The following is a 144,179-nucleotide window of genomic DNA, read 5'->3' as shown; positions in this document are numbered from 1 at the left end:
CACCCCCACAACCATCCACACCCACACCCCACGCCATGTCCACCACCAAGAATCCAAAGTTCACAAAGGAGGAGCTGGAGATCCTTGTCGACGAAATCCTCAGAGTCGAGCCACAGCTCTTTGGGACATTGGTCAGACAGACCAGCATATCCGAAAAAACGGCCATGTGGCAGAGGATCGTCGATTCTGTGAATGCTGTTGGGACCACCAGAAGGACCAGGCACGAGTGCCAATCCAGGTGGTACGATCTGCGGAGGACGGTCAAGAGGAAGATGACTGACAATCACAACCAGGGGAACATCACTGGAGGAGGGCCGCCCCCCAGACCGGTACAATACCATCCCTGGGAGGAGAAGGTGATGTCCACGCTGGCGGTGGAGGGACTACACGGACTGCCAGGACTCCCAGACCCTGGTGAGTACACAAACAACTCACCGCACATGGGGGGGATGCCATACACAATCAATCATGCATGCCACCCCCCCCAAGCCACCACCGGACACAACAACACTCCACAAACACACACATGCCACAAGCGCCTCCATGCCCCATGCATCAATCAGGGCCATGCCAAGTCACAGGCCACACAAAACACCAACACAACACAGGATGTGGTCGATGCTGGGAGTGGGGGCATCAAAACTAACATTGAGCAACTCACAAGCACACAACAATGCCCTCAGCCCATATGGCCCAGGGCACAGCCATACAAACTGTGTGTACCCACACAGTACTGTCTTGCCTGCAAATGGTGGCTGCCATGCAGGATGACATGGGTCTGAAGGCACAATTTGCACATAACAGCAGACAATGAAGATGCATCGCTCTGATAGAGTCTCAGCACACACCGCCACAGCAGCAGCCTACACTCAGACACACTGCCCAATGGGTGCCCGGAGAACAGGGACTAACTCACATGAACAAGCCAATGGCCATTCAAAGACCGGCTAACTGTGTGTGCCCAGGAAGCTGGCCTGAGGTGACAGAGAGTGACAAAGAGAGGGAGGGAGAGGGGGAATGAGAGGGAAGGAGACAGAGGGGGAGACAGGGAGACAGACAGAGGGAGGGAGTAGGGTGACAGAGGGAGACCGACAGAGGGAGGGAGGAGGGTGACAGAGGGAGGGAGGAAGGGAGACACAGGGAGACTAAATCACCCTTGGGTGGTGTGGCCATGTCCACTCGTCAGCCGGTGGACTGTGTGCATGCAGACCAGGTCTGGCAGTGCCTCAACCCCCCCTTCCGTAGATGAAGACCGGTCCATGTGTCAATCTGTGCACGAGTCCATCCGTGCTTCAGGCACAGACCTAACCACACACCCAGTATACCCACCCACTGTGTCGGTAAGAACCCTGTCACAAATGCTTCAGTCCCCTACCTGCAACATCAAATTGCCTTGGCAAAACACCATTTGGCCACGTACAGTGCAACACGTAAGGCACCTCTGCATGGCTCGCTACGCCCGCACACCACACTGCTGACTGTGTACCCAAATAGATGCATCAACTAAGATTGTGTCTCACACATGCGTAAAGCCCTGACAGCTGTGGCCAAGGGACATAGCCATGCACAAGTGCACTGTGAGAGGAATGCAGGACAGATCCAACTACCCAGAGGAAGAGTGCCAAATCAGAAATGCATGCAACATGGATGCCACATCTGACACTGTTAACATTGTCTCTCTCACACACAGGTCAACGTCGACGAACACCCCCCAACACTGGGGGGGAAGTCTCACAGGACCAGGCTCCGCGGGATGAGGACCCCACCGCCAGTGATGACTCTCACCACTCCGTGGATGACCCAGACCAACCTGGCCCCTCTGGTGTCCAACCACCTGCAGCACCTGCGTCAGGTACAACTGTGCCAACCACCACCCCCATTCCTGCCACATCCCAGGAGACGTCCAGGAGCCCTGGCCGCACACGACCACCCAGCCAGTCTGCCCAGGAGGGACACGGTCCTCCGGGCACCCAGGAGGAGGCAGGCGGCAACGCAGATGCCATCCCTCAGGGGTCCCGGAGACCCGATGCACCCACAACGGCAGGCCAGGTGCACGTGGGCAGGGGTGGCGGGAGTGGAGGACGGCGGAGGCGCGAACCTGACCAGGCAGCTCAGGACCCGGTAGTGTCCCAGGTCAGCAACATCCTGGATACATACCGGCGTGACACCAGGGGCATGGACCAGATTGCGTCCACCCTCAATGACATCAAGGGGACCCTCCAGGAGATGAAGACCCTGCAGTCCCAGCAACATGCCTGTCAACTGCAACACCAAGGAAGGATGGAGGATAGACAGGCTGAGCTCGTGGCGGTGCAAACCCAAATGACCGGTGTACTCCGTCGGATTGCCGACAACATGGCCAACCCTCCCTGTGGCACCAGGCGAAGGCCATTACCAGACACAGGGAGGGATCAGGAGGAGGAGGATTCATCCGACGGAGCGTCACAGACATCGTCACGGACTGCTTCCGAGGGTCCCCGCAGGAAGGTGGGTCGTCCACGAAAAAGACTGTGAGAGTCAGCAGAACATCACCATCTCCCAGGTCACCTGGCCTGGCACCTGGCCCTCTGGCCCAATAGCAGCACATGACATTCTCTGCCACATGGACTTGCTGGTCACTGTCTGACCTATGTTGACGAAGACTGTGGCATGGACTCTGACATTTTGCTACGGCAAGGATACCAACTCCCCCAGTGAACTTTGGATTCTACACTCCCGCTGTGCACCTCTTGTCATCCCCACAAACCCGTACCCCACCACAAATAAATTAATCACACTTACAAGATGATGCCGTGATTCTGCATTATTACAATACATGTGTGTGTCGTGAAGTCAAAGCATGCCTGATCTCAGAATTAACTCCAACCATCCAAACCGTGGGGTCGCAGTCTTGCCCAGGACACACATGGGTCCCAATGTATCATCTGATACAGACATGGAGTACCATACTCACCTGTGCTGGGCCCAACCAGCTGAGTGGTTCCCGCACAACTGTGGCTACAGACACATTCAGGGGAGCAACAGTCATGCGCAGAGGTCAGGGATCATGTGGAGTGACCTGGCTTGCCGCTCCCAGGTATGTCTAGACATGTGTCCCTACAATGTGCAGCATGCTTGCGTCAGGCGGATGTTGAGAATGGTGGCTAGGCCAAGGTTGGATGCATGGAGATGCCAGAATGCAGTTTAGGATCACAGTGCCACATGGTTGTGTTGGGGTTGTGGGCTGCATCATGAGTGTGGGCGTGGATCGAGAAGGTCATCCTGCAGCTGGCTGTGAAACATTCCCCCCATCCCGTTTGGACGTTGATGTGGCCTGGTTGCCCGACGCAGTAGCAGAGCTGTGCAGATGCACTCCGGATATGGACAAGTACCATGGGAGTCGTAAGGCACATGTCCGTAGACTGCAGGGTAGGATTCGACACGGATGTTGTAGTTGCCCTGGGGGATGGTCTCTCTTGCCTTGAGGTGGATGGAACTGTGCATCTTGTGCATAATACAGTTCCCACTCCCTGACAAACCCCTAGCATCTTGTCACTCTACACATAGACACATATGCACCACCTATGAAAACTATGCCAGACATGCCGCACGCACAGTGGCAACAGGCCACCATTGACAGGGAAGAGGCACCTTGGAGACAGAGGGACACATTTATTAGTCATGTGTGTTGGAATGACAATGATACTCTGTCAACACATACACAGGTCATGTGGATGAACATGTGGGAGCAACACTGGCACCCCCCATTGCAACACAGATGCTGGTATCCCATTGACCTGGCACACAAGTGACGGATAACAGCTAAACACCCCCTGCTGCCACGGAGAGGCCGCTATACACCATTGAGGCCCTGATGGGGCAATCACACACCATGTCAACCCGGTGCAACCTGTATGTTTCCGAGGCCAGTGTTACACACAATGATGGCCTCATCACAATCCCCAATCCCCTGCCACATGACAGTCACCAAGTCTGACCATGGCTCCAGGTGAAGCCTGCCCCATGTCATGTTCCCCATGTAGGATCACCATGTATGCAAATGGAACACACATGAACCGGAGAAGTGCACACAGACTACAAACAATTCACACACCAAAAACGACGTGAGGCATCCCTTGCCCTAAGGAGATTTCAACACTTGCCCGTGCATGTGACGCTGAATCAGCACATGTTGCTGTGTTCATGAGGAGTAGCAGGAGCACAACAATGCCACCAGCAGACAGCATGCACATGGACCTGTGGAAGAGAGACACACAAGGAGTCAGCACAAAGGAGCACATCCGCAAGCATGTACTCAACACGTATCATGTTGTCAACATGACAGGTGACAATGATGACCCTCAGACAACATCCTTCCATTGCGCCATCACTTGAGTGACACTTCAATACACACCACTGACTCACTTGGCAGACATGCAGATGGACACACACATTGCAACACATGCCACACACGGCCCAATGCGTGCACACTCAGACACTGGAACTCACCACTAAGCAAAGAAGTTGCGTATGAGCCGACTCCGCATGTCCTCCACAGCCTCCTCCTCCTCCACATCACTTGCCCCGTCACCAAGGCCTTCATCCTCCACGGGTGGATGGTCCTGGTCATCTTGATCCAGTATGAGTGGAACAGCTTCCTCCACTGCCATGTTGTGCAGCATGCAGCAGACGATGATGATCTTGCACACCTTCACCGGGGCATATGGGAGTGCTCCGCCGGTCTTGTGGAGGCACCGGAATCGGCTCTTCAGAAGGCCAAACGTCCTCTCAATGACTCTCCTGGTCCGCCCATGTGCGTTGTTGTAGCGGTGCTCGGCAGCCGTGCTGGGGTTGCGGACAGGCGTCATCAGCCATGGCATGTTGGGATAGCCAGCGTCCCCTACAAGGAAACATCATGGACAGAAGTGTGTCAGCACAGGCAGTGAGATTGGAAGATGACGCCAAACACTGAACTGCCAGAGTCTACCCACCAACAATACATGCTCGCTCGTTCCGCAGCTGCAGCATCATTTCAGGCAGCCTGCTACGCCTCATGATGAAGGCATCGTGTGCTGATCCTGGAAAGCGAACACAGACATGTGAAATCACCATGTTGGACAGACACACCACAAGGGCATTAATGGAGTGATAATGTTTGCGATTCCTATACACCACCTCCTGTGCCTGTGGTGGTACCAACGCAACATGTGTCCCATCTATGGACCCAATGACATGGGGCATCCCTCCCAGGGCATAGAACTCACGCTTGACATCTGTCAACTGCTCACGAATTGGGAATTTTATGTACTCATCCAGGTGAACCAACATGGCCTCTAAGAAATCATGCAGAACACGGCTGAACATCGTCTGGGACATGCCCCCGACATCAGCAATGGTATGTTGGAACGTACCCGTGGCAAGGAAATGTAGGGCTGCCATCACCTTCAACTTGGGTGTCAGTGCACTGGGATACCTGTGGCGCGGGAGGAGTTGTGCTTCCAGCCGGCCAGTCAACTCATCAATCAACCGTTGGCTGAATCTGTAGCGGCGTATACAGTCCCGTTCATGCAGGGCAGCCATGTCTGGCATACGTCGAGGGAGAGGCGGAGCCCTGCAGTGAAATGGAAGGAACACCGAAGAGTGAGCACTGTACAACGACATCGTCAATGCACTGAGCACATGTTACACAGCCAATACACATATGCCACGTTGTGAGTCAGGTCTGTGCCACATTTCCTGGACACGTACGCCAGTCAGGTGACACTCCTACCAAGGGACAGCCACTAACGGAGGGGGGCAAGATCACGATGACATGGCATGAGACTAGCTGTGGGCCAGTGTGAGTGAACATGCACACGCATCACAGGATTCACAGACATCCACACATGTGCAGAAGTAGTATGCGTATGGTACAGACAGGTAGTTGGATGCGATATGCACTGGTCACATGTCATAGGAATAGGACAGGCCACACACATTGCCTTTGAGGAGTACATGTCGAGACAGAACATACATAGGGAGCATGTGGATATGTACTTGTGTTGATACTCCGTGTAGTTGCATACATACACACCTCATGGCAAATCACATATGTGGGCTGGTGTGCGGAACAGTGTGCCATGCCCATCGACACACAGACACATGTTGGCAGCAGCAACTGCTGATGCATTGAACCACACACCTACAGCAAAATCATGGAAAGACATGCCACACACATGACATGGTTGCAGCGTGCAACGCAGCCATACACATGTCATGTGTAATATTCCGTGTACCTGGCATCAGGGGACAGGTGCGGGTGTCCGTGACTGGGACATGCAAGTGACTCATGGCTCCACTAGTGTGTACGACATGCACACATGTCAAAGGAGTGCAGGGGATGTGTTGTACAATGCGCACCATCACACCCGACATGTGTACACAGCTCATCGTACATGTGCTTTGCCCACACCTCAGGGGTAAAGTGCCACATCACATCCTGACACACCTGTGTCACACACATGTGGTATTGCACAGACAATGCATTGGTGTCCACCCTTGGCAATACCTGTCCGCTCCATTCCTGTCTGTGTGCCGCCTGTCACCACTGACAGTTGTGAAACGCACCGTACATACGCTCGGAGTGCGTGTATAGGGTCCCTGGGCCAATATTGCCGCTGGCGTATGCGTACGCCACAGTAGTACGGCCCGTACAAGCGCTTGTGCGGTCCGGATCACAATATGGGCGCTGGCGTATGCGTACGCCACAGTAGTACGGACTGTACAAGCGCTTGTACGGTCCGGATCACAATATGGGCGCTGGCGTATGCGTACGCCACAGTAGTACGGACCGTACAAGCGCTTGTACGGTCCGGATCACAATATGGGCGCTGGCGTATGCGTACGCCACAGTAGTACGGACTGTACACGCGCTTGTATGGTCCGTACTACTGTGGCGTACGCATACGCCAGCGCCCATATTGTGATCCGGACCGTACAAGCGCTTGTACAGTCCGTACTACTGTGGCGTACGCATACGCCAGCGCCCATATTGTGATCCGGACCGTACAAGCGCTTGTACAGTCCGTACTACTGTGGCGTACGCATACGCCAGCGCCCATATTGTGATCCGGACCGTACAAGCGCTTGTACAGTCCGTACTACTGTGGCGTACGCATACGCCAGCGCCCATATTGTGATCCGGACCGTACAAGCGCTTGTACAGTCCGTACTACTGTGGCGTACGCATACGCCAGCGCCCATATTGTGATCCGGACCGTACAAGCGCTTGTACAGTCCGTACTACTGTGGCGTACGCATACGCCAGCGCCCATTTTGTGATCCGGACCGTACAAGCGCTTGTACAGTCCGTACTACTGTGGCGTACGCATACGCCAGCGCCCATTTTGTGATCCGGACCGTACAAGCGCTTGTACGGTCGGTATCACTGCTTGTGGGGTGCCCTAGGGCGTGGAACGCACCGTACCTGTGTGTAAATGTATGAAAACACATAGGGGACACATGAGGGACAAGTATAAGGGCCTAAATGCATGATGGTTGCCATGGAGTTAAATTTTTGAATTTGAGCACCAGGTGCACAGCAGAAGTCAGTTTGAAAGAATCTACATTGTTGCAATGTGGATGTTGACTTGACATCATTATCAAAACTGAAACCATGCAAAGCCACACACTGGGGTAGGTTTGAAGGGATTGGATGAAACGTAGGATGCTAATGTGACTGACCAATCAATCTGTACTCCTATACATGAACAGGCCAGCCAGTCATATATAAGGCAGCCAGGTCCCATGAGAGAGCACTTGCCTGCACATCCATTCATCCATGACCACTGCTGCTGATAGTGATTCCTCTGGCACCATGTCCAGGACTGTGGAGAGGTCACAGCCATTCACCCAGGAGGAGAACCTTGCCCTGATAGATGTGATCCTCCCACAGTTCCAGAGCCTGTATGGTCGACCAGGGGTTCAGGTGAGTGCAGACTCCACTAGCTTAGACTGTGCCCCTTTTGTGTGACAGTGACTTCTGGCATTGTGTCCATGTGTGACAGACATGCACTGTTGTTTGGAGTGGGTCCCAGGGTGTGGAAGGCCTCATGTCACCCATGCAGAGCATGCTGTGTTTCCTGTGTGCACTCCTCACTTGCATAGTGCCTACTGTGACAATGAATGCAAGGTGCATGCCACATTCTGCCTGCATACTCCTCCTGGGGATGTTGTTTCCACAGTCCTGATGTGATCCTGTGTTCCCCCCAGTGTGACAGGTGTCAGTACCCATGGATGTGTGTTTGTTCAGTGTACCTGTGCTGTGAGTGTCCAAAGGCCGTGTTCGTCCCCTGCACATTGGTGTGTGTTAGTCCCCTGTCATGTGGGTGAGTGCATATGGGGAGTGTTGCACACAAGCAGCATGAGGGATGGATATGGCCTGGCCATCCGATGTGAGCAGGGAGCAGTGCTGTGTGCATGCCGTGCTGAGCCAGCCCCACACCTGTGACACCCCCGTCTACTGGCACATGGGCAGAGTGAGGTGTGTACCCGCAGTTGGCAATGCCATGTGATTGTCCTGTACCTGTGTGTGTCTGTGTACTCTGCTGAGGTAGCATCAGTGTGCTGGGGCAGGTGACTGCTGTGAGGTGCTGTACATAATCCTGGTGTAGCCTGTGAGGCACAGTGTGATCCCTGGTCATTGAGTGTGTGGTACCCCTCATGCCACCCGTGTGCTTTCACTGGCACGTAGTGCATTTGGCCTTCCACAGTGGATAATGTCCCTATGACAAAGGTGCAATTAGTTGCATGCATACCATGGCCTGTTCATAATGAGGATTGTTCTATATGTGTGTCTCTGTGTCTTTGCTCATGTGGATTAATGTATTCTCTCTTTTGCATCCTCACAGGTAGGCGCCATTGCCAAGGGGGAGATCTGGAGGGAAGCCGTCAGTGCCGTGAGGGGTACAGAGGGTCGGAGGCGGAGCCTGTCTCAGGTGAGGAAACGCTGGCAGGACATCCGGTGCTGGACGAGGAGGATTGCACGGCTCCTGCTGGGGGACTCACCTGTGAGCCGTAAGAACCGTGGGCGCCGTCGTCTGACCCACATCCAGAAGCGTGTGCTGGCGGTGGTCTTCCCCGATATGGACAGGCGCCTACAGGAGAGGCAGCAGCAGGAAGGGGGTAGGTACATGTGTGTCAGTTGTGTGTCCCCAGCCAATGTAAGTGTGCAGTTGCATGGATACACTGCCAGGGTTTGATTGTGCAGTGCGTCAACTTCTCCACAAAGTAGCACAGTGCTGTTCTCACTCCCTCCCTTCCCCTCCTTGCAATGTGTTCCCTGGTCTGTCTGTAGCCACTCTTGCACAAGGTTATTTAGGCAGGCAGGTCATGCAGGTGCCCTATGCTATCAGCATCATATGTGGGGGTGATGTGCCACAGGTATGGGGACCTTGCGTGTGCCATGGCCAATTTCAGTCATTGTGGTGTCCATGTCACTTGGCACTGATTGTGAATCACGACATAGGGGTGTGTCTCCAAAATGTACAGCCTTCCAGCATGCATGTCCAATTGTGTGCCCTCTGACATGATGTGCCTGAGTGGGAGGCCTGCTAAGTGCAGGGACGGTTGCTTAATTTGCAGTCATGTCCATCCTGGACCATGGAGGAGTGTGGGCACTACTGTGCCCTGGGGCACCTCTTCCTAGGTATCATGTGCGTCATCCAACAATATGGCCATTCACTGTGTCTTCACCATGGGTTGGGTAGGGTGGCATTGTACCCTGGGCTCAACTGTTAGGACCTACAGGTTGCTACATGTGTCCACTGTACAGGGGGACCCATTTTGCTTGTGCATACTCACAGTGGGCATTACCTGTGTGTGTTGTTGAGACAATCTGATGATGTTTGCCTGTCAATGATGTGTGGACATGGCCACCAGGGGCTGTGTGTGTACAGTCATGAATTAGTGGAGGCCATGTGTTTCCATCCCAGAGTAAGAGGTGTACATACTTTCTCCGTCTCAATGAGATTGTCTCAGGTGTGGGTTGTTTGTGCGTACAAGGCCTACATGTCAGAAGCTTCATCCTCCTTGCTGGGTTTAGCCTGTGTGTGATGTTTGACTGGACATACGCTCAAGGTGCAGTGACCCTGTCATGTGTGGCCTGGTTTCATGTATTGCCTTTGCAGCATGCGGCAAGAGTAAATGGATATGATTCATGCTCATCCCTTTTTGACGACGCAGTGTGGTGCAGGTGCTGTGCACATTTGTCCCCAGAGGCTGGCTCCTCTCTAAAATTTCAGGTGCAGTGATTTGCTGTTGTGTCATGATCTTCATTGTGTCTCAGTGGCATGGTGGGTCGAAAAACTGTGTGTTCCATGGCCTACATGTGTACATTGTTTTGTAGGTGTTACTCCTGTTGCTTTTCAGGCTATGCAATGTGACCTATGTATATTTGACTCATGTGACATATGTGTACAGGTGTCTGATTTTCTCCTGTCTCTTCACCTTGCCCACAGCATCGCCGGGGGACACGGAAGGAGACACTAGCACGGACCGGGAGGAGGGATTGAGCACCAGTGCCAGCAGTGCTGTCCTGTCTGGCACATGGAGTGGCACGGAGGCCGAAGGGAGTGAGGCAGAGGACCTGTTGACTGCCAACACAGACTATGACGCAGACGGGTCCGAGGCTGAGCTCCCAGAGGTGGCGGAGTCTGCCCCCCCAGCTGATGGCAGCCCTCCACATCCCCCCGCCACCTCAGTTTCCATCACCGGCCTCCCACATGCTCGTGGCCCTTCCCTCCGTGCTCGGTCCCCACATGTCTCCTTCCTGCCAGGCACCGCACCCCCTGCCCCTGTCACCACTGCTGCGGTGAGTGCGGAGTCTGTGGACATCCTGAGGCAGTTGCAGGTTGGTTAGACTGCGATGCTAAATGTCCTCCATGCCCACACCCAGGTGCTGACCCAGATGGAGGCATACATGGAGGGCATGTCGGCTGCGCAGTCTGACCAACGGCAGTTGCTGAGGTCCATAGACTCCACACTGACTGCAGCACTGGATCTCCTGCAGCGCTGCGTAACACCCCCTACCCCTGCCCCATCCACAATTCCCACTCCCGTGCCTGTCCCACGCACATCCAGACGTCAGCGTGCACGCACCCCAACAGACACAGGCACCACACCACCAGGGAAGTCGAAGCGCACACCTCCTGTCACGCACACACAGGGTGAGGAAGGCACACCCACTGGGTCGGGGGGGAAACGTAGAACACGCAGCCACAGTGGGAGTCCGCATTCCACACAACCCACTCCCTCCAAATCCACTCCCCTTAGCTCTCCTGGCCAACAGTCAGTGACAGCATCATCCACTGCGAGTGTGCCCCCCAGCCCCAGGATGACACCACCCCGCAAGCGGTGGAGGCGGGACCCGGCCAGGGGAGTTGAGTCCCCCACCCTGTCCACACCCTCCCCCAGTGGCGCTGCGACCCATCCCTTTGCCCCCCCCCCCTCCTTGGGGCCTGTGGTTGGATTGGGTGCGGGGGAGTCGCTGGGGGAACTTGCCGACGTGTGCAGCGCCATTCTGTCCTCCACCTTTGGCGCTGGCACCCCCCCTGTGGCAGAATCATCCCTCCCTGCACCCACAACACCTACCCTTTCCCCTCCTGTCCCTGCGGTGCCTGTTTCCACCCTCCCCCCTGATGCCCCCTCTTCTGTGGATGAAATGGACTTGTGAACTGTGCAGGCAAGCTAGGGGACACACGTCCCGATGTGTACCCCCCCCCCGGACTTTGCTGCTGGGCTGGACCATGGCCCTTGTACATAGTGGACATTTTCTCAGATATATTTTCCTGCTGAATAAAGCCTTTTATTTTGGTTTTGCACACTGATGCTTTCCTGGACTTGCTGTTGGTGCTGGTGCTCCCTGCGTTGGGGTGGTGATAATGTGTTAGGGGTCTGTGAAATGTTGGAGTGTGCTGCTCATGGGGTGTACCCTGCCATCTGCGTGCCATCACGAAGGTCTCTGCCAATGGTATTTGGTCATGTTTGCTCTCACTGTATGGTGACATTGTCCCAAGGTGTGTTCCATCCTCTGTGGAGCAGGCCATTTTCCCTGCAGGGTGTCTCCCAAATGCTGTGCTGTGCTGTGTCTACATTTCCTGGATGTGTGAGGGTTGCCGTTCAATATAGCCATGCTGGCTCAGCGATGGCTCCGCCTGCATCTGGGGTATCACCCTTGTAGGTCACTGAACTTGTTGATGGGGTATATTGTCCTATGTCTGGGCACTGCTGGGAGGACTCTGCACACACCCCTCCTGTGTCTGGGCACTGCTGGGAGGACCCTGCACCCACCCCTCCTGTGTCTGGGCACTGCTGGGGGACTCTGCACCCACCCCTCCTGTGTCTGGGCACTGCTGGGAGAACTCTGCACCCACCCCTCCTGTGTCTGGGCACTGCTGGGAGGACCCTGCACCCACCCCTCCTGTGTCTGGGCACTGCTGGGGGTGTTTGGCACACCCCATTCTTATTGCAGGTTCGGTGCGTACATACACGGGTGGGGGTTTGGTGCGTACATACACGGGTGGGGGTTCGGTGCGTACATACACGGGTGAGGTTTCGTTGCGTACATACACGGGTGGCCGGGTGGCGCTTGGGTGCGTACATACACGGGTGAAGTTTCGGTGCGTACATACACGGGTGGCGCTTGGGTGCGTACATACACGGGTGGGGGTTCGGTGCGTACATACACGGGTGAGGTTTCGGTGCGTACATACACGGGTGGGGGTTCGGGGCGTACATACACGGGTGAGGTTTCGGTGCGTACATACACGGGTGGGGGTTCGGGGCGTACATACACGGGTGAGGTTTCGGTGCGTACATACACGGGTGGCGCTTGGGTGCGTACATACACGGGTGGGGGTTCGGGGCGTACATACACGGGTGAGGTTTCGGTGCGTACATACACGGGTGGGGGTTCGGGGCGTACATACACGGGTGAGGTTTCGGTGCGTACATACACGGGTGGGGGTTCGGGGCGTACATACACGGGTGAGGTTTCGGTGCGTACATACACGGGTGGCGCTTGGGTGCGTACATACACGGGTGGGGGTTCGGTGCGTACATACACGGGTGAGGTTTCGGTGCGTACATACACGGGTGGGGGTTCGGTGCGTACATACACGGGTGGGGGTTCGGGGCGTACATACACGGGTGGGGGTTCGGTGCGTACATACACGGGTGAGGTTTTGGTGCGTACATACACGGGTGGGGGTTCGGGGCGTACATACACGGCTGGGGGTTCGGTGCGTACATACACGGGTGAGGTTTTGGTGCGTACATACACGGGTGGGGGTTCGGGGCGTACATACACGGCTGGGGGTTCGGTGCGTACATACACGGGTGGGGGTTCGGTGCGTACATACACGGGTGGGGGTTCGGGGCGTACATACACGGGTGGGGGTTCGGTGCGTACATACACGGGTGAGGTTTTGGTGCGTACATACACGGGTGGGGGTTCGGGGCGTACATACACGGGTGGGGGTTCGGGGCGTATATACACGGGTGGTGCTTGGGTGCGTACATACACGGGTGGGGGTTCGGGGCGTACATGCATGGGTGGGGGTACGGGCCGTACTTCTACGGGTGGGGGTACGGTCCGTACATACCCCTGCCCACGCTCTGCGTGCCTGGGTACGGGCCGTACCCATGCCTTTGGTGGGTGGGTACGGTGCGTCCCCCCATTGTTGCGGTGCCGTGGGGTCCGCACCGTACACAGGCCTTGGGGGCGTGGCTACGGGTCATACCACGCGTACCCCTACATGACCCCAGCAATGCTGGTACGAGCTGTACCAAGGCCTTTCTGACGTGGGTACGGGCCGTACCGCCATTGTTGGAGTGACGTAGGGGGACGCGTGGTACGTTCCATACCCACGCTCTTGCGGCCTGGGTAGGGTACGTACCGGTTCACGTGACCATCCACTTCCGTTGTGGCGGACGCTTGCGTTGCTGGCCTCGCCCCCACACCCTGGCAGTGTCCAGGCCCTGATGGTCAGGTATGTCCAGGCCATGTGTGATTTGGTACCATGTGTTGGTGTTGTGTGTCCTGCCCCTGCCCCCCCCTTTGCCCCTGGTTGTTGTGCTGACCTTCTGCGGCGTCTGCGTCGGTTCCTGTACGCCAGGTGGACTGCTAGGAGGGCAGGGATGGCACGTAGGTTCGGGTCCATGTCTGTTCGTCGCGTCCAGCTGCTCCTTGCGTGTCTCGTCCTGATTTCCCGGCAGTTTTTGGCAGCCGGTAAATATTTACCGTGCGGGATGACGTCGGTTCGATTCGTACTTCCTGGTTCGTGAAACGTAGGCTGGATGCGTACCGACGTCACGTCGGCGCCTTTCAGGATCGGAATTGTGTTTAGTTTCTGTTCGGTCGGTGTTTTGTTCGATTCGTACGGAAATGGTGTTTCCGTATGAATCGTACTTGCATTTTCGGATGGATTTCGCACCGGGTACGAGTCGGACGGAGAAAAGGCTCCATCCGACGGTTCGTACCCGGTTTTTACCGGATCGGAATTGGCACCTAAATGTGCTTTTATTTTGTCCATTCAGCACTACTGAAAAAGATGGGCAGGAAAGCCAGGGTTGCAGGCCCTAGGGATTCGAGAGACATTCCTTCTGGTACTGGTGCCAATGATTCCCTCTGGTGGATGCAAACATTATTCTCACCCAAGTTAACATGCATCATTGCCTTTTGTATTGGCTTTTGTATTTCCTTTTTTAGGTCTTGCCTACACAGCGCGCATGTGCTGCATAAGGAAGAGACCTCTCGAAATCGGTTCGGTTTTTCGCTTAAAAACGTGCACGCGTTGCATTGCCTTCAATGGCAACGTGTGCACGTTTGGCAATTTCCTTGCGGAAGCGAACGGCGCCATGTGTTACCAATTAGTGCGCTCACTCTCGCAAGGCAAACGCTACTGCTCTCGGCTGCACTACCCCCACCCCTCCCACTTGTTTACCCAGCGTCAGCGGGCTACGCCTAGAGTGAGACGCATTTTTTTTTTTATCTTTCTTATGCCTATTTTTTAAGGCAGTGCTGTGTCCCGTCGCCACGTGATAAATGTCTGAACCTGTCATTATTGAACAGTGTCCCCTCGGTATTGCCGTGAAGCAACCTCAGGCATGCTTCCGCCTTGGTGGGCCTTGTCAGTGAAGCGCATCTTGAGACAAATGAGAGTAACTTCTGTTTCTGTCAGAACTACGAGAAAGAGGGTCAGCCTGGGTTTGTAGAAAGATGGGATCACAGCAAGTCATATTGCTGGATAAACATCATTTCAGAGTCTCTGTGAACCTGACACCCAGCATAAACGTTGCAGATGCACTGTATAAAGGCATTCTTACTCATTGTCTTTAAAAGCCTAGTACTATTTTGTGAATCCTTCAGATCTGCTATGTAGTTTATGTTTTTCATTTCATAGAAAAAACTTGGTTGAAAACTGCACTATTTCATTTAGATATATACATAATTCCGGTGACGTAATTTTCCTTAGTTTGTGTGCCAGACACCGTATCCTTCATATGGTTTTTAGACTCTAATCCGTTTTTCTATGGCTTAGAATTGAAAAATCCAAGACACAGATCTCACTCGGTACTGACATAAAGTGTAATCATTGACTCTAGGGTTGTAAAACAATAGTAGATTGTTTCTCTTGACCTGTCTCAAGGGCCTTGGCTGCATGTTAAGCAATGTTATTAGCTTATTAGTGACCCAGCGTTCACCTTCCTATACCACCCTTCCTTGCTGCTTGAATCTCTCTTCAATTACTGATGTACTTATTGCCAGTGCTTTTAATGGACTTTCTGTTCTCAACATGTTTTGAGAGCATTTTTATATGAGTACTTTCCGACTGCTTTCTGGGGAATTTCATTTGACTGTTCTGCTTCCAGTATTGTCTTAGTGTGACCACCATTGACAATATTGTGTGCTCTTTAGCTGCCTGTATAGCTTGACTTGGGTTAAGCATGGCTGTAAATTGCTTTCCTAAGTTTAAAACCAGTGGTTTGACTTACCTTTTGTTGTTTTTGGGTACTAGACTAGTTGAGATCACTAAACTCTGCATGGCAAGGCTTAGATAATATAATACTCACACCAAATATAGGGTAGCGCTATTAAAACTTGTGAATAGTAATACACAAATTAGGGCCGGGCATAACAGATGTTATGGACGAAAACCCTCACTCACCCGAGGGTGACATGCTTCATCATTGGGTTCCTCCAACGCACGGGGACTGCAAGGTACCCCGTGCGGGCTACGACTTTACCCAGAGGGGGAAGGAGCAGGAGTGCAAAGCACGTGTTGGTTCTACCAACTCAGTATGGTAAGGAGGGGCAGAGTGCAAGAAAAGAAGAAAATAAATAGTGTGACTAAAAAACTATCTACCTAGGGGCAACACTTTTATTCTTCCTGCCTAAGTAGTAGTATATTAAAATGCAAGTGAATGTAGGGTTGAGAAAAAATACCCTAATTAGTGATCAACATGTTTCTGCCCAGGTGATGAAAATTCTTCAAGGCATTCATCAGGATCATGGAAAAGTCACTCTGCTAATAAAGTGCATAAATCATAATATAATAATTAGGCCTTAATCTCTTGACCACCAATCGCAGTGTCAATATAAGCAACGGATCAGAAGGCTCTGTGAAATCAATAAAACCATGTCTTAGAAGGATTAGCCATACACCCATGTGCACCAAAACCCGAATACAGTGACACAAGTAAAAATTCTTACCTATAGCATAAAGTCTATGTGTCTACTCAACCATCTGCCGAGTCTCACACCATGTCAGTTATGCTATTAGGAGATGTAAATAATTGTTAAAATCATAACTCATATGGCAGACACCAAAGCACTTGGTACACAAACAGATCTAGAGTGAATCGTTCTAGCAGATATAGTGACTAATAGTATGTTGTAATGTCACCCAACGGTAGTATCATTCACAATATACCACCTCCGAACATAAGGCTTAGATAATGCCTAGGTCATATACCCTACAAGTGTTGATTGCACTTCGCCAAACTGGTGCACCAAAGACACATAATAAGTTTGGCATTGGTGACAGAGGGGTTAGACTTCACTTTCTGCTTGGTTCTAAGAGCCCATCAGTACTGGTCAACCACAGTGTCCAGTACTGGTGAGCCGCCAAGACCAACCAAGCGGCATGGACTATCAATAGAATGCTAATGACTTTACGCCCAGCCGAGCAGTGAGATGTGCTGCGCAGTCTCCGTCTCGCGTGTCTCTCACTGACCCCTGCCCCAAAATGTCTTTTAATTCACCCTTCATTGCCCACCTCTCGTTCCTTCCTAGCCCCACCTCCTGAGTCCTATCTTCCTCAACCCGCCTGTTCCTTCCCCAGCCCCATATAGTTCCTCTCTCTCCCCATGCTCTCCTCATGCTTTATATTAACACCCTTCCAGTGGTGCTCTTCCCCCATACTCCTTTCCTCTCATTCACAGCATCTCTCCCTCTTCAGCCCGCCCTTCTTCCCCTCAGTGGCATCCTGTACCCTCTTTACCACATATCCGTCCCTTCACCTCTCTTTCGCCTTAGCCCGCTCCCTACCCTCAGTAGAATCCTTTCTTCCTCCTCAATGCTTATCTCCGAGGCGATATGAAATCCAGCAATAGCGGCGAAAAGCGCCAATATCGCTTGAAAACCAGAGATAAATTGTGGGAGATAATTAAATCCTTGCTGATACGCCCCTGTGACCTTAACCCTGCAATCCACCTCCCATTATGTAGATGGCTTAGTCAACTTTTAAGCAGGTGTTAAAGTCCTGCAATAAGGGGACTTAGTGCGATTATTCTTGATGCTAAGCGGGTCTGCTGCAGGCTTGTAAATACCGCGAAGCCTTGTTAACGACTATTTCCATGTAGTTTTGCTCTGGAACGCCTACTTTGCATGTCATTAACGATGGCATGCAGGGCGATAACAAACGGGTGCAAACTCACGGAAACTAGCGCTAACAAGGCTTAGCGCGAGCTTGTTAATAGTGCGATGTAAATATCGCCGCTTTTCTGGCTTTTAAAGCCAGAAAAGCGGCGATATGGCCCTTGATAATATGCCCCGTTATGTCTTCCTTCCTGTGTCTAAGTCAAGTCTTCAATTGTCCATCATCCCCTATGTTTCTGTCACTGCCTCTCCGTGATTTAAATTAATGGATGTGAAAAGAGGTGTGCTGTCTAGTTCCCACAGCCCACTTATAGCTACTCCCAACTCCATTGTGTCTCATCCCATTCCTACCCCAGTGTGTGCTTCTCCCACAACCTTTCCCTAAGTTTCTTTTACTCCATCTCCTTTACTGGCCTTTCTTCTACATTCCATTAACCACTTGATGTTTGAGTCATATGACCCTGTCCGTAGCCAAACCTAAACCTGAATCTGGCCCAAGCCTTAACATTTTAGATTTCTCCTAACACTTACTTGCTTTCTAAATCATAAAAAATATATTTGTTGTAATGCAATGGATTGGGGAGGAGGGTGTGGTGTGGGTTGGGAGTGGAAGTGGGACTGGGGGCAAGAGCAGGCCCTTATGTGCCAAATGCCATTAAATGTCCAAAAAATCATGCCGGCCCACCAAGTTAGCTCAGTTAATTGTGCGCTATAGCTGTATATAGTCAAACAAATTGTGCAACAAAAATGTAATTTGCTATTTTTTCCATGGCAATATATCAGTGCATTTTAGTCATTCTATGTAAACACAAGTTAAAGTATCTGTTGAAAGTGTCACTCTGGTAATTAATTTGATTTGAACTTTTTTCCCATTTTAGTGAAAAATCTTTTTTTAATTACGCATGTAGATTAACTAATGCCACATAATGGCTTCCAAATAGTAGCAGTGCAAATTATATGTAAAAAAAACTAAGGGATGTAAATTCACCAAGGTTTCAGTAGCCCTAGAGAACTTGCAAGACCATGTGGCTGTCTGACTAAACACACATTCTTGCGAAGAGTATTACAAATCATGTGCTTTTCTTCTTTCCTGAGACTATTGATCTGTTCCCTATAATAGTTTAGAGAGGGTGTGGGCCTCTCTCTGGCCCTCTTCTCCATAGACCATGTAAGGTAACTGGAATGTTATCTGGCTGAGCATGACCATTAGCAGCACCTGCCACTTTTCTTTAAGTGCTATGCTCTTCACTGTTCCCCAGTCCCAAAAGCCTATCATCCTGTAGTCCTCCTTGACTAGAGAAGTACCTTACAATCATGGAGCAAAGAAGTTAGTGCAATGTGGCCATCATATCCCTGCAGCTTGTTGTCAGACCTTGTTGGACAGGACATCAGGCTGCATGGATTTAACGGGTTGTACTTGCTTCAGGGCAGACGACAACCAGTTGATGTCCACCACACTACTTTCACAGTGCAGTGGACTTCAATAGGTTTTCAACAGTATTGGAAAAGGAAATGTTTCTGGTAAAAGCACCAGGAATGTTATCTTTTGCAAAATCAAAATTGGCTTGTGAGGGAAAGGGTTCCTACGAGTCCCAAGTTTGATCTTTTGTTTTTTGTAATGCACAGCACAATGTGCTCATTGACTTTACACAGCAAAACAAAAGCGGAAGTGGATGGTGCTAATGGAATCGGCGGGGATCCACAAGTGTCCTAACACACTGCCTCCCTACACTTCTCACGATAACAGTAGTATTCCACTTGTCTGACTGAACTATTGCCTACTGTTAGACCTGGCTTCCTTGGCATGGTTTCCTCCTAACAGCTTTGCCTGCAGACCTCCTGTTTTTGCTGACTTCATTTTTGCTGCCATTAGGACTCTGTGCACTTTACCACTGCTAACCAGTGCTAAAGTGCTTGTTTGCTTTCCCTAAAACATGGTAACATTGGCTTCTGCCCAATTGGCATTCCTAATGTACTTTTAAGTCCCCAGTAAAGGGCCACTACATGTGCTCAGGGCCTGTACATTAAATGCTACGAGTGTGCCTGCAGCACTGATTGTGCCACCCACTTAAGTAGCCCTTCAAACATGTCTCAGGCCTGCCATTGTAGAGTTTATGGGCCAGATGTATGACTGTTTTTGCCGGTCGCAAATGGGAAATCAGCCTGTTTGCGACAGCAAATAGGTCTGCCATATTTACAAACCATATTTTGCGAGTCGGAAACCTATTACCAACTCGTAAAATAGGGTTTTGCGATTCGCTATTAGGAAGGGACGTGCTGGAGGCATTCCTTCCGAATTGTAACTCACAGTTCAATGTAAGATTGTCTCGCGGCCACAATTGCGGCTGCAAAGAACTCACAATTTACCACCCATTTCAAATGGGAGGTAAGCCATTCGCAAACGGGAAGGGGTCCCAATGTGACCCCTTCCCCTTTGTGACTGGCAGTGAAAATATTTTTTAGGAGGAGGTAGTGGTCCCACGGACCACCGCCTCCTCTTAAAAAACAAGCATTTGCAATTCAATCGGTCTGAACTTTTTGGACCTTATATGTATTTAGCTGAGCAGCACATTAGCCTGGGTGCTGAAACATCTACTGTTCTTTAACATGGAGGGAAAGTAAGCACCAAACTGCCTGACACGCCAAGTGTGCGAACACATGGAGAAAAATATTGCCTTTCAGCAGGAAATGGTATAGTCCAAAGCTCTGTTTTAATATAAATCAGGGCCTTTGGTGGTTATATCACTGAAAATACAAGATTTGAAAAGGTTGTTACTTTCTACGGACTGGAATCTGGAGAATGCTAAAGTGATTCTGGTATTTTACTGACCACAGCTGGTCGTTTTCTCTTAACAAAGTTAAATAGAGGCAGTTGCCAGAAAAATAAAGAAGATCTCCAGAGCCCACAAAGTACATACACATATAAGTATATACTAAAGTATATGCAAGAGGTCTCGAATGCTCGACCTAATGAAACAGTAATGTTTGATGTTTCTTTTTTAAATGCATCTCGTTTTCCTTTAAGGAAAACAGGCTGCATTCAAAAAAAGAAAACTGCTTTATCTAAAAAGCAGTCACAGACATGGTAGGCCGCTGACCCCAGCAGGCCACCATCCCTGGGAGTGCTAGCCATTCCCAATGGGGTAGCAAATTGCACCTGCCTCATGAATATTATTGAGGCTGGCAATGTGCAACCCCATTAGGAATCGCAAACAGTGTCGGAGACACTGTTGTAAATTCCAATTTGCGAGTTGTAAAACGACACAATTTGAAACTCGCAAATTGGAAGCGTTGTATATCTGGCCCTAAGTGTCCAGTTTAAACTGCCATTTCATACATACATATATGTCACACCTAGGGTAGGCACTGGACAGCCTAGTGGGGCAGGTACAATGTATTTAAAAAGTGGGACATATACTTTTAGGTTTTCATGTTATGGTAGTGAGAAGCTCCTAAATTAGTTTTTAACCACTGCAAGGCCTATCTCTCCTTTATTGGATAACATTGGAATTGCCTTATTACATTTTATAAGTGTAACATTTAAATGGGAAGGGATGACCAGTTCATGTTTGGTGTCTCTGGAATCCTAATTTAAAATCCCAATTTATAGTGAGCATTGGATTTCAAATTATAATTCTGAAAAAGCTACTTTTAGAAAGTTGGCATTTTCTTGCCTTTGCCATTTGGTGTCTGCAGCCTGTCCCTGAGTCACATGACTGAGTGTGGACAACAGTTGAGCTTTGTGTATTCCTTATAGGAAAGCCACACACAATGAGAACCTAGAAAGGACTGGATGGGCCATCGCTGGCAGGATGGGAGGGAGGAGCTGGGCACAGACCCACTTACACTTGCCTCCACACAAAGGGCTGCATACCCCTGTAGTTAGTCTGGAGCCAGGACAGGGAAGATAGGACATCTGTGCACTTCAAAGACATGCCTCTAGAAGCTTCTCCCCACTTCAGAGGCTTAACTGTGTATAAAAGAAGGACCTCAGACACCGATTCTTCAGTGCACTTCTGGACCTGTCGATACTCTGCTAGGAAGAAGGAATGTTGTGCTGCTACAAAAACCTGCGAAAACGCCAGAACAGAGAACGACATTTGTGTCCAAATTTTCCACACAAAGTTTCCACATTAAGAAAACCATTCTAAGATACTGGCCGATGCTCAGTACCGAAGCAGATTTTAAAAACATCTTTGACATACCCCCAAGATTCGCGTATCAGAGGTCGCACAACTTCAAACAAATTTTATCCAAAAGCAAGACACCAATCACAAGCATTTTTAAAGGTACTACTCCATGTTTAAATTGTGGAAGTTGTAATTCCATCATTAAGGGTACTACAATTCAACACCCATTACATGGTTACCCGATTAAACTCACGGTGACAGCGACATGCAACAGCCAAAATGTAATTTACATGTTGAAATGCCCATGTGGCCTTGTCTATGTGGGAAAAACAGAAAGAAAAATTCGTATAAGACTTAACGAACATAAAAGCAATATACGAACCAGACAGACGAAATCGTCAATTGCAAACCATTTTCATGAGTTTCAACATAACATTCGCCAATTGCGTTTTCTAGTTCTTGAACAAATACCCATTATGAAGGGACGAGACAACAATACATACTTGTTGCAACGAGAGATTTTTTGGATAAACAAACTAAATTCCACACAGCCTAAAGGTCTCAATGAACGTTACGACCTTGGCTGCTTTTTGTAACGAGTCTCCCATTAATCATTTTATCAGACTTTGACAAATTTTTCCTTCTTGGTACCTGCTTACTTTCACATACCGGTCTTTAAATGTTTAATGCTCTTCTTGTTTGACACACAGCTGCGCTAATTTTTATTCCGTTCCTTTGTACTACAAGTACCTATACTTTTGAGAGTATCTTGAGCCTTTTTTCACCTTCCTTAAATCGCATGATCTATCAATCACGCAGTCTTATATCTTTAGCCTTTTTCACCTTCTTAAAATCGCATGATCTATCGTTCACGCAGTCTTGTACTTTTTGAAAAAACTACGAGTCTTTCTTCGCTGTAGTTTCACTTTTATTTTCAACTTTTTTAACATCCACAACCTCAATGTCACATGACCGCCACTTGTTGGAATCATTCACTTTACTAACGGATTGAAACGTTACACGCCAGCAGAGACGCCCAATATTCGAACGCTTTATCGTAAGTTCACTCCGGTACTGGGAGCACGATTCTATTTGAAACTCTTGCAACTTTGTAACCAATCACTCTTCACTCTCTACTCGAGTTTCAGTTACGGGTGAATAGACACATGTTTCCACTTTACACGCACTTTTTGTAATCTCGCACAAACGTTTTTCTCAACATCGTTTATTTCAGATTCTGTTCGCAGTTTTATGTTCGTATGTTTCTAATGTTATACATTTTGGGATATTTACACCCTTTTTCAGTACCTTTTGGCTAGAGTGTTATTCACGATTACTTCGGGAGAATTTGAAATCTTCTCACTATCTTTTGGTTAGCTGATAATTAACAATCACTTAGGCTTCTAATTTCAATGCAAGAATTTTTTCTTAACCTTTGTATGGCCAAATATTCTTGCATATTATGCTGTTTAGTTCACAGTTTATTCGATTGTTTGAATACCTAGGCTGAGTCCTGGTATTTTCTTTTTATAGTGCTGCCCCTGAGGAAGGGCTTCGACAGCCCGAAATGCATTGGGCATTCGGATAAATGTTACACCTAACCTACAGAATGTATACAACTCTGAACGATTATTTGAAAACGGTCTAATAAACTTAATTGACCATGGATCAACTTTTTGTCTAAATAACTTTATTGAAAACGACGAATTGTTCTCTATTTAGAGTGCAGCACGAGTGACACTATCCTATCTAGGAAACGTGCTTACAAGTTCTGCTACAAGGACTGCCACTCTGCTGGACTGCTACTCTATAGGAACTGCTGCTCTGCTATGCTGACCTGCCCTCTTCTTTCCCGGGGAAGATGATGTGGACCTGCAACTACATCTTGAACCCAAGACCCCAGAGTGACTTAAAAGGCTAGTCTTCTTGCCTCTTGATCTGAGCTTCAGGGAAAAAACAAAAGTTCCCCAACACCTCCCGAACCTGTCTTCAGCGATTTTCTGACCCCAAGTGGTGCCTCTCAGGTCCTGAATCCTAGGTGTGACTCACGAGCCCTAGAAATCAAACCTTTGAGCTCCAAATGAATGCGAACGGCCCGTTGCGTTGACATGAGAACTGTGCCTTTTGCAACCAAAATCAGCTCAAGCCACCGCTAGTCCGTCTCTTCGCACAGCAGCTTTGACAGCCCATGGAAAAACCACTAACACGAAGCTCCAGCCCACCTGTCTGCGATGCCTGGTCTGCTCTTTACACCATTCTGACTTGCTCCTGCAATGGTCTCCTCGCTCCTTGTGACACTCTCTCTCTCAAATGGGACTCTTGGCACATAGTGTAAGAAGGTAAACCTTCAGCAGGAATAATCTGGAACTGTATCCGACCCACTCTCCATCGCGGTCGACTTGAGCTTTTGACTAGCCAGAATGACCAGATAGATTCGGATGATGCTTTATGCTGTTAGGTGCTATATTTCAGTTTATTCTGTAAGAATTCATAACTCCGTTTCTACTGATTGGATTTTTTATGTTTTGGTCCTGTTTTATTTTTTAAATTCAGCACTATTGTTCTAACCTGGTACAGGATCCTTTTTGTGTGGTCTTTTCACTGTTTTACTCTTTTAAGTGTTGCACAAATACTTTGCACATTGTCTCTAAGTTAAGCCTGACTGCTGTGTGCCAGGCTACCAGGGATTTGAACATAGGTTCATTTGTGGTTTGCTGGTGCCTTACCCTAAATAGGATTGTGGTTGCTGCATGCACAGTTCCGCACCCCAATCAACCAGCAACCCAATTTTTAATATTGGTGATCTGCTGTGAGGATTGGACTTGTGTTTGTGCACTGTCATATAGTGATTTGGTGTACACTACCGTCCCATATCAAAGGCCATTTTGAGTTTTAAATTTTCCCTGATTGACGTTTTGATTTAAATTCTTACTCTTCCTGACTGGTTGTGTATGTGACCTCACCTGCAAAGATGGTGTTTGAACTTGCCAACACGGAGATCAACACTGTGACTCAGCTGAAGGAGTTTTACCAGGTGATAGAGGCAGCCAGCTAAATGGAGACCAAGAAGGTAGAGCTCCAAAAGGCCATGATGGCATGGGCAGAGGTTTGCAAATTGCTGGTCACAAAGACTTCCAAGAGGAAGAGAAGGAGAAGGAAGAATCAGAGTGGAACCTACAGGAGGGTGTAGGAATGCAGCTTGTTGAGGAGGAGGGTAACCTACTTCCAGGATTGGAAATCCTCTCTTGTGCAGGGAGCAGTTTATCCTCTCGCAACCTGTCCCCAGAGGAGCTGGTGGAAAGGCTGGCAGATAGGGAGTACAAGCTGGAGATGGCCAAGCTCAAGCTGGAGGAAAAGAGACTGGCCATGGAGGCAAAGAAACTGCCCATGGAGGCAAAAATTACATTGGAGTGTTTGGCTGATGAGAGGAGCCTTAAGAAGTGTACAACAAGGCCAGACAGGCATAGTTCAGTAGTTATGGTAGTAACATTTCTTCAGTGCCCTCTGGAGAGAAGAGCGTCCATATTTCTAAAGATCTTGGGCATGACTTTACTGTGGTAGACGATATTTGTGAGAAGCTTGCCTGGTATATGATGTACACTTATGTAAGTGGACACCTCGCACCAGTCCAGACACCCCTTCTGGTGATTTAGGAGGTCTTAGACAACCATAGAAAGCTCTCTAAGTTGTAGCTGTGGAGAGCAGCTTTCAGGCTTAGTCCAGAAGGAGTGTAAAGCAGCTTGTTTTACCAGAACACAATATTATATGTATAGATTAGGTGAAAAAGAACCACAGAAGGTATTTATAAAAATATGTATTTATTATATAATACTCTCTAACACGTTTAGATATCTCCTACCCGGAGATGCACAATGCACACAATACTTTGCATAGAAATCACAGTAAATAGTACAAAATACACTGTGGACCCCAGGGGGGACCAAACCATATACTAAGAGAGTGGTATAAGAACCACAACAGGGACAGAAATTGATAGCTTAGTAGGTTTGAGATAGTGCGGGAGAGAATTAAAACTGTCATATCCATGTAGTACATACATATGGATATATATTTTTTCTCCAACAGATATGTTAGGACTGCCTAAGTAGGTGTTCCAGACCTCATGGTCATGGACGTTAGTCAAGAGGACTTGGAGCCTAGAAGACTGGCCCAGGTGCCTGCCAAAAAGAGGAAGGGCAGAGGGCACTGGAAACCCGCTCCTGAAACTACCATGGGTGGGGAGGACCACCTGCCCATCCATTGTCCGGTGTTGTGTGCCACCTCAGAGAAGTGCTTCATGTTCTGCAGAGGGCAGGCCTGACTATCAAGGCCAGTAAGTGCCAGACAGGTAAGGGTTCAGTGGTCAACTTAGGCCACCAAGTGGAAGGAGGCCAAGCACAGCCTCTAAAGCCAAGGTTGAAACCATTCTGGCTCAGGAACCCCCAAGACCCAGGCAGAGGTGAGAGCCTTCTTAGGTCTCACTGGTTACTACAGGAGATGCGTCAAGGGGGATGGCACCATTGCTGCCCCCTTAACAGAGCCGTGAAGTGATCTGAACGGGGGTGTGCCAGAACGTTTTTGACACCCTGATGGATGCCATATGTACAGCACCCATGCTCAAGGATCCTGACTTCTCCAAGGAATTAATTGTCCAGATTGATGCCTCAGAGCATGGCATAGGGGCCCTGCTCTCACAGCTAAATGAAGTAGGCCTAGATTAACCTGTATCCTTCTCAGTAGGAGGTTACTTCCCTGGAACAGAGGTGGCATGCTGTAGAGAGGGAATGCTTTGCAGTGGTCTGGGCACAATAGAAGCTGAGACCATACCTCTTTGGTGCTCACTTCCGGGTTCAGACAGGCTACAGACCCCTCAGATTGTTAATGCAGATAAGGGGTGAGAATCCCAAACTGTTGATGTGGTCCATTTCCTGACAGGGAATGGACTTTTCTGGAATGGACCATGCCAAATGCTGATGGTCTCTCCAGGTACTTTCACCTTAGGGAAGAGAACTCCCAAGGGGTTGGGTAGTTATCCCCACTTTCAGCTGGGAGGGACACATGTTAGACTTGGCATCCTTGGCATGGTTTCCCCGAACCTTTTGCCTTCAGACCTCCTGTTTTTGCTGACTTCATTTTTGCTGGCCTTAGGATTCTGCACATTTTACCACTTCTAACCAGTGCTAAAATGTTAACATTGGCTTGTACCCGCTTAGCCTATTTAATTTACTTATAAGTCCCTAGTAAAGTGGCACTACATGGGCACAGGGCCTGTAAATTAAACGCTACTAGTGTGCCACCATCTTAAGTAGCCCTTTAAAGATGTCTCAGGCCTGCCATTGCAGAGTCTGTGTGTGCAGTTTAAACTGCCATTTTGCCCTTTCAAAATTAAACTTTTGTCAGCCTCAAGCCTTCTTATTTGATACATATAAGTCACCTCTAGGGTAGTCCAGGACTGCCTAGAGGGCAGCGTGAAATGTATTTTAAAAGGTGAACATGTATGTTTATGTTTTACATGTTCTGGTAGTGAAAAACCCCTACATTTGTTATTTATTGCCGCAAGGCCTGTCTCTCCTCCATAGGATAACTTTGGAATTGCTTTATTACATTATATAAGTGTAATTTCCAAATGGGAAAAGATCACCCTTTCATGTTTCAATCAATCAATCAATCAATCAATCAATCAATCAATCAATCAATCAATCACTCAATTAATCAGGGGATTCAAAGCGCGCTACTCACCCGTGAGGGTCTCAAGGTGCTGAGGGGGGGTCCGCGGCTCTGTTTAGCCGAAGAGCCAGGTCTTCAGAGTCTTCCTGAAGGTCTTCAGGGAGGGGGCGCGTCTGATGTCTGCCGGGAGCTCGTTCCAGGTTTTGGCCGCAATGTAAGAGAAGGATCTCCCGCCTGCTCTGGCTCTGTGGATACGTGGGGTTTCGGCCAGTGTGAGGCTGGATGATCGGAGATTTGTTTTGGGTACATGGAAGTTGATACTCTCATTGAGGTATTTGGGTCCGGTGTTGTGTAGGCATTTGTAGGCGTGGGTAAGGATCTTGAAAGTGACTCTTTTCTCCACGGGGAGCCAGTGGAGCCTTCATAGATGTTGGCTGAAATGCTCGTGCCGAGGACGAGTCTGGCGGTGGTGTTCTGTATCATCTGCAGTTCGCGGAGTAGGAACTTGTTTACGCAGGCGTAGAGTGCGTTTCCATAGTCCAGTCTGCTGGTGATGAGTGCGTGGGTGACTGTCTTCCTTGACTCAGGGGAAATGCATTTGAAAGTCTTGCGGAGGATGCGAAGGGTGTTGAAGCAGCTGGAGGTGCCGGTGATGACCTTTCGGTTCATGGTGAGGGAGGAGTCGAGTACGATGCCGGGGTTTCTCGCGTGGTCGGAAGGGGTCGGTGGGCTTCCGGGGGCCGTCGGCCACCAGGTGTTGTTCCATGCTGAAGGGGTGGTTCTGAGGACGAGGACTTCTGTCTTCTCTGCATTGAGCTTTAAGCAGCTGTTGGTCATCCAGACTGCTATGTCCTGCATTCCTTTCTGGAAGTTGAGTCTGGCGATGGTGGGGTCTTTGGTGAGTGAGAGGATGAGCTGGGTGTCGTCAGCGGAGGATACGATGTTGAGGCCGTGCTGTCGGATGATGGCGGCGAGGGGAGCCATGTAGCTGTTGAAGAGGGTCGGGCTTAGAGATGACCCCTGTGTGACTCCGCAGGTGATTTCCATTGGATCGAAGAGGAAGGGTGGTAGTCTGATTTGTTGGCTTCTTCCGGTGAGGAATGATCAGATCCAGTCTAGGGCTGTTCCTTGTATGCCGGCGTCGTGTAGTCTGGTGACGAGTGTGCAGTGGGAGACGGTGTTGAAGACTGCTGATAGGTCGAGTAGGATCAGGGCTGCAGAGTGGTCTTGGTATCGGAGGGTGAGGATGTCGTCTGTGGCGGTGAGTAGGGCGGTCTCGGTGCTATGGTTGCTTCAGAAACCACATTGGGACGGGTTGAGGACGGCTTTGTCTTTGATTAATCTTGTCAGTTCCCTGTTGACTGTTTTTCTGAAACTTTGGCTGCGAAGGGGAGAAGCGAAATGCACCTGTAGTTTTTTAGGTCCATGGGGTCAGCTGAGGGCTTCTTGAGAAGGGGCCTGACCTCTGCGTGTTTCCAGTTGTCTGGGAGGGTGCCTGTTTCGAAGTTGGTGTTGATGATGCATTGTAGTTCAGGTGTGATGGCAGTGGTGGCTCTGTGGTAGATGTGTGGGGGCAAGGGTCAGTGGGGGCCCCTAAGTGGATGCCACTCATGGTTGAGGTGGTGTCTTCGGCCGTGATCTGCATCCAGGTCTAGTTGGTGGGCTGGCTGGTGTGTCTGGGGGGCGGGCCGGCTGTGGCGTCTGGTCAACAAAGTTGTAGTAGAGGTTTTTGATCTTGAGGTGGAAGTAGGTTCCAAGCTTATCACAGAAGTCTTGTGACGGGGTGATGTCTGTGACACTTTGGGAGTTGGTGAATTCCTGGATGACGCTGAAGAGTTCCTTGGAGTTGGAGGAGTTGGCGAGGATTTTGTTGTGGTTGAAAGTCCTTTTGGTGATTATGATTCAGTTGTGGTAGTCTGTCATGGAGTCCTTGGGTGGTGGAGTTGGGGTCGCTGATGTTGTTGAGGTGGAAGTTCAGGTCTCCAATGAATATGTAGTTAATTGAGGCGATGGCGTGGGGGCGATGAGGTTGGTGATAGTGGTGGCGAAAGGGGGCTGGGAGGTCTGTAGACGAGGGGTCCGCGAAATGTGGAGTTGAGGCTGGTCTGGATCGCTAGGATAGCTGGCAATGCAGGGATTTACAAAAAAATACAATACTGGCACAGGTACAATGAGGGCAGTACAGTTATGAGAAAAAGAGAGGCAGCTACGGCGCAGGACACAACAAGGGGCACTGACCGGCAGGAGCGAGCTGGCAGGTCTCAGCAGGAGCGATCTCGAACAAAAGGCAGGAGGAGGCAGTGGTCAGCGGCGATCAAGGCAAGGCACATCGGTATATCTAAAATCCTAATCTAAAATCCAAAGTTATGGTGAAGTCAGAGTTTAAATTAATATTCTGAAAATACAACTTTTAGGAAGTTCCCATTTTCTTGCCGTAGTCATTTGGTGCCTGCTGCCTGTCTCTGGGTCACAAGCATGGGTGTGGGGGACAGTTGGGCTTTGTGTATTCCTTCCAGAAAGTCACCCACAATGGCAGTTTAGGTGTAACTGGATGGGCCATCACTGGCAGGATGGGAGGGAGGAGCTGGGAACAGCTCCACATACACTTACACTGCCTCCAAACAAAGGGCCGCATACCCCCTATAGTTAGTCTGGAGCCTGGGCAGTGACAGCCAAACATCTGTGCCCTTCAAAGGCATGCCTCTAGAAGCTTCTCCCCACTTCAAAGGCAGAACTGTGTATTGAAGAAGGACCTCAGAAACCAGATCTTTAGTACATCTCTGGACCTGCGGATCCTCTACCAGGAGGAGGGACGCTGTGCTGCTACAAGGACTGCCACTCTTCTGGAATGCTGATCTAAAAGAACCGCTGCTCTGCTGAGCTGCCATGTTACGCTCTTGTCTGGGGGAGAACAACTGAACCTGCAGCTCCATCTTGAACCCAAGGCCTCAGAGTGACTCAAAGGGCTTGCCTACTGGCCTCCTAATCTGAGCGTCAGGGATATAAAAGGCTCCCCAACAGCTACTGGACCTGTCTTCAGTGAGTTCCTCATAAGATCTTGAAATCATGCTTTTGAGCTCTTCACAACCGCGAACTGAACTGCGCCGCTTGCACTGAAAAGCAGAACAAGTCGCCACCAGCCAGTCTCTTCACACAGCAGCATCGACGGCCCACGGAGGACCGCCAATGTGAAGCTCTGGCCCGCCCATCCGTGACACTCGGCCTGCTCTTTGGACTAGACTGACTATCGCCTGTGACGCTCTCCTTGCTACTCGTGACCCTCTCCAACACAAACGGAACTCTACGCACAAAACTTGAGAAGGTAACATTTTAGCAGGACTATTCTAGGACTGTATCTATTTCGTGCTCAATTGTGGTCGGCCTGAACCTTTGACTGTGACCCAGTCCAATGCTACCAGGTGGCCGCAGTTGGTGCTTTCTGCTTTTAGGCACATATTGCAGTTTATTGTTTAACAATTCATAACTCTGGTTCTACTGATTGGTTTTTCTCATTTTAGTCTTGTTTTGTTTATTACATTAAGCTCTATATTTCTGACCTCATGTGGGATAATTTTTTTGTATTATACTTTATTTTCATTTTGCATACAAACAGTATTCACAATACTCATTACATTAAGTACAGCAGCAGCAAGGACACAGAACAACCCATCTTGACATTAACAGACTGATTGGTACAGCCATTCTGCTTTGTGAGCTATGGGGGTACAAGCTTTGTACATTGATTCTAATGCATTGCTATTTAACAACCAGGGGTCACAACGTCACTTGTCAGATTCCACTCATCTTGTCCTGATCATAATGTGCGGCTAACTCAGAACATGTTGAGGTTCTGTTATTATTGAATCACCCAATCCCCACCCTATTCTGTTCTTACTCTGATTCAGTTGCTGCAGCCTGTTTCGCCAGATGTGCCTTGTATGGATCCCAGATGTTCTTTGGTTTGCAACGTGCAGGCATGAGAGCATTGACATTTTCAAAGTGTGTACTGCAGTATGTTAAATCTGCACATCATGCCTTTATTGTGTGCATGTGGCCTCTCATCCATTGCGATGCATTCCTGCGTTTAGCTATCAGTATACCCAGAGTATACCCAGAGATAACAGTCTCCTCGTGGCTTTGGGGTACCCATTAGTGTAGCCCAACAAGGCCTCCAAGGGGGTCAAATTCAATCCCACCCCTGCTATGTCTTGTAGGGCAATGTGCACTGCCTCCCAGAACCTATGAATTCCTGGGAAACTCCAGGCGAGATGTGTGAAATTTGCATCTGTTGCCCCACACCTCGCTCATCTATCATCCTCTCTGAGACCACTTACAAGTGTATTAAGCAATGTTTGCCATTTTATGAGACCGATTTCGTACTTGTGCAGCAGTATGTCCAATGATCATCTGTAATATCTATCTGTAATTCTGCACACCACTCTTGTAATGCTTTCATGTTTAAGGGCCCGGTCACAGTGTTGGAGAGAGTGTACAATAGTAATATCATGTGATGTGAGGATTTAGCGTGTAGTAAGTAAGTTAGAGGTGTATATTCCTGTGGTTCCCCCATATCCTTCCCCAGTATTGCACGACGTGCGTGCCTCGTGCAGAAGTAATGATATTTAGCAAGCATGAGGGCATCCAATGAGTCTGACTGTAGCTTATACCACTGCTTGACCACCCCGTCTTGAAAAAAATCACCAGCAGTGCTGATTCCTAGCAAGCACATTGCTGAGAGGAACTCTCTCTCCTTCCCCCTTGGTAACCAGTTGCAAAATGCAAGTGGTAATTTAGGAGAGTAGAGTAGAGTCATACCTTGCTTACCAGCAGCCCGCCATAGCAGGTTCTTAGTACACCCAACTGTGCCAATTACATGGTAACGTCTATGTGGCTCTGTGAACAAAAACTGCGGCAATGACAGGGTTCACAGACTCCCTTTCAATGAACCATTGCGGATTGTCTTGACTCTCATGTAGCCACAGATATGCATGCATCTGTTGTGCGACGCAGTAGTATAATTCGAAATCAGGGGCGTTAAGTCCCCCTGCTGAATATGGCTTGGTTAATATATCCCACTGTACCCGGGGCTGCTTCCCAGCCCATATAAGCCGAATCAGGAGGGATCGCAGCATGCGAAAGAAAGATTTTGGTAATAATATAGGTATATTAACAAATAGGAACAGAAACCGTGGCAATACAATCGTTTTCAAGAGCGATACTCGTCCCAATAGAGACAGAGGTAGTCTGATCCATTTCTAAACAGATTCTGTAAGTTTCTGTATTGCCCGCCCGGTAATTTTTGCGGACAACTATGTCCGGGTCGGTATGTATTTGCACCCCGAGATAGCAAGTCTGTTCCGAAGTCCACTCGTTGGGATAAGCAACCATCACTAGGAGAGTAATGGGGGTCAGTGGAAACACCATGGATTTGCTCCAGTTAATACGTAAGCATGAATGCTGTCCAAAGCACACCACCTCCTGAAGTATTGGCATTAGATTCTTTGCGGGTTCGCTAACGTAAGGGAGCGTATCGTCTGCATAAGCAGTAATTATCAAATTATATTGCGGGAGTCTTATTCCGCGGTGCCCATGGTACTTGTGCAATGCGCACGCCAGTGGCACCACTGTTAATGTGTATAGTAGGGGAGAGAGGGGGCACCCTTGCCATGTGCCCTGTGTAATGTTTATTGGTTCTGAGACAAACCCGTTCACGCATACCCATGCCGTGGGCTGCTCATAAAGAACATCCACTAACTTGATAAATCTCCCCCACCCCCAGTCGTCTCAACACAGCTCCTAGAAATCGTCATTCGAAAACCTCGAAAGCCTTCTCGGCATCAAGAAAAATTGCCGCAGCGCATAGACTCCGGATCCATACCGACTATTGTGCCAAAAAGAGTTTGCAGATTGTTTGTTAGTGACCGAATGGGTACGAAACCACACTGCTCAAGTGCCACCACTATAGGAAGCAACCGGTCGAGCTGATCCGCTAATATTTTGGAAAATATTTTGGTGCCCGCAGTGAGCAGCGAGAGTGGCCGGTACGAAGAGCATTGTTGGGGGGCCTGTCTTTCTTTAACAGAGTAATCAGAGTGGCCTTTCTCATGCTAGGAGGCATTATGCCATCTGTCGCCATTTCCCCGAATACATTTACCAGATGTGGATCCAGCTGATCCTAGTAGGCCTTATAAAACGCTACGGTTAGTCCATCCGACCCCAGGGCTTTGTGATTGGACATTGTGCTCAACGCCGCAGTTATTACAGTGGGGCACAACGGTGCCATCAAGTGTTCCCTGTGTGCATTTAAAAGCCACTTCACAGCTATGTATGATAAATATTATTCATCCGAGTCGAACGTGCACAAGGTGTAGAGTTCTGTATACTAAGAGCGAAATCTGTCCGCTTTCTGTGCAGCTCCGTTTAATATTATACCATTCTCATTGCACAGCTCTAGCACCTCATTTGACCCCCCCCAACTGATCTGGTAAGCGATGCCAATGTCGCGCCTGGTCTCTCCCCTTCCCCATAAACTTTTGCAGTTGCATATTTCCCCAAATATACTACTTCAGTTTGGGCCTCGTCATTATATCCATCTATCTTAGTCTTTATTTGTGCTAGTATGTCAGGGGGGGCTCCATAAGCACTCGTTGCTCCAGATCTGCCAATTCTATCTCTAGCTTCTACATTCTCCCTCTGATGGAGCGCAGCACCCTGGCGTGTTTTGAAATAACCACCCCCCTGTTTTAAACTTTAAAAGTCTCCCATATTGTGGACATTTTTGGGACACTACCAAGGTTAGTGGCAAAGAAGAGATCTATTTCTTATGAGACTTCCACCTTGAATACCTCCTCTAACAAGGAGTACTGTGGAAAGTGCCACATTCGGGTCCTGGGTTGAAGATTGTCTATTTTCAGTTGTAGCTTAACCGGGGAATGGTCAAATATGTGCACAGCAAGTGTTTGCACTTTGTTATGAAAGGTATTAAATCATGAGATGCCAACCAATAGTCTATGCGTGTATGCTGCTGTAGCCTCAGTTGAACCCTGTCCTGTTTGTATCCGCACACCTCACCCGTTCCTCAGGCCAACGGCGTGCGGCTTGTGATACGTAATTGTGTCGTTTGAGTGGCGCCAGTCCTTAGGGTGGATTCCTTCGGCGTCTTTTTCAGTACATTGTGAGTTGTAGCACTGTCGCCTTGGAACGGGGTAGCTTTCATTGTGTATAGTTTGTTTGACGTATCTTGCACATGCGCATTTGCACTACATTCTGCTCACGCAGCGCAACTTAAAACCTGGTTTGCAGCTGGCTGTGGTATGGAGCAAGTGATGTTGGGAGCTCTCGAATCTGCTTGGCTCTTCTGCTGCTTTCATGTTAAGGCTCTCCCATTTTGTTGTTTTTTGGATCGTAGTGACCCGGTGCTGTATAACGGGGCCGACGTACTCTGGGTAAGTGCTATATCTTTGTGGATATATTTCTTTAAAAATTCCTGAAAGGGTTTCAGGCGCCAGTTGCGGCGGTATGTCTTTGTTTGCCTAGCAGCTTTCATTGGTTAATAGTGGTAACATTTTCCTGGCTGGGTGCTACTTGGTCATTGGTTTCCCCCTTATTGAATTTGTGTCCACGACCTGCTTCACGGCGCAGTATGGACAGGGCTAATTACGGACTTGACGGATTTGTGCTTTTTGTAAGTAGGCCCTCTACGTACTATTTTTGTTGATAAAATTCTTGGTTTTATTTCCTGCTGGTCGTTCTTGTCTATTTTTGCAGTGCAGTTTTTTGATTTTTTGAAGCAGCATCAAGGGGCCGTGGGCACTTTGTACCGTGCTCTACTAAACACTGCTTTGGGCCCTTCCAGGTGTTTTCTCAATCTTTCTTTATTCTAAGGTTGCCATGAAGGGTTCCGTATGGCAGTGTTACGCACTTCATAGGGGTGCTATATGTTTTGCCATTCATGTACGTACTGGTGGAAGCACATCCATCAACCATTGGCCCTATGGGTTGTGTGTTCCTATCCTGGTGTTCTACTGGCATTTAGGGGTGTGTTGCGGGGCCATGGCTTCATTTTGTTTCCTGGGTTGTCCCTGACTCCTTCTTCTCTTCCAGGCTTTGGGCCTGCGGTCCATCCATCCTGCTCTCATGTATTGTGCAGGGTCTGGCCTGGTTGGTCTCTGGTTGGGCGTCCACCTAGGGATTTCGGGGGCTGTGGGCTGCTGTGTGTCTGATGGGGGTGGGCTGTTGGCACCTGTCCGGCCTTCTCTGGGCTGCTTCGGTGGTCCCCATGTGGGCTTTTGCTTCTGCTTCTGCTCCTGGAGGTCTTGCCCTTTCTTGTCCTGGGCCACGGTCGTGGCGACCTCTCCTCCTCCTGCTCCCTGGCTCGACAGGCGGCTCTTGCGCCCCCTCCTAGTCGCGCTTCTCCTCGCTTCCTGGGGTTTGGGGGCTCTGTTGGGGGCCTTCTGTTACCTCTCCTCCCATCCTGGGTGGCCTCTGTCTCAGTTCAATGGGTCCTGCCCACTGCTGGGTCGCACCGGTTGTCGCCGGTTGTCGGTTGTTGGGCTCCCCTGCTCGTATCCGAAGTGCTGTGGCTCTTTGGTTGGTCTACTGCCTTTGGGTGGTGGCGGCTTGGTCGGGCCACGGGTTCCGTGCACGCCTCTACTGGGGTGTGCGTTTTGAACTGTTCTTGCGGGGTCGCTTTTTGGCTGTCTCTCTGGTCCTTCTCTGTCGGGTCCTGTTGATCTGGTTCCGGTTTACCGGTGAGATATTGGTGTTTTTCCCATCCTGTTTCTGGTTATTCCAGTCTTTGGTTGCCTTCCTCCTTGTGCCGGTCCCCCTTTGGCTGGTTTCATGTGCCCCTTCCCGGCTGTTCGTGTTGGGGTTGTCTACCTTGGTAGCGGCCTTCCATGGGAAGTGTTTCGGGGGGTTTTGTGCCTTCTTGACTGGCAGTGCATTCCCGGTCTCTCCGTTGGGGGTTCTTCCCATCCAGTTGGTCTCAGTGCCTCTGGGCCCTCCTTGGTTTCGGTTCCTTCTGGGCTTCGCCTGTTCCCGTAGGTGTCCCTTCTCTTGCCCCGGTGCCTCCCTTCCTGCCCTGTCTACGGGTGTGGCCAGTGGTCTTCCTGTTCTGGTATCCCCTTCCCGGGTGGTGGCAGCCTTTGCCATCCTGTGGGGCGTGCTTGTGGGGCGTGCTTGGGTTCCCGGTCTGTCCTGGGTCAGTTGGTTCACCTGATGGCAGGTTTCTCGTCTGGCTTCTGTTGGCTGTTTCCTTGGCTTTTCTGCGGTTTGCCCCTGCCCTGCTGAGGCTTCTTGTTTCTATTCTGGGCGTTTTTTCAGCTGCCTCGTTTTCCGGGGGGTTGCTGGGTTTGCCCCTTTGGCTTTTTGGCACGGTTGTGCCATCCTTGGCTGAGTCACTTTGGTTCCGGTTTCGGTTGGAGTGCCTGGTGGTGGCTCTGTCTACCTTCTCGTCGGGACTCCCGGCTTTGCGCTTTCCTCTGGTCCCTTTGCTTACACGGGTTCTGGGTTTGTTTGGCCTGGACGGGACGTTTGGCCTGTTGGTGGTGCTCGCCTGGGTGCTTCTCCCTTGGTTTCTGCTGCAGTGGGTGTTGGACCAAGGAGCTTTAGCTCCATGGTATGTATTGTGCTTCTTGGGGGCACAGGCTCGCACAAGACAAGTGTTTGAATCCTGCCACTGCTTTCATAATATCCCAAGGTGGTATATGTTCGAACGGTGCTTTTATTTGTCCGGGGGTATTGGGTTTCCCAGTTCTCCTTACCCGTGGTGGGGCCCTGCGCTTCCTGTGCGGATTTTGAATTCTCTTCTAACTTGTCCCTGGTTTTGGGGTGCTGGTGCCTGCTGGCTCGGGTTTTTTCCCTGGCGGCGTTGGCATTGCTCGGGCTCGTTTTGCCCGGCTCTTCTGTCCTTCTCTCCTTTGTTGTGTTTCTGCCTGTGGCCTTCCCTCCCTGTATGCTCCTGTTCCTCATGGCTCTCCGTGGGTCGGGCCTGGTTGGATGGCCACCTGGGTGCTCGCTTCGGCGGCTCGTTTGCTACGTGTGAAACGTGACTGGGCTGTTTGCTAGGCCCCTGCGCGGGACTGTCTCGCTCATTTGTGCTGCGTTCCCCTTACTGCCGGGTTCTATGTACTTTCTTGTGCATGGTGGCCCCTTGTGGGTGTTCGCATTCCTTTCTGGTGGATTGGCCTTGGGCCTGGTCCTGTTCGCTCTTCGGGCTCCATGGACGGCCTTGTGGGCTTTCCGCTTTTTGCTGTTGGCCGGTGGGGTCCCCGTAGGTGGCTGGGTCGCTTCAGTGTTGTTTCCTGCAGCGTCTTGGGGCTGTTTTGCCTTGTGCCTGCCTGGGTTCTCTCATTGGTGTCGCTCTCCCTTCTGGGGGGTCCTTTGTGCGGCTGGGGTCCTTGACTCACCTGTTTCTCTATGTGCTAGTGGGGTTTTGGTGACCTTCATTTTTTGTTGTTCGGTTGGGGTGCTGGGTTCCTTTCTGCACTCTCGATCCGTTCTTTCGGCTCCTGCCTTTCTGTTTTGATTGCGTCTGGTTCCTCTGCTTCAGTCCTCGGTTGCCGCCAGACCTGGTGGGTTTTGTTTCCTTATTTCCCTCTGGTCGTTGGATTTGGGGTGGTTTCGGATCTCTTGCTGTTGGTGGTCTGCTATGCGGTGTTGCTGTGTTTCAGTCGGACTACGTCTCTTCACTGCTGTGGCTTCTTGTTGTGTCACTGTGGTGGGGGTGCCTTCTGTGTCTTTGGTTCCGAAGTCTGGGTTTTTGCTTCCCTCTCGCTTTTGGCTGTCCATTGGGCAGTCTTGGTGTGCTTGGACCGGCTTGCTGCTTTCTGTTCTGTGGCCTCTTTGTTGTTGCTTTTGACTCCCTACGGTCTGGTCCCGTGCCTTCTCTGTCCGCCTTCTATCGTTGGTTCGGGCTTACTTTCTGGCTGTCCTCCGGGTCCCAGAGGTCTGGGTTTTCAGCCCTCCCGGTTCTTGCTGTTCCGGGCTGGTTCTTCCAGTTCGTGGTTGCCTGTCTCTTGGGTGGTTTCTTCCACTCATCTGTGTTTTCCTATTTTTGGGGTTTGCCATGCTTCTTTGGCTTGCCCTTTCTTTTGGTTGGTTTCTTGTGAGTTTACATGAACCCGCTTAGCTTGGGTATGTGCTCACTTCGTTAATCATGTGGCAAGGAAGACTTACGAGGAGGAAATGCCCCGGTTACTTACCGGTAATCTTCATCACTCCGGGTATAGTCTTCCTCGCCACATGCATTCCCATCTCTCCCTTCCTGTGTTTCTATTGGCTTCATGTGTATGCTTGGTAGTTCTCAGGCTGAGGGTTGGGCTGACCCTCCTCTTATAGAAGTCAAGGGTGATATGGGTCGGCCATGTTGGGAAGGGATGGGAGGTATGGGAGACTAACTTTTGCTTTGGAGGGTTCTGGTGTGGCGCTGAAGATCACTTTATTTATTATGTGGCGAGGAAGACTATACTCTGAGTAATGAAGATTACCAGTATGTAACCGGGGCATTAATCCCTTTCACAACTCCTTTGTTCTGTGCTGTCTTAGACGTTTGGCTCTAGGTCTGCACCCCTCCACTGTTGAGGGTCACTGACCATGTCACAATTTTCTGTTCAGCACTACGTATTAATGTTTAATTGTTCTAAAACTGATTGCTAAAGTATGCCTGTCCCCACTGATTCATTTAGATGCATGAGTTATTTTGATTGCAACTGCCGTATTTGTATCTGATTTCTCCTTAGACCTGACTCCAGTGCTTTAAAAGGAAAGAAAAGAGTGCCGGCAAATTGCTTGGGCTGTGTCTTGTGTGTCTGTTAGGGGCATGTCTGGGGGGTGGCAGTGAGGAAAGCATTCAACACTAACAGTATTTTCTTCTTCTATGAAAAGCGCCCTAGAGCACTTGGCCAAGTGTGCAGGGTTTAGTTGGTATGTTTTTTCAGCTTTATATAGCGCTAATTTGGCCCAAGGACATTAAAGCGCTTTACACTAGAAGCAAAGGTTTTACATGAAAGCATACTTTTTGGTTTTTATGGCAAAGGAGGTTATGTGATCTGCCCAGACTCACAGAATGTTGTGCCAACGCTGGGATTAGACATCCCCATGCCATAAAAACAAAAAAGTATCCTTTCATGTAGAACTTGTGTTTCTCATGTAATGCACTTTACTGCCTCGGGTTATGTTCACGCTATAAAACTGCAAAAAAGTACCATTACTCACTCCACATAAGAGTTACACTTGGCAGAAAAGCGTTAGACGCTCCGACAGTCAAGAGTAGTGTATTCCATTGCTGGGTTGCAGCTGCAGCCTTACACAGAACAGTTTCAATGTCAGGAGCTCTCGCCGAATAGTCAAAATGTCACACTTATATTGTGACTTAAATGCAGTGGGAGCAGGCCGTATTCCAACAATTAAGTGCTCTAGAATAATCAAAAGGAGCATATTTACATGGGCTTATCATACCAGGGACTTCACTTTTTGTGATGTTTCTGTGGCAATAATCCCTTCACCTTATTTACATGGTGGCGTTAAGCCACTTAAAGTGGCTTAACGTTGCCTTGTAAATAAGGCCCCCTTTCACTCTACACTTAGTGTGAAAGGGGTGGCAATGGAAGTGTCTGCTTAAGAATTTTGGGGGCCCAAGCAATGCATACTTTAAGAGCCCCTATACGGAACAGGTTTGTATGCTATTACCCATTTTCTGATAACACAAGCCCCATGATGCCAAACAAAATTAAACAATATGTAAAGGCTGAGTTGGATAAACAGACGTGAGACAGAAAGGAATTTCACTTTCCCAGGGGGCCCTTTCCGCAGCAACACCTATTGATTTTGACGATGTCTCCTTTTTACGAAGGTTGCATAAACATGGGGCAGCGCCAAAATGAAGACAAAGGAAAACCTGGTCTTAACCTGGCCAAATGAGGAGAAATGTTTAATTTCCCCTCGATTTTGCTGTTTCTATGTGTGCTGCATTGTGCACCACGCACAGAAATAGCAAATTGCCGTGAATGATTGTTTATGTGCAGGAAGGTGTTCCTTTCTGCACAGAAACAATCATTAAAAAAATGATGATTTGCAACTTCTATTTGTGCTGCATAATGCAGCACACATAGTAGTTGCAAATCGCCATTATTGTTGTTTATGTGCAGTAAGGGACACCTTCCTGCACATAAACAATCATTCCGTCAATGAGGGCACACTTGCACAAGGGTGCCTGTGTTGGCGCTAGACAGCTGAGTTTAGCACCAGCGCTGGGGAAAACACAGGTATATGCTGTATCATTGTTCATCCAGCGTTTTCAGAATGGCAGAGCGTGGCGATAGCAATTTTTGCTTAATGCTACGCTTTGCCATTCACTTGTAATTCTTTGCCAAAATGCCACACTTGTATTGCCCTTACACTACAGGTAGGAAAGAAAAGGCTACAGCATCCAGTGACTTAAAAACAACTTGCATAAGAGAGGTGGCCTGGCTGTGCTGCGCCACGGGGTGCACTGAAGACCTGTACTGAAGATGAGGTGAAGTCCCCGCTGTGCAGACTTGTATTAGTCATAGTGGCAGCGGATTTTCCTTTACTTTCATTAGATGTCTCATTTATGTAGAAAAATTAATATTTCCCATATGTCTCAATCATATCTATAAATTATTGAGTTTGTCACTTCCTCTGCAGTTTCACTTCTCATGTAAGTGTTTGCTTCACAGGACTCGTAGACGTATTTGTAGTATTCTCATGTTATGCTGTAATGTTCCCTTTCACCTTGTCCCTCGCTGGTCAGCCAGTGTGAGTATTCTGTGTAGAATGTTGGTATGATTGACATGAGTGGAATGCTTGGGTATCTGGTGTGAATGTTGTCAGTTGGAAGATGGACTGAGCAGCTAGCAGGCTGCTCCTGGTGGGGCTCTGTATCTACTCTTCTGATGGACTTAATAGACTACCTTAAACTCAGCTCGGCTACGTCCACTTTGTCATCACTACACGTGGGACCAGCCCACTACATTTTGGCGACGAGTGGTCTTACTCAAGTGTCTTTAAAGATGGTACAGATACCAAGTGAAACTAAAAGAGACTACTGGAAATAAGATACTACAAGAAACAAGAGAACCAAGACAAAAGAAATCAAGTGTAACAAAGTTAGGAGCGTCTTATTTGGAGCATCAGGCAAGCCAGACCCACCAGTGTCCTTGAAAACGGACGGCCCCAACCAGCTTTGCCCAGCCTGGACATGCTTCATTCAGCTCACAGAAGAGGTACTTTACATTTGTGTGTCAGTGTTGTTCAACACACAATTGCAACATTCCTGCCACATCGAGTAGCCAGTTTTACAAAGAGTGGATGACTGGAAACCACAGCTCATAGTTCAAAAGGCAGTCTTTATGCTTTTTATCGAGGTGCACATTCAGTGTTTTGGCACGTGCTCTGCATCAAGATGTGAGGAGGAGTGTCTGTTCAGAAGGAAAACAATTATGGACGCTGCGCACGCTGAGTTTAACATGTACATTTGATCTGCAACAAGCCTGTCAACCTCCTGATGTGTGCGCTACTAGGGAGGTTATTTGCATGATCCTGGCAACCTACTCCTGGACAGCAGTGGTGTCTACAACTACAATGTGCAAGGTGTGTTTACTCTAACTGTGGTATTGAGGAATTGGACTCAACGTAAAGATGTGTTTGGTGTTTGGGCAACACACCAGCGGTGCCTTACAAGCGCATGGGAAGCGCATGCACTAGGTAAGAGTCCTAGTGGCAACGTGTTTAATTAGGTCTGTTCTGCCTGCCAACGATACGAAATCTGTGTAGTGAGCTACATTGACGGTGTGACATTTGTCGTCTTTCATTGTTGGTGTCCCTGCCTTGAGCCAACATTGCATCAGTGCCAGTTCAACCGCCACCTGCCGCTTCAAAAAACCGAGGCATGAGTCACATTCGCCACGTGCTCACCTACCGGCGTCATTCTGCCCTGCGATGCCTACCACAGACCCTCAGTGACGTCTCTTCATTCTTTGCGGCACAGTTAGCTGTTGTGCAGCGCTTGGCTGCACACTGTGACAGCAAGCCACCCGGTGCGGCGTCTGTGGAGCCTGCCGCCATTTTGGGATTGGCGTAATCTAGGTTTTTGTTCGCTTTGTCAATCACGTTGCTCATTCGCCATAAAGTTCATCCAAATAGCGGGAACATCACAGTGTGTATATCGGTTCCTCTCCAGCTCTCCTGGTTTGTCTTTTTAGCACAAGACAATGCAGGTACTTTTCGTTTGGGCATTTCTACGTCGGAACGCTTGTGTACTGTCGGGGGTCATCAATAGACTCCTCCTGGTGACACACTGCCCCGGTAACTTGTTTTGCCGTTTTGCCTTTGCTGAAGGAATTGTTTCGGCAGTGACATTCGAACGCACATTTTGGTTTATGCTGTGACACTGCGTCCATATCGTCTCTGAAATCTTAAGACTCCACTTAAGTCAGTTTCACGCTGAGAGTCTTGAAGTTTTTGCAGCTAGTCATTTCACAGTTGTAGTGCTTGTATGGTTTACAACTTGTTGAGAATTCTTCCTGGGTAGGGCCATGAAAATGTTCTTCACCTTCAACCTTTTGAGTTATGCTTTTATGTCTAGCACAACTCGGCATGGTTTTACAGGTTTTACTATCTTCAACAGTGTTCGATTCACATGAATTGCTCAACGACAGAGCCCATTTTGACTTACGGTAATTGCAATGTGGTCTGCATTGTTTAGAGTTTGGATTTTATATTTACAGCACATTTGTGTTGTGATGCCACATTTTACATTGTTAACGCTTACGCCGTTTGGGTTATGGGATGTTTTCCCCATTTGCGTATGTTAGATACGTCTTCACATTTCGGGTGTGTTATGGGTGTTAGTCCCACCTCTTCGTTTTTAGGCATGTTATGTGTAAGTCGCTCAAAGCCTCACCTTGTTGTGTTCAGTGTGTAAGCCGCCCCGTGCCTCACCTTGCATTTTGTGTGTAAGTCGCCCTGCGCCTCACGTTGTCAAGTCGTGTGTAAGTCACCCTGCGCCTCACATTGTCATGTAGTGCGTTAGTCGCTCTGCGCTTCACTTAGTCATGTTGTGTGTAAGTCTCCTTGCGCCTCGCGTTGTCGTGTTGTGTGTAAGCTGCCCTGCACCTCACATTGTCGTGTTGTGTGTAAGTCGCCATGTGCCACATCCTGTTTTTACGTTGTCATGTTGTGCTTCACGGAGACGTATTGTGTGAGTTTGCCACACTGTGCTGCACCTGTGTTGTTTTCTCACGCTGCACTTGTTCTTGGGTGTTAGTTCCATACTACGCTAGTTGTTACACTGCTTTTAGCATGTGTCCCTCACATGAGGGGTGGCAAGTTGGGTCATGGTTTCCTTCCCCACAGTCTCCTTACATGATGAGTACTTCCTTGGGTGTTGTCCAGCCACAGTGTTTTAGTCTTGGGCTACGTTTCCCCTATACATTCTATGTGGTTGTTGCTCACTTGGTATTTGTGAGCTGTTCTTACACTTCTTTCTTTTTCGCTTTTTGTTCTCTATTAAGGAAGGGGGATGGTGTTAGTGTTTTCCTTTCATTCTTCTTTCCTCCTATGTTTGTTAGTTTTCCCTCTTGTGATGTGGTTTTACCATTCATTCCAGGGTTTATGGACTGTTTTCATCATTTGTATATTGCTGTGTATAGTTGTTTTCATTTTAATGTGGTTCCATTGATTTTTCTATATAAAAGGGAGAGGATATGTAGTATTCTCATGTTATGCCGTAATGTTCCCTTTCACCTTGTCCCTAGCTGCTCAGCCAGCGTGAATGTTCTGTGTAGAATATTGGCATGATTGACATGAATGGAATGCTTGGGTGTCTGGTGTGAGTGTTGTCAGTTGGAAGATGGGCTGAGCAGCTAGCAGGCTACTCCTGGTGGGGCTCTGTATCTACTCTTCTTATGGACTTAATAAACTCCCTTAAACTCAGCTCGGCTACGTCCACTTTGTCACCTCTACACGTGGGACCAGCCCAATACACTATTCCATACTTGAAGTAGACCTTTGTTTTTAAAACCAGCATTTATCATCTTGGAATTGCTCAGAATATCGAGTGTTACATTAAAATTCTTACCTGCTGGGACCAGTGCTTTAAAAGGAAAGATAGAAGTGCCGAAACTCACCAAATTGCTTGGGCTGTGTCTTGTATGTCTGATAGGGGTGTTTCTGGGGGTGTGGCAGTGAGGTAGGCATTTAACACTAACAGTATTTTCTTCTTCCATGTAAAGCGCACTAATGCCCTTGGCCAAGTTTAGTTCATAAGTGCAGGGTGTAGTTGGTATGTTTTTTGCAGCTTTATATAGCGCTAACTTGTCCCAAGGACATTAGAGCGCTTTACACGAGAAGCAGAAGTTTTACATGAAAGCATACTTTCTTGTTTTTATGGCACGCGAGATTAAGTGATTGGCCCAGAATCACAGGATGTTGTGTCCACGCTGGGATTAGACCTCCCCATGCCATTAAAACAAAAAAGTATCCTTTCATGTAAAACTTGTGCTTCTCATATAATGCACTTTAATGCCTCGAGTTATGTTCGCACTATATAAAACTGCAACAAAGTGCCCTTTTGCACTGCACATATGAATCAAACAGCTAAAACTTACAGCACCAAAAAAAGTATAATTATTCACATAGATGAAACCTAATGCATTGACCAATGCTTGTTATTGGCATCACCTTCTGAACTCCAGCCCCACTATACTGTTCCAGCTGCCTCGGTCGTTTGTGTGTGTGTTAGGAGGGTTATTATGAACTGGCCTGGCACTCAAATGCTCCCCTCCACCCATCGCCCCCATTCCCCTCCCCTGCTGGTATGTGCAGTGAGAGACACTAGTTTTTTCTTGGGAAGGTAAATGAAAACACGACTTGCCAACACAGCGTACTTCTATTACATTTCCAGAGAACCTAATCTCAGTTCTTTTCATGTAACACTCCATAAATATTTGGTTTCACAACCCCAGTCTACGTCAGTTGATCGTGTCTATGTGTGCAGACCCACAAATCCCATTAGTGCTGACACAGCGCATAGTTTCTACTTTTCCAGCACAAACTCATAAATCTTGTGTTTTATTAGCTACATAACTCAAGGGAATGCTAAAAAACGCAGAGCCTATATAAATTCCCGACCATAAGCAACACAGGAGCTCGTCGGCTAAAACAATTCTAACTCTGGAAGAAACTGTTTGCCTGGATCATGGTGAGTCACATTTAAATCTTTTTTTCTCGGTTTTTTTAATTAAAAAGTAGATCTGTGACCTTAATGAGGTTTCACAAAGGGTGTATTCGTCCCATGGTAAAAATGTTATGTTACTCTATTTTGTTTTTGTGCCCCTAAGTGCGTCAGCAAAAAATCATTTGTTATACTTTGTCTTCAGAGGCAGAATTCAAACATTAACATCAAAGGACTTTCAGTTGCAATTAAGGAGCAAAATAAAGCATCCTTACGTTACGTAATAAGGAGTAAACAGCACAATAGTGTAAATTTGTACCACATCCCCGTTTGCACATTCGGCATTAGTGTTCTGTAATGCACTTTGGTTTCAGTGACTTTTCTCGGGGATGTTTTGTAAATGCAGATATCTGATAGGAAAGACTCTCTACTTAATAAGTTGCGGTAGAATATATTGAATGTCTGAGTATTTTTTTTAAAACGCACTGAGAATCGTCGCTTAAGAAAATTAAGAAAGACAACCAGAATGAGGGGACACAGTCACAAACTCATTAGCCATTTCAGTGATATTTAAAATAGGCAACGAGTAGCTGGAATGAGAAGTGAATCCCTTGTGTAGGTTACAAAACATGTTCTATTCTAGGTCTAGCTAGAAACGGATTTAGCAAACCGGTCTACCGTTTCTTATCGCTAAAGTGAATATGTCGTATTCCTAGTGATGTTACACACAAGCAACGGTGCCTTGGGTTCAGCCTCTTTCACTCATTGCTGTGTTTTTGTATTTCAGCTCACAGCACACAGAGGGGAGGGGACTGGGTCAGCCACCTCCATTATTAACTGTTTTCTTCACAGTCAGTTGCATTTTTTCATTAACTCAGCCATTATTTGTCTAGTTTGTCAGCAAGCGGGAGACGTGGGGTTTTGCATGCTTAGAATCAGCTTTCACACGGAGAAGAGACAGGCACCAAGAGGCAAACTAACCCTCTCGTGTCAGGCTTGTTGCGCACCCAACTCTGGGCCCCACTGCTGAGTGACATGTTTACTGCAGTGACTGGTGCTGTCCCATCCTCACTTGTCCTGTGTCTTTTGTTTGTAATTCAGGCTTCTTCTCTGTCCTCCCTTCCTTGTTAGAATTTCACCTCTTGCTCTCGTCGGTCCAGGAACCAACCATTACCACCACTACTATGACATCATCACGAGTAAACGAGTAACACCTTCACCATCATTATCAGCACCTCCAGTACTACTACCCTTACCACCAAACATCGCTGTTACCATAATTACCCTTACCACCACTACTTCCATTGCACAAACACTGCCACCATTGCCACCACCACTATCAGCACCACCATCACCACCACCATCATCATGACTAACATTATGTGCTACTACTGCTACCACCAACCAGCATTATTACCAACAACACCCCCACCTCTAGTATCACCATCATGGTTACCATCTCCAGCACTATCACCGTCATCACAACTACTACTACCATCAATTACACTCCTAGCACCATCCCCACTACCACCACCATGTTCATTTGAGCTCATGTGTATAAGAACATTGTGGGCCATATTTATCACGTTGCGTGGTGCAAAGGGACACAACCCCTGAGATGTAATGTGTCAAGCCATGCAAGCCCCCATGCCGTGGCCCTTAGTGGCTTGATAAATCCAGAGTGATGCAATGCAGCGCAAATTGCTGTGTTGCGTTACTCTGCCCCAAGCAGGCGTTCCATGAGTGGTGTGCGGGTGTTCCTACGCAACACTAATGGATTTTGATGCATTCCCAGATTTGCCATTACATGTAGATCTGAGAATGCGCCAAAATGCTACGCTTTCCCAGGGGGAGGCATTACCAGGAGAAATGTGTTCATTTATCCTCGTTTTTCCTCTTTCTATGACTGATGCATTTTGAAGCCCACATAGAGGAAATGCCTCAGGGGATTGTTTTTGTACAGAAAAGTGTTCTTTTCTGCATGAAAGCAATCCTGCTTGCAATGCAGGCACTCCTGCCCCATGGTGCATGAGAGAGTGCCTGTGTTGACGCTAGGCAGCACATTGTGCTCCAGTGCTGGGTAAAGGCAGGGATGCACTGTATTGTGAGAAATACGGTGCATTCCTGCCTTTTTCCTGTAATGCAGCACAGCAAGGTGCAGGCGTTACATTTTGATAAATATGGCCTTGTGTGTTTGACATTGCTATGTCATACAAAGTCTGATATGAGTATTTAACCCCTTCGCTGTGGCGCGAATTCCGCCGCAGCGCTGGGGGGGGGGTGAGGGGTGAGCGCACCGCCGCCATGCTCATGACGGAACCACGCCGTCATGAGTCACGGGCGAGCTGTGCTTATGACGGCGTGGTTCCGTCACGACTCCGCCCACTGTCTATTTCGCCCGCACAGGCGGGGAATTAGTGCCGCGTGGGAGGAGCGGCCGCCAACGGCCACAGCATGACGGAACCACGCCGTCATGAGCACACGCCGCCCGTGGCTCATGACGGCGTGGTTCCGTCATGAGCGCACAAGGGGTTAAATGATATATGTAGAAACTCTTCTGCAAAGCTTTCTCTATTCAAAAACCTTTGTTCCGTGAATCTGGCCAGTGGTACAACACCAGAACCCGTTTATAGAGCCACAGAGCATGTGGGGGTTGAGGATTTTTACTCCTGATGTCCCGTTCCCCAACTTACAATGGATCCCGAGCAACTGTGCCAAGTCCCCTTCAGCACTTAAGTAATAGTTATTTATTGTATGGTTAATTATAAACCGTAACAATTGCAGCAAGAACGCAGACAAGTTAAATGCATCCAATCAAATAAATAGCTTGGATGTTTGATGGCATAACTGGACTCTGAGGAATAGCCTAGTCCAAGTTGTTCAATGCTCCCTAGGTGGGGAGATGAAAGGTGGTACATGGACTAACAACTCAACATGTGGGCAGCAGCAACAATAAATTATGATTGTCTGGCCAAATACTTTTGTGATAAAAGAAGTATTTTATATACCGCTAACAACATTCATAAGCAATTACACAGTCCCCTCTGAGGTCGGGGCTTTAGTGTCTCTTTAGGCTGTTCCCTGGGTCCCACTCCCTCACTGCTCCAAGCCATTCTTGCTCTAAAGCCAAGGTTATACCTAATTGACTATAAGCAACATCCAGGGTAAGCCCCACTAGTTGTTTGAGTCTCAAGAAACCACTCTGACTCTATTTTAAAGTAATCAGTGTTCCGGCACTCCAGCAATTACTAGGAAACAAGTTTCCATAGGGCCGACTTGACTGAAATCAGTCTTACCCGCACATATGTGTTCAGAGCATCCAGAGTCCCTGAGCATGCCCCGTCCACAGGCACCCGGTGCATCATCAGATGAATCAGGTGAATTCACTGCAAGGGGCCTAGGCGGGCTGCACTCAGCGGATGCAGAGTTCCTCACACACAGCTGATTGACCAAAGCGATTGGAGGTTTCTTGAGGCTCCTCCTTGCAGGGTAAGTGTCTGGTCTGTCCCACAGTGGGGCCTCACTTCTCTAGCAGGCGGTGTTAATCAGGTTGCGTGTCTTGTTGTGACCTCAGAGTTGATAGCCCACCCTTACAGGCCACAGGAGTGACTACAGTTCACACCTGGATGTCAACCACAGTGATATGTGTATCAAAGGTCATCCCCAATTCCTTTCTGAGATGAGCGCAGGCACCTTCCTTGTGAATTGTCAATGTATCAAAGAGCACCCTTTGAAGTTTACAGGGAAAGTCTGTCTCTTCCCTCTCCAGTGTGTGTGCCACCCAGCTTACAGGAATGCAGCAATACACAAATCTGTCCGGGGATTCCTCTACTTCCTCTCCTCGTGTTTCACCATGCAGGCCTGTGTCTCCAAAAATGGGACGCAGAATCTTCCATGCATTGTACCATTCACAGGCACACATACTCCCAGCGCATGTATATAGCATGCCCACACTGCCCAGCACTGCATCCTTCCTGTACTGTATCACTCATAGGCACACATACACCCGGCACTTACATTTATCATGTGGCACTGCACAGTACTGCATTATCCCTGTATTGTATGCCCCCCAAGATTTAGCAGGTTTGGGTGGCAAATTTTGAGTTCGAAACAAGCTAAATTTGCCATAAAAACCTCAAAATATATAGTGTGTTCACTGTGGCCCAAAAACGTGCCTGCTACAGAAATACTGCAAGGCCTTGCTCTGTCATTGCTGGACAGTGGCAGCAAGAACGCTGGGGTGGGGCCGGCAGGAGTCGGGGGGTGTAAGTGACAAACAACGGAATAGGAATAATAAATAAATAAAACCACTTACCATGCACTTGCAGCCTTGTCAATGATGTGGCAAGCGCAAGGTAAGTGGATTTGTTTATTTATTTTATTTTCCCTATTCTGTTGTTTGTCACGTCAACCCCCCCTACCCCTGCCCTGCCCCATCATGTTTACACGCACGGGCTGCAACTGTTGCTGGAGACTGTGCCGTGTCACAATCTGTAACCTTGCAGAGTCTCCAGCAGCACACCACATTGAATCAGAGGATGTCTGATGCCAAAGAGAGCAGATTACAATATGAACCCTGCTCCTTTTGTCATCAGACAATCTGCATTCCTTGATGTGTGCAAGGCAGCAGGGCTGGGGTGTGAAGGCAGCAGGAGAATATAAAAAAAAAGATAAGACATGTGGAAGATTAGGGGTTAACAGAAGACAGAGGGGGAGAAGGGAGAGGGAGAGGGGTGTTGTGGAGGGTGGGGTCAGAAGAGCTTTTCAACCGCTGCAAGCTAATTGCATGGAGGTGGCTCTGTGCATTTGAAAGGCAGGCAATAGAGGAAGTTAACACCTCTGCTGCCTGTTAGCCTGTTGGTCATCCTACCTTTACTGGCTCGGATGGCAGCACAGAGTATATAAAAAGAGAGGGTGTACCCCCATGCTATTTTATTTTTTTTGTACACAAATTTGCCGGCACTTGCGTCAAAATCGCTGGAGTTTAAAAAAAAGGGCAGATTTTGCAATTTTGTTTGCAAATCACAAATCGCAATATCCTGGGGGGTTCAGATTCTATCCTTACCACGCACGCATACAGCCAAGGCAGGTATACCATTCATGGGTTGAGCAGCACTCCACACCAAAAGCGATGTAGGCCAAGGATGAGTTGAGCGCACAGCAGCTGAATTTTAGAATGAGTGAGCCTGTGGGCATCACATCAGTGACCGATGCTAAAAAAGACCTGCTCACTCCTTCAGATGACTACACACTGTGCTGTCACCACTGCGCTTGTGCTGCTTAACGACTGGTGAAGACAGTGACATTCCACCACTATGAGGGTAGTGCTATGGGTGCCCTCAGGTCCAAATAGACCGCAGTCTGGGAGACAGGCCTATGTCATGGTGCATGTGCATAATCCAGGTTTGCCTATGGCAACAAAAATCAGCATTAGGGATCCAAACATAAGTACAGTTTGGGCACTCAGGAATCGGCGCACGTCCATTATCATGCAAAGGACTTTTTCATCCCAACAAAGTTCTTGTATTATATTTATTGGTTGTGTTTTCACTCGCACAGACTCAGGGCGTTAGTGATCTACACAGTAGGGTGTACCACTCTGCGAGTGTTCATGCAGGAGCTAAAGTGAAAGAGCCACTTATAACAATCATCCCCCCTTCCTAACATTTTTTAATAAATATCTAACTTTTCATTTCAGAAATACCTTTTGGGATTTTCTCTTCTTTTAATTATCTCAGATTTGGGATGTGATGCAGCTTGCTACTTTGAGGGAGTGCAGCCTGGCGTCAAAGGTAGGAATTAAAAACCTTACCTTACTAATTAACAGAGTGTATTTAATAATGAAAGAAGGTATGTCAGGCATTTGCAAATGTTTGGTAACTGAAGTGGAATTTAAAAAACTATCTTTAAGGCTCATAACTTTCAACAATTAAGTTTTTCAGATTCAAGTATTGTTGAGAGTTCAGCTGTTTCCTCCGAGTAATATGGATCCGTAAGCACGCTCCATCTTTTAACATATATTTTTATTTATTTTAAAATGGTGGACATCCAACATGAACGTTATCAAGCGTTGTGGTAAGCTGTCCCTTTAGCACAATCTTGCAACATCCTACCTGGACACCGTTAAGTAGATGCTGCCAGCTTTCAGAACCTCATTTTAACTTTTGCGTGTTCACTTTCTCTGAAATTACATCTTGCAGTTGTAGGATAAAATATTTGCTTGACTGCCAAATGCTGTTGCTGTTTAAGTCTGGCTAGAGACAGCTTAACATAGAGAAGGGTTTGGGTCAGCCCCTTAAGACATCGAAAGTTGGGGATGTCAGTCATGATCAATGGCCTTTTATTGATTCTTCATTTCCAGCAGCACTGATTAACACGCTGCAAATCGCCTCTGATGGATAGCAGTCAGTCTGCTGGTCAGGCGCTGCAGGAAAACGAGCTGTGAACGGCATAGGTGGTCTTAGTTTTCCTATAGGTATCCACATAGTGGTAACACTTACTTAAAGCGTCACAGAAATAATTAACACAGGTGTGCTTTTGGGAAGGTTACCTACTGTCAGCCACATAGCATTGTTGTAATTCTTTTTCATTCATATAACAAGCATTGGCATAGCCAACAGGTCTCGCCTTTGGGGCCCTTTAAGTGTTTAGCCATGCAGCACATCATCAGACTACCCAATGCATCATAAAAACTACAATAATTAAATGAAAACAGTCTGGTAATCATCAACTATCTTCCGGAGAAAGCCTGGAGCACGTAATGAGCTTGTGGCGCCCTCAAAAATAATCATAATTATAGTAATTAATTTAATAAACTGTCCGGAGAGGCCACAAAATATATTTCAAACCCCAAACTTTAGACAAGCACCTAGGTTTTAGTTGCTCTCTGTAGCTGAGTCAAATATCCTGTGACACATGTTTAGGCCAGCACTCCTATGAGAGATTAACAGTAGTTAAGGTAGAACAGGAGGAGTGAAGGGAAAGAAGGAAAGAGAAGAAGGGCAAGAGGGGGTAGCATTTTTTAGGTAATTACAAAGAAGAATAGAGAGAAATACAAAAGGAGAAACGTACTAACCTAAACAAAAATAAAGAGAAACGAGAAGCTGGAGAAAGAGTCTTCGATGTATGAAAGAAAAACAAAGGGGACGTGTTGAACAGGACCACAGAAAGGTTAAGTAGGGAAAAGTAATAGTGGTTTGGAAGAAGGGGAAAGAAAGTGGTAAGAGAGATGAGAGAAAATTAAGAGGTGGAAAAAAAAGAATGGTGAGAAATATCAAAAGGGGTAAAATACCAAAAAAGGGCAAGGAAAATATACCTGGGAGATAAAGGAGAGGCTAAGAGAAAAAGCTTAAGGAGTGTGGGCAGAAATAATGTATCTAATTATAAAATGATTAGAAGAGGAGGATTGAGAGAGAAGTTTCATTGAATGCCTGTCTCCCCACCTCCCCCACTGTCGGCTCCACCCCTAGTCTATAAAACAGAGGAGTAAGTACCTACACTTATTTTTCTCCATTTAAAGCACTGATGATAAGTAACTACGTTGCCGAGACCCTCACAGTGGCTTATTTTTTCCACCTATGGGGCAGCAGAGCAAGCCCGATACTGTTTATTTTGCATGTTTTAAAATTCACCCTATTTCTCCACCTTCTGCTCACAAAAAGTATCTGTTGTATGGCCTGGGAACATTACCAGCTGCGATGAGCAAGCCCTTCACCGTTGTGATAGATTATTAAACCCTGCTAACCATCTATTAGAATCCCAAGGCAAAGATGACGTCTGATATCTCGAGATGAGTAATGACATTTCTAGAACACAGTTTCAAATAATACAGAAACAACGGTAGAATAAAACCCTGCAGAAAACATGTGCAGGCACACCTGGCATCCAGCCAATGGCTGATCAGTGGCCGAAGCGTAACTGAGCTCACAGATTAACACCTTGTTGCCAGCCCAGTCTATGGTCCATAAAATGAGTACTTCTAGGTTGCTTTTTGTGCGTGGGCTTGTGGGTGTGTCTATGTATACATACATATATGCGTATCATTATGTTTGTGTAAAAGGATCATAGAAGATATTATGCCATTTCGGGACCTTTATCTCTCTGTGTAAGACTTCTCTAAAGAAGAGAAATTGAGAGATGAATCTTAGAAGAAAAAACGGACATGAAAGACAGGAAGAAAGAACCGAACCTCAACATTTTCCCACAAACCATGTTGCAAGATAACTGGCAAATCAATATTTATTTAATAAATATTTTTATTACAGCTTTTACTAAAGTAATATAATCGACAACCACAGTAGTACAGAATTTTAATCAGTAACATCAAATTTATCGGGCACCAGAAGTATCCCTCACATCCTGCCCTCCTCCCACTTGTGTACAATTTTCCCCCACTACCATCCAGACTGACAATAACTAGGATTGAGTTTGTCTTCACTGATGAAGGGTGTCAGGGTTTCCTGGCTGCGTATCCGTGTTTCCTATCCAAGACCGCCATGTTACCTCCAACCGCCCCATATTCTATCAAACTTCTTAAGGCAGCCCCTACCGCTGTAAACCGCCCTTTCTGCTTCCATATACAAGCCAATGTCTGGAATCCATTGTTGTTATGTTGGCAACTGTTGCCTGCCCTAATGCATAGCAATGGCCTTCTTTGCCAGCATGAAGCCTAATTTACAGAGCAGCGTTGCGGGAGTCCACATCTAGGATTGTTCCTTGTTCCCTGAAAATGGCGGACCAGTACCCAGCAACCACGAGGCATTCCCAAAGGGTATGTAGAAACGTGCCCTCTCCCACCTCACATCGCAAGCAATATCGCAAGCAATATGCCCATTTCGTATGGATGGCTTCCATTGTAATAGGTCCTTAGTAGGATTTTTAGCTGGAATAGTCTGAGCTTCGACTCAATGGCTACTTCTTGGGCTGCATGAGGGTCACCTCCCACATCTTCCATGGGGCTGAAGTCTCTCTCCTAGGTTGTCCTAAGTTTCACCAGCCTGTCAAGCTTGTTGTTCAATATGGTCGATACATGGGAAATACCACTTTATTAGCAATCTCTTTATTCTCCAGGGGGCTACTCATGGGAATTGAGGCCCAATCTATTTGTTCCACCTGTAGGGCATGTCATAATTGCAAGTAGAAATGGGTGGTGTCTAGTTTGTGTTTGCGCTGCAGTGTTTCGAAAGATTTCAACCCCATGTGTCCAGAGTAATGCCAGTGGAGATGCCTATGAGATCCCATTTAAGGATCCTGAATAACTTCTTAACCTCTGTGCTCTAATGAAGATACTTCCAGGCTCACATATGTTCCGAAATGTTTTAATAGATGATACAGCTCCTCCAGCCAGTGAGTAACTGCCAGTGGACCGAACCCCCATGAACAGTACCATAACAACAGAACAATAACACACTGGACATTCGTATCTTAAAGTTACATTAATCTCCAGCAGTAGATCACAACATGTCACCCTTCTTTATCATAAAAAGCTGCCTGTCAAGCTTGTTGTTCAATATGGTCGATACATGGGAAATACCACTTTATTAGCAATCTCTTTATTCTCCAGGGGGCTACTCATGGGAATTGAGGCCCAATCTATTTGTTCCACCTGTAGGGCATGTCATAATTGCAAGTAGAAATGGGTGGTGTCTAGTTTGTGTTTGCGCTGCAGTGTTTCGAAAGATTTCAACCCCATGTGTCCAGAGTAATGCCAGTGGAGATGCCTATGAGATCCCATTTAAGGATCCTGAATAACTTCTTAACCTCTGTGCTCTAATGAAGATACTTCCAGGCTCACATATGTTCCGAAATGTTTTAATAGATGATACAGCTCCTCCAGCCAGTGAGTAACTGCCAGTGGACCGAACCCCCATGAACAGTACCATAACAACAGAACAATAACACACTGGACATTCGTATCTTAAAGTTACATTAATCTCCAGCAGTAGATCACAACATGTCACCCTTCTTTATCATAAAAAGCTGCCTACAAATGTCAATATCTGAAAAAATAAGTTTCAATTGTAAACAAATAAATAAAACAAAACTCATCTTAAAAATTCTTGCAGATAACCTGGAGGTCTCCGGATTCAGGGTGTTCTTACTAACCAATTGGTATTACCATTATCATTTTAGAGACCATTTACGTCCGCACCGTACCCCAGGCGTACCCCCCACCGCGTATGTCTGCACCGTACCCCAAGCGTACTCCCCCACCCGCATATGTCCGCACCGTACCCCAGGCGTACCCCCCACCCACGTATGTCCGCACCGTACCCCAGGCGTACCCCAATCCTCGCGTATGTCATACGCGAGGATTGGGGTACGCCTGGGGTATGGTGCGGACATACGCATGTGGGGGATATGCCTGGGGTACAGTGGGGGTACGCGGGTGGGGGGGTACGCCTGGGGTACGGTGCAGATGTACGGGGGTGGGGGTATGCCTGGGGTATGGTGCGGATGTACGGGGGTGGGGGGTACGGTCCGTACAAACGGGGGGCGGGGGGTACGGTCCGTACATATGCAATGTTGGGGTATGCACCGTACATGATGACACGTACGATGTGGGTGATGGCGTGTACGTCGCATAGTGGGCCCCCTTTTTGACGTGCATCGCAGCGTACTTAGATTTTTCCGGCACTTTTTGGCTCCCGTAAAAATATAGCCGTGCGGAGTGCTGTAGGTATGAATCGTACTTGCTGGTCCGTAAAACGCTGCCTGACTCCGTGCGGACGTCGCGTACGCGCTGTTCAGGATCAGAATTGTATGTATTTTTTAGCCGTACGGTGTTTTTTACGATTTGTACGGAAATGGTATTTCTGCACGAATTGTACTTGCTGGTTTGTAAGGTGGAATTCCCGGGTACGAGTCGTATGGAGAAAACGCTCCGTACGACCATTCGTACCCGGGTTTTACAGGATCAGAATCGGCACCTTATTGTCACCTATACTTCCTGGGCCAAAGAATACTGCCTTCATCCTTTACCGTCCACACTTCCCCTGAACTCACAGTTCACAAATTGAGGATCTTCATCAAATCTCATTCCCTCGGTCAATTTCTTTATCTGCAACAATTGAGAAGCCACATATATAAATACAACTCAGATCTATCCAGGTGATATTGAATATCTGTTTACCACACACCACACAGTTGCTGGTTCTGAGTAAAAGTTTAAAATGATACTCATGTTATCAACCACTGCAGGTTTACTCACAGACTTCTACAAGAGAACAGTTTGTCAGATCCACAAGGGTTAGGTTATAAGTGACAATTTCAGTGGTAGTAAGTCAAGGATAGTCAGCACACAGTTTCTACTGTGATCTTCACAAATGTCATATATGAAGTTTGTGATGAGCACAATAGGGATATGCATTTATGTACGATTAGGTGTCATGCAAGAGTTCCAAGGCTATGCAAAACTCTGATCAGGTTCTTGTAGTAGTTGTGGGAGGAGCTCATCTCTCAGTCAAATAACTAGTGGTGGGGGTGTAACATAGGTGTCATGGGTTTCTAGTACAAGGAAGAGAAATAAGCCTTCCTGCCCTCCAACTGGATAGTGAAAGACAGACATACTTTAAGTGCAGTTGACCCATCATACACAAGTGCTCAAGTGTGACTGCGCCTGATAGCCCAATGATAGCTGCACTCCTGGTATAAGCTGCTCTTGATCATTGCAGAGGTATACAAGGATCTAAGGCTGTCTTGGGATCTCAGTAGTGGACAGAAATATCAGCAGGCTTTGTTGAATACCTGTGAGTGCTGCTTGGCTCTAGATGCTGCTTTTCTGGAATAGGCATGTGAGACGCATAGGTAAAGCAGGATTTTTGTCTTCTGAGTTGAAACTTAACAAGTTATACTTATTTAGAATGTGGTGCATTTGAAGACCTCAATTCAAGTGTCAGCATTTCATTATTGGAGGACACTGCTAGTCAGGAATGAGATGCAATGGTAGGACCGTACATGTATTTCCCGAGCGACAACACTAAGGGTGCTGTCAGGTAGCCAGAATTGAGGTGCATCACTGGGAATTTACTTGGATTGTAACAAAGGTGAAATAGTAAATGGTTTTTCAGGTCAGGGATGAGGTACTCTGTTAGAGATTTACACAAATTGTAGCAGTTGGATAGCATATGTTGGTGCTGGTTTAGACAGAGGTCCATTGGCAGAGCTCTAGACAGATCGAGTCCTTGAAAAGCAGCAGATGGCAAACTCTCCTGCAGTAAAATAATGAGGTACATTGCAAGGTCTACATGTGGATTTCAGCACTATTATAAAAGGGGAATGATAGAGCTGTGGGACAAACCAGGTTTAAAAATTATCAGACTCTCAACCTAAACATGCTGGTACACTAGTATTATTAAAGTACTTTGTTGCACTCCTCATATCTATAGCATCTTACACTTGTTTTTCTTGGCAGAATCCATTTGCTTTCTCTTTGTATGATGGGGCAATTCAGATGTGCAAAGAGAAGGAGGAGCACAAGACAGAAAAGGATGAGGAAAGGGGGAGGGAGAACATGTTGAAGTATTCCAGTTTTAATGTTGCATGTTGCCTTATAAAAACAGCTACTGGCCGTTTACTCTGTGGGAGCTGTCTCATAGAATATAAGTTAAAGGGCTGGGAGAGTCACCAAGAGGGGCTGACCTCAAGATTTCATTGAAGATCTTTATATTCTTAGAATACCACGAACAATAAAACAAGAATTTGAGCCATGTTTTCAATTAAATTTCCAGTGAGGTAACATTCTGTCTGAAAATCCTGGTTCTATTGGGGCCTTCCGTCGAAGGAATACAGCAGGTTAGAGTTTGCAAAGGTAACAATCCTCCCATCTTCTTTCCCTACCTTGCAGGGTAGAGAGATATGGTTATGGTTGAAGTTACAATGCATAAACCACAATTAAAGGAATATTGTAGACAGCTTCCAAGACCGCACACCATTCTCAGCGATTGAGTGACATACATTTCCCTTTTGGTGATGATTTATGGGCTGCTGGACCTGGAGACCATCTCAACAGGGGAATTTATGGGTTAGTAAATCCAGAATCCTTGCTCAGAGGACATCTACCCTTCGGGACTCGTTTGATAAACTCCTGTCAACATAGATCAGATAGCATGTTTTGCTGCATTTTATCACATATACTATCACTCATTTGTGGTATTAGAGTTCTACTGTTGCATAGGCAAAATCAGCTTGAAGATTTCCTGTTGGTGTTGCCTATGGTAACTGGAGTAAACATTCCACAGTTTTCTTTGAGGGCCTCGGACTCCTTATTTGTTTATATGGGTTACTATATCCCAGCATCATAGTTGGTGATCTAATTCAATGTGCGGTCTGTCTGAGCCAAAGAAGTGGGTAAAAGGTAGGTTTCCCTAGCAAGTGGCTTCCTTAAGGTCCTCCTTGAGAGCCAAATGCACAAAGACTTTTTGTGGTTGCAAAAGCATTTCCAATTGGTTTACTGACCCATTCCAAATCACAAATCTGAAGGGTCATGTAAAGAGTGTACTTTCCTAAATGCGATTCAGAATGGTTTGTGTCAATAGTTTGTGATCACAATGGTGGATCGCAAACCATTACCAATTACTGACTTTTCAATTCATTCTTAAGGGGGAAGCTGTCCCATTGGACAATTTATGTTTTGGGAACTGTGTCTGGGGACCTTAGGATGAGCAGACAGTGGCCCTGGTAAATACCTTGCCCCATGGTCTTGGTATTTACTGTGTGCATTAAATACCACCCCTTATTATGACCACCTTGTAATCATGGTCTAAAATGAACATGGATATTGGATCGTGGTTTAGGATGATTAGCAATTATTTACAAGCCAATAACAGTGTTTAAATCTCACTCTGCATTTCAGGACATTCAGAAACTTTAACAAGATAGTCAGGTTTGATGCATCTCCATTAGAGACCAGAAATCATGATCGCTCAAATCTCTATAAGAGATTTTACCAAAAAAGACAGGGCACTAATTGAGAGCCTATCAAAACAGCTATTACATCTCTTTCCCCCGAGGGTCCAGATAAAGACCCTGATATTGCAGTCACCACTGAGTCACCAATATTGGTAGCTACTTTTTTAAAATACCAGGAGACCGCCTTATAAATTGAATTAGACACTGAAGTGTCCGAAAAATCATAAAGGTTTTAAAAAAACATATATCTAATCTTCTTTTATTTTCTTGCTATTAACATTACATCTTTCTTTATTGTTAGTCCTAAATTCAATATATTATTGAGAGAGAATTTAACCCCCACAGAATCTAAACATGTAACAGTCTTTGTGTTTTTCTAAGCAATATTAAGTTGTGTCTTGAGGTACAAAACCCAAACACTTAAACATTCTTTTGTTGCTATTCCTTTTTTTTGATGGGCAGAACTGTTATACCCAGTGGAGGACTTCCCTGCACAAGCTCATAAAACAATTTTAACAAAACATTGTAATTGACAAGGCTTTAGGACAGAGACATGTGTTGCACTTCTTTTAGGAAAACATTGTATCGTTCAACTGTCCTTGAAAGGCTGCCTGGACCAAACAGAAAACAGAAGTCATGAATAATCAATCGCTGACCGATAACAGCAGGCTCGGTAGGAAACAATGGGCCACACGTACAACATTTTGGAATTGTGATACCCTAATTGCAATTCTTACTGAATAGCAATTAGAAAATTGCAATTCCTAATGTAAGAAAACCTACATATATTAAGTAGCAATTTTCAATGGGTCGCAAATCGACTTAGCTCATGAATATTATTGAGGTAGGTTGCAGTTTGAGACCCATTAGGAATTACAGCCATCAGAGTTGTCTGGTGGGGAAAGGGGATGCGTTAAAAAGAAAAAAATGAAACTTTGAGGTTTCATTTCTTAAGGGACCACTGCCTGCTCTTAAAAAAATTTTCTGGTCAAGTCTCAAGGGGAAGGAGTCTCATTAGCGAATGTGCTACCACCTCCTTCAAGGAGTCCGTAAAGTATTAATGTTTTGCAACCTTAATTGGTCGCAAAACATTCATACATGCCATTCTAATTCGGTATGTGAAGAGGGCGTCCAAAACACGGCGCTTCAAAATACAGAATCATAAACACAAATTGCAATTCGGTAATGTGTTAATGAATTGTAATTGGTGCTTGAGCATTTTTGCAGTCGGTAACTGTCTGATTAGGCCGCTGCCTACCGCAAAATGCTTTGTACATGTGGGCCAATGTCTTCAAATTACAAGCTCTTACAACGCTTATACAAATAAAAGAATGTCACTTTCACAATTCCTTCCAGTGTGGTACCTAGCCAAAAGGCCGTCTGTGGGTATGAGCAAATTTATTATAAAACCCAGTAATGGCTTCCGCACAAACCACAACGCAAGCTAAAATCAATATTCAGACCTTTCAACAATCACAATAAACAGATTGCACAAAATGTGCTACATTTGAGTAGTTCAGTGCACAGCTTGACAAGTACTTAACTTAGCAGCATGAAAAGTGGATCATGTTATGGCCCTATTTATTATGTTGGGTGTATTTCTTCCTTGTTGTTACTTCCTGACCTAGGGAGAAGGATTGTGGGAAATGTAGTATGCTGTAAATGTAATACTTTAAAAAGTTCTGGAAAAAAGACTGCATAATAAAGCCTCCTGTCTCATAATAAAATTGTACAGCACCAGTGCAAATTGATCAATATGCATGTAAAAATTGTTTAGAAGAATTACAATGTATAGAATACAGTACATTAACTCTCTAACAGTTATCCAAACACTGAGCATATTCAACATTTCCAACCTCTCCGCATTCATCAGCACAGCCTGCACTGCTCAAATTTAGAAAAGTGTTGAAGACTCATCTCTTTGACGAACGCTACAATCAGAATGAATTACACATCCACAACTCAGCTTCCTCTTCTATTACACACTGACTTTAAGCTTGCCTTTGACCATATGCAGCACTCTGGTGCCTTTTGGCGATGTTAGCCCTATTAATATATACATACATAAACGGTAAGAGTTATCCAAGGCATATCCAAAAAGATTTGCAGTGAAAATTAGAAGAGCGATCAGATTGCATAAGTGCATGTATGTGTGTCTGTGGAACCATTAGTTAGCACACATATTATTTCTGTAATATAGTAAGCTGCATGGAAAAATATTTTGTCACATCAATCTCCCCAATACATTTGTATGTACTTAATTAGGAGAAGAATGCTAAAAGGTTTGTTGAACTAGCCAGGAAGTGCTGTGAATTTGTAAATCATTCTTCCTGTAAACTGTTTTATTTTATAGTTAATGCTTTCATACAACTTACATAAACTTTTCTGCAAACTTAATTCTTGGCTCATTTTTAAATGACATTATCAAATTTCATTTTGTCCAAACCATTTCAAATATGTACCGCTTTCCAAATATTTAGAGCAAACAACACAAATCTATCACCAAAGTAAAATAATAGCTAGGTAGCATAAACTGAGTTAATCTAGTCATTTTTAATTAGAGACTTGAGAAATGCTAAAATATATCCCTGAAAATCTGCATGGTTTCTATCGAATTTGTTGTGAAAATTTTTAAAATCGTCAGAAACAGTTATGAAATTGAGTACTAATTCTTCTCACTTTAAAGACAGAGGGCCAGATGTACAAAGCTTTTTTGCAGTCGCAAACGGCCCGATTTGAAGAATCAGGCTGTTTGTGACCTCAAAAAAGCTTTTTACAATGTAGGAAAGGCAAATTACGATTCTGTACCCAATCGCAATATTCGTTTGCTACCAAACGCCGATTTGGTATTTGAAAGGGGCATCCCTTCCAAATACTGAATCACAATGGTATGTATTAATCTTTTTAGACCAAATTCCGGTTACAAAACATTAATACTTTACCACTGATTTCAAACTGGTGGTAACCCATTTGCAAAGGGGAAGGGGGACCTCTTCACCTTTGAGAATGTTTAAAAATGAAACTGCAAAGTTTCATTTTATTCTTTTTAAACGCATCCAGTTTTCCTTAAAGGAAAACGGGCTGCACTTAAACAAAAAAAAGATTGCTTTATTAAAAAGCAATAACAGACAAGGCCTGCTGACCTCAGCGGCCACCATCACTGTGAAGGCTGCAATTCGTAATGAGTTGCAAATTGCGACCTACATCTTTAATATGCATGATTTAGGTCTATTTGCAAACCACTGGGAATTGCTAATGAAACTCAAAACAGTTTCATACATTAGGAATATCTATTTCCTAATTGCGATTCGGAGAGAATCGCAATTAGGAAATTGGTATTCCTAATGTTTGTCAGCTTGGCCCAAAAATAGCAAAAGAAGCCTTATCGAAGTGAACTCACTGTAAGCATTTGCTTTCAGGTTTCCAGACTGTTTTGATTTTCAAACAAATTATCATCATTGTCCTCTTCATGGGTGGCTCTCCTTATTCTCCCCAGGTCCTGATGCAGCCTCCTGCCCATCACACACTTCACATTCCAGTGTTTATTACTCATATAGCCCTATTACCAGTTGCCCAGAGAAGTACCCTCAACTGAAGCGTAAAGGCACTTGCAACCCTGCAGTCCCCTGCCCCTTCCTCCTCACAGGCAAATATAGAGCCCCTCCACCATTTACCATTTACTTCAAGTAGTAAATGTCTGTGGATGTGGGGTTATTGTTTCCTTCAAGACAAGTGAAAAACATAAGAATTAGGCCCAGTATACTTGGATTTACATGTTATCTTGGGGCACTCAGTAGTAATTGTGCATTATCCTTTGTAGTACTGTTATGGTCTACTGGTGTACCAGGGTTACAATACTAGTGCTCTCCAAAGTGAGTAGCCATGTTACTCCCCTTAGACACATGACTCTCTTAGGATAATGAGAGAAAGCATTCAATACTTATTCTAGAAGATAGAGAGGGTTAGAAATTTAGAATATCAAAACAGTAAAAAATATTCAACAGCTTTAGTATCCCATCAATGTTTGGTTTTATATGAAGAAAATAACTTTATTAATAGGGAAATAAAACAGAGCTTTTAAAACTAAGCTCTACAAAAAAAATGAGATAGCATTTTATATTTTATGACGCTTGGGTTTGGTGAAACCTGGGATCTCTAGGATCGCTCTGGAGTCTGAATCCGAGCAGAGGCTAAACTCTTGCTCAGGGGTCTAAAGTATGCACAAGGGACACAAATGGTAGAACTCTAGGCCGATTCTGTTATATGGGCACTACTCTGCTACAAAGAAGGGTTGAAATAAGTCTTCAAATGTAAATATAGTCTTTTTGCAGAATGAAAGGTGACACCCAAAAATTCAAGGTCAAACAACTCACCACTCAAACAAATAGGATCCCACTCAACAAAAGGTATTTAGGTGGCCACAGAGCTCCCAGTTGTTGATGTTCTTGTGACCCACTGATCAGTCTATTTCCAGTGAATTAGAGTCCAAGGGCCAGTTTAGTAACAAACTAATTACTATGCTTATTGATGTGGACAGATAACAATAGGGGGCTAGCACCAACTACAGTGTCCCGAGGGTGCTTTAAAATATAGAGGCCTAATTTTTTGGTGTACCAATCATGCTCAAGATTTTCTGGTGGCAGGGGCGTTCACAGAATTGTGAGCACCCCCTGTAATCAGTGGTGACACCTGTACCAACAGGGCTCTTGTCAGTTTAGGGTTAGACTTAACCATAACTCAATCTGGCAATGTCTCAGGAACAGTGATGGCTAGAAAGATGGTTCAGATTGCTTTGGAGTAGAAAACAAAAACACAAGAGTGAACAAGGTTATGGAACGCACATAAAACTAGTGCAGCAGATATCCAAAATAATACAGACTCATTTCAGTTTGTGAATTGAGTGTAGATGAGTGCTAGAATCAAAACAAGCCCTCAAGGGCACACCAGTAGTTCCTGAGTTAGCAACAACTGCAAACACGCTGTAGTAAATTCACCTTTTCTGCATGGTCACCCCACATTTTGTCTCCTTTTTCTGGGCCCTAATTTGTCCTCTGGTAGAATTCTGTTCACTGTGACTCACTGCTTTTCAGTGCCGTGATGAATGTGTTTGGCACAAAAACATTACTAGTAAAACTGTTTTCATCTAATAGGTCTAGTTAAATGTGTTTCAAGACCATTGTAGAAGGCACAAAAAAAGCACCAATAGCATGGGAGTTAAATACCATGTGTGCTTTATATCTACAGCATCCACACAGATGACAAAAAGATATGGGTGCAAGGAACACCACTGTGCTCTTTCTGAGCAGCAGTATAAAGGCCCTGCAACCAGACAGCTAGGAAAAGTGTGTTTGTCAAGCAGTAAAACCTATTTATATCATGTATTCTGGAGGCAAGCCTTTTGAAGTGTAAGTAGGGCAGTGAACAGCTTTGCACCAACCATCCTGGCATGATGGCCCATCCAGTCCACACCTATGCCCCTTTTGTGTCGCTGTCGGACAGCAATACACAAGCCACAACAACAGAGCCATTCACAGTCATGTCACCCAGTACACTGGCAAGGCACAAATTGTTAGAACAAGAAAATGCCAAATTTCTAAATCGTGACTTAAAATCCAACTTTACCATTAAAGAGGATTTAAAATTACACTTCATTTGAGTCTAAACAGCATATCTAAATCTGCTCCCAATGCAAAGTTATCACTTATTGAATGTAATAATGTAACCGAGTGTTAGTCAATAGGAGAGAGATAGGCCTTGCAGCAGTGACAATGGCTTTATGAGTTTTTCACTGCTAGGACATGCAAAACTCAAACACACATGTCCTACATGTTAAATACAACACAACCTGCTTTATGAAACTTTTGCGCCTACCTTAACCTTAGGAGTGACTTAAATGTATTAGATGCCAATAGGTCTGGCTTTAAGGGAATGTTGTACTGTAAGATGAAATGCTACTATCTGCATGGGAATGGCTATGCATTATGTTAAACCAAACAAAAGCAGAATAATATTGGTTTAGGATAAAAGGTCATATGACACTTGCACTGTCGAACCAGACCTAAAAATGTAGATTAATGACTAGCCTTCTTCCATCTGTGCTGCTGCCAGAGAAAAAGACATAAAATGACATGGTAATATCATTACAATCCCAAGTGTCTCTTATAGTTCAAGCTTAGGTAGATGGGAAAATAAACAAAATGATCACAGCTGTGTGGAGGGCAAGCATTTTTTGTGGAAGCACACAACTTCTGCTCAATCAAAGCATGTACTTATGGCTCCTAACATGTGGGCGGAGCCAAAGCCCTTCTCTTGGTGATTTCCACACAGTTGTTTTGCGACAGTGGCGTCAAGCCAGACCATAACAAGCATTGGCATAGCCAATAAGTCTCGCCTTTGGGACCTTATAAGTGTTTAGTTATCCAGCACAATATTCTTGGTGCAACAACATCAAGTGTTGCATGGCTAAACACTTAGAAGGTCCCAAAGGCGAGACCTATTGGCTATGCCAATGCTTGTTGTGTTTGATGTAATGCCTTAAGTGGCCATGGGTACGTATGCCTAGACATGAATATCAACTGGAAAGGCACAAACCAGAAATCTCATTGCTTACAAGTTCGTCCATAGTAGTCCAATTCATCATACACGAATACTACTTCAAGAATGAGTTTTATCCAAGGTGGGCGTGGCTTGCCATTCAACATGGCGGATGCGGGTCCGTGAAGCCTGAGTCGTTAATTCCCCAATCCTGGCAATTTCTCCTGACATTACCAACATTCACGCACCTGCCAGCTGAAAACCGGTGTCGGAAGCTCTCCTGCATCAAATAAGCTGTGCGCTGTGCCTCTTGGACCGCCGGTGCCACAGTGGTGACGGTGGTGCCTGCGCGGCCCTGCCTGTTGACCACTCGCGCGCGGCGTCCCCACATCACAAGATGGACGTCCGCGCTTGAATACAGTAGCTAACGGCAGCGGTGGAATCTGGCCCTGAGAAGCACCAAGCGGGTTGTGTGGCAGAGACATCCCGGTCGGCGGTATACATCGGACCGCGCTGCTCCTCCTTCCTGGGTGGTGTGCGGTCTGTGGCCTAGCCTGATCAGCGGAGTGCTCCCTGTGCTGACGGTGTCACCGGAGGTGAGCGGGACTGACGCTTGCACTGCCCCGGGTGCCCCCGGGTGGTAGTGGCGCCGCGTTCGACGGGGCCCAACCTGCCCGCGGCAGTGGCGGTGGGAATCGTGAGGCCCTGCCTGTTGTCAGCCTGCGCGCAGTGTTCCCAAATCAGAAGATGGCCGCCCACGCTTGAATGCAGCAATTGGAGGCAGCAGAGGAATTCGGCCCTGAGCAGCACTAAGCGGGCTGTGCGGCAGAGTCATCCCGGTCAGCGGTAAACATTGGACCGCGCTGCCCCCCCTTCCCGCAGTCCAGCCGATGGTGGTGCGTGGTCTGTGGCTTCACCTGGTGCGCGGAGTGCTTCCTGTGCTGGCGGCACAATCGGGGGTGAGCGGGACAGACCCTTGCACTGCCCCGGGTGCACCTAGGCGGTGGTGGCGCTGTGCCCAACGGGGCCCCACCTGCCCATGCAGGCCCTAGGGGGTTGATACGGCCTGGAGGCAGGGTCCTGCTGGTGGTGGTGGCTGGCTGGGGCTGTGCCTGCCCGGACCGAAATGTGTGGTGCCGACGAGAGCTGGTGCTGGAGGCCACTGAAACAGCACATGAGTCGCCTCTTGGAGCCTTGACAGTGTCATTCCCGGCGAGTTGCACCTGTGACGAGCGTGTGGCCCTGATGTGGCAGGATTTTGGGGGTTGGGCGTAATCTACAGAACTTCTGGAGAGGCTGAGGAAAAGGAAGGCCACCCCACGCCGGCCTGTGGTGCCGCCAGTAGCGGCCCTTGGTGGGAGCAGTGGTGAGCCGCGCTCACGGAGTATTATCTGGGGGTCCCCGCTGGGACTGCCCTGCTGTGACCCGGCACCTGTCACCCTCAGTGGTCACCCCTGTGTCGTCAGGTGCCTGGACGTGTGGGGTCCCGGAACCGCGCCCGAGAAACGATTGTCAGCGCAGTGGCAGCCCCCGCAGAATACCCTTGGAGTGGACAGTGGTCATTCTAGGTGCACACCAACGTTAGCAAACACCTCGTGGACTGCGCACTTAGGGCCCAGTCACCAGTGAAGCAGCTGTCCGCGCGGGCGGGCGCCCCCGGGGACCTACGCATCACCTGAACTGGCATATAGCTGTGTGGCCTGCCGACCACATACCCCGGCCTAACGACCGATGTGATCAGCTGCCACTTCCTCACCGGACAACTGGAATCGAAGTCGATCCAAGGCCCCCGCGGGTCATCATCTGAGCGCTGGCCGCAACCAACAGGGTGCAGCCGCTACGCTTTGCCTCACCAGACCACACTCACGTGCACCTACCACGGGAGCGGCCTCCCCTGTCAGTAACCTCCTCGCTGTCGTACCGCTTCGGCTGGTGCCCACTTGCGAATCCCCACGGCGCAGCAGCTCGTAATTGGTCGAATGAGAACTAAAATGCAGCAGGGGCTCCTGCGTGGGAATGCTCTGGACCATTTGAATCTGAGTACTAATGGAGCAACGGAACCCACATCCACGGCCCTAGCAGCCAAAATGGACTCTGTCCTTGCAGCAGTGGAAAGGATAGGTGCCGCTCTAGAACACACCAGAACCTCCCTGGAAACCCGGATCGACAAGGTCACCTCGGACTTCACCCTCCTACACGCTGATCATCGTAAGCTGGCTGACAAAGTCACCGTGCAAGGTCAAACATTTAAGGAGCTCCAGCCTATCACGCAAAGTCATGCTGCAGTGCTGCAAGACCTAATGGATCGTGTTCATGAACTGGAAGACAAAGCGGACGATGCGGAGGGTCGCTCCCGCTGCAACAACGTTTGCGTGGTGGGCCTGCCGGAAGGTGAAGAAGGTAGACACCCGGAGCAATTCACGGAACGGTGACTTCGCGATCTTATGCCTCAAGGACTACTGTCACAGCAGTTTGTGGTCGAGAGAGCCCATCGCATCCCGGCACAGAAACCTCAGCCGGGAGCCAGACCACGGCCATTCCTCTTTAAGCTACTCAACTATAGAGACCGTGATATGGTCCTCCGTGAAACACGCAAGATGGACGATCTCAAAGTGGGCGGTAACTCAGTTATGCTCTTCCCTGACTATACAGCCCGAGTGCAAAGACGTAGGAGCAACTACACAGTGGTGAAACTCCGCGCCCTAGAGCTACCATATTCATTGTTGTTTCTAGCCCGCCTGTGTGTTGTAACAAAGGAGAGGACCCACTTCTTTGACTCCCCAGAGGAGGCGTGGGACTGGCTTGAAGAGTCGGGACTGTGGTCGGGTGTGAGGCCTGCAAATTCAGAAAGTTACGCTGCGACAGGTAGAAGAACCCGACGACGTCGTCGACGTGGGACCATGAGGACCACCCAGCCTGGGACCACTGCCCCGAACCCAGAAAACATGCGCAGGGAGAGATTGGAAGCCCTAGAAGCGGTCACCACCCTTGGCTCCCCACACACCCAAAAACGCTTGGACTCCCTCATGCAGACCACCCTGGTACCCAGCGGCTCCTCCTCGCCATCCACAATCGTTTCAGATGATCTTGCACTACCAGTGGTGACTCCACAAACTGCCGATGATATTATCTGAACTAACTTTCTTGTGATGGTCACCATCATGGACAGCTCATGCAAGTAGATCATTGTCTGTTCACTCTGTGTCTTAACTATGGTTGGGTGTAGGGGTGGCCTATTGCACTAGCGACACTGCCTGGCCTTCATGGTGGCGGAGCAGTGGTGACCCGCCTGTCGCCGGTCGGGTCACATACATCATCCCATGGAGATGGGGAGGGGGGGTGAACGTGTGGGGCAGCGCATTTCCCTATCCCACCAGCCCGACTCACAGTCCGTTGGCCCCACATGGCGACACCGGTGCTTACACTGTTGACACACATCATATGCAGGAGCAAGGGGGACGGCTACAGCATGACACCGCTAGCGCGCACACCCTCACAGACACCCCACTGATCTAGTTAACGCCACTTCATAGTTATAGAAGTTTGGACGGACACCACGCAATGTCTGCCCCAGATGTTACACCATTCCTTGTTCATCAGTTGTTTTTTTTGTTGCAGCACACTGACATGACACCGCCTGACCCCATCCCCCACGCCGCCTGGGCCTACCCTGGCCCTGGCGCCTCCATTGCACTGGCTCACCCAAGATGGCGCACTCTGATATAATTACGAACATCCGTGGCATGTACACACCCACGCGTCGCTACTCCATCTTTGCATAACTTCGGAGACACTCCGCTGCCATTGCCCTCCTACAGGAAACACATATGACACAGCCGGAGCTAGACAAGTTACGCAAATACTAGAGAGGCCAATTATATGCCACCACATACTCAGCGCATGCACGGGGCACACTGATCTGGGTGCGGGCGGGTACTCCATTCATCTGTACTGACACAGCGATGGATCCTGCAGGCACGTACACTTTGGCTCGTGGAACACTTAACGGTCAGCAAATACTGTTGGGCTCCATTTACGCTCTGAACACTGACCAACCCTCATTCCTGGTGCAACTGTCCACGTCGTTAGCCCCTTACGCTGGACTCCCCTGGCTGCTGGGCGGGGATTTCAATCCGGTACTGGACATACACCTAGATAGGTCCTTTCCACCCCTCCAAACCACACCGGCTGTTTCGAACACGCAGGCCCTCGCAGAATGGCTTTCGCACTGGGCGTTGCTAGATATGTGGCGTTGCCTACATCCTGATGCCCGTATCTATTCTTACTACTCCGCAGTGCATGACCTTCACATGCGATTGGACAGGGTGGTGGGCTCCCAAACACTGACCCCGCTGATTGAGGATGCTGAGTATTTGGGGCAGACACATTCTGATCACAATCCCCCGAGGCTGCGGCTGAATTGGGACCCCGGTCGCCCCCCTGTCACCACATGGTGTCTCCAACCGGCCGTGCTAGAGCTTCCGGAATTTCATGCATCCCTGAGGATGGCTATCCTGGAGTATTTTGAACTGAATTATGGGACGGCGAGTAGCGCACTGGTGGAGTGGGAAGCCCATAAAACGGCAATCGGGGGCCACTGCCTTGGTGCAACGTGGAACATACATAAACACCTGGCGCTGTCACTCACCCGCCTCGAATTGCAATTACTCAAATATGAACGGGACAGCGAGGGCGGAGGTCGCCATTCCACTCATCTGGCACGCCTTCGGGCGTAGCATGCAGACCTCATTGAATGCCTGCGTTGCCACAATTACACGGCCCACACAGCACGCACTCATGCCAAAGCCGACAGGGCGGGTCACTTGTTGGCTTGGCTGCTCAGGCAGGAAAACACCCACACCCCGATTGGGGCCATACGCACGCCCGAGGGGCCACTGGTATACACGCGTGAGATACACCAGGTGATGTCCGACCATTATGCGCAACTGTACCGCTCCACGGGGCGCTGCTCCGGACCTGAGCTGGACAGGTTCCTGGAAACTGCCCGCCTGCCCACGGTCCCCAAAGAACACCTGGAGTCGCTTGACGGCCCCCTCACCTTGGAGGAGATTGGAGAGGCGATCAGCTCCATGGCCACTGGGAGGGCGCTGAGGCCGGATGGACTCCTTGCTGAATACTATAAAGCCTACTGGGAGTCCTTAGTGTTGAAATTGCACGCCCTTTATTCCACAGCTCTCGAGGAGCGCATCCTGGCCCCTTCAATGCGCGAGGCCTACCTGGTGTCCCTGCTCAAGCCAAACAGGGATCCCGACCTCTGGCTCTGCTTAACGTGGATTATAACATTTTCGCCAAGGTGTTAGCGAAGCGCCTGGCGCCGGTAGTACCTGAGCTGGTGCACAGCGACCAGAACGGCTTTGGACCTAAGCGCAGTACCTCACTGAACTTGCGGCGGTTCTTTAGGGTGGCATCGGATAGTGTACAGAGGTGGCCTAGGGTGGGTTGTCTTGTACTGGACCTTGAAAAAGCCTTTGACTGAGTGGAGTGGGGATATCTCGCAGTGGTACTGTTGCGCTACGAGCTGGGCCTGGGGTTTCTCAAGATGGTTGCACTATTGTACAAGAATCCCACAGTGAGGGTGAAAACTGGGCCCTACATCTCTGCCGCAATACCAATTTGCAGGGGCACCAGGCAGGGGTACCCGCTCTCGCCCCTCCTGTTCGTACTGGCAATTGAGCCCCTAGCTTCGACACTGCGTACGACACTCAGAGACGGCATACCCTTAGGGGACGCGACGCATCAGGTGTCACTGTACGCGGATAACCTCTTGGTGTACGTCAGAGATGTAAGTAACATCCCGGCCAATCTAGAGCGCATATTGCTCGACTTTGCCGCTCTCTCGGGCCTTAGGGTGAACGCCACCAAGTCCTGCCTTTATGCGTTCGGCGGGGATATCCCGGACCCAGGCTATATCCTAGATGGCGTGCGTGTACAGTGGAAAGTGGACACTTTCCGATACTTAGGAGTTTAGATATATCACCAACCGGCGGACCTCATTGAGGGCAATCTGGGGAGGACTGTAACAGCTATCAAGTCCCAAATGCGTTTTTGGAACACGCTTCCACTCACAGTCACGGGCAGGGTAGCCTTATCCAAGATGGTGATACTCCCCCGTCTCCTGTACTACTTTGCCAACCTACCAATATATATCCTGGCGGCCTTCTTCACCACACTCAATCAGTCGCTCCGGGATTTCATTTGGGGTAATGCGCGTCACAGGATGGCTCTGCCCAAACTGTACTTGCCCACCGACCAGGGAGGCCTGGCTGCGCCGTGCTTTGAACATTATTATGTGGCAGTGCAGCTACAATGGATAGTCTGCTGGCTAGCAGACAGCGGCCTCGACGACACTGCAACCAAAGCACCTCCCCTCTCTCTAGCTGACATTACCAAACTCTTTCACCCCGCCACGAAAGCCTCAACGCCGACACCACTCCTCATGGTGGTGGCCTACAAATGCTACCGCCGCAGTCTCTACCTTACTAGAACTCTGGTCCCCTACGCTACGGCCATACCACTGGAGGGCTCCCCCAGCGGGCTGGGGGCGCTCACCGCTTCTGAACTGGTGGAGTGGCACGAAGCGGATATACAGACCCTGGGCGACCTTTATCGGGACGGCACCCTCATGACATATGAATTCCTGGTGGACGAGGCGAGCCTGCCACCTGGGCAATTCCTCAGACACCGTTCCCTGATTGCGACATTGACCGCTAGCTGGGGGGACATGAAGGAGGAACCGAGCCAACACCTCACCATACAGTATCTCCATGTTATGGGGCAGGGCAGGCACTTGATTCGGTGGTTTGTGGCCTTCCTACGCACACACGCAGCAATCAGCCTGGAACCGCTCCGCCGCAAATGGGAAACAGATCTAGCGAGGCCACTAGATGATAAGGAATGGGGCAAGTTGCTACAGAGTCCAACACGTATACCCCGAAACATGCGGTTCCGCCAAATACAGCTGTTTATACTTCACAGGGCATACCTCGCACCCGAAACGATCAAAAGATACTTTCATCGCACAGACACGGTCTGCCCCCGCTGCGCGGAGCTAGGAGCTGGGCTAGTACACATGCTGTGGAGCTGCCACAAGCTACGCCCATACTGGGAGGCAATCCAAGAGGCGCTACATACATGCACAGGCCGAACCATACCATTTGAATGGCCCGTTTACCTACTGCACCTCTTCCGCAAAACGCCATCCACGAAAGTTACCTCCCGCTTCCTCGACTTGGGGCTGGTGGTGGCTAAATGGCTACTCACTAAACGCTGGAAGGTGCCAGACCCGCCGCACACACGGGCGTGGAGGTATTCGCTCCAGCCATGGCCCAAAGCGGAGGGCATAGCCATCTTGAGAGAGGAAACACTGGGACTCCGGAAGACGCCTATTGCGACACAATGGGAAGGTCTCTTACAGGCCTTGACACGAATTGGGGGGGACACTGCGGAGGGACATCCTGTGCATGGGGGAGGTGCTTTCCCGGAGATTGCTGAATACGCTAACGAGGATCATTTGCTCGTCACGTAGATGGCTGTGTACTATCTGATACTCAGAGTGGGAAGTATTGGGTTTCCTGTGTGGTGATGCCCGCCTGGGAGATGTCGGGGGTTGGGGGGCAGAAGCGATGGGGAAACAATGCGGGATGCACGTTTACATGTCGGACTTTGCTGCTGTTCTTGATTATTGGGGGTTCTCGAAGTTATGCCCCCTTTTCATGTTCTCTTGTTACTATCTGTACCTGCATGTATCCTGAATACTCTGCGTAGACTCTGTGCACCATACCACTGGGCCTATATTTCCAAAACATGATGCCTTGTACCGTATCATGGTTCAAATTGCCACCACACCACTGTATGTCGGCAGGGGGGTTCTCCTGTTCCACGGTACTGCTCATCTGTTCTTGCCTAATACTTTGTGGTATGGTCGATGTTAATTGATGACTGATGCCTGTCTGTAAGCTGTAAACTCTGCAAAACAATGAAAACAGATTTATTAAAAAAAGAATGAGTTTTATCCAATTAAGTTTCTTAAATCATTTGCTCAAAGAATTTATGACTAGCTTAACAGACAAATTGTTTCACTCTTAAACAAAGAACTTCACCAAGCCTACAACCAATACCGGTGTATCCTCACTGAAGAGTCCCAAGTAGTAAAGGGATTATATGTCTGCACTGGTTGTTGTATCCAGATGTGTGCTGTGGCCAGACAGAAACCCCAATCAAGGCGAAACTGGCCTTGGATTTTCGCACAAGGAGGACCTGGTATGGCAGCTCAGGCTGGACTGTTCTTACTGAAGTATGTGAAGACTGATTTGCATATGGCTTGGTCCAAACTGCAGTGGCATGGTGAGCAAAATGTGTGTTGAAATGCCACAGGGTGATTGGCATTGTTTACACTTAGTGCAAGCATTCCTCCCATCACATTTTGATCACTGCCACATACTGGCAGTCTTCTACTCACAGTAGTGCACTCAGACATGTTTAGTATGGCCAGTACAGAGAATAGCGACAGATACTGACCAATGACTCTCAAGGCAAAGCAGATGGCCTCACTCTTCACCTGCCAACCACCATCAGAAGTGCCAGCCTCGGTTAGATAATATCACAATTCTGAATCTTGACCAGGACCAGCAGTAACTTTTTTGACACCATCTGGCAAGTAAGATGTGTATGTATGGAGACTCTTCACAAATTGTATTCACTAAGACAATAAACCACCTTCCCATTAGGCATTTAATCAGTTAATTTTATTTGTTTGAAATTGAATGGGAAGTATTGACAAAGTGCACGCAGATAAAACAGAAGAGTTAATTATTAATGGATGGAAAGTGAGACCATTTGCTTGATACACATTGGTCAGTAGAAATTGCCAATCTACCTTGGTGTAAAAATTGATAGTGCTCTATCCATGGCCACTTAGATGTCCTCTCTAGCTTCCTTTGTGGGTTTTTTCCCACTGTAAAATCCTGAGGAAACTGATTCCATTTGTGACAGAGGATGGACAAAGAACAGCTGTCACCACGATAATTGGATCTAGACTGGACCGCACCAACTCGTTACCTTGTCTACAATCCACTCTATTAAAGAAACTTTAAGAGCTTCAAAATTGGGCAGCGTGGGTGATCTTGAACTCCCAGATTCGCACATGCTTGTCTGCTACCGCAAAGCTTCCACTGGCTTCACAGCAACCAGGAGGTTGGGGGAGAGGGGCAGGTTCCAAGTTACACGGAGAGAGAGGGCTAGGAGGAGGGCGTGGAGGGAACCCTGGTGGCAGGTAGTGAGGGGTGTTCTGGTTGCTAGAATGAGGGTGAATAGTAAGGTGAGAGCCAGCAAACCCAGGGGCCTGATGGGTGTTATGAGAAGATGAAGGGGCATGGCGAGAGTGAGGAGGGGTGCCATCTTGTTTATGGGGAGGGGTCATTGATAAAACAAGAGATCGGTGTCCTTAGTGGAGCAGTAGGGGGATCAGTGTGAGGGGGCTCAGTGTGAAGGGGGATCAGTGTAGGTGGATCAGTGTGGGGGGGCTGGGAGGAATGAGAGGGAAGAAGAGAGTGATTAGGGTTGAGTAGCGAAAAGTCAAGAGGAGGAGAGAGGGTTTGGGTGGCAGAGTAGGTTGTAGGATATGGTTTAGTGGTATAAGTCTTGATTTTCTCATCCAAAGAGCAATGTGTATTGCTACCCCTTCTTGATGTATAAAACAGCTGGAGTAGCTCTTAAACCCAGATTATGTTCTTGCTTACTCCTTGACAGCTGGAATCTTGCAGGCTCTTGACTTCAGAGCAAGCTCCATCCATCAAGCTGATATCCTGGGAATCAGTACAGTTCTAGCTATGGCTAAAAAGCCAGGTCTTCAAGGTTTTTCTGAACACAAGTTCTGATTAGATCAGGCTCATATTAGTTGGCAGGGAATTCCACAGCCTGGCCGCCACCACCTGAAGGATCTGCCCCCAATGCGTGATTTAGCATAGTGAGGTTCACAGATTAAGTTCTGAGAGCTCAATGATCGTTTTGCTGGTAGAGGCATAACCGGTATTTAATGTAGCTAGGACATCTGCCATGCAGCGCCCAAAAGTCCATTGTCAAGGCCTTGAACTCGATCCTTTTCGCAACTGGCAGCCAGTACAGCTGTCTTATATGCGGAGAGATGTGGTGCCAATACAGAACTAATTAATCTTGCAGCCACATTTTGTACCATCTGTAATCTTTAAATCAGATAGGCTGGTAATCCCAAATATAGAAAATTTGCATAATCCAGCCGAGATGTCACTGTGGAATGGACAATGACTTTATGACAGTCCTCCGACAGGAGATGTAGAAATTTCCTCAAGCTTCTCAACTTACCGAAGCATGAGGCTGCAACATGCCATACTTGAGTTGCGAATGAAAGATCTGCTTCCCACTTTACGCCCAAGATTTTTGCCGTGATTGATGGTATAGGTGGCAGGCCCATTTCCGCCGGCCACCAAAGTCCGGCTGCCGGATGAGATGCCTTGCCAAAGAACAACACCTCTGTCTTCTCTGCATTAAGCTTACGTTTATTGTTGTTCATCCAGCAGGCGATGTAGTTCAAGCAGCCCTTAAACCTAGTAGAGTCCACAGAATGATCCTTGAAGGAAAACACCAGCTGGGTGCCGTCTGCGAATGATATTGCCTTCACTTCCCAATTTGCTATGAGCGAAAACAGGAAGGCAAGATAGGTATTGAAGAGCAGCAGGCTCAAGGCTGCACCTGCGGTATCCCACACCATAGTGGCTTAGGTTCCGACTGAAATGGTTGGAGAGCGACCCTCTGCGTATGGTCTTTAAGAAAGGACTTAGCCAGGTGAGGACCATTCCTCCCAGAACCATAATTTGAGTCTATCTAACAAGATTTGGTGATCCACGGTGTCGAATGCTGCGGACAGGTCCAAAAGCACCAGCATTGCTGATACTCCTGCGTCCACAGTCATTCTTACTGACTCTGCCACCTCCAACAGCGCAGTCTCACTACTAAAGCGGACCGAAAACCGGACTGCGTGTCATGCAAAATGTCATGCCCTTCAATTAAATTAGCCAGCTGGCACTGTATCATCCTTTCCAACATCTTTGCTGGTACTGGCAGTAGTGAGATCGGGTGATAGTTGTTAAGCTCTCCCGGATCGACATTGGGCTTTTTCATAAGGGGCAATAACAACGCATGTTTCCATACATCAGGGAAAATGCCCATGGATAGTGAGGTGTTCCACATATGATTCAGAGCACCATTCATCGGGTGAGCCAGAGCCCTCCAGAATTTAGGGGGGCACGGATCCTCTAGGGACCCTGACTTACAATTTAGGATCTCTGCCAGGGATTCCTGTTGGGAGATAGGGAGACATTTTTAGAAAGTATTTTCAGTATTTATGATTTCCACTCCTTCTGTTTTAGCTGTCTCCATCACCATTGTAAAGGTGTTATAGACTTTCAGGATTTTACTATAAAAAAAAGTCTGATAGCTTCATACACAATGAGGGGGACGGCTGCATCGTGCTTTCAAGCTCCGCCGGCTTGGTAAAGGAGCTGACTAGCCTAAAGATGTCCTTGCCTCAAGGATCTTGTTCTCTTCTGTCGATCTGTTGCTATGGTGGTGACTCCATTTAAAGTTGTAAAGGTTTGTTAATGTTTTATGCCAAGCAAATCTATGGTTGGGTTAAGCCGACAAATTCTAGAATCCATCCACTCAGAGGATAGCTCATAGTCTGAAGAAAATCACCTATGGTGACAGGTCCGGGACACAATAGATAGATTCCACTGAGCACCCTTGGGAATCTCGCTTGAGATGCCGCCTTCACTTTTTATGAGGCACAGTGCTGTTTTAAAAGGGGGAAGTAATAAGTGACCAAAGTGAGGAAGTATTATGCTTGTAGTCAACTTTATTTTGATATCTCCGTATCCATGTGATGTGGTAGTAAAATTTGCTTCACACTGCAGTCACAACTAGAGGACAATAATGAATGTACTTCTCATTAGTAGTTTTTAGGTCTCGCCTGCTGCTCTGCGAGACTTGCTTCAAAAAGCTGACCACACGCTCGTGCGTGTGTGGCCTATTGCTTGCGGTTACCCGCATGGGCGCCATATGTTTTGAATTATCGTGCCCAGACACAAAACATATGGCCTGGTGCTCACTCTCGCGCGCACGGCCTTGTTATTTCATTTCTTTTTTTAAGTTCAATAACATTTTTATTAGTCAATAAAAAAGAGTAAATCAATACATAACATCAATTAGGAAGGGGAAGGGAGAGGGAAGGTGGGAAAGAAGGGGAAAAGGGGAATAACAAAATGTAGCATGTAAGAGAGAATATACAATAAAACCAATGATCATGGGCATTTGAACATTTGAACATGGGCATTTGAAAAAGAAGAGAAAAAGAGAAAAAACAGTACATTAGAAAATCTTGGATGTGGAAAGGGTATCATGGGGGTTTAGAGACCTCTTGTTGAGCAGGCGTTGGACGAGATGAATGGGCAGCACATTTATCTAAGTACAATGTAATGGGGAGCCATAGGTCTGCTCGTTTAGTTGCTAATTGAACAGGAAAAACAAAAGCATTATCGAGTCTATGATTGTGACAGACATTGTACCACCACTCTTTGAAAGAAATATTAGATGTATTTTTCCAATTAACAGTAATCTGCTGAAAGGCTACAGCTAATAACAAATCTACAATGCGAACACACATATCTACATTATCCCAACCTGGGGATAAACTACCCAAGAAAAGATGGGTGAGAGAAAAAGGAATACAGGCATGAAAAATAACATTGACTTGAGCCCACACCTGTAACCAAAAGTCATGCACATATTTACAGAGAAATATCATATGAAATAAGGTAGCATTGGGGGAGCCACACGACCAGCATGTGTCTGGGGTAATAGGAAAGCGTTTGTGTAGTGTAGAAGGAGTATGAAGTAACCTGTTGTAAATAAAAAATAAGGATTGCGTCAGGGAGGCTGCTCTGGAAGTTTTACGGAGTTTTGCCCATATCTTATCCCAAAGAGATACCGGCCATTCTGTTTCAAAATCAATCTCCCATTGAAGCTCAACCTTGGATTTAGGTCTGAGTGATTGGTGTGAGTGAAGATATTTATAAATAGGGGTTGCTTTGGGAATCGTACGTAGGAGAGAGTGGAGTTGGAAAATGGGGGTTTGTTGAACAGGGGAAGGAGAAGAAGAACCCGAGAGCCTCTCATAAACCTCTAGAACGGTATTTTTAAGTAATAAGTATTTAGGGACAAAGGATAGAGGTAAGCCAAAGGAAGAACTGAGATCAGAAAAAGAGAGAAAGATGGAATCAGAGAAGAGCTGCGAGATCCATATCAAACCTCGGGATCTCCATGATTTCCAGTAGAAGGGTTTATTACCAATTAGAAGATATTTATTATGCCAAATGGTGGAAGAGAGGAAATCAGCAACAGTCGTGGGAGGGCCAGGGGCACCAGATAGCAAGAGCTTAAGGGTATATTTGTGAATAGGAGTAGGAATCAAAGAAGGTTTAGGAGAAAAAGCAAGATACTCTGTAAAAGAAAATGGAGAAAGGAGAGTACGTTCAACCTTAATCCACAAAGGGCAAGGAACAGTAATAGCAGAAAGGCCTTCTGATATGCAGGAAAATCAGGGAAGTTAACACCACCCTCAGAAGCGGGACGAATAAGTCTAGCAAGAGACATTCTGGATTTTTTAGAGCTCCACAAAAATGAAGATAACGTTGAGTTAATCTTTTTAAAGAACTTCATTGGAATAGATACCGGAATATTGGATAGCGTATAAAGAATGATGGGAGAAATCATCATTTTAATAGTATCAAGACGGCCCCACCAGGAGAGGTATAGGGGGTGCCACCTTGCAGTAAGGTCCGTAATTTTTTGTGTGCATTTAGACAAACATAAAGAGACAGTGTCAGGAATAGAGGGGGTGATATATAGCCCCAGATATTTAATGTGGGGGGGGGCACCAAGTAAATTGAGAATCACAAAATTCTTGCTTGAAAGTGAATTTGGTCAGGGGTAGGATCTCGCATTTATCATGGTTAAGTCTATACCCAGAGAGGGAGGAATAATTTCGGACTTCATCCAGAAAAGCAGGGATAGATTCCGTGGGGTTAGAAAGAAAGAGTAAGATATCATCTGCATAAGCAGCAAGTTTAAGATGAAGGTCCGCAACCTGAAAGCCATGGATAGCAGGGTTTTGGCGTATTCTGGATAAAAAGGGTTCTAAAGCAAGATTGAAAAGAAAGGGGGAAAGGGGGCAACCCTGAAAAACGCCTCTACCCAGACTAAAATAAGAAGAAATTTGGCCATTGGCAACTACTGCGGCTCTAGGGTGCGAGTATAGCAGGGAAACTAAAGAAATAAACTTAGGGCCAAAGCCAAACCAAGTAAGGGTGTGAAAAAGATATCGCCACTCAACTCGATCAAACGCCTTTTCGGCGTCAAGGGCAATCGCTGCAAGTGAGTGTTGACAGCGGGAAGACTTTGATAGAATATTAAATAAAAGTCTAGTGTTGTCCGTAATATGTCGGCCCTTAACAAACCCGGATTGCTCTTCACCAACAAGATCAGGAAGTAGATGGTCCAATCGGACCGCCAATACTTTAGCAAAAAGTTTATAGTCAATATTGACTAACGATATGGGCCTATAATTTTTGCAATATTGTACATCTTTCCCAGGTTTAGGTATTAAACAGATATGAGCGTCTGAGAACGTCCCTGAGGAAGCACCTTGAGCAATAAAAGTATGGAGAAGGGAATGCAAGCGTGGGATCAACAACTTAGAAAAATGAAGATAGAATTCAACGGTAAAACCATCAGGGCCAGGAGCCTTATTAAGTTTAAGGTGTTGCAAAGCAGTGAGCAATTCCTTTTGTGTGATGTCAGATTCTAAGGAGGAAAGGTCAAGAGGAAAAGTGGGTGGCGTGTGAATGGTGGAGAAAAAATTAGCAAGGGAGTTGGGAGAGGGTTGAGTTTCAGATGTGTACAATGTTTCATAAAAATGAGAGAACGCAGCAAGAATATCAACATCCTTATGCTTCAGGATGTCATTAGAGTCGTAAACAGATTCAATATTTAACTTATTATGCTTAATCTTTAAATAGTTAGCTAGGAGCTTCCCTGCTTTATTCCTGCCCCCATAAAATTTAACAAGTATAGGGAAGCGTCCTCCGTAGATTTCTCATTAAATTTCAGTTTTGCAGCAACAAGGGCTGTCAAGCTATCCTCAGAGTGGGAGGTAAAATATGTGTGTTCCAACTTCTTAATATTTAAAAGGAGCTCTTTGGTGGACCATCTGGCAGCCCTGCGTTTATTCGCAACGTAACTGATGATAAAGTCACGTGCAGCCGCTTTAAAAGCATCCCAGATAGTGTGTTCCGGGATAATCGGTGTGGTCGTTAATCAGAAAAAATTCATCAAAAAAGGAAGTGAAGTTAGCCGTAAACTTGGGATCAGTTAGGAGCGAGTTATTGAATCTCCATCTTCTGGGACCATTGACCTTAGGGAACACATCAACGCTCGTAAGGACGGGAGCATGATCCGAAAGCAATATTGGGCCTATCTCGGAATGTAATAGTGATTGAGCAAGGTTGTGGGAGACAAAAACATAATCAAGTCTTGACTGGGAGCGATGACAGGGAGAGTAGAAGGTGTACTCCCGCAATTTGGGATTGCAAAGGCGCCAGGAGTCCACCAACTTATGCTGTAAGATAGCATGGCTAAATAGCTTATGGGGCTTGTTGGGAATATAGGGGGCCATGGATTTCCTATCAATAAAGGGATCCAGAGGTTGATTACAATCCCCCGCCAAAATAAAGTTGTGATCCATAAATTTAGTTAGGAGTGGAGAAAAATCAGCCCAAAAGGAGGGCTCACCCGTAGTTGGGCCATAAACATTAAGAAGGGAAATTGGAACACCTCTGAGTGATAGCTTGGCATAAACCTAACGACCCGAAACATCCGACTCTTGGGTAAGAACCTGAAATGAAAGAGACTTGCGACAAAGGATTGCTACACCGTTCCGTTTGCCATCACCCTGTGAGTAAAAGAGTTCACCCACCCATCCACGCTTGAGCTTAACTGACTCTACATCATTTAAGTGCGTTTCTTGGAGGAATGCAATATCAACATTCAATTTGGCTAGGTGTGACAACATTCTTTGACGCTTGATCGGGGAGTTAATACCCTTCACATTCCATGACAAGATATTCAAGGACATAACAATAACCTATCTACAAAAAATGTGAAAAACATGACCAAAGAATGAAAAGCCCATGTGTCGTAGAAAAGACATAAAGAAAGAAGAAGAGAGAGAGAGCCAGTGTAGATATGCTGGAGAAGAAGAGAAGAAGAGGATAAATGAGAAACTGAAGAACAGGTGCACCAGGGGGAACAAGGAATGCAACTCTTACATAAGCAAAAGATTTCAGTCAACGATAGCATGCTAAAATATAAACATGTGAACAAGAATACGAACAAGAGAAGAGGAAGAAGGGAGGGATAAAGGGAAAAACCATCAAATGCGCAAGGAAAACAAATAAGGGAATAGAGAAAGAACATACCTACGAAGGAAGGGTACGAGGAAGGGTGGAGGAGGGGAGGAACCACATGGGTGGGGCAGCACATCCAGGAGCAGCAAGGCAGGGACCAAGAGACATCATCAGACACGGGGAAAAATTCCTGTAAGACGAAAAAGGAGAACAAGAATTGAAACAAATCAGGAAATCATGCGGGAACCATGACTAACAAGAAAACAAGGGACAATCATCATGCATAAACAATAACAGGCCAGCAAAGTAAGCTTCTGGAAAATCAGACAAATTCAAGTGAACTGCAACTAAGAGAGAGTCTCTGAAAAAGTACAGGATAAAATGCAACAGCCATATAAGGATTATGAAAGCATTAGTCATCCATGGGCAAAGGATGATGATCCGGAGGCATCCATGGCAGACGACTTGTGCGCATTGATGAAACTTTGTAAGCGCACTGGGTCTTCATAGGTTGTAGTCTTGTTGTTATAGGTAACTTTAAATAGACATGGGTGATAAAGGCCATATCGCGCACCCATCGCCCGTAGATCTGCTCTTAGGCTCAGAAAAACCTTGCGACGGGTGGCTGTGGCTTTAGCATAGATTTGTGCGAAAAACAAGGGCGTGCCAGACCAGGCTAAATTCGGAGAAGATTTAGCCGCCGCTAGAACCATCAAGAGGTCAGTGTATTCCAAAAAGTAAATAATGACCCCTCTAGGTCTCTGTGAGGAAGAAGCAGAAGAAGGTGGTCGACCCAGCCTGTGAGCACGTTGGATGTTAAGGGCCTTGTCCGATGACAGATGCAAAAGCTTGGGAAGAAACGACTTGAAGAAGGCGATTGGATCAGATCCCTCAAGTCCCTCAACCAGGCCATAAATACGGAGGTTATTGCGCCTATTCCTGTTTTCCAACTGTTCCACTTGCTGTTGAAGGTCTGAGACTTGAGACTTTAGGTTTGAGACCACAGAGGATGTCTCTTGAAACGACTGAACAGATTTTTCAATCAAAGTTACCTTAGTTTCCATTTGCGACCAATTATCCGTAAGGACCTGGAGTTTAATATTGGTTTCTTCCATGAAAGGACACAAGGACCTTATCTCTTCTAACAACAATTCCATGGACACTGGTCCTGAGTGCTTTGGAGGTGAAAGAGAATTTGACTTGAGTCTTTTTGTGGTAGATTTAAAATTATCCAGCGTATTCTTGGAAGAATCCATTGGCGTGTCTGAGCCAGACGAATTAAGAGAGTCTTCCAGTTGCGAAAAAGCAGAGAAAACCTTAGAGTTCTTCACAAGCTGGGGTTTGGTCGAACGAGGCAAGTGCGACATTGATTTAAGTCTACCCATGTAATAAAGTCGCGAAGTGACTGACACAGTAGATGTCACAGGAGCAAAAATGAAGACAACACAGGATATAGCACAGCAGTAAAACGGGGGAAACTGAATATTTTATGAGAGGAATGCGGCCAATTCCATAGCACTTAAGTAAGAACAGTCGTCAAAGCATATATGAAAAAGCAAATGAAGCCATTCATGGGGAAATCAAGGTAATATGTATACGGCATATATTGCACAGAATTGGCATCAGCTCACCGCATAATGTAAAGCGGGTTTAATCCACATGACAGAGGATGACATGAAGTGTCTCGTGACACACCTCTCAGGAATCCGCAGTGAGTAATGGTACCAATAGCAGAGAGCAACCAGGCATGCTTCATATAGACACCTCACCACTCATAGGCGAATTCAGAGAGCAGTGCAGATATAACAACTATGAAATTATGCCTTGGAGAACAGCTTAGTAGCAGTCATGTGGAGCAGGGGCACTTCGTGAAGGGACGCTGTGACTGCATTGCACAGAGGACGAGCAGTTCCATAAGGCAGAGACTCGGTGCAAGGGAGCAGAAGCAGATGGGTAGCTTATGAGCCCATTAAAAGTGTATAGTTAGGCATTCAAAGCGCTTGGCTAACGGTGAAATAACCGCCACAAAACGCGCGTCATTTAGCGAATCCAAGATGGCGTATACGAGAGAATCTTGTCAGGACTTACAAGTTCCAGTTGCCGTGTCACAAAGGCATGAAAGGAGTCTCAATGACGCTTGGCGAGGTCAGGACATGTTCCGACACTTCTGCAGTCGGTCACCTTCAGGAGACGTAAGCAGGAACCGGCTCGTCTCTCAGCACCGCCTCGGAGCTCTACTCGAGCGCCACCATCACCCGCAGGCGCCAAGCCACGCCCCCTTGCTATTTCATTTCTGAAAACTAGAAAGACTGCCTGGAGCCTACCACGCTTTTGTGATTAGCATGTTTTATTTTTGTTGTTTTCTTTACTATTTTGCCGCCGTCGCCTGGTTCAAGTTCTTCCTGTCCTTGGCAGTAAGAACACACGCTCTCTCATCACTGTGGCGAGATTATGCCGCCTCTCGGTTTCTTCCTTCCAGGAAAATACTGCGAAATCTGATTTCACGAATGGTATTAATTACAAAGAGGCACCGTTTTATTAGAGTCTCTGTATGTTGATGATGATGAAGTATACCAACTTTAAATTTGAATAAAATATATGGAAACGGTCTCGTTAGGAAAAAGATGCACTCTGCATAAATCGCCGTTAAATAGCAACACAACTTTTAACCTCTAAATCGCGGTGTTAAACAAGCATTGTCAAAACGAGTAGGTATGGGGTTGTCAAAGGGAAGGACAAACACAGTTGCACGGAGATCTTACACAGATGCAAGGGCACACAAACTGATTTATGCAGATTGGCACACATACCCAGATAACATTACAGGTACACATGATAATTCTCACTACTATGTTGCAAAATGATAATTTAGTTGGTTGTGAGTGCTTTACGAATAAAGGAACACAGTGAATTGTATGCTTGGTGCTGCAAACGCTATCACCGGCTGGCTACAAAAAACAAGCATTGGCATAACCAGTAGGTCTCCCCTTTGGGACCTTATAAGTACTGCATAACTTAATTACTTATAAGGTTCCAAAGGCGAGACCTATTGGCTATGCCAATGCTTGTTTAGTTAGCCATGTTGGCGGCCCACCTCCGATTTTGTTCTGCTTTTTGAAGAACAAACTGCCAAAAGTAGTAATTCAATATTGAGAAAATAAATCTTTGAGACAGATGTGCAGGGAGTTTTCTGCCTTTGGATGGGAGTCACTGAGTGGTTTCCCTGCCCTAGACTGTCATGTCTCACCTAGACGTCTAGAGGAAGGAAATTTAGTGATGGTCACCCTGCTCTAAAAAGCGCAAGGCCACGATTCTGTGGTAGACAAGCTCACAGGTCAGAACTTTCCAACAGCGGGCGAGATGTGGTTCTGGCATCAGAAAGCCACTGTTACCCCCAACTAGGGCAGGTGAGCTGCGCGTTTCGCGGGGCAGGTTCACTGACATTTCCCAACAGTGCTCCGGCTCCACCAAACTCTAAACAACGTCATGGGCCGAGACTGGAGAGGCAATGGCAGCCACGTTGATGTTCAACTCCTTGGCCTGCGTCTTGGTGATCATATGGCAGCGAACTGGCGAGTTAAGTACTGGCCGAGGGAAGCAGTGTTTATAGCCCTCTGGTGGCCAAGATTTAACCCCTTGAGTGCCCCGCCCTTTCCCCGCCCTGTGCCGGCCCTTTCATTAGCGGGCGGGGTTCATGACGAGATAGTCTCGTCATGGGCACAGCGCAACCGCGGCCCATGACGAGACCATCTCGTCATGGGCACTCAAGTGGTTAATGCCAAAACCATTCAGTTCGTCTACAGCGTCGAAGAGTGTATCTGCTCCTTCAATTTTGAATCCTGCATTTCTGGAAGATGGCCGTAAACCTTGTGCTTGTTCTGAATATGTTTGCCCCAAAAATGAACACAATGGAAAGTATAATTCCCAGGCAATATTTAAGACTATCAGTTCAAACTGATAAAGTACAGAAATGAGTAAAGTAAACAAATAATAAAATTCACAAATTTAATACGGAAAACATATAAAATCACATATGATAACATACATGGTTTGATATAAACATTATATAAAATTAAATTAAATGAATTTTCCAATGATATAAATCAACATATTATAATGTAAATAGTGGCAAAGTGGAATTTCTTCACTGCCCCAAAAATGAAAACATGAGTTGGAGGACCAGCACTCACTAATGAAAGTGTAAGTAGGTTGACATAATAGTCCCCTGTGGAAAAGTCCCCGAAGCAGAATGCATTCCAACAAGTCCAGTGAGTAGTATTCATACATTAATGAACTTTCTGAAAGTGGTCTTCACTTGCTCTAGTTTTTTTCTAGCAACAGCTCGTAATTACATGAAGTGCCGTAATAGCATTATTTCAGGATTGTTTTGTGTGCAAAGAGTAATGCCAAATTTACTGATATACACAAGATTACTACAGCGTAATGTACATTTTGCACGGAGTGCCCACTATCTGCTGTTGCTGAGATGTATTTGCATTCAACCAAATGTTCTATACATTTTCCTCGCCGCACTGAGGTTCACATCAGCAACAGCTGCTTGAAATGTACAGTGGGAGCAGATCTGGTTTATGAATGTTGTTTCATATAAATAATTATTTCATAAATGTCGCGAAAGCACATGAATGCCAGAAAAGAACAGAATTACAAGAATACAACAATCCAAATGTGTATGAAAGCTGGTGCACCATAGCAGAGAAAATCAGAGAACCGGCTAGATACGAACTGGATGGCAGAATTGACTGAATATTGATTCCTGCTTTGTTTTCTAGGCTGCTTCATAGACGGCAAGCTGCGTCCATTCGGTTCAACAACTAGAACAAAGGAATGCATGAGATGCTCCTGTTCCTCATCAGGCACACGATGCTGTTCCCTGTAAGTGTTATGAAAAACAAGAAATACAAAAATTCAGAGTAAAATGTATACACTTATAGAAGGCATACAAAGCGCACTTGCCCCCCGCCTTACTTGCCCCATCTTCACCTCACCCTCTCAAGGAGACACCTGAGTCAGCTTTGGTCTTCACAGTGTGTAAGTTTTATTGAATAAACTTCATGGCCAATCCTACCTTTGGTCAGTCTTATTTATTGTATAATCTTTAAAAACACTTTCTTAAAACACCACAGCATTCCAAAAATTCTTCAAATTCACGCATTAAAATTATATTTACAACCCGCTCTCCAAGGGGCCTTTGCTTGACCTTCGGGCTGTGCCAGCAGGCCACAACCAAGATAGCCTGCTCTCCTTAGGTTGACCGCCCTCCGGACAACAGAGCCGCAGGTAAATAATCTGCCACCACTTGTGACCAACGACGGCTTCCAGGGTAGAGCTAGAGAATCCAGAGCCACCAGCAGGTCAGCCCCAGATCTCTCGCCAGCCCGGAGCCCATGAAATGATTTTTAGACCTGTTCTGGGGTCAAAATGGCACCTACTAACGGAGTCCCTGTCATTTCTCCTGTTCAGGACCCCGCATACCCCAAACCTTAGCTTCAGGGATGGGTGGGTGGGCAACTTGACTGCGACCTCCGACCCTGGCAAGCGAGAAGACAAAAGAGGGGGCGTCTCCGAGTTCGTAGGCTTTTCAAGCTTCGCGCCACAAGACCGCTTCCGGGTCGCCTGCCTTACTCCCCTTTGAGCCCTTCCGCTTTCGGCTCCTTAGCCCCGACCCCCTTCCGGGTTATGTGACCCGGAAGGGATGTTCTCGTCTGTCGGCGCTTTTGCTGCCTCTAACGGCGCCATGCCCCTTAGGGGGGTGGCGCCCTTCATAGAAGGCATTCAAAGCGCACTTGCCCCCCGCCTTACTTGCCCCATCTTCACCTCACCCTCTCAAGGAGACACCTGAGTCAGCTTTGGTCTTCACAGTGTGTAAGTTTTATTGAATAAACTTCATGGCCAATCCTACCATTGGTCAGTCTTATTTATTGTATAATCTTTAAAAACACTTTCTTAAAACACCACAGCATTCCAAAAATTCTTCAAATTCACGCATTAAAATTATATTTACAACCCGCTCTCCAAGGGGCCTTTGCTTGACCTTCGGGCTGTGCCAGCAGGCCACAACCAAGATAGCCTGCTCTCCTTAGGTTGACCGCCCTCCGGACAACAGAGCCGCAGGTAAATAATCTGCCACCACTTGTGACCAACGACGGCTTCCAGGGTAGAGCTAGAGAATCCAGAGCCACCAGCAGGTCAGCCCCAGATCTCTCGCCAGCCCGGAGCCCATGAAATGATTTTTAGACCTGTTCTGGGGTCAAAATGGCACCTACTAACGGAGTCCCTGTCATTTCTCCTGTTCAGGACCCCGCCACAGGGCGAGTTGCTTACTGGCCAACTCGACCTCCCCCCCCTCGCTCGAAAGCCTCCGTGATGGCTCCTAGCACTGTCTGTAAAAATAAGTCATTACCGGCCTCGGACAGGTGTACCCCATCTGACGCATAGAGTTCTGGCCTTGAGGTTTGTATCAGTTTATGTCTTATGGTCCGGATGCTTGATTTCCGTAAGATCTCCGCCACTGACTGGTTCAATCTCCTTACTGACTTATTCAATGCCCTCGGAGGAGCCCCTCGCGCCCAAACTTGCCTAGGTATAATTTCAGACCATAACAATAAGGTATTGGGGAACATGTTCCTGACCGCTGCGAGGACTGAGAACAAGGACTCTTTTACCCCTCTCCTGCCCTCGGGGATCATGTCGTTGCCTCCAGAATGAATCACTAGTAGATCGGGGGTGGGCATACCTCTATTCAAGGCCCTCCGCAAATCGCTCGGCACTTCCGCTAAATGTTGACCGCCTACCCCAACCCAATGGTGGCTGAATCCGATTAACTCCTGTCTTTTCTCCTCACGTGAGTTCTTGAAGGCACGTCCCACCCTGCGAATAAAAGAGTGGCCGCACCAACGTATTTGGGCCCTCCGAGTCGTAGTACCTAGAGTAGTGAAGATGGCACATGGTCAAAGCGGGACAATGCAAGGCAAAGGAGGCAACGCTGACAACTCAAACTAATTGCGGGCGAACATAACGCTCGCAGCACCTAGATTTCCAACGGCCTACCCTCTTGATTGTCTCTTCCGGTAACCCCAGCCCCGCCGCCGTGGTGGCTGCACCAATGCGGAAAGAATGAGACGTGAAGTCCGTTGCGTCTACACCCGAACTAATCAGGGCAAGCTTGCATACCCTGCCGAACTGGAATCTAGTGAGAGGGTTCCCGTCAGCGTGCAAAAGGAACCTCCCATCACCTCCCTGAGGCCTGATTTGTAGGAACTCCCTCGTCAGGCTTACTGGACAGTATATAGCACCGTTCACAGCCGTCAGCTGGGACCAAATGCCCTTACCTAAGGGGTCTGTCTTTGATTTCCGGACCCTGACTCTCAAGGTTTCCCCAGACAGGATTAGGTCTTCGCACCATATACCCCCCACCCTGTCAGCTTTAGAGGAGGGAACCAATTCGGAATTCCTGAATGCCCCAAAAAAGGCTAGCGCATATGCTACTTTAAATAATTGCACTTCGTATGGCGAAAAGCAAATCTTGGGCAGAATCTCCAGGATATTAACCAACCTGCTTACGACTATGGGTCTCCTACTGTCCTTGACCCCCGGGTTTAGACGTTCCCAGCCCTTCATAGCTCTCCGCACCCTGGGATCTTTTGTTGGGTCTGTGGCCCCCCCTAGCCCGGCAAACAAAGCTATTGCCGCTAATTGTCTCCTCATCATTGCTACTGACTTCCCGTTGGCTCTTTGGTGTACTATGAACCCCAACACACTCGAAGGCGAGAACACTTCCGCTAACCCCTCCCCATTTAAGTACCCTTGATATAACTGCCAAGACCTCTCATACATACATTTGGTCTTGGGGGCCAGGGACGCAGTTATCAATTCAGTGGCAGTGGGGCACCAAGCTTCCATAGCCCCGCTGGGAGGTTCGTCATCTCTCTGTCTGCTTGCGGCCGTTGGGTGCGGAACTCTGCCAACTTAAAACGGGACAAGGCGTCAGCGCGCTGTTGTCAACACCCGGTACATGCCTAGCAGTGAATAAAACATTGTGCCGTAAACATTGCACCACTAGTTCTTTTAGAAGTCGCAGCACCCAGGTGCATTTCGCTCTCTGATTATTGATCGCCATCACCACCGACATGCTGTCAGACCAGAACACGATGCGCCTATTAGCCAGGATATCTCCCCACACATGCAAGGCTACAATGATTGGAAACAGTTCTAGGAAGGTGATATTCCGTGTCAGACCGTGCCTTACCCACTCCTCTGGCCAGTGCTGCATGCACCATTTAGGACCTAACACTGCGCCGAAACCCACACTGCCTGCCGCATCTGTGAACAATTCTAGCTCAACATTGGAACTGCTGGGCAATTGCCATATCACTGACCCATTAAAGTTTTGCAGGAAATCTTTCCAAATGGCCAAGTCGCTCTTTACCTCTGCTGACAACCTAGTGTGATGGTGTTTGGCGCGAAGCCCTGACATCGCCCTTGCGATACTCCTAGAGAAGGCCCGGCCCATCGGTATGACCCTCAAGGCGAAGTTCAGCTGCCCCACTAAGACTTGCAATTGGTGTAGTGTCACTTTCCGGGCCCCCAGGCAGGCGTCGATGGCTGCCTTGAATGCAGTCACCTTAGACTGTGGAAGCCTACACACCCCTTCTCTAGTATCGATTTCAATGCCCAGGAATGTCAAACACGTAGTAGGCCCTTCTGTCTTCTCTGCGCAAAGCGGCACGCCCAATGCTTTGGTCAAGTGCTGGAAAGCCAGCAAGGCCTGTCTGCAAGACTGACACCCCTGAGGGCCCATAAACAAGAAGTCGTCTAAGTAATGTACCACCCCATAAGAAGTAACTGATGTCAGGAAATGCTGAACTGCCCATTCTAAGAACCTGGCGAAAGTCTCGAATACAGCACAAGCGATAGAGCACCCCATGGGCATGCAGAGATCAATGAAAAATTCGCCCTTGAACGTGAAACCCAAGAACTTTGTATCTTCAGGATGAACTGGTAATAGTCGAAAAGCTGACTCGATATCTGACTTAGCCATTAAGGCTCCACCACCCAGTGCCTGCAGTTTTTGTATAGCGGTATCAAATGTTGTATAGCGCACCGTACATAGATCTGGGTCGAGCTTGTCATTAACAGAAAGACCTGAGGGGCTGGACAAATTGTGAATCAAACGAAATTTACCTGCCTCTTTTTTGGGCACTAGACCTAGGGGTGAGCATATAAGATCGGGCTTCGGGCACTGTTTGAAAGGTCCCGCCACCCTCCCCAAGGCTATTTCTTTCCTGATTTTTTGATCCGCCGCCTCCATGTTCTGCAGCACTGAATTTTGGTTGCGCGGCGGAACACTGGAGGGGGTGGCCGATGAAGGGATGCGGAAACAAGACATAAAACCATCATGCAAAAACTGCGCCTCTTTCGTTTTACCATATTTGCTAAGGAGGTGTGTCAGTACATGAGTCCTAATGGGAGTTGGCAGGTTTCTCGGATGGTTGAGAGGGCCGACCTTTGGTCGCATTGTGGGGCGGTTGGTCTCTTGGTTTTCCTGATTTCTTGAAGCATCTGGTTTCTGGGTGGGAAGGACCCCCGCAAAAGGAGCAACAGTGCTTGTATCTGCATGTAGCGCCCCTGGTACACTCGTTCTTGTTGTACTGCCAGCAGGCCTGTTTCTTATCCCCTGCACGTCTGTCACTCCGAAAGGACTGATTCTGGCTCGGGTAACTAATCTTGTTCGTGGGGACCGTAGAATAAAACACCGCATGCCACACATTAATTTCACGTTGGTCCCAAGCTATCTCAGGGCGCACTGCCTTCATTTGGCGGAACTTAGTGTCATAATGTAACCACCCCGTCCCCGGGAATTCGGAAGCCGCCCCATGAATCAGGGAAATATAACTAAACAACTGGGGTGCCACCGCGGGGTACCTTTCTGCCATGATGGCCGCATAAATGGCAAAACCTGTGATCCAATTCTTTATCGACCATTCCACCCATGCCCTCTTTTGCTTGTAATCCCCCTCCTTTCCTACCCTGTTTTTACCTGGGACAACCCCGGCATTAATGAGGTCGAATACGTCTACGTACTCTCCCTTTAGTATCTTCTCTTTGGTGTCCAGGGGCACGTGCCATGTGATGCCCGCAGAGGGCGATAGAGCCATGGAGGCTGAACCGTAGATCAAGGGACTGTAAGCGAGTGCAGGCTGCCCCATCACACCCGGCCCCACCGCCCCTTGCACTGTGTTACCTGTTGCCCCTGCGACTGTAGGGCCACTGCTGACCGGTGGCCCTTGCGGCGCTGGCGTCACCCTGCCTGGGAATTGCCCGGTAACCACCGCCCCCGGAAAACCTTGGTAAGCCGGTGGGAGGGCCATCGTGCTCGCAGGGCAATTGTTAAAGGCCTGGCCGGTCGATGTTGTTGCCATTACACCTGGGGATTGCGCTAAACCCCCGACTGAACCCACACTTGTGCAATGCCGCTGCCAGGATGAGCGACCACTGGTGGCGGAACTGTCTGAGCCCCGGGTGCTTCCGCATTTAAGCCGGGTGTCACGCCCGCTGGCGACGCATTATTCAGCGAGTTGGGGCCTCCGCTTGTATCTGTGGGAGCGACTATAGCATCTTGCGCAAAGTTCGTAACCAAGTCTATTGACTCTATAGCTCCCTTCTCACCTGACGATGTAGCCTGAGAAACCCCAACTCTGGGACGCTTTCCTCCTGATGTTTCTTTAAATCTTTCTGGTGTGCGCCGGGCTCGCTTGCCCCGTCCTGAATCCTCCTGGGCGGCCGTCCCTGCCCCTTCCTTTAATTTCATCAGCGCCCACTCGACTCCTTTTTCTTTTGTGACCTCCAGCAGCTCCGTCAGCGCCATAAACTCGTCCTTTTTGGCCTGGGCCCCTTTGCCCTTCGTTGACCGTTTTGGCGGCATTCTGCACTTAATGAGAAATAGAAAAGTTAGTTACACCCCATAATGATGCCCAGTGTGTCCTGCAACCGTCCGGTATAATGTTGAAACACTCTTGTGTTAAGAACTGCCGCGTGCGCGCTTCCTGGGGCCTCGCATATGGCGTACCCTAAGACCACCAAGGCTCTCACTCATGTGATACTCTCAGACAACTGACCCCCGCAGTGCTGCATCTAACGTTCCAGATTAGACGTCCTCTTTTAAGTCCTACCGATTACACTGGCCACTAGCGTCAAGCAATAAATTATGTTGTGTAAATAGCACCTTCTATAACACATTGCATTACTTAAAGTACATATTATATACAGTTCCATTGAAATTGTGGTAGCACTCAGACGAATCAAGAACCTAACTCTTAAAGCACTCATGAGCCCTGAGAACTGCCCCTATACAATCTGCTTTGCTGTGCAAGTTTTTTTTTTTTTTAAATGCATATTTATATAGCGCGAACTCGACCCGATGGCATTGGAGCGCCCCACACAGCACCGCATCTTTCCACACGCAAGCAGGCACTGGGAGATTCAATCACCTAATCTATAATCACATGACGTGGACGCGACCCCGAGGCCCGAACCCTCGTTCCCCGGACCAGGGGCGGCAGCGCAGCCGACGGACCACATCCTCTCCCCCGGCACGAGAAAGTGAAAAGAGCATGCGGAACAAGTACTGAGGTCACTAGCTGTGTACACCGAGGCACGAACAAAGGCATAACAGGGGCACAAATTCGGAAACGATAATAAATAAAAAAAAAACAACCGTGATTCAGTAACCAAAAGTATTGGAGATGTCAGGGATTAAACCCGGGGCCTCATACATGCAAGGCATGCGCTCTACCACTCAACTACCTCCACTGGTGAGAAACGCGGGCGCGCAAGAGAGGCAACGGCTAAGACGCTCCGCTTCTAATTAAAAACGCTCCGCCCAACTAACGCGCTCGGCTCTGCCGCCGCATACCCGGGGCACTTCTAAATACTAAAAACGTCATTTAAATCGTATTCTAAAACCATTTTAAAATCGCATTTTGTACACTGTGAGGCCTTCTCACCTGTCCACGCAGCCGGTTGGAGCCTCGACGAAGAAGCGTCGCTCGTGGGCCCCGTAATCACCGCTGCAACTTGACTGCGACCTCCGACCCTGGCAAGCGAGAAGACAAAAGAGGGGGCGTCTCCGAGTTCGTAGGCTTTTCAAGCCTCGCGCCACAAGACCGCTTCCGGGTCGCCTGCCTTACTCCCCTTTGAGCCCTTCCGCTTTCGGCTCCTTAGCCCCGACCCCCTTCCGGGTTATGTGACCCGGAAGGGATGTTCTCGTCTGTCGGCGCTTTTGCTGCCTCTAACGGCGCCATGCCCCTTAGGGGGGTGGCGCCCTTCATTTCATGATGTCCAGAAGGAATGCTGTCGCTGCTTCTAGTGCCAGATTGAATTTTTCTAGCGCGCTGCACTAGATAAGCCGATGAGTCTCCTTGTGTTCCTCTAAAGCAGAAGACTTTATACCGTAGGAGGGCGGGGCGTTGCCCCCCCCTCCTCAGGGGCATGAACTGACCTCAGAGGGGCACCAAGCACGCTTCGAGAGGAGCATCATTCTAAAAGCAGTGATGTGCTGTAAGGTAAAAAGCAGAATGGCAGAGAGCCACCCTATGACGAGCCGTCAGCAGCATCTTGTGTCACTCATGCCAGGTGTGTGTAGGTGTGGGGGGAAGGTCTCTCCCCCCTTTCAGATCACACTGTGGATACTTTTACACTTCAGGGAGACCAGGCCGCTAATAGCATGTTCGCAATCGTAACTGAGTGCAATTTTAAAAGGGATACGTAAACATAATTGTAACGTTTGAATGGCTAATTATGTTGCTTACTGGCAGATTTGAAAGAATTGTGTGAAAATAAATTGGTCAATCTGGGCGTTCCTAATAAAATTTCTTTAGAAAATGTGAAGAGCGCTGCTTTTAAGTGCGTGGTAGCGATGGGAAGGAAGGAATCAGAAAAGAGAGTTCCCACAATAGATTCCCCCCCACAAATATATCTTTCTGAAACTGTAGGAGTGAGTTCATATGATTAAATGAGGAATAAGTTCATCAGTCTTCTTGCATGGATGGTTAAAGGATGGGAGGACCTGAAGAGTCAGATGTCTGTTCCTTAGTACCTGCGAATCAGAGAATCTCTAGCCCAGAGCTGGCAGATGATGCAAGGTTAATGCATGTTGTGTTGTGTTATGTTGTGTTATCTGATTTGTAAAGCGCCTGATCACCTGAAGGTGTCCTGGCGCTAATAATGTAAGACGAGAAGGTATCAGAACAAAGACTAGTGAAACAGAGCTGTTCTTAAAAAGCTGCGGAATTTAAGACATTGTGGCTCAGGGAGGATGGAGGGAGGAAGGGCATTCCATGCCTGGCTGTGATCACAGGAAAGGAATGCCCACCAGCCGGGTATCTGCGAAACCTAGGAAACGACACAAGGTAAACAGTAGAGCAGCACAGGGCTTAGGAAGGAATATATCTCAGAAACAGAGAGGGGATATAATTCTGAAAACATTGCGCAGCCAGTAGGGTTAGTTTAAAGGTAATCCTTGTGACGTCCAGGAGGAAGCCAGTGAAGACCCCCTTCAGGAATTTGATGCATGGAGTATTGTTCTGAACTAAGTGACCATCAAACTACGAACTGCTGCACCCATTGTAGGTGCTAGATAAGTGTAACTTGGAGGCAGAAACAGGATGAGCTGCAGTAATTGATTCAAAAAAAGATTTATGCCCCTATCACCAAGGCTTGACTTTTCAGGTCAAGAAAGGCTGTTATGGACTTTGTGTGTCCAGTGGGTGCACCGCCTTTGAACTACAGCCCCTCCTTCGGCGTAGATACTTGATAGGCATATTATGGTCAAATAGAACTCTCAGATTTATTACCCTAGGAATATCTTCGAGAGAGACAGGAAAGAGCAGAGGAGGCTGAAGAGGCTGGAAAGTCAAGCTCTCTGTTAGTCCAAAGAAGGTATGTTGAGTCTTTTGCTGCAGTTATCTATTTTACATCCAAACATATCCCTGCTTAAAGCAAGTGAGTTAATGCAAAGGACCCAAGGATCGGGAATAATTTGATGAAAAGGTGCATATCCTCAGCATAGAATTCACTCTAAATGGGAAATTTAGTTGGGAAGCCCAATAGGATAGCTAGAGAAATGCTGAAACTGTTGGGAGAAAGGGGACCACTGGAAGAGAGAACCCAAGGAGCCTGTTGTGAGGGCCCATTAAAAAGAAGCAAAACTAGGAAATTATGGAGCACGTAATATTTGCCCAAGAAGCCTGGTTGTCCATCAGTATGCCTGGCCCTCAATCAAAAGGGCAGCCAGGAGTCCAAGTATAATATTGTTTTATCCAACTTCTTCAAAGCATCTTTGCAATACTCCTCTGGGCTGTTCTTGTTCAATAGCCTGTTCGAAATAGAGTCAACAAATTTACTCTGGGTATTTAATATTCTGTTTATTGATACGAGTTAAAACTATTTATGGGGTTTCGAAATTCTCATGGCTCAGCGCTATAAGAGTAACAAGGGTCTGAAATAAACTACAAGTAAGAATCACTTAGAAAGGAATCCAAACCACATGTATCTGTTTCCTCAATTGTGCCTCCCTTCCCATGGGGGTTCAGAAGGAATATAAAAGAGTAAGGATGCATTCTGTGTATTTTGTTCACTTTAGGGGACTTAGGGTCATATGTATGAAATGCAATTTTGCGATTGCAAACGCCGAAATTCGCAGAATTTCGGCGTTTGCGATCGCAAAACAGCAGTGTCATATGTATGACACAAACCATCCCTCGCAAAATAAGGAATCAGAAATTTCGCGATTCCCTATTGTGCGATTGCTTTTAAGGAATCGCAAATTGCGATTCCTTAAATGCAATGTAAAAAGCACAGAAAAAGTGCAATTTGGACTTAAGGAATCGCAAATTACCACCAACTTCAAGTTGGTGGTAATTTGCGATTTCTTCGAAAAATGCACTTTTATGCACTTTTCAAAGTGCCATGTGACTCACATTCATGCCCTTAGGGCATGTATGTGCGCCACATCTGCACCCATGCTCATTTCAGGGGTGCAACAGGGTGTCCTATTAATACCTTGGCACCCTTGAAATTGCATTCACAATTTGCGATTCTCTAATTGGGAATCGCATATTGAGAATGTCTTCCCATTCCTCCCTATAGGCCTCTAGGCCCATAGGAATGAATGGGAAGGTATTCGTTAATTGCGAATCGCAATTTGCGATTCACAATCAAGGAATATGTAGGATTCACAAAATTTATTGCAAATCCTACATAGATAGGGTTTTGCGATTCTCAAGTAGCAATTCGCAAAAAATCGGTATTTGAGAATCGCAAATGGGCATTTTCATACATATGGCCCTAAGGGGCATATGTACAAGTCCCTATCACCACCGAGCGTCACTTTGTTGATGCTCCCTTGGCGTAGCGCCAATTCTCGTATTTACAAGGTAGTGCTAAGACACTTAATGCGGCTGAACAAAACCTTGTAAATATGCCCCTTTCTGCCGCAGTCCTCTGCGGCAAAGGGCGTGCACTGGGTGCTGCAGTGGGCATTCCACCTCAACACCCTTTGCTTTTTGACGCTGCCCCAGATTTGCAAAGCTGAGGTAGCGCCAAAAACAAACACCAGGTAATACTTTGTCTTTGAATGGCAATACAAGGAAAAATGATTAATTTCTCCTCGTTTTTTTGCTCTTTCTATGTGTGCTGCATTCTGTTCTTCCTGCACATAAACAATTGCCCCTGCAGCACAGGCACCCTTGCCACATGGCGGCACGGTGCCTGCGCTTGCGCTGCGCTAGGCAGCTTTTTTTGCTCCAGCGCTAAGGGAAACACAGGGGTGCACTATATTCTTGTGACTACTGAGCATCCCTGGGTTTAAGAAATGTCAGTGAGGCGTTGACAAATTTGGCGTAGCATGGCGCTCCGACATTTTTTGCAAATATGACCCTAACTGTCCCAACTAAATGGATCCATGTGACAGCCTCTTTTTATCATCCTGACACACCTGTTTTATTTTCTTGGGTGGGAGACCTGAGTTACGAGTCTCGTGACAAGTGGTTTATATGATTACAGCGTGGTGCTCATTAACAGAGTGCTACATTTTTTTAGGACGATTGAGATCTATCCAAAGAGGTACTCCTTTTAACATGGGTGGATACTCCTCTCATGACGAGGCAATGACACTTCTAATGGTAGGTGGCAGCTGATTACAGTCTTGAAGCACAATTCTTTTTATCTGAAACAGTGTAGGCAGACTGCCTACTGAGCCTCCTCATTTCTCCTGATTGTATGTGAAGCTTATATGAGAATAATATGATACATGCGGGTCCCACCTGCAGGTTTGTTGCCCCTGCGGCTGTAAAGTGGTTTATAGGATTAGTGGAAGTTAGCGTTTACTGTCTCCCCTCTACTTGCAATTCACCCTACACTGCAAGCCGCTCGTTAGATGTGGCCTTCCTCTAGAATTCTTTGTAAAGCCCATTCGTTTTGTTTGAAGGAAGGCAAACAAAAAGCGTTTTGTTGACTGGGTCTGAGCCAAACCTGTCTGTTACTTTGCTAGTGCATCACCTACAGAAAGAAATTGCCACAAGACAAGGCCAAAATTGACCGAACACCTCTTACATTGAAAGGGGCTGCCTGCCCTACCACATATCCTGTTTTTTGCCCTAATGGAGAAAAGTCATCTGAAAGACAGGACTCAATGTCAGAATGCCATTTTCCATGAAACTGGTTGCCACGGAGCAAATGCATGCTGAAAGAAAATGTGTTGTAAATTTATTAGTTCACTCAAAAAAGCTTGGGGCTAGATTTAAAGATGAGCGGACTTTTGGATTTAAGCCAACTTGTAAACCTGTGGAGGTAGAGCCGACATTTAAAGCTCATAATCTTGCTGGTATTGTTATGTTATTTTATGCAGATTTCTAAAGCGCACTCTAACCCGGGAGGGTATTCTGGCACTGTGCAGGTGTAAGTCTAGGCACACCTAAAGCCTAGTGGGACTAATTGGAAAAGGCCAGGTCTTCAGTTTCTTGAGGAGGAGGCTCTTATGTGCACAGGCAGGTCATTCCATGCTTTAGGAGCGATGTAGTAGAAGGCCTGACCGCCAGATGTGGGTTTCCGTGTGCGTGGGATTTGTGCAAAAAGGAGTCAGGACTAGCGGAAGTGTCTGGATGGTTTTTGAAAGCAGATGCAATTCCAATGTAAAAGGTGTTCCTATAGTCCAGCCTGCTTGTGACCAGAGTGTACATCACGGTTTCCCAGGTGCTCATTGGGAGCCATTTTAAAATCTTCTTCAGCATCTTCAGAGTATGGGAGCATGAGGTATGGATCAGAAAGTCAGAAATGCTGTGCCTGCCAAGACAGGGAGAATTAAACCTTTGCCCAACCAGACGTGCGCTGCCCCTGTAAGTTGTGGCCAAAGCCAACATGTTTGGTCCTGCAGCCACTCATTGAGAACCTCTCCTCCAACAGATGGTAGTGTAAGGCACAGTGTGCCTGTAACCTACATTGCTACACTTCGTCTGCTGTACACAATGACACTGTGGTCCATTGTGCTGCATTGCAACACTTCTCCTACCACCAATGATTGTGTGAGGCCTGTTGTGTTTGCATCCTGCATTTGTGCTTATTCTTCTGCACCCAAGGACCATACGAGTCGCATGTTAAATACTGCTTTGTTGTACATGACTGAAGCCGTGTGACTCCGTAAACTGCACACCTGAATCTGCCATTGAAGATGTTAGTGACTTTGGTACCTCAATAGCAATAAAAGGTATATTTCTTTTTACAGATCAATTATAGAGGTACATATGCAACATGAACTAGACGTTCTGTCAAAAGTCAAAATGTATTGTCATTTCAGATACAACCCCTAGACATTTAAACATTTACATATTTAATACTCGTAGATAGACAACAATACATTATGCAACAATTTTTCAATAAAACAAAAGGATCAGGCTTCCGTTGAGTACAAACATTGAATGGGGTAATATTCTAGAACTGCTAAAAATGTAAATCCTATTTGATTTTTAGTAGAGACTTAGGTGCCAATTACGATCCTGTAAAAACCGGTTGTAAAACATTACAAACATGCAAGTACGATTCGCACGGAAACACCATTTCCGTACGAGTCGTACAAAACACCGACCGACGAAAAGATACATACAAATGTGATCCGGGGAAAGCGCCAACGTGACGTCGGGACGCCCTCAGGCAGCGTTTCACGAACCAGGAAGTACGATTCGAACCGACAGCGGTCCGGACGGCAATATTCTTACGGCACCCAAAAAGTGCCGGAAAAGCGAAGTATGCCGCGATGCGAGTGGAATTGGGGGCCCGGTACGCGCCGAACACCCCCCCAGCCCCTGTGAGTACGCGCCGTACCCCCCCCAGCTCCCGTATGTACGCGCCGACCCCCCCGTGTATGCATGGAGCGTACCCCCCGTGTACGTACGAGTCGTACCCCCCCCGTGTATGCATGGAGCGTACCCCGTGTATGTATGGAGCGTACCCCCGTGTATGTATGGAGCATACCCCCCATGTATGTATGGAGCGTACCCCCGTGTATGTATGGAGCGTACCCCCCCATGTACGTACGAGTCATACCCCCGTGTATGTATGGAGCGTACCCCCCGTGTATGTATGGAGCGTACCCCCCCCGTGTATGTATGGAGCATACCCCCCCGTGTACGTACGAGTCGTACCCCCGTGTATGTACGGTGCGTACCCCCAGCGTGTAGCGCTGGGGGTACGCACCGTACATACACGGGGGTACGACTCATACGTACACGGGGGGTACGCTCCATACATACACGGGGGGGTACGCACCGTACATACACGGGGGTACGACTCGTACGTACACGGGGGGGTACGCTCCATACATACACAGGGGGTACGCACCGTACATACACGGGGGTACGACTCGTACGTACACGGGGGTACGCTCCATACATACACGGGGGGGTCGGCGCGTACTCACGGGGGCTGGGGGGGTACGGCGCGTACTCACGGGGGCTGGGGGGGGTACGGCGCGTACTCACGGGGGCTGGGGGGGTACGGCGCGTATGCAGGCACATGTCTCCATGGTTGCTATGGGAGTTCGGTGCGGACGGTGTTTTTTCCATCCGGTTGTAACATCGGACGCACGGGATGGATCGTACTAGCGCGGTCGGACTTCACTTTTCACATTTGTACGGTAAATCGTCCGAGGATGTGTCGGACACATTTTCCGACCCGAGGACGTGTGGGGAATAATTCCCAATGCCATTCGTATGGTCTTTTTCCCATGCGAATCGTACTTGGCAGTTTGTACGGCACTTGTACGATTCGTACGGTAAAAAGACCTGATACGAGTCGGACGGGGAATTTTTTTCCAGGATCGTAATCGGCACCTAAATCATTGGTAAAGTGCATCATTACAGGACAATTATCCATAAGTTAAGCTTTTACAATGATGGTAAAATACAGTCATGCCATTAATCAAACAATATTGTCTGATCACAATCCTGTTGCATCTCTTTTAAAAAAAAATGTTTTGTTATTTTGATTACATTCCATACACTGCATACAACAAAAAACAAATGTACACTTAAGGCCGTAGTGTCTCTCGTCTCAACATTGCAAGAGACCTATATATCTGTTTTACGTATTACAGTACAGTATTTATGCGTTTTTCTTTCAATCAGTGCATAGATAGTCATACAGCAGAAATTCTCGACGCATCTGGCTGGGTCTGCAAATAGTCTGTCAGGGGTGCCCAGTAATCTTGAGGTTTGGAGTTTGTTGGGAGTGCTTCTTCATATGTTCTCAATGTTACAATACACCATATCTTGTATCCAATCTTTACTGCTGGGGCATTTCTTACTATCGCAGCACATAGATATTCTTCTCTTCGCCAATAATAACGCTATAGTACATAACTTCCTCTTGGCAGAGCACAAATGTTTCACAAGGCCCAATAGGCATCTTTGTATTGTACAATCAATAGTAGACTTTAACACTTTGCCTAGCATTACAGTTACCTCCTCCCAGTATTCCCTAACTTTGGAGCAGGTCCATGCTAGGTGGATAAAGTCGGTGTTGTCCTCCCCACATCTTCGGCAGTGGGCGTCAGTTCTAAGCCCACATTTCTGCAGTTTTGATATGTTTGATGTAAATATTTGTAATGTATCATACGCAGGTTTCCGTTAGGGGTGAGCATTTCAGTCAGTGCACAACAAGTTTGCCAGTCTGTTTTGTTTAACGGTGCCTCCAGATGGACATTCCATCTTTCCCATGCCATTCTAGTGTTCCCCGCTATATCTTCTTGCAATAATTTATATAGTTTTGATACCAGGTGTGCATTATTTGAGTTGGTGATAATCATTTGCAATGCCATTAGTGTGGGCGGTTCATTGGGAAATCCGGGATACAGATTTTTCACCGCTCCTTTTAATCTATGATATGCAAACTTAAAAAATATGGTTTGATTACTGACGTAATTTAGGTCATTAGTGTCAATGAATCTGCCATTCTTATATAGATCACCCATCGTATCTATCCCAACTTGTTGTAGCATAGACATTCCGTCCCCGTCTTGTGATATAGAAATAGCAGGGTGTTGCCGCAATGGCATTGTAATGGTTGTTTATTTGCTAGTGTTCCCATGCGCTGCCATGCTAGATTCGTGGTACGTATGGTATTTATTTCGTTCTTGGCTATATGCGTGCGTTTGTATGTCAATATGCTACTTAGGGGGATGGGGTGGGCATCTCCATCTTCCACCGCTACATGTGTCATATAGCGCACTGGATGAAACCAATAGTGTGCGTATTGTGCCTGTCCGCAAAGATAGTAGAGTAAAAAATCAGGCCCCGCAAATCCTCCTTTTGGAGAGGGGAGTGTTAGTGTTCTTTAATTTATACGTGCCTGCTCATATGGGCCATGTTATACTTGTGGTCAGTTTCTGGAAAACTAGCGCTGGGGGGGGAGGGGAGGGGGGTATGGGGATATTATTAAATAAAGAAAGAAATTTAGGAAGGACCACCATCTTAACAATGGCTATTCTGTCTGCCAGGGATATTGGTAGATGGATCCATCTATCGACTTGTTCTTCTAATTTCGTTATGGCTGTTCCATAATTTACTCTTATTACTGTCTCCGGGTCTCTATGATACCACACTCCCAGGTATTTTACAACACCTTCTTGCCATTCTAGCGGGAATTCTATTAAATGTGGTTTGATAATTTCTGTTAACAGGATTATAGTGGATTAACACAAGTTTATTCGGAAGCCCGAATGGTGTCCAAATTTGATATATTCCCTCAGTAGTGGAAGTAAATTCTCCTTTGGCTTGCGGACGTATAATACCATGTCATCTACACAGAGGGAGATGTTTATAGGACGTTGAAGAAACTGCAACGCTTTGGTTTTGTGCTGTTGTCTAATCTTACACACTAGGGGCTCCAACGCAATTGCAAATAATAGGGGTGACAGTGGGCATCCCTGTCTTGTTCCCCACTTTATGTGTATCGTGTCTGATATCTGCTTATTTACATTTATTCATGCTATCAGTTTGGTATATAGAATCTTGATCCACTGTAGTAGGCTTGGGCGGCATTCCCATTTTTTGTAACACAGTAAATAGGTATACCCACTAACAGAATCAAACGCTTTGGCAGCGTCTAAAAGGACTGCCGCCGCCTCCAACTCTGGATTCAGCTGGTGACAAGGCATATAGAGGCATTGGAGAGGTGTGGCTCACTGGTTAGAGGCGGCAGATCCGTAAGCAGAGAATCGGCCAGGGACCAGGGTTCAATTCCTGACGCCGCAGGGTTGTGGACCAGGATCAAAACGGACTCGATAATTCTCGCCTCGGTACCTACTCTAACCAGAAACACACTTGGCAACTCTGGGCATTAAGCTTGCCTCATCTCTACAACGGCCCCCCACAGACGCCGGGGATGCCTGGTTTCACCTTGGAGATACCCAGAAAGGGACCATCTCACAGGGATAGCCAGGACGGGTTCCCCAGCGGTTTATAGCGCCGGGACACTTCCGAGTAGCTGTGCGCTGAATAAATTAAAAAAAAAATAACATAACATATAGGGTGCGAATATTGTGTGCCGTGGATCCGTTGGTTATGAAACCTGCTTGGTCGGTAAAATAATATTAGACATAAGGTGCTGTAATCGTTTGGCTATAATTTTTGCTAATATTTTAGTGTCTGTGTGTATTAAGGATAATGGTCTATATGATTAGCAGATAACCGGATCTTTATCAGGTTTCAAGAGGGCTATTATCATGGCTTCACGGAGCGTGGGGGGAAGTATTTGTTTTTCGTGGGTGTCTCCATACATTTCTACTAAATAAGGGCACAGTATTTCTTCATATTCCTTACAAAATTCCGCAGTGAATCCGTCTGGTCCTGGGGCCTTCCCATTTGGTAATGTCTTTATGGCGTCCCTAACATCTTCTGTCGTGATTGGTTGAGCTAAGTACTCCTTTTGATTATCGGAAAGCCATGCTATTGCTATGTCTTCCAAATATTCTAGAACTTCTGGTGTCTTGGCTGTGTCTCGGGATGCATACATTTCTTCGTACCTAGCCATAAAGGCTGCTAGTATACCTTTAGTGTCATAGTGCAGATTGCTCTGAGCATCTTTGATTTTAAGTACTGTGTGCGGCTGTTGGTCTTTACATATTTTTTGTGCCAGTACCCGTCCTGATCTACCTCCCTCACCATATGCTCTAGCTGTTTGTCTTTTTGTTATGTATTTGAGCTCACTCTCTGCGTATTCTTGATACTCTGACAAAACTTCTCTAATGGTGCCATATATTGCAGTATCTTTTGTATGCACATATTCCTGTTCTAGTTTCCTGAGCGTGGTTTCACATCTAGTTAACTGTTGTCGTATGTCTCTCAGTATCCCTGTGGTCGTGTTTATGAAAACACCTCTTATAGTCGCCTTAAATGCCTCCCACAATAGGCAAGCATTGTTTACAGAGTTTTTATTCAGGCAGAAATAATCTTCTATGGCTTCCCCTATCATGGCATTGTAAACTGGATCTAGGAGTGCTTTCGCAATAAATTGCCATATATATGGAGGCAGTATGTAGGAAGTCCTAGTGAGAGTAGTACTGGGTTGTGGTCTGATAGTGTCTTTGGCAGGTGTTTAATATTTTGTGCCCAGGTGCTAGCTATTTCCCTCATCAGCCAGTAATCTATTCGTGACCAGCAGTTATGTATGGTGGAGGTATGTGTGCTCTCCAATAGGTGCGGGTTTCGCAGGCACCAGACATCTACCATCTTAAATGCGGACATGCCGTCTCTTACCACCTTAACTGCTTGTTTGTGAGACTCTTTTGAGGTGCCCGATCTATCCTGTTTGTCATTCAGTGAGATATTAAGATCACCACCCCATATTATTTCCATGTCTGGTAAGTCTCGTAATTTTCTCCATATGTTTATAAAGAATTCGGGATCATCTGTATTTGGTCCATATACGTTAACCAGGGCTACATGATTGCCCGGTAGATGTCCCATGACAATAATATAACGTACATGTTTGTCTGCGTGGGTATGATCTATTATAAATTGCACCCCTTTTTTAATTAGTATTAAGACACCTCTAGTGTAAGACGCTGCGAGCACTGTATCTGCTCATCTACTACCTATTGTGCATTTATCATTTTGTGCCAAGTGTGATTCTTGCAACAGGGCTATTTCGACACTGTGTCTATCTAAGTATGTAAACATCTGTCTTATTTTCTTTGGGTTATTGAGTCCCCCTTATATTCCAGGTTAATAGTCGGATCTGTGACAACCCTCTTTTACAATCCATACCAGATTGTGTGGTACATCCATGGTGCGTGTATCCTACTTCCATGAGAGTTTGGAATTGGCTGTGCATTCTCATCCCTGCCATATTGTATAACATCCTTTCTCTTCATTACATTTAGTAATGTACTCTGATTGCATTTGCCTGTAAATCCAAACAGTCCCTTCATCCCCCCACCCAATCCCAATCATGCCAAAACCATACCCTTTTAAACAAAACCTGTAACATTGGAACTGTGTCGGGTAATACCCTCTGGGGGGCCGCTAGGCACCCACGTACTCATCCGCATTGCGGATGTGACCAGGAAACTTATTATTCAGTTGGCTTAAATGTCATATAAATTTGTAGGGCACCTAAGTACAAGCATACAAACTTGCCATCTAGGTCCTGGTGCCTACCATGTCCATGAGCTATACATAGTTTCACACATGTTACACATCCCTCTGCCCCGATGTTATGACCGTTGTGACTGATTCATTAGTATACTGAGTCTCGTGTATTGAGATTCCATGCAGTGTGATACATGTCCATACAGTAGTTCAGATACATGGGGCTAGGGTTAGGTGTACCGCACGTAACATGCAATGTCCCAGTGTCTGTTTACAATTGTTTGGCGGTCCATATCTTAACGCATGGCTCAGATCCTACCTTTAACAGCTTGTCGTATCCTCCTATTAGTCCAGTTTTTGCCCTGAGTTAGCGGCAGCGTAGTCTTGCCACAGTTGTCGCATGTTTTTACCATTCTCCTATTTCTTCAAAATGTGCCTAACGATGAATGTGCCGGTTCTGGTGTTTTACGCCTCGTGGATATTTTCTTTATGAACTCCTGTACCGCCTTTGAAATTGCTAGAATTTTAGTTTGTCCTTCATGCGCAACTCGCAGTCTTGCAGGATAGAGCATGGCATATTCTTTTCCCATATCGTGTAGTTTTTTCTTAACCGGTGCAAAGCCCTTACGTGCCGTTTGTACTGACAATGTAAAACGATATGTTGTTACCTTGATACTGGACTTGCTGTTTTTCGCGCGCAAGTCGTAGGGCTGCGTCGCGATCTCTGTACTTCAAGATGCAGCCTGTAATGGGACGTAATAGGGCTCCAGGCGGAGGTTTTGGTGCCGGTGATCTATGTACCCGCTCCACGATTAGTACAGGTGAAAATGTATTGGCCCCAAAGACGTCCCGCAGCATTCTCTCCACAAAGGTTTCAAGTCGGCCAGTATTTGCGCTTTCAGGAACCCCCATAATTCAAAAGTTATTCCTGCGCGATCTCGCTTCCAAATCTTAAATTAACACCCAGTAGTTTCGCCATGTCTGTGCATTTTTTGGCGGTTGCGCCGGATATATCTTCTACCTCAGAGTTTCATTCTTTGGCGGCATCTAATCGTACACCGTGTTTATCAAGTTTGGCAGCCATGTTATCCACTCGGATAGTAAGGGCATTCATTTTCCCGCCTATGGCTTGTAAAGTTTGCTCAACGGCCTGTAGAGCATGTTCCATGCTCGTCTCTTGGGGGTGCTCCGTATGTAGTTCAGTGTCAGAGTGTGAGGTTGTTGTCTTGGGTGCTCGGCGGGCCTCAAACTATATTTTCGGTTGCTGTTTGTCCGTTTTGCCCATTGTCGTAAGTATATTTTTCAATATGCACTGAGGGGTTAGTACCATATCTTTGTGCAGCACAGATTGCGTGAGTTTTTCAACAGTGCACGTCCAGTTCTTTTTGTTCAGTGGCCGTACTAGGTATCTATGTTTGCTTCATACACAGTTGCGTAGTAGATTCATGCAGCGTCTGAATTCACCACGCACTCCGTGTTATACTGGCATTATCTCTGGCCTGTGAGTATAGGAATCTGTTGTTCTGTTTTCACTTTTAGTCGTGATCTGGCTGGCTCCGTGCGTTCGCGCTTTCTTAGCACAGGTTTCTGGTTTCGTTTTGCCCAGTACAGTCACCATTACATTGCCGGTTGTAGCGTTGAGTCCCTATAACTGTAGTGGTGCCAGCTTATCAAGGCACATATATGATTATTTCTGCTTCTGTATTATGCGCTCATGCCACAGACATATTCCACAACACTGGTGTCGATGTCTGTTTTAAGTAGTACCTTTTATTTTTATCGCATGCTCTCTTCGCAATTATATGCGCACCACTTGCCTGTATGTCATCGATGATATACTTCAGTGTGGTTGCAGCATGTTGGTCAGGGTAGTTTCATGCTGTGAGCCGCCCCGACACCGGAGATCTTCCGTCACTCCACATCACCATTTTCTGCAACTGTTTGTGCGGCGTGTTTTATTTTATGATATGGGCGACATGGGAGTGTGTGTGCCAGATTTACCTTCCGCAGGTGGGCAGCCAGCAGGTCAGCCTATCATTGGTGACAGTTACGGGGTACTCGTCCATCCACGTTGCGGACATCAACAGACACATATTAGATCTGTTCCGGCATCATTCATGCAGCGTAGCGCGCCTCCATTTTGACTTAGCCAGATATTCGGATCGCTAGATTTACAGCGTGAGTTTCTAAAGCATTTCTGCTCCATTTTGCTTGGCAATAGGCTCAGCTACTAGCGGCGATTTTCCGATTTTGTGAGTCATGCCTACATTAGGTCCTTGTTCGCCAAATGCAACATTTTCGGTCAGATATTTGTTCTGGCCGGCAAAGCAGCACTAACATGCAGCCATCTCGCTGTGCGCCCTCTAGCGCCCCCCTCCTGTGGCATCTCTTAGTTGATTACGTTTGTCTGTTGGGCCTGGCTGACTATTCTTTGCTCATGTACCAGATTGATTCAAGTTACTTTGCAACAGAAAAGACTATAGACATTCCAGTTTCGTATTTGCATATCATTAGGGCAATTCTGTAATGGCGGACTCCCAAAACTCTGCAGAGGGGGAGTATCCAGCATTTCCTTTGCTTCATCTATGCTAGGCAAAAGGATAGAAGGTGTTCCTCTGTTTCAATAGCATCATTGTATGCAAGACATTGTTTGTAATTAAATATAGGGGCACTTTGCAGGTGCCAGTAAAACTAGCTATGGACAGTGTCCCTAATCTAAACGTTAAGAAAACGGACCGAGAAAATGGGGGATTAATTGTAGGAAGCTGGCTCTGTATATACTATACCAAAATGAGGTATAGTGTGCACAGAGTCCAGTGGAACCCCAAATGTAGGCAGAGGTAAAGTTAGATATCACTCATTTTCTATTTGTGGTAGTGTGGTCAAACAGTAAGGCAGTATCAGACAGAGGACAGTGTTAAGCCTTTGTTGTACAAACTCGATCAGCAAATGAATTCACACACTCAAAGACTGAACTTCAGACCAATTGTTTTTATATAAAAATATTCTTTTAGTTATTTTATTTCCTAGAACCAAGCATGCCTGGCACAGGTAAGTGATAAGTACTTTGCAGTAAACATACATATTGTAACACAATTTGGATTGCAATTGTAAATCTACTTTGATTTGATTACAGTGGTGTTACCGATAATGCAATGCTTTTCAGAATACAGTACATATACAATGAATGGGATTTACAGTAAGATTACAGGTACGTTACTTTTGGATTACATTTCTTACTCAGAGTAGTATACCTGGATACTACTCTGGGACATTTCCTGTAAACAGGTAAGTAAAATCGTTTTTGTTAAACAGTACAAGTTTAAAGAATTTCTTTAGGTTTTCACACTCCACACAAAAACTTTTCACAGAAAAACAGTCAATGTTATCCTAAGGAGGAAAATAGTGTTATTGGTTTTGAGGTAAGTATTTGGTAGTGGGAGTTGGGGTTCTGGGGGTAGACTCAGGGGTCCCCCAGGGTCAAGGATGCACTCTAGTTACACCCTCAGCGGCACTAGAGCAGCCGGGTGCAGAGTGCTGCGGCCCAATGTTATCCAATGAGGGAAAGGGGGCCTCCGGTTGGTGGCTGCTGACAAGCAGGCCACTTGGTTGTGGGAGCAAAGCTCCTGGACTTTAGCTCAGGGAAAATGGGGAAACAAAGTAGCACCAAAGGTGCACCCTCAGCGGCACTAGAGCGGCCGTGTGTAGGGTGCAGTTTCGACATCGGATGCCCTGTTGCTTGCTATGGGGAGCCTCCGGTTTGCAAAGGCACTACAGGCTTGAGGACGAAGGTCTTCTGGGTGCGACCACCACTTCAAGAGGCAAGTTGGGTAGTTAGGGGTTTGTTAGGCACCATTGGTTTGGCCACCCAAGGTCGTGGGACATCGGGTGCAGGGGTGCCTTATGGGGCTGGATCTTCTTACCAACTCCTCGTCGCCGTTGGGGGGACCTTCCGGATTTAGGCTGCAGGCATCGGCTGGAGGCTTGTCAGGGGTCGCTGGATCTCAGGTTAGGATAGCCAGCGGGACCTCTTCATGGTGTTTGCCCACTCGAGCTCGGGCCCTGGATGTCAGGTGGAGTGTGGCGGATCCAAAGAGTCCGACCGGAGCCATAGGTTGCAGATGAACAAATACGGTGTTCACGGGAGACATAGTATTTAAGGTTGACGGCAGGCAGGTCCCCTGGGGTTTTTGAGGTTGCTGGCTGCAGGACACACCACAGCCAGTCAGTTGGCGTCTCCCTCTTGTTAGCTTCTGCAGAGCTGTTCAGTCCTTCTTCTTCTTCTCTTGTAGTTTCTTCTTGTCTGAGAAAGCAAGGTTCAGGGGGGCGTTACAGGTAGGTAAAAGGTAGGGACCAATGGCTCCCTTCCCTGGGGTGGGCACAGCCCCTATTATGCCACCCTCCAGTGGTAGGGGCCACCCAAGGTCGTGGGACATCGGGTGCAGGGGTGCCTTATGGGGCTGGATCTTCTTACCAACTCCTCGTCGCCGTTGGGGGGACCTTCCGGATTTAGGCTGCAGGCATCGGCTGGAGGCTTGTCAGGGGTCGCCGGATCTCAGGTTAGGATAGCCAGCGGGACCTCTTCATGGTGTTTGCCCACTCGAGCTCGGGCCCTGGATGTCAGGTGGAGTGTGGCGGATCCAAAGAGTCCGACCGGAGCCATAGGTTGCAGATGAACAAATACGGTGTTCACGGGAGACATAGTATTTAAGGTTGACGGCAGGCAGGTCCCCTGGGGTTTTTGAGGTTGCTGGCTGCAGGACACACCACAGCCAGTCAGTTGGCGTCTCCCTCTTGTTAGCTTCTGCAGAGCTGTTCAGTCCTTCTTCTTCTTCTCTTGTAGTTTCTTCTTGTCTGAGAAAGCAAGGTTCAGGGGGGCGTTACAGGTAGGTAAAAGGTAGGGACCAATGGCTCCCTTCCCTGGGGTGGGCACAGCCCCTATTATGCCACCCTCCAGTGGTAGGGGGGCATGAGCCTGTCCCTGGTTGGCAGAGACCCCCCATCTGCAAGATGGTGGGGACTGAGAGATGTGCTTCACCTCGCCTCCTCCACCTGAGGGATGGAGTTGGCAGAGGTGGGCACACCTCTCTTCCTCACTTGTTTTTCCATCCGGTTCTCCCACCCAAAGTGGGGGGTCAGAACCAGTGGGGACCAGTTGCTGAAAGCAGAAAGTGGCCTGGGGAAGCTCACAAAGGGGGCAAGCCTTTGAAGCTTCCCCTTCGTGAACCCTGCCCATCCTGGAGGAGAAGGTTTGGCACCTCGTCCCAGGATGTGCAATATGTCAGGCCCCAGAGAGAAGCAGGCTCTCGACCCAGGGGTCCCGAAACACGTCTGGTGGTGGCAGCTGAAAGCAGCCACTCAGTCTGGACACTAGTGGTAGGTTAGTTTTCAGGGGGCATCTCTAAGACACCCTATGTGTGCATTTTTCATTAAATCCCACACTGGCATCAGTGTGAGTTTAATGTGCTGAGAAGTTTGATACCAAACTTCTCAGTTTTCAGTTTTCAGTCTAGTGCTGTGCTGTATGTGTGTACGTAATGACAAACTCCCAGCACCATTTACTCTTAATGGCAGCACTTCACTTACAATGTCTAAGAATGGCCTTAGACACTGTAGGGGTACATCTACTGAGATTTGCCATCAACAAAGCGCACTACCAGTTCACGGCCCTAGCCTTTGGACTAAAATCTGCACCAAGGGTCTTCACCACTGGTATAGTGCACCCAGCTAGATGGGTGAATGAGCTATGCCACGGCAGTGGGTTATAGACATGGCACACAGAGATGTGTGCCATGTCGACTCTTCACTTTGTTCTGCACCAAAACAAGCAGCCTGCAAAGGTAGTAAGGGTACAGGACCTCTAAGGGTGGCCCAATAAGTGCTGCAACCCTTAGAGGCCTTCTCTGGTCACAGTGCCCTGGGTACCTGTGGTACCATTGACCAGGGGCTGACCTGTGGCCAGAGATGCCAATTGGGTTTAGGCTTCAATGCAGTTTTAGGGAAAGAACATAGACCCTGGGTACCGGATTAGCAAGAGCCCAGGGCACACTCAGTCAAAGCACAACAGCAATTCAGCAAAAAGTGGGGGCAACCATACAGAAAGAGGGCACTTTCTCACATTAATCTATTACAAAGAGACTTTAAACGTGGGCTCTAGTTTGGTTTCCAAGAATTGAGATGCCAATATGCTCTGCCTTCCAGGTTGATGCATTTTACCATATTCAAATTCCAAAAGCGGTGCTTGACTTGTATGAAGAAGGGGTAATGGCTCTAATGTTATCCCACAGGCTGCTAAACCCCAGATCGATCAGACATGTTTTAATATAGTTTAACCATGATAATCTAGTAGCGCCTAAACAATTTAATATATCCCTGAGAAAAATCCTATAGGTTTCCAGCTCTTCTGAGGACTATAGTCGGAGCCAGTAAAGAATGGGCTTTATTGTGATCTGGGTTCCTATGGGTTTCAGATAGAGATTTATTCTCATTGGGACAAGTGGATTACTCTGTGGGAGTCTGAAAATGGACCTCATGAAATTGTTTCCAGCCACCTCCAATGAGTCAACATTACTGTTGCACCACAATTTGCAGCTATACGTAACAACTGCTACTGCCTGTTACCTGTAGATCTCAATTACCGGGGAAATCTGGCAAAAATATGTTGTATTATTAAATAGAGAAATGACAGCCAATCAGTGTTTCAACAACAATGTACTCTTGGATAATTGGGATACCCAGGTATTCGAACTTGACAAGCAAACCCCTAGACAGTAAAATTTGCTTACCCTCTCTAGGCTTGCACTGTCCAAAGAAAGGGAACTACTAAAATGTTTTTGGAGGTTAATTGGCTTAAATGTTATATTGCTTAAGTCCACCCTTAGACTCTGAATTAAACAGAATAAATTAAACCTTTCTAATAAAATTTGTTTCCCTTTGAGGTTTTAATACTAAGAGTGTGTCGCCAGCAAACAGAAGCACAGGGGTTTTAAAGCCACCCAAAACAGGAGAATCATTTTCACATTGCAATTAAAATTCAATACAGCTGTTAATGAAGAAAAGAGTCGGGGCAAAGATGCAACCTTGTCTCACCTCCTTTTCTACAGGTATGAGCTCAGTAAATTCTCCGTTTGGGCCCTGGAATATTTGTGCAAAGTTCCTATTATGAAGACGCACAATGACATAGATAATGGGAGTGGAAGCCCCATTTCCTTCGAAATCTCACAAAGTTTATCGCTGGGAATCCTCTCAAAGGCAGCCTTTAGGTCTGAAAAAATACATAAAGTCTACCATTTCTAATGTTTGGAATTTTTCATCCAGTCATCAAAAAAACAGAAAACCTGATCAATAGTGCCAGTTTCCAGTCTGAAACTAGCTTGAAATTGAGTTCAAATGTTTTTATTCTCTACCCAGGAAATCAATTTTTCCAATACCTGTTTACAGAATATTCTTTGAAGATTGTTGGTTAAGGTTATAGTGTGATAGTTAGCTGGATCGAACCTGCACCCTTCTTGTATTTTTGAATTATCTCTGCCCCTTCCCATGATGGGGGGGACAAGATCTCCAGTTGCAATAGCATTGCTAATAACATTAATATAAGGGGCTCAAATAATAGGTTCTGATCATAACAAATCGCCATGTATCTTTTCAAATCCACAGGCTTTTCCCGGTTTCTGTGCTATAATACCTCTAAGTTTGTCTCACAGGTAGAAAGTCACTGTTGGAAAGTGTTCTTTATCTCTGAGAGCTTGTTCTGTTCTTATGGATACCTGAGATGTATTATTTTCATCACTACGAAGTGATGGAATAATTTATTCTTCATCTTCGTCATAGACACTATAGAGTGATCAGAAATTAATGGCCCAATTTTGAGGCAAGATATTAGTCTCCGATTACATCGTTTTCGTGCGGCCTCCGGTGCATATGATGCGCTAGAAAACAGCCTGGTTTCTAGTTTGTGATGCACTGGGATGTTTCCCATGCCAGTTCTGCTCTTTTAAGGGCCTCCTTATAGGTTTCCTTAGCAAGGCGTAGATCAGGTTGCTTCCCTGATTCGATGGATACTATCAGGGTAGATTTGTCTGATCTACAGTCAGCATTAAACCATGGACACCCTCTTAGTTTAGTAGTCCTTATATGACCTACATTATTGATAAAAAAAAGTTGTTATTTAGGTCTGTGAAGCATTCAGTGTGAATGTTAATGATTGATTCATGTTGCGGGTCGGCTTCTTTCAAGGAAACCAGTATTTCAATAAGGTATTTGGATAAATTGATTAGAATTATTATCACTTTTAATGTTTATTGATTTTCCTGTTATTAGTAACTAACAGGTTTCTGCCTCTGGGTTGACTGTGAAGTCTTCCTCTGGCAAAGTATAGTTCTTATTTGCCCTACTGCAAACAATCTTACAGTACAACTCACCTCTAAAATTCAAGAACACTTCCTCCTTTGTTCAGAGATTTTATGTTGACCCAGAAGTGTGGCCAGGAAAATTAAAAGTCCCCTCCACTGTGTCCTCTCCAAAATGTTTTTATGGGAGCACCTTCACCCACACTGGGTTTAGAGCCAATCTGGCTAGTGTGGACCTTGGCAACAAAGACTTGCCTTTCTCCTGGTGTAACTTTACATCTGCTTGTGAAAGAGCAAGCCTCACTTCAGTTCCTTACAAGCTAAAGGAGTCACTGGGCCAATCCCAACTGCTCTTCCTGCAAGGAAAAGAAAAGCATCACCCCACACACAGGCTATAGTCTCTGCTGTGGAAGCAGTTTTCACAACTCATTGTCAGGGAGACACTGGTAGGCAATCTGTCCCAGGTCAATGCTAATTAGCCTAACTGGGGCTCAGGCAGGAAAAGTATAAACTTTTTACAAGTTACTTTTCCACATATTTGATGAACATCTGACTTCATCGATGGATTGGATTTTTAATAGACATTTTGTTTCCTGTCAAAATTTACAGATTAAAGTTAAACATTTTAATTTTGACATTTTCCAGCATCCTGATACAGCCCTAGCAGTGAAAATTGCTTTTTAGTCACTGGAGGAACACATCAACTTTAATATCGTACATGTTCAACATTTAAAAATGTTGCTCCTACCTTGCGGGCAATAAGGTGTGTGTGCTAATTTGACAGGTTTGAGAGTATATTAATACGAGCCAGGGTGGGGCCACCCCCTTTAGGTTTTTGGGTTTAACTGTTGGACATCTGATGTTTGCCCCCTAGTAAGACTCTCTAACTCATGCTAAATATATCAGGTTTTTTTTCTGGTTTGTGGAGATTTGTTTCTCGTAAGCAGCTCACTTACGGTGTCCTGTGATGACTCTGCCTGCAGCTCCCCGTATCATCTAGCAATGACCCCTTTTGTTGGGCCTCATAGGGACTGAGTTCCTCAAGTGCTTGGGACCGCTGCTTGGTTCTCTAGGGGCTTAATGATGTTAAAGCGCAAGTTGAGCCCGAACCAGGAGGAGGCAACCGCCCAAAAAATCAGCACCCTTGATGGATAAATAGAAAAGGTGATGGGCACCCTTGGCAAAGAAATATTGCTTGTGGAGAAAGGATTATCATCAGTTTTGTCACAATCTGATTTGGACGCTTCTTCTGCATACTTTGCAGCCCAATCATTATCTTCTCAGGAAAAGAAGAATAAAAGCGTTGTCTCGAAAAAGGCCATAAAGACACCTAAGAACCTTAAAAATGCCATGCCTACTGCTCTGGATCATTTACAACCTAGCCCTTATCTTCATAAAGAGGCTATTAGGGATCTACTCAGACAATTTTGACAAAGAACTTGTGGAAGCTATCAACTCCAAAATGTCTGGGGTGCTTGATCATCTGGGGCAAATTGAGGCTAAATTGTCTTTAATGGACTTTGGGCAGTCTGGAAGAAAGGCGGAAGAACAGGGTGCCTGTGTTTATTCTAATGATAATGTTGAAGTTGATGCCTTGAAACCCTCTAGCTCTATTCGCCTTAGAGGTGTCCAAGACACACAGGTGGTGTGATCTGCACCGGAGCAGAGGACTCCGTTCCAGGTCAATGGGTCTAGTACGGCTCTCCAGCCTGATTCTACAGTTTCTTTCACAGCGGTCCCTAGAGAAGTTGTACTATTGATTGCTCCAGGACAGGATATGCCCTTCCCAGGCTTTGCCCTACAGGAAATTCCCCATATCTAGCGGAGGTTGCAGGGTTAGCAGGGTTAGCCCAGGGGGGCTCCTCTAGAAGTGATGTGATCTACCCCCAGCAGCCTAACCGTATGTGGCCATATTAGCTGATGTCCCTAAATTGCATCGTAAAACTGTGAGACCACCCCAGAATCTCTTAATTCAAGCATTCTTAACTACATGGCCAAATGGTATGTGCATTGTTTTAATAAATCTTTACAATGGTTTATTGACACTGATCATGTCACAAACCATAAAGAATTGACAGATAATATATATAAGGCCTGGAGGACCTTTTGGCCTCCTCGCATCATGTTTGATAATTTTTCGACTGCTAATGATAGTAGATCCAGAGATAAAGGGGGCCAGGCCGTGTTCCAGTTCATTAATTAATTTAGTCTTTTGACTGCCACTGAGGTTTCTGATCCTCTGTATTAAACAAAAGTAACTTTTGAAAGGGTGGAGAGGTCATCAGTGATAGACTACATTTTTGCAGACCAGTAACTTCGTACCTAGGTTACGAGGGCTAACATTGATGTGAGTCCGTTCAATGACAATAACCCCCTGTCCCTAGAATTAGGTCTTCTGAGGTGGGGGAAAGGACCAATGAATTTGCCATCACAATCTTTAGAAACTAAAACACAAGGTCGAGGCTTGGTCTGGAAACATGTGCATATGCCCTCCTATGCAAAATATGCTTCAATTTCCTCACATTGGTACTCCCCTGTCTTAAGTTTCCAGAATGTCCCCTGCAGAATTGAGAACAGTGGAGTATGGCATGCTATTGAAACTTAGCAGACAGAGGCAAGATGGGTTTGTATGGTTTCTAGAAAGGCCTCAAAGTTGCTGCACAAGGTGTTAAAGGTGGACCCCAGAGTCGTGTTGAAGGTGTGCCAATGTAGACAGGTTTACAGGGACAAGGTAAGGTCCAGTCAGAAGGAACTACAAGATGAGTCCTGACGAGAGTTGGTGAGAGCCTGTAGGTTAAAAGATTCTAGAGCCTTCTGGGCTGCTATCGGAAACATCAAGTCAGTAGAGATGAAACTGAACACTGTTATTACCACTAAAAGCCAGGAGGCCTGGGTCAATTGAAGAAGTAAGGGTGGCTATTAACAGAAGTTCATTTATGAAGGCACCAAGTCCAGATGGGGTGACAATCTATATAAAACCGCCTCAGACATATGGGCCCCTTTACTTTGCAACTGTTTTAACCCATTATGTAAGGCTAGCTCATCCCAATCCTGGCGTTTAGCTGTCATCCTTCCTGTCTTTTGAAAAGGACAATCCCCAGTCGCCCGAATGATCACGCTAATGTCATTATTGGACTTGGCTCTTAAGATAATGGGCAGAGATAGTTCTGGGCAGTCTTTTGTATTGGGCGGGGCAACTGGTATCCTCTTGGAGGTGCAGTACAGATTTCTCGAGGGGCTGGACACAGTGGAGCAATGTTTAAATCTACACTTGCTGATAAGCAAGTATACCATTGCAAGGCAGGGCGCCATGTGTCTGACCTTTATGGATCTGTCCTGTACCTTCAACAGCATAGTGAGGTCAAATCTCTGGGAGTTATTGACTGGGTTGGGGGTTGGTGGGGACCTGGTCTTGTTTCTGAGAGCCCTCCATTACGACCTCTCAGCCTCATTTTGATATGGTTCCTCAGGCTAGAGGACAGAGAGATCTAAGATTGGACTTGGGGTACATCAGGGGTGTGTTTTAGGCCCTCTACTAATCCTGTTATACATTAATGGCCTAGGTCCTGTCCTCAAGAGTTACTGACACCCCTCCATTGCTGGGAAAAAGGTCCCAGTATTGTCATACGTGGTGACCCAATGCTTTAACCCCTTCAATGCCACGCCCTTTCCCCCTCCTGTGCCGGGCGTTGCACTAGTGGGTGGGGTTCATGACGAGATAGTCTCGTCATGGGCACAGCGCAACCATGCTCCATGACGAGACTATCTCTTCATGGGCACTGAAGAGGTTAAAGAAACTATTTGAGGAATTTGTTCCATTTCTCTAGGTCTGGCTATCAACTTTTCTAAAACCTTTATGATGACGTTGCAGTCCTAGTCGCCTATCAGGGTCTTGGCCACTTAGTTGGTTTCCATAACATATGCTTCGCAGGCATATTTGCAACACAGCACGCGTACCGCAATACACTGATTCAGGTTTCACAATAGTGTGCACTCCTCACCTACATTGTTATTTCAAAGCCAATAGTTCGACATATTGGGATTAATCCATTTGCTTCTTGGAATATTATATGACAGGCAAAAAATTAGTAAATGTTTTTCTGTCTGTCTGGTAAATTTGCACACTGGACATTGATCACTCCTCACACCACTTTTCTCTATCTTGAACTAAATGAATTCACAGGTAAATTGACAATTCTAAATCGTATGTACAGATTTTCTGCAGTCCATGGCAAAATATAATGTCAAGAAAGAGGACCCCTGCTAAGAGGTAATGTTCCTTAATGCAGGGCTAGAATAATTCAATGTAAATACTTAAGGCAACATATACAAAACAATCATATTACAATCGATATAATGCAAATGACAAATAAACAGAAGAAAGAACCAACATGACTGTGTTTCTTAGAAAATTACAAAAGTTATTTTATTAGAAATCTTTTTAACAAAAAATAAAATGGCATAACTCAATCACTCTGATCCATTCATGTCTACATTCATACAGTCTCATGCACTCTAAGTACCTTTAAAAAACATTGTCCATGATCATTGTTGTTCAATTGTGATTTTCGTAGACAAAAAAGTGTGGCACAATTTATATATGGCAGTGTTCTTCTACGCGCGTTTCGGCACAGTGAAGTACCTTTGTCAGGAAACGAGGGCCACAAAGCTTCGACAATGATATCTGTGAAGAAAATATTGCATTTGAATGGTTCTTTTCTGTTGACTTCCAAGAAACTAGCTTAAGGCATGTGATAGATAGTTACATTTTTACATTTTGCACGTCACAATTCAGGGGGTGGGCGTGATATAAAATGGAAAAGATAGGTGTCTAATGGCTGAAATTTATAATGCTGGTCTCTAGAGCAATGAATAGAGAACAGAGGGAAAAAAACTATTTATGATATACAGGTTGTTTAGTAAGACAGATGCAGATGGATCAGGTGAAAAAAAGAGAAAAACTAGAAAGTGAAAATGTTTTGGAGAGATAAAAGAAAAGAAAAAGTGATTGAAGTGAATCTATGTTACTTGTGAAGAATAGACAATAGTGATACAACCCTTCACAAAAGTCTTATGGTCACACCATAGTGATCTGTATGGCATTTGCCAGTGAAAGGCATAACAATAATATTGTTACCCGGTTTATGTCCAATGTATCTGTGCTGAGTCTACTATTTTTACAGCACCGTATTTCGTGTTAGGTATACCTGGGAGTACTAAGGGGTACAAACATACATTATGTTACAATGTATTCTATACAACTATAGAAGTTGTATGTGATGGATGAATAATAAAATACCTAGTATGATGATACTGATTAGGTCTTGACTTGTACCTCGAGGAAGTCAGTGCTATGTATTGGTGACAATATATTCTTTGATTAAAACATCCATGGCTTAGAGCTGGGGAGGGAAGGAATGTTATTAGAGTAATAATCATCTTGCCGGACAGCACGGGGTCCTTCTGCAATGTAAGCTCGCTTGATGTTGCTTTCGTCCTACTCAAGGATTATTGTAAATGGTTTAATAACACACAGAGACTTGGAACCTACTATAGGATATACTTACACTCACCCTATTGGACTACTAGCACCATCATGCTCCTCGGAGCAGAATAAGCCACGCCCACTGAGGGCGGCGTACTTCAACGAAAAAAGTAATAAAGATATGTTGAAACCACCGGTGAGTCATCTAATGCTTCTGTGAAACAGCCCATGATTAAGAGGCGTATTGGCCTCGAAACGCGTCGGGCATGGCAGATTAACTTTGCAAAGCAGTCAGGCGGGCAGCAGCGAGGCTGGCAGACCGGATGGTCAGGACTTCGTCGAGTGCTCTCTAAAAGCTCAAGGGCATTTGGTGGACAAAATGGAATACACGGCAGCCTTGGCCGTGGGGAGATGCACCATTTCCGTGGTATGGAAAGGCTGTGGAAGAAATCATCTTGCCGGACAGCACGGGGTCCTTCTGCAATGTAAGCTCGCTTGATGTTGCTTTCGTCCTACTCAAGGATTATTGTAAATGGTTTAATAACACACAGAGACTTGGAACCTACTATAGGATATACTTACACTCACCCTATTGGACTACTAGCACCATCATGCTCCTCGGAGCAGAATAAGCCACGCCCACTGAGGGCGGCGTACTTCAACGAAAAAAGTAATAAAGATATGTTGAAATCACCGGTGAGTCATCTAATGCTTCTGTGAAACAGCCCATGATTAAGAGGCGTATTGGCCTCGAAACGCGTCGGGCATGGCAGATTAACTTTGCAAAGCAGTCAGGCGGGCAGCAGCGAGGCTGGCAGACCGGATGGTCAGGACTTCGTCGAGTGCTCTCTAAAAGCTCAAGGGCATTTGGTGGACAAAATGGAATACACGGCAGCCTTGGCCGTGGGGAGATGCACCATTTCCGTGGTATGGAAAGGCTGTGGAAGAAATCATCTTGCCGGACAGCACGGGGTCCTTCTGCAATGTAAGCTCGCTTGATGTTGCTTTCGTCCTACTCAAGGATTATTGTAAATGGTTTAATAACACACAGAGACTTGGAACCTACTATAGGATATACTTACACTCACCCTATTGGACTACTAGCACCATCATGCTCCTCGGAGCAGAATAAGCCACGCCCACTGAGGGCGGCGTACTTCAACGAAAAAAGTAATAAAGATATGTTGAAATCACCGGTGAGTCATCTAATGCTTCTGTGAAACAGCCCATGATTAAGAGGCGTATTGGCCTCGAAACGCGTCGGGCATGGCAGATTAACTTTGCAAAGCAGTCAGGCGGGCAGCAGCGAGGCTGGCAGACCGGATGGTCAGGACTTCGTCGAGTGCTCTCTAAAAGCTCAAGGGCATTTGGTGGACATAATAATAATATTTCTAACTATATCACAAGAACATACATATATATACATGTGAAGAGTTAAGGCCCCTTGGATGTTGTTTAGAAGAGACCGTAACCCGCTCTCCTAATTGAGTGATGAGATATACTGTTTGATAGAACTAACCTGTCTATATCTTTTATATTTGGGTGACTCAATTTGGTTGTCATATTGCAACAAGTTGCTAGTTGTTCTTACCTCATGATGATGGGCTCAATGCGAGAAGACGATTATATCTAGAAAGAAGAGTGGAGGTGAGAAGAAGAGTATAAAGTGAAGAGTTCTTTCTGATACATAGATCACTCAGTGTGAAATGAGTATTAAGAAGGTTAAACATTGTTTTTAAAAAATACGAGAAAGAGGAGGAATGGAAATGGGAACACCCACATTGGGTCATGATAACATACATTGGAGCATGATCTAGTTATGTCATGAATGTGACTTTAAAGCGCTATACATACCAATGGTTCTATCAATAAAAGTCATAATGTGTTTTTAAAGGAGTTCTGCACTATGCATGCCAGAGAACTTAGTTTCATAACATGCTCAGTATTTGCGCGTGGGCTGGTAACAGAATTGACTAAACTTAAAAACAGTCTAGATTTGGAGATTGGTTAATGAGGAAAGTGCAATGAAACATCCAGCGTCAGACATTTTTATCTGAATGTGAGCCGAGGCTGCAGATTGAGTGTTTTAAAAGCGAGCTTCAAATGGAAATGATGCGTGATAATGTGCAGTTGGGAGTAAGTTTAAGTGGAAACTACTAATGATCCGCCAGCGTTAAAGAGCGCTTATTTAGAAATGCGCCATGCGAAAATGAGCGTTAAATATGAACAATGCGGGATAGCAACAGGAGTGGAGAGATTTTACATGACAAAATATCATCCATGTACTGTTCAGATTTAGGAACACACTTGTCATCCAAACTTTTAATTTTGACCTTTAGCTTCCTTAACATCTTGGATCAGACATATTGTCAATATTTATCTTTTAATATGCTCCTTATATCATTGTTTAGAGGCATCAGGTTCATCCAAAGCTGTTCTAGGACTAATAGATAGAGCAGAGATTTTACATACCTAAGCCAAGGGGTAGTGCAAGCTTTATCGGTTTCCAACAGATCAACCAATTAGGTCTGTAAACATTCCAACACTTCAACCGCCCATACCCTTATCCAATATAGTAGAGGTGTTCATTTGGTGACAAAAGCCACTTAATTTAAAGATAGATCGAGATATAAAAGAAGTGAGGATTCATTTGGTAGACCAAAAAGACTGCAGGAAATGAATTTCAGATTTAGTTAATAGTTGTACATTCCCTAGTCCCCAAACCGCATCACCATATAATGGCAAGCTCAGCCCAATTTGCCAGGTAAACCTTCAAAGCAGGTGAAACCACCCTTACTGTTCTGGCTCTTAACATTTTTGACACTATAGGGGCATTGTTCTTTGGTGTCAATTGACTTTCAGTGATTTGTGGATACCACAATAGTGTTTCAGTGAGCTTTACCCTTAGACAATCAACATTTCAGACTCTTTCTATTCATGTTCCTTCTACTGTAAAGAAATCCCCCACCACACTGTGAGGATTTATGGCCATGTATTTTGTGTTGTGAGCCTTTATCTCAAGCAAAAAGTTGTAAACATGGCCAATAGATTTTGCAGGCCCATGGATGTTTTTGGCATTAATAGGATATCAGCTGCAAACATCAATCCAGAAATGTTCTCTCCTGCTATCTTTGGTGTGTCATTCTGCCACTTTACTTGATACCCCAATACTTCATTAAAATACAGACTGAAGAGAGTAGGCACAATGATGCAACCTTGCCACACTCCTCTCCTAACAGGGATCCTAATTGTTAGTTCAATGTGAGCACTCCATCTTACTTGTGCATAAGTATTTGAGTGTGGCTGCATTAAAGAATTAAGAGTGGTTGCTGTATACCATAGTCATTTGCTCTCATGCCGACAAAAGCTATAAAGAAATGATCGTTTTTTCAACAAGAGATATTTCCAGCACAGGATTTGGAACCTGAAGACCCGTTCAGAAGTACTAATTTTCCTTCTTAGGCCGGTTTGTAAATCAGTCAGGACATGCTGTTTGTCCATACATAGGGGAGAGGATGTGGTCCGTTGGCTGCGCTGCCGCCTCTGGTGCAGGAAACCAGGGTTCGAGCCTTGGGGTCGCGTCCACATCCTGTGATTCTGGGCAAATCACTTAATCTCCCCGTGCCTGAATGTGTAATGTAAATACGGTGCTATGTAAAGCGCTCCAATACCTTCTGGTCTAGTTCGCGCTATATAAATATGCAAAAAAAAAAATACATTGCTGCAATTTAGATTGGAGACCTGATTACACAAATGTTTTTGCAAGTTGTCAGTTAGGTTTATTGGCCTATAGTTGGCTGTATCTTCTCTTCTCCCTTTCACATATATGGGAACATGTTATCCTCTTTTCTATATGTAGGGAATTGTTGCTCTATTGTCAATAGCGTTTGTCAGTATGTTGAAGAATGTAACCCAGATCCAGGGTTCAGATAAGTTGAGGTCGATAGGCATTTTGGCTGGGCCCTGGGCTTTCTCTTTCTTAGTAGTTATTAAAGCTTCACTTGTTTTCTGTAGAGGAAACAACAGAGACTTAAATTCAGGATGCAGTGTCAGATAATCTGTAGGATGTCCTGCCCCAATGTTTGCTATGTTGGTCCCTCCATTATATTCAGCATACAACTCAGCAAAGTGACTCTTCCATGCTTGTTGCCTGTCATACTGTTCCGCAATAGTGTTTGATTTTAAGCTCCCGTGAGAAGTTAAATGTCCAAAAACCTGTGTATCATTTCTTCTAATGGTGTCTTTTATATCCAGCCAATTTAAATTTTTGCAGGCTTTTTTAATTTGTGTTTATGTACATTTAAAAGTTTGCAATGTTATAGACTACACCAATTGCATCTTTGTCTTTCTGCATGGTTGTGTATAGCATAATGGTGGCTTCTCTTTTATATTCTCTTTAATATAGTCTGTAGTAAATCGCTTTGTAAAAGCTCCAAAAAATCATCATGACCTAAAGGTTTTGGGATTCCTCCTGTGTTTATGTTCTCATATGGCTCTAGAGCAGCAATTGCATGAAAATATTTCATGTAATGTTTTACAATTCCTCACTATTTTTGGCTATTTAATACTTCTATGATTATTTGTCATTTGCAATGGGAGTACTATATCTGAGCGTGCACTACCAGTGAGCCCCATATGCTTGCCTTTGATAAGTAGATCTAGGACATGATAATCGCGAACAGTCCACTCTATCACTTTTGTATCTATCATCAAAGCCAGAGATGAAGGTTTGACAGTAGCTTTTAGACTGCTGCTTTAAGGCTAAACGTGGTAGGGCTGAAACATTGTTTTACAGACACACTATGTGGATGACACAATAGGTGCTGCAGTCCACAGGTAGCATTTAACTTCCAGGTCCGGGATGCATTTTTTACACCCTATACTAGGAACTTCTAGGTATGTTAAATTTGTTATTTGGGATAAACCATGTGGATGGCACAATAGGTGCTGCAGTCCACAGGTAGCATTTAACTTCCAGGTCCGGGATGCATTTTTTACACCCTATACTAGGAACTTCTAGGTATGTAAAATTTGTTATTTGAGATAAACTAATTTAACCATAATTAAAAGGGGAGCACAGGTACCTTACTCTTGGTTAGCTGGGGTAAATTGCACCGGGATAAAATTCAAAACAAATAAGACAAAAATTAGGAGTAAATCACACAAAAGATGGTAATTTCCTACAATTACGAAATACAACCACTACATGGTGTTAACACAAAACCTTCCAGAATCAGACCCAAAAGACAACATTACAAGTATGGGAGGTAAGACTGTGCAATTACACTAAATTCTGTGAAGTTTGAAAACAATATGTAAATTATGTGGCCTTTCCTGGAATAAAAATCTAATGTGAGGACATACCATTCATGCAAGATACCAGCAGAGGACTGAGAAGAAAATGTTTCTCAGTTTTGGTTTTACTTCTCTCACACAACATTTTCTACTTGAACCATTCTCCTGCAAGCAAAAGTACCACAGAATCTTTCATCCAAGAACTTTCAGCAAAAGTCACCAATATTGCTTAATTCTGAATTCACTAATTTCATGAGATTTATTCCGTAAATTGACATCAAGAATAATGGCAAAATGTCTAGCTGAAATGGCTTCACATCTAAGGTGGGAGAAAAAGCATGTTGATCAGTATCTACATGACTAGCTAGTGAAGGTGAGCTTGTTCCAATGATGCTATAGCATCATAAACCTAGTGGTGTTACTCCTCAATTGGGACTCACAACGATCATGGACACATTTTCTCTCATACTATCAAAACAGAAATTGTTCTGTGGAACAGAGATCAATATGGTCACAGTTATGGCAGTATCATTTTCAAAGAGAGACCGGACATTCCAGGAAAGGTTCACCGTTAGCAAAAATCACTGTCTCTGACAGTGAGAACAATAAAAAAAAATGTTGTGAATAATGGCATCATGCATTCTTTTGATACCTCATGCGTGAATGCACTTGCATCTTGTACAAGATTCGCTAATGAAACAATAATCTCAGGCCTTGAGTAGTGGTGGATGGAACTTGCAGTGTTTCACTCCGTGGGATTCAGTGGAGTTACATAAAAAATCTGCAAGATTCCTCAGTGTTCCACCAATGGTCAGAAAACATGCAGATGTGCTGGCCAGCTCTGCAATATAGCACCAGTAGTGTGAGCAACGTGGGAAAATCATGCAAGTGGCACCATACGTTGTGCAAGAGCCTGCGGCCATTCAAGCTGATTTTGCTGCTGCTCCAGAAGAAAATCTACTTAACTGGCAGCAAATCTTCTCTAGTGGCAGCCCTGTGACCCTGAACGCTTGCTTTTGACTGCCTGCATTAGAAAATATTGCTAGGGGACGCCAAATCTCACCTGCACTCACCTATTCTCATTTTCTGAGAAAAAAAACACCACTTAGCAATTGGCGGTCTTTGCCCTGAACAGCAGGTGAAAGAGCAGCGCACAGTGACCAAAATTCCACCAATTAAAACATTCAACCCACCCTTAGCCTTGAGGGAGAGAAAAGATCTAGTGGTTGTCACAATAAAGGTGCAATGAGTGCTACAATGGTGAACATGGAAGAACATAAGAGGAAGAACTTGGAATAATCAGTTCCCACACTAGCTGCCAAAATCTAACATTGCAGGAGGAAGGGCAGTGAGGAATCTGCGCTTAGATAGACTATCCACCAGAAAGAGCATTACTGAAGGTAAGCAACTTATTCTTTTGATGGATACTTCTAGCAGATTCTTCACCTTTAAGAATAGAAGCTACAGAAGTACCTCCCAAAGGTGGAGGTCTGAGAAGTGGACTCAGATAAGGAAGTCTTACAGGACCAAGCTGGCAAAATGGCCCTCCCTTTGGCCGTGACTGCCAAAGCAATAATGTTTTGTGAAAGTCTGCACTCATGCCCACCATGTAGACTGGCAGATATCTAGAACCCTAGAACTGACACCCCCCCACAAATCTAGTTGTAGATGCCTTGACCCCAGTGAAATAAGTCCACAGGCCTTCTGAAGCGTGCAGATTTTAATGCAGATGACTAGCCACCTGGACCAAGTCCTCTTTTGTATTGCCTTGCCTGTCTTGTCTTCCAGTGAACCCCACAAAGATCAGATAATTCAGACAAGGGTCTCTCGTACAGTCAATGTAGAAACGCTAAGCTCTCAGAGGTACAAGATGGTGGAGCCTCTCCTTTTCTTTCGAACGGTGCAGTGGAGCAGAAAATGATAGCAGGTGGATTAATTGACTGTCATGGATGGGTAGTACTACCTTTGGCAGGAAGGCAGTCTAAAGGCCTCAACACCAATTTGCTTGGAAAGAAAGTGTTGCAGGAGCTTAACATGTTGAGTGCCTGTCGTTCACTCGGTACTAAGAAATGATGGAGATTAGCAACACTCTATTGATCATTAAAAGCCATAGTGACCCACTGTGCATAGGCTCACATGGTTTGCACAAAACAAAAGTCAGAATTAGATTACACCTCTCTAAGGCATGAAAAAAAACTTTTGGTTAGAGCATATGCATCAGGCCCTTTAGAAAACGCATCAGAGTCGGTGATTTCAAGAGAGAGTGTAGATCAAGAAAATATAAAAGGCCAAAAAGGCCAACAAATAACCCCTAATTGTATTCACTGCAAGGCCATTCTGGGCCATTAAAAAAAATAATCATGAGAGTTTAGCCTGCAAAGAATCTAGCTGACGTGCTCTACTCCAGGCCACAAATGTTTCCCTTCTCCCTTCTCCTTGCACGAATGAACTTCATGAATTGACATTTGGCTACAAGAATGACATATACCACTACAGTAGGCAAATTGAAAAAAATCAATAGTCTCCACTCAATAGCCATGCATTGAGGTGCAGGTTTTGGAAATTTGGGTGCAGAGTCCTCCCCTGTTGCTGAGACCGTATTTTCTCCTTAAGGGGTAGATCGATCGACATGTAAATGCTAAGCTCTGAGTACCACATCCTACTGGCGTATTCCACTGCTATTAAGATGACTTGGGCAAGGTCTGTCCTGTCTTTCTCAGAAATCAAGGCAGGAGAAGCAGTGGTGGGAACACGTACAGGAGACCGTTTATAGTGATGGCCATCACAGACAGAATTCTTCTATCAATTACCTTTTGGAGGAAACTCCAGTGTGCAGATGCTGCACTGCACATTCTGGATGGTGGTGAACAAAGTTACCCAGAGCGTGCCCGTTTGATCGAAGATGCTCTGCACCACCTGAGGGTGGAAATGCCACTCATGGTCCACAAGCAGATCTCTAGTAAGCTCATCTGCTCTAGCGTTCACTGACCCCGCTATGTGGTTGGCCACCAAAAATATTTTCTGCTGGTTAGGTCACCTCAAGCCGCACAGAGCCTACTGGCAATGGTCCAAGGCCCCTAAAGCACCTTGCTTGTATGATGTGGGAGTCGTGTTTTCCATTAGGACCTGCACCAGCCTTTCCTTGATAGTCAATAGGAAGGGTTTCAGGGCCAGTCAGTTCACCAGAAGCTTCAAAAGGTTGATGTGAAGCTGGCTTTCTACTGGAGACCAGAGGCCTCTGTTCTCTATCCCTCCATATGAACTCTGTAACCTATTAACAAAGCATCTATTACAACTTTGACATCCAAGAGAAAAGGGAAAGTGGCCTGCCAATTGTTTGGTTGATGCTTGAGTACCACCACATGAGGTCCTGAGCCATCCCTTGTGAGATCTTGACGCTGCCAGGGAGACAGCCATGCTAAAGCCATTGAAACTGTAGGTTCCATTGCAGAGACCACATCTTCCATCTGGCTTAAGAGAAGCAAGGATGCATGATGACAGTAGCTCAAGAAGCCCTAGAACTTTCTTCACCGAGACCCAGGAAAAAAGCTGGAAATGTTTAGATCATATCCTGAATGCCCTGGCCTCATTGCAGCAGTGGAAAGGCGTGGCACACCACTGTATCCAGTATAACTCTTATGAAGGGAATCCTTTGCATAAGTCTCATGTGAGATTTCAGCTCACTGATGGACAACCTGAAGAAGATCAAGAGCCCAGTCGTTGTCATAGGTGGTCTATGACCGACTATAGTGAACCCGCCTGGAGCAGTTAGACTTTCAGGTATGGGAATACATGTATCCCTGACCTCAGAAGTTACGGCCTGACCACCGGCATCACTTTTTTAAACACCCGGATGGGCAAGGTAAGGCCAAAGGACAGCACAGCAACTTTGTCATAATTTTGACTGCACCATGAACCACATTTAGGTCTTGTGGGACTGTAGGGCAGGTACGAAAATACACGTCTTGCAATTCCAGGGACACCTTCCGGGCTGTTGGATCCAGAGCAGAGAGTACCTGAGCCAGAGCAAGAATTCTGAATTTGTTCTTCGGAAAGGTATTCAATGGCGGTTGAGTATTCGCCTGAGACCTCCGTCCTTATTCTGGATGATGAAGTAGAGTGAGTATCACCCCTTGCCCCTCTTGGAATCTGAAACCCACTTAAAGGTGCCTTTTGCCAGCAGGAGATTGACATTTTGCATCAAAATAGGGACATGATCTGCCACAAATCGCTATGTTGAAGGTGGAATAAAAGGTAGAAATAAAAAGCAGGTCGTAGTCTCTTTGAACAATCTGTAAGCCCATCGTTCTGATGTGACGGATTTCCAGATGAGGGCCATATCCTAAGAGAGCAAGAGCCCTAATTAGGAACTGCTGCAACAGGGGAGGAAAAGTCAGAGAATTGCTGTCTCTCATGAATAGGCCACGTTATACCACATACGTTTAGAACGCATGCCATTACAACGCGATCAATACAATGACTGCGTTGTTACATTGCAGACCATTTCAACGCAAGTCATTACTAAGACTTGCTGTAGTGGGGGCGCTGGATGTTGGAATAATATTATTTACTATTCCAACTCCAGTCTGCGCAACAGTAGGGAAGGTGCTGGATTTAAAATCCAACACCTTCTGCCTCCTACAGCAAGTCGTTGTACAGCTTGCGTTGTAATGGCATGCAAATGTGTAAAAATCTTTGTCAACGATGTTTACCGTCTCTCGTGGAGTGAATAGCCTCAGGTGCCACTAGTCAATAAAGTGGCTTCGGTTTTCAGATTAAGTAATTGTAGTCTAGCACTTCTGTTGCTTTTCACACTTCTACAGCAAAAAAAGGCATTTTTTTCCATTGGTGGACCACGTGACGAGTGCAGATTTGTCTCTTGTGAGGTGTCTAGACCACTGGCATTTTGCGAGTCTTAATAGAGTCCTTGATCGGTTTATTGAGGCGGAGCATGTAGTCCACCTTGGCATCATTATCAATGTTGTGAGAGGCATTGAGCAAGCCTTAGTATTGGCTTCAAGTGAGAGGTTGAGGCCAAGAGTCTGGCTGTTATTTCATAGCGTGACAGAGGCCTGACGAGTGCTGACAACAGTTTTTGAATCAGAGACCAGAGCCGGCAGAGTCGGCATAGCAATGCATAGAAGGAGCTGGCTTAGACTGTAGGGCTGGAGTCAATGTCTAGAACGGCCTTGTTGTGCCATGGGCAAGGGGACTGTGAAAGCCGGCCAGGGAGAACTGGCTGGGAAAAGTTCAACATCGGACTCTTGTGGCTCCTTGGGGCCCAAAGGTATGTCAGAGGGAGCAGGTAGCATGTGGAAATTTGTAGCATGCCATCCTTGATGATTGCTACTTGCAGCAGGTTCCAATGCAGCCTGGGAAATTTGAGTCATGCCCGGGCCAAATGTTGACCGATTTGGAGTCAGAAGACACATGATCCTTCGAGTGACACCCTAGCGACTTCTCGCCAAACTGCAAGTGGAGATATAGGGACGAGTTTGGCTTCATTTTCTTGCACATATAAAATGTTTTTGACTTTGACTTAGTGGAAGACTTTAATGCAGGAAGAGGGCTACATGCAGAACCGACCCTGAAATGTCAAGCGAGCATGGCCATGTGAGTTGAAGCAGCAGCAGGACTTCTGTTTTAAATACAACCTCTTCTTATGCTCGGTGACATTAAACTTCACCTCCGACTGCCTGATTGCCTTCTGGTGCATATTGCACAACTTCGAGTTGTGAAGAGCGCCCAAGCAGTGCAGAGAAGTCACGGATTGACTCCTGTTGTTCTCAGTAGAGACACCGTCCCTGGCACTTTGCCTGAGCAGAATTTGAAATCATTGGATCTCCAGCAAATTTGGGTGGCAGTGCTTGTAAAAATCACTGAATCCAGTGTGGCACCTGGGAATATTCTTGGTGAGGAATCTGTGCTAACAACTACCCATCAAAAACCTATATGGGCCTCACACTTCACACCCTCATTCAAAGGAGAATATAAGGTGTATACTCAATGCACAGTGTGTGAATCTAGAGTAGTCTCATACTGCAAAGAAAACTAGTTACCTACCAGAAATAGTAGTTCTGTAGCTTGAAACTGTTTGAGAGTTACGTCTGTTACTGCAAGCACATTGTTCACTTTTCAGTAAAATATACTCAGTACATGCATGCAAATAAAGTCCTGAGCAAAAATGAATCTTCATGTGGTGGCTACTTCTTAGGCATTGTGGGCTTACTGTTCATATCCAAGAGACTCATACTGGCTACAGGTGAGATTGATGCTAAAAAATTAAAGGTATATTCATTTCAAAGCTATGTCCAAATCCAGTTACTGGGTGGTATAAATGTAGAGCATGTGACTCAAGAAGACATCTAATCCACAACACAATTGTTACAGGCAAGTAACTACTTTCTTTCCACTGCATCATCACACCACAACAATAAAAATCTGTCCCCATCATATTCACCACCACATCAAAACATGATCAAATTTACCCATACAACCCCACACAGTGAGATGCTAAAAAAAAAACCATATATTTCTCCCCGCCTCCCCACACACCTATACTTAATAAACCCTACACTGTTGCTGCATATAGTTTTCATGTTTTATGGGTGTGAGGAAGCATCTTCCTCCAATCCATGTTTTGCACCAGTAATATGTGTGTGAGGGAACCTACCAATGTCCCTTCTTGCTCCTACCCTAGTCCAGTGCTTCCCTCTGGGTACGTTTTTACTACCACAGCTGCCCAAGCCATGCCTGTTTGTTTTGTTGGTGCAGCTTGGTAAAAGCCATATCACTACACAATAGGAAAACGACAGACATGAATGCTTATTTTGTGTTTATGCTTGCCAGAAGATGTAAGAATGAATGGAGGGATAAAAGACTTGGGTATTTCCAATGGAATGCATAAAGTACAATATAATCATATTCCAAAATCACTAAAAATAGCAAAAATGTGACGGAGAAGTGCTAGAATTAATTGCACTAGAGAATGTGTATCATTAAAAAAAAAGTGCCTGGTCTTGCTCCTAATCATTAGCCTGACACTATACTCAGGATATTAAGTTTTCCACTGACACTTAGGGGTGTGTAGGGAAAAAAAGTCCAGTGGGCAAGTGCTATATAAATATTCTGTCGTCGCCAAGCAACTGTTGTTATTTGCACTAACAGCCAAATATTTTAGGATATTTTTTGGTCTCTATGCAAAATCAGCTATACAAACCACCTCTCGGTGTGCCTTATGCACTGAAAATTACTTGAGGTCCATTCCAACCCCTTCTAATTTTGCTTTCTGTTCCATTGACTAAACATAAGCAAATGAGACCTGCACTGGCCTTGACTGAAGGGGGATCCGCCAACCAAGCTGGCAGGTAGCATTTCACCCCACCCCTCTTTACTTGGCGTTAACTACAAAGGGTTAAAAGCATATCCGACCGTACCAAGATCTGAGATCTAAGTAACATTGGCAAAGCCAGAATATATAGCAATTGGCCTCACCAATGTCGTTTAGCTGTGTTGCAGAATAGTGTGACTTCTGCACAGCATGGCTAAAAGCAAAAAACAATAGCACTACAAGCATTTTTCTTTTTACCTTTCGAAGTCATAGTGCACTTCCTTTGTAACGTTTAGCCCTGTGCGGGTTTGTACATGCAAACCAGAATGGCTTGGTAACTGATGGCACTTGTGACGTGATGAAGATGTATTTTTCAACATATGATGGTACACTCATATTTCTTTTTTTATTGTAGATATGTCACACCTGTGAAGTACGATAAGGAGAACTGTAGGACTTTTATGGACTACAAGGCATGTGAAAACAGAGTTGTCAGAAAAGATGACCCTACTGTTGAGTGCCCTATCTTTGCTGCAGTCGGCAGATAAAATATACAGGCTTCAAAAATAATCAAACATAATAATGTTGACTTTTTAAAATGAACAGTTGTTATTCTATCCTTTTCCAATAATGTCTACACATTTGTACAATAAAATATAGCTGCACCTCTTTGTTGTTCTCTTTCATTAGTACTCCATCAAACCCTTTTTTGCAGGAACTGATTATGAAATTGTACCACTGAGGTGCCCGATCATGAAGATAGCCATGGGTGAGGGATCAAGAGTTATTTTCTCTCAAATGGATGGAGTTTAATCTGGGTACCAAATAGGGATTTTCGCACAACATGTTAATGTTGATAAAATAGTTTCCCTCCTGTGGGTGAGTATTTGTTATGGCACAAAGTTGGTGGGTTGATTGGGCGCAAAGCTACTGTAAGGTTTGTGTGTAAGTACTCACAGGTATTTTATAACAACTTAGGTTTACCCATTCTTGAGAAATAAACCATATTCAAGTAAAGTCAAATCAACAATACAAATAAGGTAATATATACAATAGTAAAATGTTTGACTTGTTCACAGAGATCTGTAATCACATTATGCTGCATGTTTACAGTTCGTGTTTTTAAAAATTATGGCACGTATTGTGTTGCACAAGTACAGTAGTACATTTATTTATTTAGTGGGGGTTGTGTTTGCACTATACGTCACTAAGGCCACTTCAGAGCACTGCACCGAAAGAGTAAAAAACCCAGACAGGTTAAGGAACAAAGTACATAAGAGTTAGAGCACATCCAGTGTCTACGAAGAACTTAGATCTGGCATTCTTGCATTTTCCATTCCCTTGGCCATTGGTCTTATTTGAAAGCCTGATGAAAAGTTTGGTTATAAGGAGTGCGTGAAAAGGAGGTGACCAGGGTCATTCGGAGATGGGGGATAAATGATGTTAGATAATTTCAGACTCTGGACCCCCAAGGATCTTCTACCAGTTGTCTAGCAAATGGCGTAGTTTTATCAGGTGGGGCATTAAAAAATAGGCTTCTGGCTGGAACGTACTGGCATGCCAGGTAGGTAAGTAGTGCACGATTACTTACCGGTAATTTTCGTTACTCTTAGTCCTACTCATCCCTGACCCAGTCCTTACCTATCAGGCAGGTTCAGTTGCCGAATCCCAGAACAGGATACAAAACAGGAAATACTATCTAATTCCACCCACCGTCAGCAAGGTACTAAAGGAGAGTAGACCTCCCCCAGCACTTCCTGTAATACCAAGCCTTGTATCGAAGGCCAATATACCAGGGGCGGCGGGTGGGCGGTAACAAATGGCTGGGTCAAGAGTGAGTAAGACTAAGAGTAAGGAAGATTACTGGTAAGTAATCGGGGCAGTACCTCTACCTCCCACTTCCCCGACCCAGCCTATACCTATGAGGTATACCAAAGCTGAGTATCTAGAAAGACACTAAAGCCTCGCTCCAGAACTAAAAGTTCGAAACCTACTAATAAGTTAGCTAAGAGTAATATACCTATTATAGATGACCTAGAGGCAGACTCTGCTCCACCTTTTTCAACTTTATCTCCACCGGTATGGGCTACTCATTTACTAATTGATTTTCAAGCCCAACTGGAACAACTCATCAATTCCCATTTTTAAAATTTAGATGAGTAGAATTGAAAAAGTAGTTTCATTGATAAACATTAAAAATGGAGGACGAGATCTGCCTCCTATTTCAACTGGGAATACTATCGTGAAAGTAGCTCCAGGTAACACCAAGCAGGCCTCGCAAGGCCATAGCTCAAAGGAAGTTTCTTGTTTAGACAATCTGGTTCAGGGATCGGTCTCAATTAATACGAGCAAACGAACCCCAGAGACTAATGTCTCTGGCCCTGGTATTCCACCTAGGGTGCTTCCAGTTACAGATAGCCCGATTACCCGTAATCCATCTCCCACCCTTAAAGACACTAGTAAGCAGCGGGCGGGTCGGGGTTCGGCGCTCCAAGGCTCTGCTTCGAAAAATTTTGGTAATGTATCCCAACAACTTCCACTTTGTCCCCAGTTACCACCTGAGGCTTCTCCGTACGTGGTGGTTTTATCAGGGGTTCCTTCGTTGTCTGGTGAGCGTGGAGAAACTTTCCCCGAGTTGAAGAACAAAGTTATCTTTTGGTTGAATAGACACAGACCATTGTTGAGTTCGGGCCAGGGGGAAATTCTATTTGCTAGAAGAGTTAGCTGGTTGGGGAACAAACCCAAGGATATCGGTGGGAATTCTGTGATTGTTAATTTTAGGGATCCCGGAGTGGTCAATCACAACCTTGAGTGGGGAGGCCCGTGTAATCTGGGTTCAATCAATCCTCTCCCCTTGGGGTATTTCTATTCACGGGTTTTACTACCGGGTGGGCCCGTATCAACTTATTTCTATCACGGGCCACAGGTAGTGGAGTATAATGTACCCGTAGCTAACACTTTTAGTGTCTTGAATAGTGTGGACTGACTATGTCATCGATCGTGGCCTACCGTAATGTCCCCCAATGTGGCCGATTGTCGTGTGGTGGAGGGTGGGCGTGTTGAGGAGAGTTCTCCCCAGCATGCTTTAGGGGAGAAGCAAGCCGGAACAACAACGTCCACACACAGCCCATGTCTTAATAGTAGCCATTTGGGAGATGGTCTGGTTCTGGAGACCTCTCTAGGATCACGCCCGTTTAATGTGCTAGAGTCTTCCATATCTAGTCCCGTAAGGGCAGATTCCCGTAGATCTTTAATTGGGTCCTGGAACGTAGCAGGGCTTGGATCTAAGTTATCCAATCCAGAGTGGGGTGAGTTGGTGGACAAATATGACTTGTGTTTGTTCCAAGAGACTTGGTTGTTGACTCCCCCGATAAGGGTAGGCTTTGCAATATATGATATCCCGGCTGTGCAGGGACCCAGGGGACGTCCTTCAGGGGGATTATGTATTTGGGTAGCCACACATTTGGGGTGTTCAGTTAAAGTAATAGATTCTCAATCCCAGGACATCCTCTGTATTATACTTAAATACATGGATGGTTTGTCGGTGGCGGTCATTAATGTTTACTTGCGCCCTATTCCCATCCGGTTGGGGTTATCTACCCTAGAGGCTCTTGATGAACTTCTTTCTATCTTTCCTTCACCGTCACATAGAGTTATCGGGGTGATTTTAACTGTCATTTCGAACCTTTAGCAGGGATCCCCTCTGTGACCTTAGATGAAGAGTCTATTTGGCACATCCCGGAGTGCTCTATGTATTCGGTAAAGCGTCTAACACCGTTGGCCCTACAGATTAATAAGCTCCTAATAACACACTCTCTCAGAGCTTGTAATGGGAGACTCCCTCCCAATGCCCCAGGGAAGTGTACATATAAAAGAGTGGGAAAAAGTACAACTATTGACTATATTATGGTCAATATGGAATTCTGGCCCCAACTGAGTGTTTTTACTGTAATTAATAGGGTAGATAGTGATCATAATCTCTTATCACTTGAAGTAACACATACAATGGGACATCAATACGAACTGGGGGCATTGGAGATATTCCCTGACTCGAACTTAACCCTAGTGGCGGGGGGTAGGCGCATCAGGTGGGCTAAGTTTGTGTTAGCTCCTGATAAAATAGCTCATCTATATCAACATGTGGCCACCTCTCTAGCAGAGGCTTTTGAACTCCCGGTTGATAAATACGATCTCACCTATTTCCAGGAGCTGGAGAATATTCACTCTAAGCTTCTTTCTACTTTGGCCGATTATTTTTTTTTTTACACTTCAGTCAACACTAAGCTACGGGATAAAAATCAGGCCCACTGGTTTGACAATAACTGTAGGGCGGCCAAACGGGCTCTTGTGAGGGAGGTTAAAACTGGTTCCCTGTTGAGTATTTGGGAGGTTAGACACACATATAAACGTATTACTATGGAGTCCAAGTCTGAATGGGAGGCCTCGAGGTGAGCTAGTATAAAAGATGCCCTGGAAGGTCCCGATTACAGGGCCTTCTGGAACCTAGTTAGATCAGGCATGCTAGAGGGGCCCCCCGCTATAATACCTAACTTGAGTGAAGAGGTTTGGATAGCCCATTTCAAGCCTCTATTCACCCATTTGGATTCTGTATCTCCAGCAGACCTGGCCTCCCCATTGAAGGGTAGATCTGCTTCAGCACTACTAGTTGTAAGGGTCTCTGATTATCAACTTTGTACTATCCCTGAAATCCAGGCGGCTCTTAGAAGCCTTTCCTCTGGGAAGGCTCCCGGTCTGGACAGGATCCCGGACGATCTATTCATGAGTGAACAGAAGGTTTGGGCTCCCTATATTTTGCTATACTTTAATGCTATTTTTCATGGCATGGAGATCCCCCTAACCTGGCGGGGTGCCGAGATTATTCCCATTCATGAGAAGGCTTCCCCACTCGATCCGGCTAATTACCGACCCATTAGCCTCATTGATGTCCTGCGGAAATTGTTTGCTCGCCTTCTTTTAACTAGGTTGCAGAGATGGATGGATGAACACCACGTCCTAACTCCCCTCCAAGCGGGCTTTCGTGCCAAGGTTTCTACAATTGACCAACTGTTTAGACTTCAGTTAGTTTACTGGAAAACGGTGACCATGGGGGCTGGTAGCCTATACCTGATCTTTGTGGATCTCCGATCCGCGTTTGATCTGGTTCAGAGGGGCAAGCTCTGGGCAATACTGCTAGAGATGGGTGTTACGGTATACCTCTGCCACTTATTTGAACGTTTGCATCAAGGCACTTTTGCAAGGGTGAGGTATGGGAGGAACGGGGAGCTTTCCGCTCCCTTTGCGGTGGAAAGGGGTGTTAGGCAGGGGTGTGTTTTGGCCCCTACCCTATTTTCCTTGTTCATCAATGGTTTGATTGAACACTTAATGGGAGTGAGGGATTTAGATTCTACTAGTCTAGCAGCCCGTAAGATACCAGCCCTGATGTTTGCTGATGACACCCTTTTGTTATCAAAATCTCCTATGGGTATTCAGTGAACATTAGAGGCGTTTTGTTCTTTCTGTAGATCTAGAAATCTGGAGATTAATATTTCTAAAACCAAATATATGGTTTTTAATGCAAGACCATCAAATTATCCCCACCCTCCTTTGGAGGGCTCTGTGTTGGAAAGAGTCTCCACTTTCGACTATCTAGGGATAACACTAAATGATAAGATGGATTGGGGGTCTCATATGGCTAGGGCTAACATGAAGTTGGCCCAATCCTCTGGCGGTATACTAAAGGTTTTTAATGAGTGTGCATCTAAATCTCTGGGTCCGCCAGTGGAAATTTACAAGGCCCAGACTAGAGGTGGGACGCTTTACGGAGTAGAGTTATGGGGTCATGCTAATGCAACCTCTTTGTCTACTACCGAGAATAGTTTTATTAGACGCTTATTGAGACTTCCCCAGAGTACACCCCTGATCCCTTTAAGATTAGATATTGGTCTGGCCCCGATACAGGAGGTTATCCTTAATCGTCCATTGTTATACTGGAGTAGACTCTGGTCTACTCCAGAGCTCCAAAGCTATAGTGAGGACTTGAGGGACTTTCTGACTATAAGGGGCTCGGGTAAAATACCCTGGTTAAAACATGTCAAACAGCTTTGCTATGCACTGGGTGGGGGAGATATGTGGCTATTCCCTGAGGAAACTTGTCCCCTGATTACTAAAAGGGCGTTGGTCGTCGTACTCAAGCAATATCGGTGGGATCTTACTATATCAAATCTATCATTGGGTAGGTTGACCAATCGATTTTTGGAGGCCAAGGATAATTATTATTTTGAGAAATTCTTGGACGATATACAGCCCTCACTGGCAAAGAAGTTATATGTCCAATTTAGACATGGAACTCTTCCAGTGCGGGCTGTGACAAACAAGTGGTTTAATGTTCCCAATGTTTCAAGCTTATGACCTGGTTGTGAAAGCGTTGAAGAGACGGACCAGCACGTTTTGCTTTCTTGCCCGTTCTACTCTAGGGCTAGAGCTAAATGGATCGTCCCATTATGGAGGTATTTAGAATATTAAAATATGATACCACCTTTTTGATTGTGTTTGTTACCTCCAGATATCTTTTTTCTCTGTGGTGCGCAAAAGGTGCTAAAATCAAAAATAATAATAAAATTGCCTAAAATTGTGCTATCTTAATCATTTAATTTTAGAAGGCACACCCACTAGTATACAGCCTAGGGATTGATTCATAATTATAGGTTTTTGGGGGTTTTTTTCTTCTCTTTTTTATAGGATTTTTACTGCTTTTAATATTGTATTTGAAATCTACTTGAGGAATATTATTTGTATCCGGAGTCCCCAGAAGTGGAACTTTGTTGTATATTGTCATGTCCATATCTTAGTTGTTGTATACATATATGTGCTTTTATGGTTTTTATCCAATAATAAAGCTTTTCTGACTGACTGACTGACTGACTGATAAGATAATTACCAGGAGACAGAGAAATAAAGCAATACTAAGAGATTTAATGCCAAAATCTCCCGAACATTTGTACAACCAATGAAGGTGTGTAAAGGCCCAAGTTCCGACTCTACAAATTTCCTCTAATGTCACAACTTTAAATTCCACCTAAGAGGTAGCCATACCTCTTGTGGAGTTACCTTGCAGACTAGAAGGTCTTGGAAGATTAGAGCAGGCATAAGCCAAGGAAATAGTCTCTTTGATCCAGAGGCTCAGCGTGATCTTGGGTGCTTTCTTCTCTTTCCCTGTGATGCGAAAAGTGACAAACAGAGAATTGGATGTTCTCTATTCCTCGGATCTGTCAACATAAATTGAGAGAGCATGTTTAACGTCCAACGATATAACTACATTCCTCTTCAGAAGAAGGATCAGGAAAGAAAGTAGAAAGAATAAACTCTTGAGAAAAATGGAACTTTGACAGAACTTTAGGAAGAAAAGAAGGGTCTGTTCTAAGCACTGCTGAGTCATCCAGAAAAGTGATAAAAAGAGGATGACACGGGAGAGCATAACCTTTCCCCAACCAATGTGCAGAAGTGACGGCCACAAAGAAAAAGACCTTAAAGGAAAGAAATTTGAGATCCACCGCAGTCAAAGGCTCAAAGGGGACACTGCAATGCCTTTAACACCAAGGGAAGGTCCCAATATGGGAGCGTAGACTTGAGCAAAGGTTTAGTAATAACAAAGCTTTTAAACAATGTAGACAGCAAGGAAATCTCAACATTGACTGAGGCACCTTTCACATGGAATAGCTTAATTGCATACCAATATGAACTCAAAGTAGAAAGTGAAAGATTTTTGTGAAAACCATTCAAGAGAAATTGTAGAATAGAAGATTCAGAACATTCCACTGAAGAAAATGTACATTTTCATAAGCCTTGATGGACAGAAAATGTAGATTTTATTAAAGACACGGAGGCTAATATTATGCAATCCTTTTTATTGCGCCACCCCACAGCAGCATCATCAAAGAACATAGAACAACAAAGACCTTAGAACATTATCAAAGAGCCGGAACCTCCATGACTCTTCCTTCTTTTGCGCTGCATAAATAGATTCAAAACCAATATAGTCCCTTAAAAGTCCATGAAGCATATAATCTCAAAACAAATTAGATCCTTCTTCCAGAATCATTGTTGCCCATGACCTGAAAAAAATAACAAATAAATATTACCATCTTGGGTTGGGAGAGGAGGAATAATATTAGCCTCCGTGTCTTTAATAAAATCCAGATTTTCTGTCCATCAAGGCTTATGAAAATCTACATTTTATGGCAAGACCGGAGGCTAATATTATGCAAGTTCAAAGCCTCTCTAACAACAAAGAACTTGCATTTAACACCGGTTTAAAATAAAACTTCCTGAAGACAGAGTCATTTGACCAATCAGCACATCTCAGAATATCATTTAACGCACCCCCTAGCATAAAAGCTTTAGATGCAGAAGCACCCCTCACAGAATGTGCCCCAAATCTACTCGCATCCACACCTGCATTCCTCATCACTTCTTTCACCCATCTTGATAAAGTAGGGCTTGAAACTGCTTTGTGAGGTTTCCTATAAGAAATCAACAACTGCTTCTCCCTTGCCATACCAATGCCTGAAGTTCTCATCTCATATTCCTTCAAACATCGAAAAACACACAGATGTTCATGATCATCACAATATGGATAAAAAATGCTATCTGAATCTGTCTTAGTTCTTCTGCACAAATAAAAATAAACACCCTCTGGATTACAAATCCTTGCACCTACATCTAATGCTTTAACATCTGAAACTCTTCTGTACGATAGTAAACATAAAAGCTAGTCAATTTTCCACTTAAAACCCTTAAATCCAAACTACTGTTACTTCCTAAACATTCTAAATACTCAAGAACTTTTGAAACATCCCACACAGATGAATATCTCTCCACAGGCGGTTTTGCAACCCTCACACTCCTCATCAATCTTTTAACCAAAACACTCTGACCAACCGAAACTCCATTAACCATATTATGTCTAGCAGCAATAGCTGATCTATGTAAATTGATAGTCATATACGCCAAGCCTGAAGCAAACAAAGATGCCAAGTAATTCACCACCAAAACTACATCCACCGAAACGGGATCGTAATCCCTCTCCAAACAACAGCGAAACCATTTCTGCCATGCCAGTCTATACATTTTCTGTGTTCCCGGAGCCCATGATTCTCTAATAAGGTCTGAAGCCTCATCCGAAAGTCCAGGCACTTCCCAGACGTTCCTGAAATTTTCCATGCCATCAGTCTCAGCTGACCCTCCATTACCAACTCGTGAAACTTCCCTGACGCATCTCTCAGAATCCCTGGAAAAATTGGAAGTAATATTGGATAATCTACCGACATCTCCAGAAGGATGGGATACCAAACTTGAGACTTCCATAAAGGAGTTATAAAAAACCACCGTCTCGCCAACTGAAAAACTTCTCCAACTGAGTGTTCCATCTGTTCGCAAACAGATCCACATAACATGGGCCCCACAACTCCATTATCCTCCAAAATACACACCTGTCGATCATCCAATCGCTCGAATCCATCTGATTCCTCAACTGCCAATCTGCTAGAACATTCTTCTGACCAGGAATATCCTCCGCTTGAACCAAAATATTCTGATTCAAACAATAGTCCCAAAAAACTTTCGCAAGATCCGCTAGATCCCTTCATCTCGGTCCCCCTAGTTTGTTCACATATCTCACTGCTGAGACATTGTCCATCCTCAACAATACTGAGCATCTGGCTTTGTCTTTCGTGAAACTCTTTATAGCAAATGAACCTGCCAACAGTTCCAAACAATTTATATGCATTTGACTCTCTTCTACAGTCCACAAACCTCCTGTCGAAACTGCACCACAACGTGCTCCCCAACCAGTTAAACTTGCATCTGACTCTATTGTCAATTCCGGATTCGCTCCGAAAATTGCTCTCCCATTCCAAGCCTCCATATTCTTCAACCACCATATTAGTTCTGATCTTGCCTCTCCAGAAAGAGAAATCTCCTGAGAATACTTCATACCACTTCTTAAGTGACTTCCCTTCAATCTCTGAAGAGCACGATAATTCAAAGGTCCTGGGAAAATAGCCTGAATTGTTGAAGACAACAGACCAATAATCCTTGCCAACATTCTTAAAGATATCACGTCCAAAGACTAAACCCTTCTTATTTCTTTCCGTATTTTCTTTATTTTTTCCATGGGCAATCTCAACTGACCCTGAATTGTGTTTATCACAAAACCTAAAAACTTAACTTCCTGACATGGTATTAAACAAGACTTTTCCTAGTTGACGACAAAACCCAGATTCTACAATAGATCCACTGCTAGCCTTGTATGATCCTCCACTCTCCCTTTCTCTTGATCCATTATCAAAATATCGTCTAGATAAATTATTACATGAATTCCCCTTTCTCTCAAAAAGGAAACAACCGGACAAAGCATTTTCGTAAAACACCACGGGCCGAGGATAGACCGAAGGGGAGATAAACAACCTTCCACATCTTTCCACCCCACCTGAACCTGAGAAACCTCTGGTGTTCCAACCATATTGGAATAGTCAGATATGCATCCTTCAGATCCAGACGAGTTAACCAATCTCCCGTCTGAAGCACATCCCTCAACATATGCATTCCTTCCATTTTGAAATGTTGGTAGACTACCCAATCGTTCAAACCTTTCAGGTTTATCACAGGTCTCATTCCTTTCCCTTTCTTTTCTACTAAGTATATGTTGCTTACAAACCCGG

General features: G+C 46.2%; 1 protein-coding gene across 1 annotated transcript; it reads left to right on the top strand.

Annotated features, from left to right (window-relative positions):
* The first annotated feature begins 45,779 nt into the window (after nt 1–45,779).
* Nucleotides 45,780–134,130, top strand: LOC146867188 (beta-microseminoprotein-like). Its single transcript, XM_085603774.1, has 4 exons — nt 45,780–45,916; nt 51,588–51,681; nt 87,636–87,738; nt 133,877–134,130. The coding sequence occupies exons 1-4, from the start codon at nt 45,914–45,916 to the stop codon at nt 134,007–134,009; spliced, it is 333 nt and encodes a 110-aa protein (XP_085459900.1). The 5' UTR covers nt 45,780–45,913; the 3' UTR covers nt 134,010–134,130.
* Nucleotides 134,131–144,179: the final 10,049 nt, after the last annotated feature.

The sequence above is a fragment of the Triturus cristatus genome, chromosome 1_2 (genome assembly GCF_964204655.1).
Source record: "Triturus cristatus chromosome 1_2, aTriCri1.1, whole genome shotgun sequence".
Lineage (NCBI taxonomy): Eukaryota > Metazoa > Chordata > Amphibia > Caudata > Salamandridae > Triturus > Triturus cristatus.
Note: the sequence above shows the minus strand (reverse complement) of the source record. Positions and strands in the feature narration are given on the sequence as shown.

Excerpts from the sequence above, each read along its gene's own strand:
- LOC146867188 (XM_085603774.1), top strand. Across the intron at positions 51,682-87,635 it reads AGTGCAGCCTGGCGTCAAAG|GCTGCTTCATAGACGGCAAG; the intron begins GTAGGAATTAAA and ends TTTGTTTTCTAG. Across the intron at positions 87,739-133,876 it reads GGCACACGATGCTGTTCCCT|ATATGTCACACCTGTGAAGT; the intron begins GTAAGTGTTATG and ends TTTTTATTGTAG.